Here is a 125,213-nt window from a genome sequence, read left to right on the forward strand (position 1 = left end):
ATGTTTCACATATCAGCGTTTGTTAGTTCAATAACGTCCTTCGAAAGCGCTACAAATCGATAAACAGTCAGATCGCACCATAATCCATGAGGGCACGATGTCGTTATCAGCTCGATCGTTCACATCATCACCCCCACGTCATGTTACAGGAAAGCGCTTCGATCAAATCCTTACCAAACAAAGCCAGAACAGGCGAATACGATCAGCAGTCAATTGGAAAATTCGCTGATTAAATTCGAAGCCCACCAGCATATCCTTCAATGTCATATGGGTCAGAAACAACAGTTTCGATGTACGACAACAACAAGATCTGTTGACAATTCAGTCCACCTTCTGGCCCAGTCAACAGTTGTGCGAAATGCCGTTAGATCATTGACGATCGATTGTTCAACGATCAGTAAACGGAATTTAATATTTCGTTCTAACAGAAAGTTTTGAAAGCGTCGTAACATTGCCACAGCAATGTCGGAATCAATTATTCGCAAATTCCGAAATTCATATCAATCCAGCATGTCCCTTGAAATTAATCATCAAACGTCATCTGACCGATGAAACGACAGTGTTCTATGACCACGACTGGTAACTTCATCACCATCATTTCCTTATTCCCGATCGTCAGTACAGCCGTTAAAGGTTGCACGCACGTCGCAAACCGAAGATATAACACCATCCGAAGCGTTCATCATCATTACACCGCGAATATTGTTAGCACAGCGATATTCGTTCGTGTTCAATCATCGCAGTCACTATTCAGATGCCAGCCTGCTCCATCTTCGCTCATCAGCGAAACAATCATCGTTCGCCTACGTATCGATCCACCTTCAGTTCGCCAAACCATTTACGACTTCACCTTCAGTTTCGACCATTATCCCGAACGACCTTTCATTCCGCATTGCTTCGTATGAATGAGGTTAGCCATAGAAATATATATTGTTATTGTTGTTCAGACAAAATAGTATATAGCAGCAGTTCCCGATGAATAAAGTCGCTGGCAATAGTCCCCGCCCATAAAGTCTGCGATCGTTTAACGGGGATTCAGAAACGCGTTCAAAGTCGAACTCAATCAGTTGAACCTATGAATACAGACGTCGAGTAAATTAAGACTTCGACAACGTCAGCACCGATAGTCAATGGGGAGGCCGACGATTTCTGGGATAAAACATTAAGTCGATAGCCGTTGCGAACACATTGCCGTCGCGCATCGTTGTACCCCATAACATAAATACCATTGCCTTTATCAAGATGAAAGATCTATCATTCGCACCGCTCGCCGTTGTTTTATCCGATAACGTAGTTTTATGCAATAGTGCAGCCGATTTTGCCGATGACTCGCCAATACCTTCATTATGCCTAACCAATTCAACTTTGACCGATAATTCCCGTTACCATGCAACGCTGCCGATTTTATTGAGCCAAGTCATCATTTATTTTGTAAGGACAGCGTGAAAAGTTGTAAATACTTCCAATATTTCGTCAAATTTTTATGAATGCCGGTTGAAACCTGTTTGTAAGCATTACACCTTTAAAAATTAAAGAAGATTTTAAATGTTGAACATTACAATATCTCAAGATCAACATATTCAGCCAATTTACACGCATAAAGTCTTTATTATTACGTTTCACAAGCGGGGAACATTGGCGACAAAGCGTTAACATGCGTGCGTCAATGCGCGCGTTGTTGTTTCTTCGTTTTTCCTTTTGGGGGTTGTTTGCTTCATTTCAGCTGTTTAGCATGGTGGTGATTTTCAGCGAACGTTAAAACCGTACCAATTCAATATCGCGTAATAAAACACCAGCAGTTTAACTGAAACCGGCGATATTATATTGCCAATACCAACACACGAAATTGATACCATCTCGACATTAATCTCGTGATATTTCAGATGTCGCCAATGGTCATAGTTGAATCAAAACTGGTACCGAGTAAGTTCATGACGTCATGATCGACCCCTGCCGTTATAAGAAGCTGTTAAACAGCCCTCATGAAATGCCGATCCGCATTGCATGTCATCCCTTATTTTCGGGTGATCCATAATATCTCAACGCCCGGCAGAAGCCAGTTGAATGACTGCTTCGTTGACTTCGACCTGGTGCTGGTAATGATACGATGTGCCGGATGCCGATGACGACAGCATCTTCGAAACCGTGCCGTTTGTATCAGATTGCAGCTTTAATTAACTCGAATACGGTCATTGTGAACGTCATTGGCGATACCGCACCAGACAAATATCGCCCTGAATATAACGAACATGATTTCAACTCCATTTACCCGATTTAAAGTTCGTGGTAATCAATATTTCGTAGATATCAGCCGTCTGAGTTAACGTTTACGCCGTCAGCCGGAGGTACTGGTTCAAATCCCGCTGGTCTTCGTTTCAGAAATCACGAAATAGAAGCGATATCGAATATTCCTTCATCCATCATTCGCCAGATTACCTGTCTATTCACCTACATGTAGATGGCTTCGATTTACCAGTATATCGTTGGTACGTTAAAGATAAGAAATTTGTTACCTGGTTCGAGTCGTCATCGTTTTCGCAGTGACGACTTCTGGCAGGGTACGCATGAAAATGCCTTCTGACATTAAATATTCGACCGACGAAAAGCTTTACCAATCATGCTTCGGCAGCCGAACGCATCAACGTAGGTTGGCCGTCCAATTCGTCAGAGTCGTCAAAAGCAAAAGGGCGTATACCCCTCGCCTAATTTTACAGCTTAATGCTGGCTCTTTACCTGAACAAACGTTATTTTATAACCTTTCGACAAACGGCTTTATTATTTCTGAGTTCGGTGTCAGTTCATCAATAATGCGTATCTCTGTTGAAACAGTCTCATAATGAAGACTTCAATTGTCCGTTTTAAGCTGATAATCATTGAATGTCAACGTACCAGTGAATCGATATTGTCGAGACAGATTCATGTTGTCCGCGTTCAATAAATAGTATCTTCAATTTCCACAGTACGAGCGAATACCGCGATTACGGTGCCACAACAAAACAACGGATACAAACATGCCTGCGAAAACAGCCTAGTTCGACCAGGCCCGCATTGAAGCTTCAGCGCCAGATAAAGTCGTAAGTTGCGTGATGGCACTTCACGACCACTCAGCCAAGAAGTTCGGTGAAAGTTAAGCGACCAGTTTATCAGCAGCAACCAATATAACAAATAGCAGTTGAGGACCGGATGAATAGCCAGAATGGAGTACCGGTTTCTGTGGTGCTCAATGCCGGAAGTCATGGGATTGAAGGTACAAGTTGTCGGGAATCGGGCGAACAGGGGAATGAGGGCAATACCAACGTCCGGTGTCACGACACCATCGAGCGCATTGGTTTCTGCATCATCTTCGCGACATCACAGATTTTCGGTATTCAAGATCGTAAAATTAACAAACATTAAACAAGAGGGCATACCTATTACGAAAGGAAAAACTGAAGTTTAGAGGCGATTGTCATCCATTAGCAGCAACACACAGCGATTGAAGTTCGAGCAACATATGATTGAGCTCGAAACAGATAGCAATGATCATACTACTATTCGAAAGTCAGATAGTAATGCTATCATATTGACCGAAATAGATAGCACGCATCACAGCGAATATCTTAAACAGATAATACGCATATTACGATTAGCAATGCAGTCATTATGAATATTCGAAACAACATAAGTACGCATCACATGACATCTTTAAACAGATAATACGCATAGTATGATTATTGAAACAGATAGTACGTATCATTAATAGCCTGAAACAAACATAGCACGCATATATGATTATTTGTTACGCATCATTATGACAATGAAATCATACACGAATCAATATGATTATTCGAAAACAGATAGCCTGGTGTTTATGATCATTTTACAAAGGGTTGCCTTTGCATTTTCACGCCGTTCGGTTCAATCACCAGTACGCGTCGTCATATGCCGGAATGTTTAACGCAGCGTAAACCAAATCAACTCCTCATTTCCACGATTCGTTCGGCAAAGGTCGGCAAAGGCGACATTATCGTTAGTTCACAGAATAAGATAAATTCAATTGGGGCTGCTATGCGTTTATTTGCACAACAAAGGCTCCCCTCGTTCATACCGGCCGAAAGTAAAGCACCAGCGCACCGTCGACCACCTGGGGAAATCCATCAGTCCGATCGGCGATCGTGGCGCAATTTCGTATGATGCGTGGATACGCATATTGTGTCTTACCGAAATTACGTCTTCTGAGGCTGACCGTGTTATGGGCAGCACGTAAAGGAACTATGCATGGGGGAATGGGGAAGATGAAAAATCAACATTTTGTTTTACTATGGAGTCGCCGACAACATAGAATGAAAACCAGCCGACCAAACCAGCAGGGAAGATGACATGAAAGTTCTCCAGCCACGAGGGCTAGACTGGTAAACTTCCGGCGAAGTGCTCCCCAGCATCCTCGTGAGGTGACTCGCTCAGCGATCAAAGGGAAGTTGGGGAAGACGGGGATGGCGGTCAGCCGAGCGAACATATTTTTCCTGGCTAAAGTCTTTGCCGCCAGTCAAGATAGCGACGATTATCGGGTCAATTCGGTTACCTCGAATAAATAATTGGCCCCGACACATACCGTTAGTGTAAAGTTTTTCATCGAGCACCAGAAATAATTTATATACATTGGCGATCCAGAAGCGAGTGGCGGCGGTCAGTCGAAACTCTCCTCGAAAATGATTCTTTATTCATTATTGAGTTACGAAAGCCAATGGGGAAGTTCGTGCTCGACGCCCACGATAAGACAGTTGCGCGTCTCAATAACGAAGCATCTATGAACGTTCTCAGTCATCTCATATGTCCTCGACATCATCACATACCACCAATGTTTCCGTAGACATTGTTGCAGGGCAGGTCATATTGCCGTCATCCCAAACAGCGACCAAAACCATGTTGCCAGTGTCTGCTCCGGCGCGCCATGTAATAGGTATTACCTGCCTGAACGAACGTTTGAATGATACCGGTACTTGGCGTACTGGTGATCAGCGTGAAAGCTTGCCGTTCATACCAATCACGTTCTTCAGTCCAGCGGAAATGACGCTCACCGCCAACAGCGACCGTATGACAAAGCGTTAAACGGTCGCCGATTACTTCCGAAAAGTCATCAGCAGCAACGAAAGTTATGTTCAGTGCGGTTCTTCAGAATATCTAGTGACTTCGAGAAATGGCCTTGCAGATAACATACGATTAGTTTTTCCGACTCTTTCAGACTTTCCGTTCACAATGCATACGATTAGTGCCTTCGTCAATAATCTACCGCGCCGATCGGGTTGAACGCTTTCAGCAAACTACGTTTCAGTCAGCCAGATAAGACTGTCTGGAATTGCTGATTAGCCGATACGTCATCGAATTCAGTTAAAAACGACGTCATGCCGCCGATTATCAGTTCGGTTCGAGACCATTATTTACAGACCTTCGGTCATAGCCGAACAGCGAACGCGCATAAACTAAATCAATCAATCATGTTATGTAATTCATGACGTTCAGGTGGAGTGATATGCAGCATCGCCCACCAGAAATACGGTCAGCATCGTTCGTTATCTCCTCACTTCTCAAATAGCGACGTACGTTTATATCGCGCCGTTGCCTGCAGCCGATATTTAGTGCCCGATGTAGGTGAAGTACCGCGATTTATCGTATCATGTATCACCGTAGACGTTCGCGGATACCGGAGTATTGCACTAATACCGATCAGCCGCCGCTTCAAAACACGATATCGGCATCACTTCGAATGGACGCTGGGGAGTCCGCAATGAAGTTAGCAGTCATGTTAGTTCGTTATCGCTACCTGTCGCCAGCCTACGACGCATTCACCTTTCCATTCACCACACGTTACAGTCATTACCCGTTCAAAGTCAGAAAATATAAAGAAGATGATTATTCCACAAAATATATGCAATACGTACATTTTCGGCATACCACAAGATTCAAATAATTTAAATGTGAAACACGAACAGTCTGCTGGCCTCTAACAATAACACCAGAAACTTCAGTCTCGATTGCCGATTTACTGCGGCATCAGCCAACGACGGTAGATCGCCGCATGACTTCGCCCAATTCACCGACCGCGATCGGTCCGTCGCCGCTCAATTGCAGTATCTTCAGTCGCCATCGCACGTTTCGTATCCTTACGTTCAACACTGTTACGATTGTACCGTCGCCCATACGGAGATACGTAGTCGCCAGCTCTCGTAGCAGAAGAAGTCACATTTTCGTGGCAGAACGATCCATTCATCACTGTGTGCAGCTTACCACGCTTCAGCGTTCGTCATCACCATCGGGAGCCATCATCATCAATGCATAATAAATTCAACCACCCGTGAAATATCCGGTTAGAATTGATCTTCGCTAAAATCATGCTGTTCATAAGAGGTTATCAGGCCTGGTTGATCGACATCGTGAACCAACGACGCTTCATGCCAGCCGATCATCGGAAAGTGTTCGGTCCGGTGACCCCATAATTTGCAGAATCGCCCCTCATTAGCGGCCGTAATATTGCCGACGCGTTAATCGTCAATATTCGGTAACACATACAGTCATCTCACAGCGTTCAACAGCATGGTCATACGGCCGTTCAACAAGTACGCGGAATACTACGATGGGATGTCGAACTGTATGACAAATGAACGATTATCAGGCCTTCTCGATGACAGCATATTAAGGCGTTATCATTAACAACATATCAATGAATTGAATCGAAGTCCATCTGTCGTCAACATGAATCCGGTTCCGTTCGTTGCATAGGACAAGAGTTCGGTTAAAAGGATTGCGGCCGAGAACTTCCGAGGAACATGCATAACGCAGCTGTTTGGCGTCTTTCCTTCACCGAGTCATTGTGGCGTCGTATTAGTTACTCATCAGCCGTTTAGCGTTCATTCGAGCACGGTAATAATAATAACACTATACAGTCAGCGGCGAGATTTTCAAAGATGTCACATGCCCGGTTTTGGTCGAAAGCGACGTCAGTTTCGCCGTACATATAAATTTGCCTCTGCCGTTCAGTTAAATGTCAGGAAGTATCAGGAAAACACAAAATTCCGTAAACACCATGGCGGTATTCGCTCAAAAAATGTCGAAACACGCAACGTCAAACACCAACCATGGTTCCAACATTCAACACACGTCATCGCTGGCGCATTACCATGAACGGCCGGACAGGTCTTGATTTTTTCAATCGCCAACTTCCGCCGTTACAGACACACTTCATCAGATATAGCGTTTGATCGACAAATCCAGTTCACCAGACAACATACAAGTTTGGGAAAGCTGATTTCGCGTTCAGTTACCCGCAGCTCATTTCCGGCCGCGATAATGCTGGAATACGTTAAAAGCAGCATAAAACCGATAGTCACCATTCTGTTGTTTCCAGAAGCCATACCGGTACCGGCAGCTAGAACATACAGCAAAGCGGCATGTATCGTTCACCGCGTTCTCCCAGCCTGGTAAGTGCCGTTGCATAGCCGAACAATAGTTTATCGCGGCCGTAGAATAGATACCGGTGACCGGGATGCCCGGCGCAAGTTCATCCACGTCTGCCTGGTTAAAGACCGGTAAAATATCAGATATGCCAGCATGCATGATCACTGAAACAATTCACGGGGAAATATCAGATAAGCCGCAATAGTCTTCATCTCCCGACACAGCGTGGGGAAGTCATCATTGCCACGAGCCACAACAACCTCTCTGCCAGTGGGGCCATTAGACATGCCAGTACGTACATTTCAATTTCGATAGTCACGCCAGTGGGGAAGTCAGAGAAGCAACATTCACCCCCGATAACAACCACTGTTATGGGGAGCCGACAGCACGCAATATTCCCCACCCCTTCGACAAGTAACAACCACTGTTGACAGATATGCCAGCACGTTATTCACACTTCGATAACAACGCATCTTCAGTACCGATATGCACAACTCATCACAGTGGGGAAACATCGATATGCCAGCACGCATTCATCTCAACAAATTAATTGCGTTGGGAAGTCAGACAGCGCCAGCACGTTACTCGATGCAACAAATTCACGTTAAAGTGGTTATCATAGCGCCAGCGTTAACAGCAACAACAATAAAGTGGGTCATCAGAGCTGCTGGCCAGCATGCGCATCTGCCTCGATAGCGTCACCACTACAGTGGGGAGCCATCATGCCATGCCGCAATATTCACTTCCCGACTCACTACAGTAAGAAGTCATCAGATAGCGCCAGCATTCACTCGATAACAGTCCACCATAGTGGGGAGCCATCAGATATGCCAGCAGCCGACCACCGGATAGAAACATCAGATATGCCAGTACGCGCTATCGCCCTCGAGATAGCAGTTCAGTGGGGAGCCATCAGATATGCCAGTACTACTGATTACGCAGTGGGGAGTCATCAGAGCCAGCATTATTCCACTTCGATATAACAATTGTCAGCAGTGTGGTTTATCGATAGCGCCAGCACGTCAACAACACTATTACTACGATACACCCGATTTATGGTCGATGCCGCGCACATTAACAACCAATTGCGTGGTCATCAGATATGCCAGCACGGATTGCCTTTATATAACAATCATTAATAAATATCAGAGAGCCAGCGTTATTTCATCTCACCAATATAGCCAGCAAATACCGATGTCATTATCAGCAGTGGTTATGCCAGCACGTACAGCTCCACTTCGATACAATGAGAATAAAGCAGTGCCGTCAGAGGCGACATTGCCTCGATAACAACTCACTGTTAAAAGTGGGGAACATCAGATGCCACCAATAAAGCATTATCAGAGCGCAACATTTTCAATTTCGACAGCAACAGCCAGCAGCGGGGAAGTCATCAGATAATGTTGGCATGCATTCATTCCCCGACAGCGTCAACACACAGCAGTGGAGCCATCAGATGCCAGCACGCACATTTCACCAGTTCGCTCACAGTAAGCCATCGATGCCATACGTACATTAACAACACACAGCAGTGGGGCCGCTCACTCGATGTAGATGCCAGCTGGATTAATCATCAATTCTCGATAATAACAACCGACCATAGCGGGGATCGATCAGCAATATCGACTCGAATCCAGCGGGAACATCAGAGTCAATATCGCGCCGATATCATCCTCGACAATAATCGATATGCCGCCGTCGCGTTGATTAATCGATAATCGACCATAGCGGGGAAATATCAAAACAGCATTCATTCGACACCAGTCATGGGGATCATCGATTAACACCTGAATAGAATCATCATGAGCCAGCACGCAATATATTAATTCGACAACAACCGATGTTAGTCGATCAGCACTCGATACAACAATACACAAAGCAGTGGGGAAACATCATACAGCCAGCACGCCACCGATAACAGTCCTTCCGCCTAACACTACTTTGCGGGCTTCCATCAATACGGCGGCGTTACGGTAGAGTAAAATCGATGCCACCTTCACCGTACCACCGATCAACACCTTCTTTATTAATAAAAATGAAAATTGCGATCGCGGATGGTGATGTGTCGCGCGATCATAAAGGTAAGTGGTATATAGTCACGCTGAACGTTAACCCTCGAAAGAAACCGCTAATGAATGTTACGCCCGAACTGATATCGAAGATATGACCACATTCGCCTTACAACGATCATCAATGTTGCCCGATGAGCCGTTCATCGTACAATCAATATGATTTGAAGGACATTATTGCCAAATCGCCGTCGTCACGCCGAAAGGTATTCGATTCCGGCAACAACGCAGCTCATTGGCGTCACTCGTCGAATACGGCAGTGAACACAGCCGAAGTCATTACCGGCGTTCCACGTAGATATGTCAAGAGGCCCCATCTGATGCGCGCACCGAAATGAAGAAACCATTGATACCGACCGCCTGGTTATCATTTTCTCCAGGTATCAACCCCCGATATCTTCACCCATCCATTCACGTGATTCGTTCGCGTCCTCAAATTTCCGCAAAGATAATATAGTGCCACGGCAATGATTTACAGCAGAAGTTCGTCCAGAGGCGCAACAGCGGGTTGTTCACCGCACCGGATGCCGTCATCAGTCGTTGCCGTTGATTCGAACGCCAATAATTGTGGTTGCAAGTTTAAACCATACCAACGCCCTCATCACGTAGCTGCGTCATCCATACCGCGCTCATCACAGGGGAAGGTAGTTTAACATGTTCATACCGCCTCCATCGAAAGGTGTTTACAGATGCAGTTCATATTCAACGCATGAAAGGTAATACAGACGAGTTCATCAATAGATAGAAGCTGCAGGTTACACAATATTCATACCTTCGCCCTCATCACGAAGTTCATAATCAGAAGGGTATTTGACCATACCAATAACGCACCATCATTGAGAAGGTATGTTCATGTCAATTAACAGGGAAGGTACAGATGCAGTTGATACCAGGTTACAGAGTTCTTCATCATTGGTGAGGAAAGGAAGTCATATGACCATCTGTCGTTCATCAATATTCCAATTTAAATTGAGCAAACGGATAAATCGCGTAAACAAAGTCAGCCATTAACCACCATATCGATAACGAAGTTATTTCATGATTGCCCATACCCGATCCTTCAAACATCAACTCGACCCCCGTTCAAGTTCTCGACAACATCGTTCATTAAAGCGTTATAACCGTCCTCACTCGAATAAAGCGAAGTCAGAACGAGCAGCGCAGATCATTAACGTCGCCTGCGAGGACAGTATGCGAACACGTCAGCCTTTATCCTTCAGGGTAATCGTTGCACTGCCGTTATTCGTTCGACTCATCATATTTATGAATAACCATTGTCGCCGCAGTAACGATGGAATGGTATGAAACCAGTTTGGTCATCATGAAGGGTTTCAGTTAAAATCATCTACAGGGCTGCCCAGTTTAAGCGAAATGATGTTTGAATATAAACAGTGATCGTGACGTATGATGGAGAAGCAACACGCAGTTTGTATCCATAAGGCATGCAGCCATTTCGAAATGTTGCATACTTCGAGGAGCACCGAATCTAAATTACATACGGTTTATTATTATCATCTTTCGACTTTAGATAACAATTCGATATTAAACAATGAAACACGTCGCCAGAAAATAAATTCGTTATGGGCGCATATGACGGAGTCGACGCCAGCTTTCTTCGATCACAAAACAGCGAAACAACACCGAAGTTAACATAAACATTCAGTGCCGTGCGTAGAAGCAAGCAACAGCAGAACAGTGCGCCAGATCGTATTCTCAGTTAAACCGTCGTTTTCACTATATCAATAATCGTTTTTAGGTACCGGGCGTACAGCACATGAATACGCGTGGCAGGCAGCAGGCAAGGACCTATCAGTAGAATGCAGTTCATGTGGCGTAAACGAAGCCAGTATAACGACATGCGGAATGCACGCATATGTCACGTAAGCCGCCACCGACCGAGTTTGCGTCGCCAGCAATAGTCTGAACATCATTGATGCAGAAATCGGGCTTCAATATCATTAAAGTTCACGTATTCGAACCGAAGTCCGGCGATGAGTCGTTTCGGCTGGCCTGGTCGCCTTCGGCAAGTCGTTGAACCCGGATAATGACTCTGGTTATAAACGCCGCCCGTTAAACTCAGCGGTGCTGCTGATCACAACCAAGAACTTCATAAAAACGAATCAGATCGATCGATCGCTGGATTCCGGCAAAGACGCCTGGCATCTTCTATCGGGATTAGCCAACATCGCCCGTGAGATTAGCATACCATAAACATAAATTATCAAAATTGCTCGTTCGCCCGACTTCGATCACCCGCCGGGTCGAGTGAGCGAGCGAGCCAAATGTAACGCCATCAGTATTCCACCGCAGATAACGATTGGCCGACACGCATAAGCGACGACGATTTAATCCACCTCATACGATTCCATAAACACATAACATATAAACCATGCATAGAAGCAAACGATTTGTAAACCATATTTCCCGAAATGGCGTGTCTGGCGTCTCACAAAATCATTAAAAGATCAGGACTGACGCCATGCGATCGTCATCGTCAATGGCGACGTCTCCGTATGTTATTTGCGGAAGCTCAGCGCCCATATAACATTCCCGATTACGTGGAACGCAAGCTTTAAAGATCATGTAATGGAAGAGCTTATATCTACTGGGAGCAAGCAAAATTGGTGCTGAAATGAATTAAATGGGATCATCGGGTTTCGTATTGCGGAAAAATTGCATTCCCGATATCGGTCACGTAGATATCGATAGGATATGGAAACGAAAATCGAAAGGAGCCAGTATGCGTTCGAAAGCCTGCTCATTTTCATATTTTGCCGTCAGCTTCGTCGTTCATAATACGTTTCAAAATCGTTTATTATCGGCCCACACTTCGTCGTCGATGCGTACGCCGGCGCCAGTCGCATCATTAATGCAAAGTTCATTACGGCCAAATGGTGCCGCAGCCAGGGCCTTAGCCATTAGCGTCCCATCACGGCGCCGGCAGTTAGTATCGACAGTGAAGCGAGTACGGAAAACTTCAAAATGACAGACACGTCCATAACATAACATAGTCGTCAAAAATTCATAAACTTCAAGAAGTGATCAACAGGTGAATCAATACATTAGTACTTGTCAACATTTTATACGTACGACGAAGCCTGTTAATGGAAGCACATTCAAACCATACATTCATGTTTCAGACATAAACAGCGAGCAAATAAAGCATAAATATACAATGAACACGAGAACGCACAAACCAGTCATGTGAAGCCACGGAATAAAACTTATCGGTCATTCCTTCGGTAATGTAACCGTTCGGTATTCCTTCGTGGAAGCCGCCGCGACAAAAGTCGTGCTGGAAGATTACGAGCGACCGAATGGCGGCGTTTCAAACGGAATAGCGTAGCCGATATATCAATAACGAATACAGCCCCACGCTTATTCAAACCTTCTCTGCCATAAGACCGTACCGCTTAAACGCGCATTTGGTGAAACGATAAACAATTTGTAATCGGAATACAAAAGAGCATTATGTTCTTGACCGACGGGGTTATTCAGCAACACAGATCACAAACAGCGATGTTACATTAGCTGAACGGCGTTCACCGGCCTGAACGCCACGACACGTGAACGCAAGTCCTCGACGTCTTCTGTATGTTCCGAGCAGCAGTTCGAAGGACTATATATCGTAAAAAGTAAAGGTTTAGATCACTGCCGAATGCACGTGCGCGGGCGAGTGGCGAATGACAAAGTCACAGCCAGTATACCGGTGAGTTGTTTTACGCGAAAAGTTCCAATATCGGCTTCATGGCACGATGCAGCATTAAAACCCGCGAGCATCTGCTGGAAGCTGGCGAGGAACACTAGTTACCATCGCCTCCTCATTTCTTTGAATTCCGTATTTCAGAGCAGCAATTAAAACCCAGCGGTAACATGCGACTGGCGATGGTCAGATAAACAGCCGTACAATGAAGAATGCACCAATACGGCGATCGTTAACTACGTGAACAGCGCCGCATTTACTTTAATCATTTCACTGTGAGCCATTATTCACACACTCGGATGCCATGGAGTATCGACCTGCATTCACTTCCATGACGGATGAGTGACATTAAGATCGTATACCGGTGTTTATATCCACGGAAACGGTAACATCAATATTCGCGGCTATTCACCAGCCAGTGTATGTCATTGTACAATAGGCAAAACGTGCACAAAAATTTCCGTACCCAAATTGTCAGCCCCTGCAAATATTACGCGAGTTTAAAGCCAGAGATTAGCGACATACCAACATGTGGCGCACGACGTCGCTGGCAGCAGCGCCGCACGCATCGAAAGAGAAATGAGCAATGAATGTCATCATCAACAATAAACATTTTGAAGCCGTTTCAGATCGTTCAAACACTAAACGGCGATGAGTCCGCAGCACATGCCGTAGGTTCAGCACGTATCCGTGAAGTTCAACGACAGTATAATATTTCAATTCGCCACCGGAGACTGGTGAGCCAGAACGACAAATGACGTCGGCCGAATGTCCACGTAACAACGCCAAGACAGGATATAGCGATAAGGGTGACCATTTTCGGTCACAGGTTTCGATCTTACCGCTCGAAATATCCAGGAATTCGCCGTACACAACAGTCACGGGGACAGATCACGACGTTCAAAGAGCGCAGTTTGATTCTTTATAGTCATCAGTCCAGCATTCTTTGGTTTGCGGGAGCAACCGTTGTTTTATAGAGAGTCCAGGTTTAACATTTCCCTTATAGTGATGACGTCGGGTATAGACGCGTGGCGAACGTTGCGCAAGTTCGTGTTCTTGGAGAGAATTTTGCGGCGGTTCCGCGATGATTGGGGCGGAATAACGCCGTTAAACTTCCTTTGGCGTTCAGCGGGTGAAGGACCTCGTATTCTTTCGCACGTCAGAACAAGCTCAACAGACACTGCCATACGGCAGGGTTGCCATGAATTTCAGTAACACCGACAACTTCGATTCTCATTAAATACCAACAATGGATTCTCCCCGATAGAAATGAGATGGACGACGCCATCCGAGAATTTTGATCTGCGTCGAACTTGATCTGGTGATTGATTCAATGCTCTTCGCACGTTGATACATGCGTCGATGGTTGTTAATGATGGTGGATATACCGTTATTGAGCCAGACATGTCGTCGATTCGTCTGCTTTCAGACTCGGGTGACGTTATTAAAAATTTTCACTGAACCTCTCCCGACTTCGCGTTCAGATCCTCCTTACGTTTATATGCCTTTATCATTAAAGTTAGTCGTATCAACTGGGGATAATACTTCGACACGCACAAAGTTATGCGGCGTTAGTATATATAATTGTTATTTTCAAACAGCTAAACACCGCAGAGCTGGTCGTTTGAAACCGTAAACTTCGCTGGTCGACAGCAAACAATGCCATTTAGTGAACAACGTAACATATGCAATAAATTCTAGCAATTTTTGTTGGTTAACGAACTCAATTTCGTGCCGTTCGAAAATCGTTTAAATATAAACTTTTTAGAAGATTTATCCAATGCGCTTCAAAATGAAGCTCGAATATATTTGATACCGTTGGCGGTAATCGCCTTCGTTTCGTCGCCTTCGACGTCATGAAAATAACAAAACAAAACAACAGCTCTAACATCCTCATCAACGCAAAGACGTCAGTAACCGAGCTGTCACAGACTAAAAATATGTACCAGTTCACGATTCAACATAATACCGTACAAGAAACAGCAAGTTCGTCGCAATGGCGAAGTTATCATTTTCAAACGCAGTTCTTTTCATCCGGCAGTATTGGCGAGCTGTTGCCGATATTGGAAGAACAATGAAAGTGTTTGCCGTCGTCATTTCAAGCGTCATTAACAGTGCCGAAGAGACAACGATATTGGTTCATAGGGGAAGTTATCCAGAGCGTTCACCACCGTGCCGATCAGATGGTTTTGATACTTCGAAGAATATGTAATACCCATTATATTGGCGACATGACCATATTCATCGCCTGGTCAGTATCAATATTACGTCAGCCATCACCGAGCAGCACAAAGCACAGATATAGCGTTAACACTATTCGTAAAATAGCGCCAACATCGGGTATGACCAGACTCATTGTTCATAAGAGGCGACTAACGGAGTTTTCGACTTCTGGTTGACGTCATCGCGTTCGAATTAGAAAGAGTGCCAGCCGATCACTTCGATTGTTTGGTGTCCGGCATCGCCATATGGAATTATTGCCGAAGCGCGGCGTTAAAACCAACCAATCAAACCAACTTCATTAATTTGTCAACAATCAGTGCTATCGATCGGTATCGGTTTGTTTCAGCCTATCGCCGTTATCAATAAGTCAAACTTTCGTCATTCACATAAATTTTTGTACCTCTGCTATCATTCATTCACTTCTGTCCATGTTTGTCTATTTGCATCATTCGGTTCAGCCGATGAAGCGAGCAGTGTCCGAAACCTGCGCGAACGCAGCCGACATCCAGCCATATGATAAACCGGGGATTACCGCACAAAAGCCAATACTTCAAATTTATCAACAACCGCAATCATCAGCAAATCATCAGCAATCACCAGATTAACGAATGCCGATTGGTATCGCTTTCAGTATCAAGAGCACCATAGCAGAATTAAAACTGCTTTATGCGAAATGCTCAGATCGCATTTTAGTTGATTCAGTTCACGTTAGCCAGTTCCGTTTCTGGCCCGCCCATGAAGTTTCAAAGACGGCATCACTTTACATCTGCCCAGACAGCTGAATATTTTTAAGTTGTGCTGTTGCTGTTCACAGCGCGGAAATTAATAGCGACAGCTGCAGTAATGACGGTAAAGACGACTATCGCAAATGATGTTGAACATTTAACACAAACATCGATTGTATCTTTATGCAAGAAAGTGAACAAACACAATCAGTTAAAACTTCAAGACAAAATATGCTCAGTATTAAATGCTGCCTGAAAATACCTGGTAATGCTTGAAATTAAACAGGTAGGAAGAGTGAGGTTCGAGCCCAGCGGTAGACATTAATATCGTACTATGGAACCGACTTGGCGACCTTCACTGTTTACCTGTCAAAGTCAAAACGAAGAATAATCATCGGTCGTCCAGTACGAATATCTTTCGTCTCCATTACTCCATTGTTTGCCGTACGTACTTCCAGATGGTCAACCAGATCAGCACGACTGTATTGAACTCCGTATTCTCGATTTGGTTTCAAATTCCAAAATTCGCAAATCACTCGACAAAACGAACATATTCGCATTCGTCAGAGTAACAGTAACGACGGCATAACCATATGACTCCACTTCGTCATATGTAATTACGCGATGCTGAGTGAGCGAGTTAAGCCTAATTTCAAGCAATATTCCAGTTAATATCTGTCTAACGAGTTGGTCGTCCAGTTGAGAGATATGTTGGAAAGCAGCCCTGACCGCATAGTTATATCATGGCATGCTCAGTATGCAGACATATATCAGGTCGTCGACTATCAATTGAAGTGCCAATCACGCACGGGTATAAGTGAGTTTTTGTCGTTACGATACCAGCAGACGGTGCAGGCGATGATGAAATCCTGAATAGTCATCCCATAATAGTAAGTTCCCTGATAATGTGTTATAGATTGATCATAGTTGCAAACAGCAAGATGTATTAGATCAATCAGATTCTTCATCCATCAAATGTTATCATTAGGCATCAACATTCTTTGCATTATTGAGTTCATATATATATATATATATGATAGAGGACCCGTGTTGTCGCTTGTTTGACACATTGTATGGCCTTAGTGATTGTAAACCTTAAAACAACGTATTTCTGTTCCAACATAATTTGTTGATAATTCTTGTGATTTCGCAATTCAATTCTGGTTTCGATTTCTTGATGAGCATTTGCATTTGGAAACCACCCTGAAACGTTGAACAGAAGGCTCTGACGACGCACGGTGAAGTCCCAGTAGGGAAAGTTGAATGAAATGACGTTCTGCCATGTTCTGGCACCAATCCAAACAAACATCCGTACCGCACGCCATGTCGTCCACCATCTCCGCAATGGGATACGTAAGGAAGACAACCGACATACGAAACAAATTTCTTGCCAAAAGGCTACGGTACAAATATCCAGTATGTTTAAATTCCAAAAGACATACATGTTACGCTGCAAACCCGTGAGTGCCACACAAGTCCTGGTTTAGGGACAGATCTCCTGTACAGCCATGTACTGTTGTCTCTCAACACTGCTGGCACTGTGATCCAGGCGTCTATGGCGCCACAATTATCCAGGAACCTTTGTTCGTGGGTTCGATTCCCTCCAATTTCTAGGTTTGTCATCATCATACCCGTGCACCCCGGCGTGATATTGCTGGAATATAGCTAAACGCGGCATAAAACTAAACTCACTCACTTATACCCGTGCGTGTTGGATACGCCAGGTTGATAAGGTCCGTGACCTGTTTCATATGTCCTCACATACGGACATGCCATGATATAACTGTCCTGATCAAAAGGGTATTTCCAGCTTACTCTCTCTCTCTCAATAACATCGGGACGGTGGGGTAGCCTAGTGGTTGAAGCGTTTGCTCGTTGCACCTAAGGCCCAGGTTCGATTCCCCACATGGGCACACTATGGGAAGCCCTTTTCTGGTGTCCTCCGCAGTGATATTGCTGGAATATTGCTTAAAGGGGCGTAAAACCCAACTCACTCACTCAATAACATCGCATAATTACATATGACGAAATTAGAATTTCTGGAGTCCTTCTTGTAGTTATGCCATCGTTATCTATTTACTCAACCCTGACAAGGCCCATGCAGGCCCCAGCTATGTTCGTTTTTGTCAATCAGGTGATTTGCAGAATTTTGGAATGAAAGGGAAAAATAAGTCTGCTGTTTGGAAACCAAAATCGAATACAGGTTCAATACAAGTCAAGGTACTGATCTAGTTGACCATCTAGGTACATACAACATGCAACCAAAAACAATGGAAGTATGGAATTTGAAAGATATTCATTACTTTGGACTGAACCGATGTTATTCTCATTTTGATACGAGTTACTGACAGGTAAACAGTGTGGAGGTCGCGCGGGCTATTTCATGCCTGCCAAAGTCTCGGGTTCGATTCCCGACATGGGTACAATGTGAAGCCCATTTCTGGTGTCCCCCCACCGTGATATTGCTGGAATATTGCAAAAAGCGGCGTAAAACCATAGACACTCACTCTTCCCTACCTGACAATTTCAAACATTACCTAGGTGTTGTACCAGACAGCATTTAATACAGGCATGGTATTTTGTCTTGAGTTTTAACTGATTGAATGAACTGTTCACTTCTTGCATAAGACTCTAATCGATCGTTTAGTGTTAATGTTATGTACATCATGAAATTTGCAATGGGTGGTCGTTTTCTATACGTCGGTATCTCTGCCTGTATGCACTGGTAATTTCCACCTTTGTGACCTTAACCTTTAGCAAATGTCAATTCCCAGCAATCCTAGACGAGATGTATAAAAAGGAAATAGGTTCACCATCTTTGTGAGGGCTGTAGACCAAGGTCAGATCTTATCAGGGGTTATGTTGTCCCAAGAGCAGGACTGAAATAACGTATTATCTGGTCAGCCAGACAAGATCAACTAAAATCATGCGAGGTCAAACATTTCACATCATGGTTTTAATTCTACTTATATGTTCTCTGTCACAAAGCGATACCCTGGATTGTCAACATTCTGTTCTTGAATCTGGTGGTTGCTGGTGGTTGCTGGTGGTTGCTGGTTGTTGTCTAATTTGAAATCTATTCAGAAGCTTGTGTGGGAGTGGCAAATCCCGGACGTGCATACTTATCAGATACATTGTTTGGATGTCAACTGCGTTCATATAAGAAACACAAGGTTTCGGACTAAATTCTTTCTCCTTCATCAGCTGAATGAATGATACAAAATAGACAAACTTTATGGACAACAACTTCTTTAGAAGTGAATGGATGATAGGGTACAAAAAGAGCTTCTATATGTATATGTGAGAAAACACAAGTGACAAGATGACAAAGTTTGACCCAATTATTAATTAATGCTGTATGATAATAACAATATACAAATGGAAGCCACAAGTAAATTATTCTGATCGGTCATAAGCACTGATTGGTAATGGAATTAATAGAGTTGGTTTGGTTGGTTGGGTTTTGGTTTAACGCCGCACTCAGCAATATTCCATCTATATGGCGGTGGTCTGTAATAATCGAGTCTGGACCAAACAATCAAGTGATCAACAGCATAAGCACCGATCTAATTCGGACACGATGACATTTGTCAACCAAGTCAGAGAGCCCTATCCCGTTAGTCGCCTCTTATGACAAGCATGGGTTTCTGAAGACCAATTCATACCCGGATGTTGGTGCTTGTGACAATGGCCCGCAGATGGGTGTTGAAAGCCTTGCCGCTGGAAAGGGGACATCTGTGCTGGCTTTGTTCTCAGTGATGGCTGACAGGTAGCGTATGGTGATACTGATAGGCGATGGGGTATGTTTGGGTCATGGCTCGGAGTTCTGTCTCTTCAAAAGACCAGTACATGTGCTACAACTGTCAATACGCTCAGAGACATGTAAAGCCACTTGCCATCCTGATCCAGCAGTGGATTGAACCATCTGGATGAACAAGCTTCCCCTGTAGACCAATATCGAGTATCTCTATCAACACACTGTTAATGACATATATTGTGACAGCCACAGGTACACTACTCTCATTGTGCTAATATCAGCTTAGCTTATCCTCCAGCATACACAAACCGGATGAGAGTGCGACGGGAGCATTAACTTCATATTGACCACGACGAGGCTTTGCTGACTGCAGATTTATGTAACACCCGGTGTTCATGGTAGGTCGTGAACCCAGGTACATATTTTAGTCTGTGACAACAATGACTCGGTTTGTTCTACTGACAGTCTTTGGCGTTGATGAGGGATGTTAGGATGAACTGTTGACGTTGTTTTGTTTTTTGTTTATTTTCATGACATCCGGAGAGGGTGATATCACGAGCAGGGCGGTTACAAAACCAACAGTGAACCAGTTATCAAATATATTCGAGCTTCATTTTGTTAAAAACATTGGATAAATCTTCTAAAAAAAGTTTATGATTTAAACGATTTTCAAGGAACTGTTAGCAACAGGGGGTGGGTGGGTTCGACTCAACCCAACAAGGTACTAGAATTTGTACATATGTTAGATTTGACCACTTTCTAAATGGCATTGTGTAATGTTAGCAAGAGTTTTCAAGAAGTTTCCAAACGACTTCAACTCTGCAGTTATTACGGTTTAAGAAACTGTTTGGAAATAACAAATTATATATACTAGCCACATAAAGAAACTGTGCATTGTCAAAATATTATCCCAGTTGATAAGTACGATAACAATGTCAAAGGTACATATAAACTTTAATGGAGGGATCCTGAGACCATAACAAGTCGGGAGAATTTCAATTGAAAAGTCAATCACAATGACGTCACGAGTCCACAAGCGGGACAGGGGTCAAACGACCATGTCACAAGCTCAATAACGGGTATGTCCACCATCGGCATTGAGAAGAGCAGTGCATCGACGACGCATAGAACCTATCAAACGTGCAATGAAGGCTTGTGGGATGTCACGCCAGATTCTCTCAAGTTCTGTTGGAAGGTCAAGGACGTTATCTGGCGGATGAGGAAGACGGCATAGACGTCGATCCATCTCGTCCCAAACATGCTCTATCGGGGAGAGATCCGGTGATTTTGCAGGCCCAGGCAGTAAGTCAAAGTTGTGGTGTTGCAAGAAATCCATAGCAACCCTTGCCGTATGAGGGCGGGCATTGTCCTGTTGGAATGTTAACCCAGGGCCATGACGTTGCAGAAAAGGAATTGCCACAGGTCGAAGATTCTGATCCCTGTAGCCCACACCAGTTAAGTTGCCCTGAACAATCACCAAAGGAGTTCTTTGGCGTGCTGTTATTCCACCCCAAATCATCACGGAACCACCACCAAAGCGATTCCTCTCCAAGACACAGGCCTGTGCATAACGTTCTCCCACGCGTCTATAGGCACGTTGACGTCCATCACTATGGGAAATGTTAAACCTGGACTCATCTATAAAAACAACATTTCTCCACCAAAACAAGGGTCTGCGGACATGATTTCGGCACCACATTCGGCGAGTTTGTCGATGACGTTGTGTCAGGATAGGCCGTATGGCGGGACGTCGTGGTCTGATCCCGTGATGACGTAAACGTTGTCGAACTGTGTTGGGGTGGATACGGCGAATTCCTGGGATGGTTCGGGCAGTCATCACTGCAGTCTGAAACCTGTGGCGAAGATGGGTCACCCTTATCCATATATCCTGTCTTGGCGTTGTTACACGTGGACGTCCAGAACGTGGCCGATCGATGACGTCATTTGTGTTCTGGTAGCGTCTCACCAGTGCAGAAATGGTGTTCCGGTGGCAGTTGAAATGTGCAGCCACTTGTCGTTGAGACATTCCCCCCACGGACCATCCCAATGGCCTCATGACGTTGTGCAGACGTGTGCCCTGGCATGTTATGCGTTTCAATAGCCGTTTAATTGTTTGAACGATCGCAAGGGGCAGGGGTTGAGCTTTCCAAAGTGACAGTATTGTGTGGCATTCATTTGCTCTGTTTCTCTTTCCCGGAATGCACGTGCAACAACGTATAGCACGTCTCAAGGACGAACCCACTGACGTCACGGAACGAGGCACGTGCATGCATGTTGGATACATGTCACTAATCTCTGAGTTTAAATCCTTATGTGTCTACACAGGTTTGATTAATTTAGATTTTAAATTTTTGTATGCACAGTTTCTTTATGTGCCTAGTATATTTACCGCCACTTTGAACAGTACATGGATATCACGGGGTGGTAGTGTAAATAGTATATTACCGTTTCCGTGGATATAAACCTGGTATACAGTCTTAATGTATCCTCTACATCCGTCATAGGTGAATGCAGGTCCATTATATAACATCCAGTGTGTGGATAATGTAATCTGAATGAAATGATTAAAAATTATCATCAACCTTCACCGGCATATTTAGTTCCATGGATAACAGTCGCCATGTGGATACATTCTCAGTATGCAATGAATATGTGTATATATTTTTCACCAGTGCATGTTGCTCGTTTTAGTATACTCTGAAATACAAATTCAAAGAAATGAGAGGGGCGGTGGGGTAGCCTAGTGGTTCCCTCGCCAAGCTATAGATCCGGGTTCGATTCTCCACTTGGGTACAAAGTGTAAAGTCCATTTCTAGTGCATCGTGCCATGAGCCATTATTGGAATTTTGCTGAAAGCGGCGTAAAACTAACTCACTCAATTATTATACAAGTATGACTGTCATTCACTCACTCACTCCACTCTGCGTACACGTCAGCAGATGATCCTAAACCTTTACCTACACGATGTCCTCGTCCTTCAGATGCTGCTGTATGAGGAGACCAAGAAGGACATATACAAGAAGGACATCGAGGACACGTTCACGATGTGGCTTCCCGGTGGAGATGTCCCAAGTGCATGGCGTTCAGACTACAGTGGGGAGCGCTAAGATATGCTTGTTTGTAACATCATGTTTGTATGATCTGTGTTGCACAGATAGCGATCAGTTAAAGGACATAATATCTATCTCGCGCAGCGGGGCAGTTACAAATTGTTTATCGTTTCACAAATGCGTTTATTTAAGCGAAACCTAGATTTACAGTCGTATAGCAGAAGGTTTGAATAAACGTGAATATATTCGGTGTGGTATATCAATACACTAATTCCGTTTAAAGAGCCTCACCATTCAGTCACTCATGTCACTTCCAGCCAACACGGCTTTCATCGCCCTCGTCGCCGCGGACAACGGCCTCCACACAGAGGAATACCGGAAGTTGGCGATGTCGCAGTTGCATTACGCCTACGGAGACACCGGAAGGAGCTATATTGTCGGATTTGGTGTCAACCCTCCCGTGAAGCCACATGACCGAGCGAAGTTTGTACATTCTCAGTGTTCATTGTATATATGTATACTTGTTCTCGTGACTGTATGTCTGAAACATGAATGTATGGTTTGGGAATGCAACAAACTTCCACATTAATCACAAACTTCATCATCACGTATAAAAATGTTGTCGTATAACAATATTGTTCACCTGGCTGGTCACTTCTTGAAAATGAAAGTTTATAGGAATTTTTTGACATTTTATATTATGATATGGACGTGTCTATCTGCTACATGCAAGTTTTCCATGCTTCCTTCAACCAGTTCCTGTCCGATGCTGCCGGCGCCATGTGGATGGGACGCCCAGCTTAACAAAGGCCCTAACCCACACACCCTGTACGGCGCCATGGTGGGCGGCCCAGGTCAGGGCGACGACTACACCGACAGCAGAATGGACTACGTGAAGAACGAGGTGGCGTGCGACTACAACGCCGGCATGCACGCATCGACGGCAAGTGTGTTGATAATAAAGCAATTTTGAAGCATGTATAAAACGGCAAAGCTGACCGTATAATAAATAGAAAAATGCCATCTAGCGGTCAGTTTCAGAGCAAACCAAAAAGCCAGCAAAACACACATACCCGGAAATCATCTTAAGCAACGCCTTTTCTGATTTTTCATATATCCCGAACTGCATAAATCTATCGAAATATCTTCATAATATGGTATTGCTGTAACGTTGATAATATCCAAGAATCTACGAGACGCCTTTGTACAAAACCCAGACCAGTGATCCATTTAATTCATTTCAAATAATTTGCCTTTTACTCCCAATGGAATCGCTCTTCTCTGACATTACATGATCTTTAAAGCTGCGTTCCATGTGTAAGAATATTACCATGTTCCTGTTTCAGCGCTGGAACACCTGGCTCTTACACATGAGCTTCCAGCAACATACAAGGACATCTGCCCTTAGACAGCCTATCCTGCTGCAAATATTGACAGTAATAAAGTCAACATGGCATCCATTATTGAAGATCCTGGTCTTTTGTTATGATTTGTAAAGACATAAGACACGCCATTTCAAGGAAATGCTCTGGTTTACAAATCGACACTTATATATACATAGTTTATAGTATATATTTATATATTTATAGAATACATATATAAATTAGGTCATCATCGTCACTATGCAGTGTCAGCCAATCATTATCTCATTACAACAGTCGTCACGATATGGCTGAAATATTGCCGATGTGACGTTACATTTTAACTCACTCACTCACTCATTACAACAGACTTACACAGTCAGAGAGTCAGACAGAGACAGACAGACATTTTTGTGTCTTATGTTTATAAGTATATATCCTCACAGGCATTGTCTGTATATTTAGCCTAATGGTTGTCCGAGCCATCTTTGATGCCAAACTCTTAGTCTTGCCAGAATCCGATGACCTGGTGTTGAATCTCTGATTCGTTTTTATTAGGATTCTTGGTTTGTGATCAGCATACCGCTGGGTTTAATGAATAACGTTTTATAACCAAGTCATTGTTGTATCGTCCAGGTTCTAGTAACGGCCCAGGGGCGGTGGGGTAGCCTAGTGGTTAAAGCGTTGGCTCGTCACGCCGAAGACCCGGGTTCGAATCCCCACATGGGTACAATGTGTGAAGCCCATTTCTGGTGTCCCCCGCCGTGATGTTTCTGGAATATTGCTAAAAGCGGCGTAAAACCAAACTCAGTCAGTCAGTCAGTAGTAGCGGCCCACATGTGGTATATACGCATGCATTCCACATATCATTCTCTACTAGCTTCGGAGTTTTTACACCCACACTAGTACCATTCCCTACTGGTGAACAGAGGCACGTTTGAACTAAGTCCCTTGCCACAAAAGACTCTGCCACCTATGTACTGTGCGTCTGAGGATATTCTATGTACTGTACAACATCTGAAGTGACAACACCCTAAAAACCTGTAAACGTTGTGTCTATAGGCTGAAAAACAACCCGGTTGCTTGAGGATACGATCACAGCACACTGTTCTGCCTTAAGAACACTTGCCTTCCCTACACACAGCACCAAAGGGATGTTTTATATTGCTTCAGTGTTGTTTCTATGACTGTGTCAGAAAGCAGACAAATACGACTCCGTCAAAGACTATACGCCCGCAAGACTGGCTCTGTATAAGAACGTAGGCACATTGACAATATCAGAGGATTGTTATCTAAAGTGTCAAAAAAGAGACGACTCGGATTGGAAGTGTACAAGTGTATAGTATTTATTCCATGATAATGTAAACAAGTATGTTGAGTTTAGTTCGGGTATAGCTTCCTCAAGTACAGCGATTTCAGAGCTGAAACAATAGAAAATACATACCTTATGGATACAAACACGTGTTGCAACAACTCTCCATCATACATCACGTCACTTCATTCTTTATGTCAAAGAATCACTCACATAAACATCATTTCTCTTAGAAGCTAGGCAGAAAATACCCTGTAGAAAAATAGGATGGTTTTTAACTGAAACACTAGGCTTATCACTGAGTGACCAAAAATGGTTTCATACCGATTTGAGTAAACTTCCATCATTACTGCGGCGGTAATATAGGACATTGGCTCCTCGCGTAATGAATGAGGGAATCGAACAAGGGTCTTTCACCAGCGAACGTTACCCAACAGGCTACCCTGTGGAAGGATAAAGCTGACTGTGTTCACGCACCTGCAACTCCTCCCTGGAAGGCGGCGTTGTAGTCACACGCTACTTCGTTCCTGACAAAGTCCTCTCGCTTGTCAGAGTAGGACCCGGACTTGTCCGGTCCCCCCACTAACGCCCCAAATAGTGTGTGGGGGTTCGGGCCCGCTTGGCGCTGGTCGTTCCAGCCACAGGGAGCAGGCATCATTGGGCAGGAGCTTAAACAGAAGTCGAGTTGAATATTTAGAAGGATAGGTAAATATGACTTAATCATAAGAAATAACTTCATTTATATTCCTAAGTGCCTCATATGGTAGTTGAAACATGTAACTTTATATTTACACATTTATCCATTTGCTCAATTTAAATTGGAAATGTACATGTTAGTGAGCAACAGATGAACCAGATAGATTTCCCTACCCATTACCCATCTGTAACCTACCTTCCTCTGTGGTGAGGGCGTTGAGGGGTATAGACCCATCTGTAACTTACCTTCCCCTGTGGTGGGGGCGTTGTGGGGTATAGACACATCTGTAACTTACCTTCCCCTGTGGTGGGGGCGTTGAGGGGTATAGACCCATCTGTAACTTACCTTCCCCTGTGGTGGGGGCGTTGTGGGTATAGACTCATGACCCATCTGTGTAAGGGATGTTACCTTCCTCTGTGGTGGGGGCGTTGTGGGGTATAGACCCATCTGTAACTTACCTTCCCTGTGGTGGGGGCGTTGGGGGTATAGACCCATCTGTAACTTACCTTCCCCTGTGGTGGGGCGTTGTGGGGTATAGACCCATGTGTAACCTACCTTCCTCTGTGGTGTTGTGGGAGTATAGACTCATGTGTAACCTACCTTCCTCTGTGGGCGTTGAGGGGTATAGACTCATCTGTAACCCACCTTCCCTGTGTGTGTGGGGGCGTTGAGGGGTATAGACCCATCTGTAACTTACCTTCCCCTGTGGTGGGGGCGTTGAGGGGTATAGACTTATGTGTAACTTACCTTCCCCTGTGGTGAGGGCGTTGGGGGTATAGACCCATCTGTAACTTACCTTCCCCTGTGGTGGGGGCGTTGAGGGGTATGGACCCATCTGTAACTTACCTTCCCCTGTGGTGGGGGCGTTGAGGGGCGTTCTTTCCGAATCCAACAACGTAGCTGTGGCCAGCATCTCCCAGTGCGAAGTGAACCTGACTCATAGCCCACTTCCTGTACGCCGCAGGACTGAGGCCTTCTTCTGCTGCCATCAGTGCCGTGAACGCCATGTTATCTGCAGAGAATTTGAAAGGATTTTGAACTGCGTGAATCACAGTAGATGGATGTTGAAGGCGCCAAGTAATTTAGGGGGTAATCGTTTGATACCCTGGAAAAGTAATATAGGCGAAACAGGGTTCGAACCCTCTATCAATGGTTTCTGACTCATTTCAGGTACGCACATCAAAAGATAGGGCCTCTCTTGACCCTTATCTACATGGAACACCAGTGAGTGAATATGGCTTTCAGCAATGTTCCTGCCATGTCACGACAGGTGACACCAGAAATAGGCTTCACACATTGAACCCATGTAGGGAATCGAACCCTACTTTTCGGCGTGACGAGCGAACGGTTTAACAACTAAGCTATCCCCTTCACCCTAAATCATAATAAGGATGACCCAGGTAAGTACTACAGTGGGCAACTCATCGAACCAAGCCTGTTGAAGTGGTCGAGGGATTCTGGTTTATGATTAAGGCAGATTATTGAGTCATATCTTCGATATCTCCATCATCGATTGCTAGTTTGGGCAAATAATAACATTCATGCCTTGAGGTTTGCTTCAGGGGTTAGCATTTCAAGAACACGTAGACAGTGACCCGTCTCTGCACCTGTTCTAAATACCCCTTTATGGTCACGCGACACATGCCATCCCGCGGTCGTGATGACTTGCTACTTGTAAAGACAATTTTCACATTTTGTGCTAAAAGTGTTGATCAGTTGTTTTGGGGTAAGGGTTAGCATGTTTTACTCTACCATAACACCCGCCATATACCTATTGTCGGTACAAAAGTAAGTGTTAGGCTCCCCTAGAGAGAGGACTGTTGTATCAGGGTGAAATGTACGTACTGGCATACATGATGGCTCCCCACTGCTGTGTGTTGTTGTATCAGGGTGGAATGTACGTACTGGCATCTGATGGCTCCCCACTGCTGTGTGTTGTTGTATCAGGGTGAAATGTACGTACTGGCATATCTGATGGCTCCCCACTATAGTGGGTTGTTGTATCAGGGTGAAATGTACGTACTGGCATATCTGATGGCTCCCCACTGCTGTGGGTTGTTGTATCAGGGTGAAATGTACGTACTGGCATCTGATGGCTCCCCACTATAGTGTGTTGTTGTATCAGGGTGAAATGTACGTACTGGCATATCTGATGGCTCCCCACTGTAGAGGGTTGTTGTATCAGGGTGAAATGTACGTACTGGCATATCTGATGGCTCCCCACTGTAGTGGGTTGTTGTATCAGGGTGAAATGTACGTACTGGCATATCTGATGGCTCCCCACTATAGTGGGTTGTTGTATCAGGGTGAAATGTACGTACTGGCATATCTGATGGCTCCCCACTGCTGTGGGTTGTTGTATCAGGTGGAATGTACGTACTGGCATATCTGATGGCTCCCCACTGGTGTGTGTTGTTGTATCAGGTGGAATGTACGTACTGGCATCTGATGGCTCCCCACTGCTGTGTGTTGTTGTATTAGGGTGGAATGTACGTACTGGCATCTGATGGCTCCCCACTGTAGTGGGTTGTTGTATCAGGGTGAAATGTACGTACTGGCATCTGATGGCTCCCCACTGCTGTGTGTTGTTGTATCAGAGTGGAATGTACGTACTGGCATATCTGATGGCTCCCCACTGCTGTGTGTTGTTGTATCAGGGTGAAATGTACGTACTGGCATATCTGATGGCTCCCCACTGCTGTGTGTTGTTGTATCAGGGTGAAATGTACGTACTGGCATCTGATGGCTCCCCACTGCTGTGTGTTGTTGTATCAGGGTGGAATGTACGTACTGGCATCTGATGGCTCCCCACTGTAGTGGGTTGTTGTATCAGGGTGAAATGTACGTACTGGCATCTGATGGCTCCCCACTGCTGTGTGTTGTTGTATCAGAGTGGAATGTACGTACTGGCATATCTGATGGCTCCCCACCGCTGTGGGTTGTTGTATCAGGTGGAATGTACGTACTGGCATCTGATGGCTCCCCACCGCTGTGTGTTGTTGTATCAGAGTGGAAATGTACGTACTGGCATATCTGATGGCTCCCCACCGCTGTGTGGTTGTTGTATCAGGGTGAAATGTACGTACTGGCATATCTGATGGCTCCCCACCATAGTGGGTTGTTGTATCAGGTGAAATGTACGTACTGGCATATCTGATGGCTCCCCACCGTAGTGGGTTGTTGTATCAGGTGGAATGTACGTACTGGCATATCTGATGGCTCCCCACCATAGTGGGTTGTTGTATCAGGGTGAAATGTACGTACTGGCATATCTGATGGCTCCCCACTGCTGTGGGTTGTTGTATCAGGGTGGAATGTACGTACTGGCATATCTGATGGCTCCCCACTGCTGTGTGTTGTTGTATCAGAGTGGAATGTACGTACTGGCATATCTGATGGCTCCCCACTGTAGTGGGTTGTTGTATCAGGGTGGAATGTACGTACTGGCATATCTGATGGCTCCCCACTGCTGTGGGTTGTTGTATCAGAGTGGAATGTACGTACTGGCATATCTGATGGCTCCCACACTGTCATCAGGTGGAACGTTGTTGCATTATCTGATGGCTCCTTACCGTAGTGGGTTGAGAGTGGAATGTACGTACTGGCATATCTGATGGCTCCCCACCGTAGTGGGTTGTTGGGTTGTTGTATCATGGACTGCCGTGTGTGTTGTGGAATGTACGTACTGGCATATCTGATGGCTCCCCACCCTAGTGGGTTGTTGTATCAGAGTGGAATGTACGTACTGGCATATCTGATGGCTCCCCACTGTAGTGGGTTGTTGTATCAGAGTGGAATGTACGTACTGGCATATCTGATGGCTCCCCACTGCAGTGGGTTGTTGTATCAGGGTGGAATGTACGTACTGGCATATCTGATGGCCCCCACTGTAGTGGGTTGTTGTATCAGAGTGGAATGTACGTACTGGCATATCTGATGGCTCCCCACTGTAGTGGGTTGTTGTATCAGAGTGGAATGTACGTACTGGCATATCTGATGGCTCCCCACTGTAGTGGGTTGTTGTATCAGAGTGGAATGTACGTACTGGCATATCTGATGGCTCCCCACTGCTGTGGGTTGTTGTATCAGAGTGGAATGTACGTACTGGCATATCTGATGGCTCCCCACTGTAGTGGGTTGTTGTATCAGAGTGGAATGTACGTACTGGCATATCTGATGGCTCCCCACTGTAGTGGGTTGTTGTATCAGAGTGGAATGTACGTACTGGCATATCTGATGGCTCCCCACTGTAGTGGTTGTTGTATCAGGGTGGAATGTACGTACTGGCATATCTGATGGCTCCCCACTGTAGTGGGTTGTTGTATCAGAGTGGAATGTACGTACTGGCATATCTGATAGCTCCCCACTGCAGTCTGTAGGCGAGGCCGTGGGGGGTGTATGGGATGGAGCCGCCGGGCATCCAGTCCTGGTAGGTCTGGACAATGTCCTGCTTGTACTTGTCCTTCTTGGTCAGCTTGTACAGCAACACCTGAACAAGGAGAAACACGAGTGAGTGAGTATGGTTTTATGCCGCTTTTAGCAATATTCTAGCAATACCACGGAGGGGGACACCAGATATGGGCTTCACAAGGAGTAACAAGAGTGGGTGAGTATGGTTTTATGCTGCTTTTAGCAGTATTCCAGCATTATCACGGCCGGAAATGGGCATCACAAGGAGTAACTAGAACACGAATCAACTTCCCAAAACGGCATATGGTGTCTAGTGGACTAGTTTGTGTTTAAACATCAAACATATATCTGTGTAAAGTTCAGGGTAGTGTCACAAGTAGCAACAGAGTTGAAAAAAGTGATTGAAAAAATCGTTTCCCTGAACCAGCCGGTCGAAAGTGAATGTACGCCAACGTGTGATGGCGTTTTGACGTGAAATAACCAAGAAATGGACATCGGATGTTGGAATGTCTGTTGGATGTTGGAACCATAGTTGGGTGTTTGACCTTCCGGTTGCAGTGTTTCGGTGACGGTTTTGAGGCAGATACCGCCATGACACCGTGTGGTGTTTTACAGATTTTGTGTGTTTACTCCTGATCGCCTGGTACATTTGTAGACCTGAGACGAGCGGAATTGGAATTCGCCATGTACGGCAAAACTGGCATCACTCGATGAAAAGTGAATATATTGACTTTGTCACTAACTGAAAATGTCTGCTTTGACTGTATATAGATATTATTATTATTACCAAATCTTCTAGTGTTGCTAAACGGACTATTTGGTGGAATATTCTTCTGACATACAATAGACATTGACCTCAGGTGAGAAGGTAAAGACATAACCAACACGTTGCCATGACAACTCACTGTTTCTCCCGCCTGTTTGTCATCCCAGGAGAATCCCCACGCGGATCCGTTCTGGTGGAAGTTCTCAGCCGCAGTCAGATACTTCTGTTCCTTGGTGGCCCAGTACAGCCAGGCGCCACCCCACGCCAGCTCGTCCCTGTAGCCCATTGACCTGGTCAGGGAGCAGGGTTAGTTCATGGTGAGCAGTAGATGGATAGACGTTGTCCGTCTACTGTCCGTCTAGTTCATTATTTCAATATTTGACAATATTCTTATACTTAATATCTTGTCGCTTTCATATGGAGATAGCCTGTGTTAATCGTTCATTTGTCACGCTAGTTCGACCTCCAGTATGGGTAGATGACTGCTGCCAAGTGTCCCCATAGTGCTGTTGAGGGCGAGGAAACCGTACTGAGTGATGTAGCCACACACTGTTGGACACTGTAGGATGGCTAGTATGGTGGTTACACCGATCGTTGGTTGGTTGTTTAACGCCGCATTCAGCAATATTACAGCTATATGGGGGCGGTCTGTAAATTATCGAGTCTGGACCAGACAATCCAGTGATCAACAGCATGAACATCGATCTACGCAATTGGGATACGATGACATGTGTCAACCAAGTCAGCGAGCCTGACCACTCGATCGCCTCAGTCGCCTCTTATGACAAGCATGGTTTGCTGAAGATCAATTCTAACCCGGATCTTCACGGGTCAGACCGGATTTGTATACATTGTGTGAAATGCGCGCTCCCAGTCGTGATTGTGTGGAAACGTAAACACGTGGTAAACACTTTTGAAGTGATGAATGGAATCGTTCCTGCCCTTGAAAATGTAACTATATACTACAAAGAGCTGAAAAGACAGCCATAATTGTTGCGACGTTATCATCCACGTATATATAGAGCGGCCATTTAGTCATGCCACAACTGTTAGACATAGAGTTACACAACCTGCAGTAAGCGGCCTAGAATACCCACCTGTAGTAGGCAGCGGCTTGGTTGATGCAGTCAGTGTAGATGCCGGGGTTGTAGAGGGCGAAGTCGTACAGCTGTCTACCGTGTTGAAGCAATGTTGCCGCATAACTACTATCTACGAAATACAATCAGCGATATAATCAGAGACTGAAGTTTCTAGTGTGTAGTAGAAGTATGACCTGGTATACGTATTTCACATTTAAATTGTTCTTTAGAATCTGTAAGTACCGAAGTCTTACGTAGTACATATAATTTTGTAAATTAATCCATCTTCTTTATATTTTCTGACTTGAGGCAGATATTCAAAAGGCTTGGCTTCCTGCTTTGATGTGAGGTGAGATAGAAAGGTGGATGCACGTGTGTATTTGTGTGCATGCGTGTGGGCTGGCGACCGTGCGTGGCTGCTTGAACTAACATGGCTACCCAACTCAGTACACGGACTCCAAGCCATCCAGTCCATTCAAGTGTCACCAGTCATCGTGTTTTAGTAAGAAGCAGCAGCTGATCGAACCATGGAGCCTCTGCTCTCCGGGCAGACACTCTATCCACGAGACCACGGTCTACAGTGATACATGATACAGTCATCCACGGTACTCACCTCTATCCTTGAACGCTAAATATCCAGCTGCAAAGGCAGCAGCGGTCTCGGCAGCGACGTCGGCGCCTGGACAGGAAGTGGAGATCTTGTAGGCTGGTCTGGCCATGGTCATGTCCTCTGGGCGGCCCCAGTAGGCGTGGTCTGCGCCACCGTCACCCACCTAGAACGTCGGGAAGGTAAGGTTATATATGAGTGAGTGAGTTTAGTTTTACGCCGCATTCAGCAATATTCCAGCTACATGGAGAAGGTCTGTCAATAATCGAGTCTGGACCAGACAATCCAGTCATCAACAGCATGAGCATCGATCTACGCAACTGGGATTCGATGACATGTGTCAACCTAATCAGCGAGCCTATCCCGTTAGTCGCCTCTAACGACAAACATGGGTTGCTGAAGACCAATCTAACCCCGATCTTCACGGGTAGGTTATTAACGAAGCATATAATCGTATACATTGTGTTGGTCAGGTCTAAGGAGTCCGGAAGAGGCCGTCGTATGGTATCTGCAAAATGGTAAACTGTATTATTTCTCAGAAGAATCCTCGTCTGCTATTCTAGAAGGAATACACACCTGAACATATAACTCGTTCTTGCTGACGTGGGCTTTCAGGAAGTAGTCGAGCGGCCATTTAACGCTGTCGTACATGAAGTCCAGCTGTTTGGCCTTCTGGTAGGCGTCCTTCCACTGGATCAGGCCCCAGAGGAGAACTGTGGTGGAGTAGGCCATAGGCAGCCCAAACTTCACATGATCACCGGCTGTAAAACACAGATACTGGCGTCAATTCAAACGTTCGTTCAGGCAAACAATATGTCCCCATAACACACTGAAACAGACCCCACCTGGCACAACACATGGTTTGGGTCACTGTTTGATAATTTGGGATGACAGCAGGTGTTCCACCCCACCAATATGACCCGCCACCCTCACAAGAAACCAAACAAGTATCTACAGAACATATTAGTGGAATATGCGGAATGATAATCAGGACATATGAATGGCTGAGAACGTTCATAAGATTACTTCGATTGTGGGGACAACTGTCTTATCATGGGCGAATCCAGGAATTTTTGAACCCCCTGAATCCCCCATTGGCTCCGCCAACGCAAAAAAAATCTTCAATGTGGTCATAAGTCATTTTCCAAAGGGGAGGGGGTTTCGACCCCCAACCCCACACACCCTACACACCCCTCTCCTTCTGGATCCGCCAATGCTTATACTTCGAATAATTTCTGAGTGCGGTGGAAGAGAAAACACACACTAACTATTACTGACTGACTTATGTGTCAGGTTGGGTGTATTCGGGTAAAGCAGATTGTTGATAAGTCATCATATCCATATGTCTGGCTAGCGCTTTAAAAGACTTTAGCGAAATGTCAAAAATATGTTCACTCAACTGACCATCATACCATCCCCCCGTGAGGTCTACTCCCCCGCTTCCCTTGTCCTTGAGGGCGGAGTCACCTCTCCACGGGATGCGGTTACTCGCCGGAAGTTTACCAGATCTCTGCGCCTCGTAGAACAGGATGGACTTCATGAGAACCTCGTCGTAGTTATACTTGGTTTGGTCAGCTGGGGACATATGAAACTCATTCCTATATTTGTCAGCAACTCCATATCCCAAACAAAACAAAATATTTGGTTACCAGCTTTCACTCCCCCCCATTCCCCATACATAGTTCCCTTTACGTGCTACTTATTCTTTACAGTTAGCCTCAAGAGACATGATGAAACCCTTCAGACTTAGGCCTACACAATGTCACACGTATCCAACACATCTATACAGAACACTTACGATCCCTTGGAATCTGGACCTTGAATGGATCTTTCCCTAGGTTGGTGAATTCGGCAGATGCGCAAGGTGCTTTACTTCCTGAGTAGGAGCCGGTGACGGTTATGGACAGGGAGGACCCTTTGTTGATGATACCGTCGTACGCCTTGTTGACGATCTTGAAGTGGGTGCCGTCTGTGTTCTTTGATATCATATCACCTTGCCATTGCTGCCAGACGAATCGTAGAGTGAGGGAGTTAGTGAGTTTAGTTTTACGCTGCATTCAGCAATATTCCAGCTATATGGCGGCGGTCTGTAAATTACCGAGTCTGGACCAGACAGCGTAGAAAATCTAAAAGCTAGCAAGTACTGTGCTTGTAAGAATGTCCATAAACACCAAACTATCTGTTTCAGATAATCATAATGATTCGTACTTTATGATTCCGGTAATCATAATGATGCATACTATCTGTTTCAGATAATCATAATATGCGTACTATGATTTGTTTCAGATAATCATAATGATACGTACTATCTGTTTCAAATAATCATACTATGCGTATTATCTGTTTAAGATAATCATAATGATGCGTACTATGATTTGTTTCAGATATTCATAATGATACGTACTATCGTTTCATACTATAATCATACGATACGTACTATGATCTGTTTCAGATAATTCATAATGATACGTACTATCTGTTTCATCTGTTTAAATAATCATCTATTTGCGATAATCAGATGCGTACTATTATTTCAGTCATGCGATATTATGATGCGTACTATCTGATGCGATACTATGATGCGTACTTTTCAGATAATATAATGCTTATTATCTGTTTGAGAGATTCAGATAATCATAATCGTATTATCAGTTTCAGATAATCATAATGATGCGTACTATCTATTTCAGATAATCATAATGATGCGTACTATCTGTTTCAGATAATCATAATGATGCGTACTATCTGTTTCAGATAATCGTAATGATATGTTGCCTGACAGAACTAAAAGACGCCACTGGGATGATGACAATGGCCTCTAAAATAGTTTTGCTTCAGTAATAAAGACATTGTCTTACATCGATTTACGTAGTTTGTGTTTGTTTTAATGACATTTGTTGAAACTGTCATTTAGAGTCTTGAATTACCGAAAATCCTGTGATGGCCTCGCAGAAGGTGATGTCTAGAAGCCAACCGTCGATGGTGTCTGTGGCCTGGACGTTGAATGTACCCTCAAACTTCCCCGTGTTGTCCTTGATTCCCGACAACTGTACCTTCAATCCATGACTGCCGGCGACAAAGGCCGCCACAAGAAGTAATTGCCACATCTGTGTATAACAAAACAATTCATCCAGTCCTTCAAGCTGCTATTTGATTATGTGGACATATGTCAGCTGTAATTTGAGTCCTTTAACTTTCTGGGCCTAGATTTTCGAAGCTCTCTTAGCGCTGAAATAGTCGTAAGTGCCATACCTTAACATTAACTTACGACTATCTAAGCGCTAAGAGAGCTTCGAAGTCTGGGCCTAGGTCTATAGGCCCAAATCGTGATTTTTCACCAAACATGTTTGGCTAGTGGGTGCGGGACTATCCACGTTCTTTGGTTGTATAACGCCATGAATCAGCAGTATTCACTCATCCATTTGCACCGTATCCATGGATATTTGTAAAATTGAAGATACTTTCTTGTGAACACGGACAACGTGATCTAATCTCATTTAATATCAATTCACTAATTTTTCGTTGACATTCAAATGGTTATCCAAGCTAAAACACGTTCATATTGAAGTCTCGTACCAAGTTTGTTTCAATAGGAGTAATACACGTGTATTGAACTGGCCTGAATATAGAAATAATAAGCCGTTTAATCATTTTGTCAAAAAAGGTGCAAAATGGCCGATTTGATTTCAAATTAAAATTGTATTAAATGTAAATTAAACAGGGGTATACACCCGCGAAGTATGACCCGAGGCTTACCTTTTGGCGAACCTCTGATAATTGGATTGTAATACATTGATACGTTCAGCACTGCTTTTACCAGAGATTTCTTATGATTAATTAAAAGCTTTTGTCGAATTTCAGATGGTAATGTCAAGAGAGCGTTTTCAGTACGTACCCTGCCAAAGGAGTGTCCTGCAGAAACTGATGGCAACTCGGGACAAGGTGCTCGTTTCTTATCTTGCTTGTATGTAGCTGTCTGTACAAAGGTTAAATCAAGCCATCTGCATGTAGGTTGCTGAATAGATAACAAATAATCTAGCAGAATGAGTGAATAGTTGGATGAATAATATATTCTATCGCTTCTATTTCAGTAATTTCACCACTGGAAACATCAGAAATTGGGGTTTTATGTTGGGATTTGAACCAGTACCTCCGGCTTGGCGAGCGTAAACGTTAACTTCAAGACTAACTAACAGCCCCAATTATATCTACAAAATATTGAAGAATTTACCCACAGAAGACTTTAAATCCAGGTAAATGGGTTAAGTCAGGTTAAACCGTTATATTCAGGGCTGATATTTTGTCTGAATTGCAGTATAAAGTTTCAATGACGTTCACAATGATTGTTGCCATGTTCAGGTTCTCTATTAAAAAGCTACAATCTGACTACAAACGAAGCACGGTTTCCATACAGCACACAGAGGTTCTGTCGTCATCCAACATCCAACATCATATCCCAGTATTACTGTGCACAAGGTCAAGTCAACAGAAAGCCAGTCTCGATTTTCCAACGAAACATATTCTACTGGGCGTTAAGGGTGATAATTGTATGAAAGGATCACAGAAAATAAGGGATGACGCCATGCGTTAAAGGATCAACATTTCATGAGGCTGTTTACTTAACAGCTGCCCCACTCAGTACAGCCCTAGGTAGGGGTCAGTCATGACGTCTAATGGGGCTACTCAGTGGCTAGTTTTTGGTTCAACTATGACCATTGAGCGCGACATCTATCATTCAGGGCCTTCCTCACAGATTAATGTCAGATCGGACACCCGAAACTATTTCATTATATTGTATTCAATTTGTAGCCAATATAAGCCAACCAACTATCACCGGTTTGAGATAGTGACACGAGGATTGATCATAGACACAATTTTGGGCTGGAAGAAATATCTTGTACTGAACCATGAAATTCACGGGCAGCCAGTGGAGGGCCTTCAGGATAGGTGTTATATGCTCAGTTTGCGGCGTGCGCATTGCAACCCTTGCTGCTGCATTCTGGATTCGCTGTAACTTTGTGATCAGGGATAAAGGAATGTGGAAGAACAGTGAGTTACAATAATCCAGTCGTGATGTGATGAGAGTCTGCATAAGAAGTTTTGTCGTTTCATGGTCAAGACGATGGCGGATTTTACTGATGTTGTGAATGTGGAAGAAGCAAGTTTTGCCAAAATTCTTGACTTTTTCAAGGGACATGCTGGATTGAAATATGATTCCAAGATTTCTTGCAGATGGAGTGGTTCCGACATTGCTGTAGCCAATGTTAAGCGACAGACCTGCAGGCACTTTCAATAACTTCTGTTTAGAACCAAGTAGTGGAAATTCCGTTTTACTGTCATTTAATTTGAGAAAATTCAATCATCCATGATCTAACCTTGCTCACACAAGCTTCAATTTGACTGATTCTAGTAGGTGGATTCAGATGGCTTTATCGATATGTAGATCTGATTGTTGTCAGCATAGAGATCAAACATCAAACTGTGTTTCCTGATTATATCACCTATTGGAAGGATATATATGCTGAAAATCAAAGGCCCCAGAACTGAATCCATTGGAACACCAACGTGAACTGCTGTCGGAAGTGAGGTAACCTCGCCAATCTTGACAACCTGTTCTGGCTGACAGATAGGATTTGATCCAAGAAAGAACCTTTCCTGTAACACTGAGTCTTTCCTCCAAGCGTGAAAGCAGTGAGGTGTGGTCTAGGGTGTCGAAGGCTGATGCTGGTCCATTGCCCTCATGACGTCGTTATAGACATGATCATGTGCAGTCTCTGTGCTATGTTTTGATTTGTAAGCACTCTGAAAGGGTTCAAGCAGGTTGTTATTGAGTAGGTGTTCTTTCAAGCCTTGGTGAAACAATTTTCTCCAAACATTGATATGAGAGACAGATTAGATACTGGCCGGTAGTTTTTTTTTAACTCATCCGGATTTAAATTGGCCTCTTTAATGAGAGGAGTGACGACTGACTGTTTGAAAACTTTGGGAACCGTGGCATCCCTCAATTGGATAATGGACTGATGAGAGAATTCAAGCTTGCTTTAAATAGTCATGTTGGTATGGCTTCCAGGCTAGAAGCTGCTTTACCTTTGGATATAACCTGTCTTATTTTTTCCGGATAGGATAAGAAGAGTTCAGACAAATATGTACTACTGAAACATTGTACATTGAAAACCTGATTCTGCAGTGTACGTCTAATGTCAAGTTATTGACGTATATCCCATATCTTTGCGTATATCCCATATCTTTGCGTATATCCCATATCTTGGCGTATATCCAATATCTTGGCGTGGAAAAAACCCGGCAAATATGTTGGCTAGAGTACAGTTTGTATCCTGCTTCAACAGACTGTTCAACAAGGAATATATGACAACAGAACAAGGACGAATGACAACAGAACTATTTTTTAGACTTCAGGGAAGCATGCTTATCCAATATTCATGATAAGCAAGTAGTCAACACATCAGTCTTATAATCAACTCCACAAGAATCAGAGAGTGACTGCAGCAGCTCAGAAGATTCAATGTCATTGGAAAACTGTCTAAAGTCTATATTTCAAGTCTTCCTGTAGCTAATTTCTTTTCTCACTTGCTTAGGTTTAGTAAATTTGATAGAGCACTGAATTAGTGTCACTAACATCAACGACATCCAGAATATCACAACTATCCTTGGTTATGACTAGGTCTACTGTATGACCTGATCGATGAGTTGGACCAGACATATGCTGTAGGAGACTGAAAGATGTCACAAAAGGATTTAGCAACGGAGTCAGACAGAGAATCAATATAGGTTATCACGCGAGTGTGTTTTGGGATGGTTAATATCCTGCATAAGGAATAATCATTGTATTTATTCCTAATGCAGAATATTAACCATCCCAAAACACACGAGTGTGATAACCTATTTATCAAACAATGTCATTTTTGCTTTATAATTAAAAAAAATGCGATTTCAAATGCCACAAATCATGAAACTAAACTTCGTGGAATGTCTGTGACCTCACAAATATGTGCGGAGTAATATGTTACGTCACAAGCCCGGTGACATAATTTTCTCCTGATCACTCAGCGGTCATCTAGTTCCCAGTAAGCTTTCATGCTAAAGCACTTATTGTTGTCAACAAATCTTAGCTTACGTTGGAAAAATAACAACAAACTCACGTGGAACTTCAGAAACCTTTAATTAACCTTTTGAACAACCAAATACGCATTAATGTTAGCGTCACACTGTGCACCGTTCTTTCGCTAACACTGACAGTTGGTCTGGGAACTGATGTTGGTATCTTCGTAAGCCTATGAATTTCTATCTTCGCTTTGTAATCTACTCCATCTTTCAAAACCAGGCATGATTTTTCTGGGATCAAAGCACTGCAATACCGTAACCAGGTCCGTTAATCCGGACACGACCGCCGACCCTTGACGCCATGTTTGTTTACACTGTGAAAGTAGTCCCTGAAATTTGCATATGGCCTCTCTCATTTGCATCGATATCCGTATATGACCCCAACGGATACCGAAAATATCCGTTGGCTTTATCCTGCCGAGAACACTATCCATTGTATGATAAACATGGATATTGAATTCCCAAATTAGAGTGAGTGAGTGAGTATGGTTTTAAGCCGCTTTTAGCAACATTCCAGCAACATCACGGCGGGGGACACCAGAAATGGGCTTCACACATTGTACCCATGTGGGGATTCGAACCCGGTGTTTTCGGCGTGACGAGCGAAAGCTTTAACCACTAGGCTACCCACCGCCCCTTCCCTATTAGAACCAGATGACCTGGTTCCAGGGCAGTTTTGACAAGGCTCGATTAACATTCAGGAACACTTGCCACATGATTTTGGTCGCTGCAACTTTGGGAAGAAAACCCATTCCAGCTGCGTTATATACTCATCATCGTAATTTATGTGATCGTTTAACAACCATTTCATTACCTAGCTCTTCCCGGAACATTCCTGCATCATCGATTTATGTGTTAAAGAAAGGTTTGTTCACTAAATTTCAAAGAAATAACAGATGTGTTACAAAAATATAGTTTTGTTTCGTTTTCACGATGTTCCTGCTAATGTTCAATTATGGGAAACATACCTGTATCTCTGGAACCGTTCAAGATATTGGTATGAAATTTTGGATTCTTCTTCGTTACACAATTATGAGACTCTCTTGTAAATGTGAAGTGTTTCTGGCAATGGGATCTAGTACCGGTATGATTAAGGTTAAACAGAAACATAACTTGTAACTGCCCAGTGTCAGGTTACAATCAAGAAGCTTAATAGCAAAGCGACACTATATAACGGGGTTTTGAATACCCTTCATTCCACGTTAACACACACACACACACACACACACACACACACACACACACACACACACACACACACACACACACACACACACACACACACACACACACACACACACACACAGACACACACACACACACACACACGCACACGCACACGCACACAGACACACAGACAGACAGACACAGACAGATAGACAGACAGACAGACAGACAGACACACAGACACAGAGAGACAGACACACATATATTTGAAAGTGTCATATCATAGTGGTTGATTCTAGAAAATAGACCTGGAAACTAGCAGGTGTTCAGAAGTAAGTATCTAAGCCGTACTTTACAAGTACAAGATAAGGCACGAGTCAGGCCGAAACAATCACAATATTGGCCTTGGAATGTTGTAACCCGGGGTTGGGGTCTGACCTTGACCTTCAGCGACACCGGCGACGACCTAGCCGCCATGTGAACATATCAAGGCATTCCCCTCGAACACGATGAAGGGACACCTGCTTTAGTGGCGTTAAGCTTCGCCCCCTCCGCCTGGATGTGTGAGTGAGTTACAGAGATGTGAGTGAGTGAGTGATAGTGGAAAAGCAAAGGGGCAGGTGAGGGAAGAATACTACCTCGTCTGGATATGGCATGTCTGAGTGTGTGTTGTAAACTTCAGACGACATTTTGGCCGATTTGAATAACTGACTATGTACAACTGCAATTGTTCCAACGATCAAGACTGAAGCTTTTGCAGTTTGTCGTGAGGGATGAATGTGTTGAAAATCACATAATTAAACTTTCATTATTTGCTCATACCGATAGTGAGGCTAGGTCTTTGACAACGTGACTTGTGTCTTTACACAATGCCGACAGCGGGCGAGATACTTCTCTGACAACACCAATGCATGACAGCCTCCTACACAACATCACGCACCTCAGTCACGCAGGGTCAACATTCTTTGCATTAAAGACACAAGTCACGTTGTCAAAAACCTAGCCTCATTTTATATATATATATATATATATATATATATATATATATGAATATGATATATGATAGAGGACCCGTGTTGTGGCTTGTTTGACACATTGTATGGCCTTAGTGATTGTAAACCTTAAAACAACGTATTTCTGTTCCAACATAATTTGTTGATAATTCTTGTGATTTCGCAATTCAATTCTGGTTTCGATTTCTTGATGAGCATTTGCATTTGGAAACCACCCTGAAACGTTGTACAGAAGGCTCTGACGACGCACGGTGAAGTCCCAGTAGGGAAAGTTGAATGAAATGACGTTCTGCCATGTTCGGGCACCAATCCAAACAAACACCCGTACCGCACGCCATGTCGTCCACCCTCTCCTGCAAGGGGATACGTAAGGAAGACAACCGACATACGAAACAAATTTCTTGCCAAAAGGCTACGGTACAAATATCCAGTATGTTTAAATTCCAAAAGACAAAAATGTTAAGCTTCAAACCCGTGAGTGCCACACAAGTCCTGGTTTAGGGACAGATCTCCTGTACAGCCATGTACTGTTGTCTCTCAACATTGCTGGCACCGTGATTCAGGCGTCTATGGCACCACAATTATCCAGGAACCTTTGTTCGTGGGTTCGATTCCCTCGAATTTCTAGGTTTGTCATCATCATACCCGTGCACCCCGGCGTGATATTGCTGGAATATAGCTAAACGCGGCATAAAACTAAACTCACTCACTTATACCCGTGCGTGTTGGTTTCGCCAGGTTGATAAGGTCCTTGACCTGTTTCATATGTCCTCACAGACGGACATGGGTATTTCCAGCTGACTCTCTCTCTCTCTCAATAACATCGGGGCGGTGGGGTAGCCTAGTGGTTGAAGCGTTTGCTCGTCGCGCCTAAGGCCCAGGTTCGATTCCCCACATGAGCACACTATGTGAAGCTCTTTTCTGGTGTCCCCCGCAGTGATATTGCTGGAATATTGCTTAAAGGGGCGTAAAACCCAACTCACTCACTCAATAACATCGCCTAATTACATATGACGAAATTAGAATTTCTGAGGTCCTTCTTGTAGTTATGCCATCGTTATCTATTTACTCAACCCTGCAGGCCCTTGCTATGTTCGTTCTTGTCAATCAGGTGATTTGCAAAATTTTGGAATGAAAGGGAAAAATAAGTCTGCTGTTTGGAAACCAAAATCGAATACAGGTTCAATACCAGTCGAGGTACTAATCTAGTTGACCATCTAGGTACATACAACCGTTGATCAAACGCCAAATAACTATGGAAGTATGGAATTTGAAAGATATTCATTACTTTGGACTGAACCGATGTTATTCTGATTTTGATACGAGTTACTGACAGGTAAACAGTGTGGAGGTCGCGCTGGCTATTTCATGCCTGCCAAAGTCTCGGGTTCGATTCCCGACATGGGTGCAATGTGAAGCCCATTTCTGGTGTCCCCCCACCGTGATATTGCTGGAATATTGCAAAAAGCGGCGTAAAACCATAGACACACTTACTCTTCCCTACCTGACAATTTCAAACATTACCTAGGTGTTGTACCAGGCAGCATTTACTACAGGCATGGTATTTCGTCTTGAGTTTTAACTGAATGAATTAACTGTTCACTTCTTGCATAAGACTGTAATGCATTGTGTAGTGTTAATGTTATGTACATCATGAAATTTGCAATGGGTGGTCGTTTTCTATACGTCGGTATCTTTGCCTATATGCACTAATTTCCACCTTGTGACCTTAACCTTTAACAAATGTCAATTCCCAGCAATCCTAGAAGAGATGTATAGAACGGAAATAGATACATCATTTTTGTGAGGGCTGTAGACCAAGGTCACATCTTATCAGTAGTTATGTTGTCCAAAGAGCAGGACAGAAATAACGTATTATCTGGCCAGACAGACAAGATCAACTAAACATCATGGTTTTAATTTTAATTATATGTTCTCTGTCACAAAACGATACCCTGGATTGTCAACATTCTGTTCTTGAATCTGGTTGCTGGTGGTTGCTGGTGGTTGCTGGTTGTCGTCAAATTTGAAATCCATTCAGCAGCTTGTGTGGGAGTGGCAAATCCCGGACGTGCATATTTATCAAATACATTGTTTGGATGTCAACTACTTTCGTATAAGAAACACAAGGTTTCGGACTAAATTCTTTCTCCTTCATCAGCTGAATGGATGATACAAAATAGAGACAAACTTTATGGATAACAACTTCTTTAGAAGTGAATGGATAGGGTACAAAAAGAGCTTCTATATGTATATGTGAGAAAACACAAGTAACAAGATGACAAAGTTTGACCCAATTGTTAATTGATGCTGTATGATAATAACAATATACAAATGGAAGCCACAAGTAAATTATTCTGATCGGTCATAAGCACTGATTGGTAATGGAATTAATAGATTTGGTTTGGTTTGTTGGGTTCTTGTTTAACGCCGCACTCAGCAATATTTCATCTATATGACGGCGGTCTGTAATAATCGAGTCTGGACCAAACAATCAAGTGATCAACAGCATGAGCACCGATCTAATTGGGACACGATGACATGTGTCAACCAAGTCAGAGAGCCCTATCCCGTTAGTCGCCTCTTACGACAAGCATGGGTTGCTGAAGACCAATTCATACCCGGATCTTGGTGCTTGTGACAATGGCCCGCAGATGGGTGTTGAAAGCCTTGCCGCTGGAAAGGTGACATCTGTGCTGGCTTTGTTCTCAGTGATGGCTGACAGGTAGCGTATGGTGATACTGATAGGCGATGGGGTATGTTTGGGTCATGGCTCGGAGTTCTGTCTCTTCAAAAGACCAGTACATGTGCTACAACTGTCAATACGCTCAGAGACATGTAAAGCCACTTGCCATCCTGATCCAGCAGTGGATTGAACCATCTGGATGAACAAGCTTCCCCTGTAGACCAATATCGAGTATCTCTATCAACACACTATTAATGACATATATTGTGACAGCCACAGGCACACTACTCTCACTGTACTAATATCAGCTTAGCTAATCCTCCAGCGTACACAAACCGGATGAGAGTGCGACAGGAGCATTGACTTCATATTGACCACGACTTGCTGACAGAGGCTTTGCTGACTGCAGATTTATGTAACACCCGGTGTTCATGGTAGGTCGTGAACCCAGGTACATAATTTAGTTTGTGACAACAATGACTCGATTTGTTCTACTGACAGTCTTTGGCGTTGATGGGGGATGTTAGGATGAACTGCTGCCGTTGTTTTTTTTGCTTTTTTTTACATGATATCCGGAGAGGGTGATATCATGATTTTGTTGGTTACAAAACCAACAGTGAACCAGTTATCAAATATATTCGAGCTTCATTTTTTAAAAACACTGGATAAATCTTCTAAAAATAGTTAATGATTTAAACGATTTTCAAGGAACTGTTAGCAACAGGGGGTGGGTTCGACTCAACCCAACAAGGTACTATAATTTGTACATATGTCACATTTGACCACTTTCTAAATGGCATTGTGTAATGTTAGCAAGAGTTTTCAAGACGTTTCCAAACGACTTCAACTCTGCAGTTATTACGGTTTAAGAAACTCTTTGGAAATTACAAATTATATATACTAGCCACATAAAGAAACTGTGCATTGTCAAAATATTATCCCAGTTGATAAGTACGATAACAATGTCAAAGGTACATATAAACTTTAATGGAGGGATCCTGAGACCATAACAAGTCGGGAGAATTTCAATTGAAAAGTCAATCACAATGACGTCACGACTCCACAAGTCTTTGGAAATTACAAATTATATATCATGTAGCGTCGTTTTTGGATGGAACCCGATGGAATACGTCACCACATCGTCCACAGTAACGAATTAAATACGTCATCCCCACGTATAATCTGAGGAATACTTATATTATGGGAAATTAGCAAACCAACATATTGTGCCCCAAATGCACGCCGCCACTTAAAATCCATTCTATAATATAGACAAAACGCCTCTGAAATGTGGCAATATTTATTTCATGCAAGATGTCTTTCGCGGATGTAAAGTAATCTATATGTACAGCGAGGCGTGGTTCAGGGGCACACATCTTTGTACGTTGTTGGCAGGGCGTGTGCAATGGCGAGGTGTTCCAGTGCTGTAACATACAACCATTGTTGTTATCTTAACGTACACAGTTACATTGCTTACCTCATCTTCTATGAAACTCAACGGCGCCTAGAGCTGCATGATAGCTGATACGGTGTCACCTGAAACCTCATTACTAGATGGGTTAAGGGGCTGTTAGCTGAACACATTGAATGTTCTTACAAATATACTGTTAACCCACAGATTGTAGCACTACACAGGACAATAACTGTTTGTTAGTTTTGTGTTTGTAACATATGTCCTAGAAACCAAATACACCCCCCCCCCCCCAATCATACCCCACTACAACTATTGCATTACCTTATGCGATGTTCCGGAAGAATGTGTACCGAATAAATGGCGTTATACCGACTACGGATAATTAGATAGTTACTCAGACTGTTTTAAACAGTCAAGAAAAAGGATTGGGCACAAGTTATCCAACTTAGAAAATCCCTCTCCAGATAGTTAAACAATTCATCTCACAACAAAGTACACACGTGACAGACATAGGCTAGGATATGTACAACAGAAGTTAACTGAGAAAACGTTTTGTTTGAGAGATATAGATATGTACATATTTGAAACCATTCCGAGGACTTCGATTTAAACACAAATTAAAACATCATTAATTTGTGTAAATATATTTGTTATAGTCAAATATAAACACAATGCTAATTGGAACCGCGTCCCGTTCCCCCAGCACAAACCTACACAGCGACACATTACTGACTACGGTTCCAAGCGGCTTCAACCTAATTAATTCACTCTGTCCATTTCTGTTTCTATTCATGTTGCCATTATGATATTTATTCAGTATGTGCCCCAAATATAAAAAAATGTACCTGCGGTAGAGGCGTGCATGCCGGCGTTGTAGTCGCACGCCACCTCGTTCTTGACGTAGTCTTTTCTGTCGTCTTTGTAGCTGTCGTCTCTACCGGGGCCGCCCACCATGGCGCCGTACAGGGTGTGGGGGTTGGGGCCCTTCTGGGTCTGAGACTCCCACTCACACGGAGCGGGCAGCATGGGACAGGAGCTGATGAAGGGAAATTTCGGTTGATATGGTAACACAATCAGAATCGAACATTTCAAAAGGTACAGGTAGAATATACATTCTTCAGTTCCCCTTGACACCTGAGAGCAGTCTAACATGTATTAATTAAAGAATTTAAGGACCACTCTGTAGGAGTGTTGCACATGTGTCACTAGTACATAGTTATAGTACCGCCAATAGTGCCCACTAGTGCCCTTGTTTAACCAAGTGGTGTGATGGAATACGGACAGCAACTACTGGATGAGCAGGTTGTTTCACCTGTACTGGATGTGTCTGACACTTGGTTAGGTGAGCCCCAGCGCCGGATTACCTTCCAGCGCAGGTTGCTATACCAACCGTGTTCCAGCCACCCTGGTCCGTAGTTGTAACGTCATCTTGAGGGGATATTGGTTCATGTTCCCATGGTGGGGCCGTGTACCCCGAACATCAGGGTTCATGAAACCATGAGGCTGAGATTGAGAGGTGTTTGTGTTTTGGCTCTGTGCATCACGTACATCCAATGTTAATTATACTATACATTATACAATGCCGTTTCCCTGTAAGGTGAGGTGAGGTGAAATTGGGTTTAACGTCGTGCTTGAGAATATTTCGCTCACGTACATGCGACGTACATGCGTGTGTATGTGTATGAGCGGCTGCTTGTACTAGCCCAGACTTAAGCTGGTTTTATAGTGCTAGCCCACTGAGATACCATGCCGCAGTGAAGCATGAATAGAGAGTGAGTGAGTTTAGTTTTACGCCGCACTCAGCAATATTCCACCTTTATGGCGGCGGTCTGTAAATAATCGAGTCTGGACCAGACAATCCAGTGATCAACATCATGAACATCGATCTGCGCAATTGGGAACCGATGACATGTGTCAACCAAGTCAGCGAGCCTGACCACCCGATCCCGTTAGTCGCCTCTTACGACAAGCATAGTCGCCTTTTGTGGCAAGCATGGGTTGCTGAAGACCTATTCTACCCCGGATCTTCACCGGTCGAAGCATGAATACCCCACTCAGACACATTATACTGACTCCGAGCCGACCAGTCCTTGTTGTACCCATTAATGCCGAGTGCCAGGCAGGGACCAACATGTACCGTATGTTAACGTCTCTTGGTATGACGCGGTCGGGGATCGAACCCGGGACCTTCCGCTTTCCGGGCGGACGCTCTAACCTGTTTTTATCATATTTTTATAATACCTATTTCACAACATGGCGTGTTCTCAGTCTTCTTAATTAAAGCATTGTCTCAGTTAGTCGATACCGCATCATGCTGAACAAAGATGTGTCAGTCCTGAGTGAGATCATTGGTTTCACATTGCGCTCACGAGTCATCATTGAGTTCGACCTGTGTTGGCCTCATGACCCCTCAGTGATACGTCTACCAACCTTGCTCTGTGATGTGGCCTCTGTGGTGGATTGACGCCATATCCGACAATAAAACTTCTTCCTGTATCGCCAAATGCGTAGTGGAGCTGCGTCATGGCCCACTTCCGGTATGAGTCTGTGTTGAGCCCAGCGTCAGCGGCCGCCAGGGCGAGGAAGGCCGTGTTTGCTGTAGGCAATGGAGAGTGTTTTATGACCCCACATATCAAGCATCATGCAGCTGTTTACACAAACGTAGCCGACCCAACCATCTGACTTTGTCGGTATGTGAGTGAATGAACATGTCACTCAGACTGTTATGTAGATTGTCAGACTAGTGGTTGTCAGCGCCAGAATCAGCTCATGAATCAGCTAAGATGAGCTGCTAAGTCTTGTATTGCAAATACCTGTACCTTATCCCCCTTTGGTCATTCATGACAAGCAGTGAGCACCATTAAGAAGTGATTGATATGTTTTGTCAATTTATCAAGTTGTATTTCTCAAAAACATTAACATAACACACTACAAAATGATGGCATTACGGGCTGTAGCGTAGTCTTGTGATTAAGGTGTTAGCCGCGCTGAAGACCTTTGTTGGAAGGATCACTGGTGTTCTCCGGTCTGATATTACTCGATTATTGCTAAAAGCGGAGTAAAAACCATTGTCATTACCAATTTGGAACTACCGGGGTCAGTCTGTGACGTGACTGATTGTGCTTCCTTGCACTCCGTGGACAGGGATTGATGTCCATGCTTTCAGTAGACAAGAATTTTATTGTATTCAAGGCCTCCGGCCCATATACAGTTTACAGAGTTGTACATAAGTATTTTTTACAAGTAAGTTGTAACTAATGTTTCAACAATTCATCTCTTAACTTACTGGAGTGTTTTATAAACAATGACAGATTTCTAATATTTTGTTCATTGCAAGAACATAATAGTGATTTAAAAGCTACATCGGGGGTTTTGACAGGTAATACTCCGGTATATATTTCTTTCTAATGTCAGCATAAGATTTACAGATAAAGGTGAAGTGAATTTCGTTTTCTACTGCTTCTTTGCATAATGGACAGATTCTTTGATTCCTCTCGATGGACATTTTTCTTCCTTCATTTACCATTAAATTTAGCAAACCTAGTCTGAATTTTATAAACGTATACCTTAAATCGTTGCATCTAAGTACAGATAAATATTTTTCTGGTTGTAGTAAAGTTTTAAATGTCCTATAACAATCATAGCGTGTGCTATTATTCAAACGTGATTGCCATTCCTGGTGATACATATTAATAGCTCGATTGCGAAAATCATTAATAAAACATCGATATGACCAACAGTTTGGTTTAACCAGACATACCCATAACCATGAGAAAATAATAAATATCTTAAACTTGATGCCCACGTTACTTTGCCAATACTATCTAAATGAACCAACATATTATAGGACAGTTTTGGAATACGATGATTAGGCATGTTAAGAATTTTAAGCCAGTATTTTAAACATCTTATCTGTGAATTTATGTAAAGAGGGTATCTCCCGCACTCCCCATACACCATAATATTTGGTGTTGACGATCCAACTCCCAAAAATCTTTTACATGCTAATAAATGTATTTTTTCTAAACAATCGAAACGTTGAAATCCCTATATTTCTGAACCATATAATAAAATTGGTTGTATTTGGGCATCAAAAACTTTGAAAAATAGACCTGGTGTTAACATTCCAGTCTTGTAAATAACCGGTATTAACTGGAAAAGAGCTTTCTTAGCACGTAGGGAGAGATCATAAATACTTTTTTTCATATTGAAGGTATGATAAAAACGAACACCGAGGTACGTGTAACAATCAACTGTTTTCACAAGTTGATTACCAAGAAACCATTTATCTTTCTGAGAAATGTGACCACCCTTCCGAAAAATAACTACATTGGTTTTGTCAAGATTTACTGAGAGTTTCCATTCCTTAGTGTAATTATCTAGAATGTTAAGTTGTCGTTGTAATCCCACCACCGTATCTGATAGTAAAATCACATCATCTGCGAAGAGAAGCATTAAAATTTCCAGGTAATCTGGGAACAGTTGAATACCATGTTTTCCATAAGAAACAATATCATTATATAATTCACTGATAAAAAATGAAAATAGGATGGGACTGAGGATGCAACCTTGTCGCAAACCTATAGGACAATCAAAATAGTCTGTTGTACCCGTCTCACAACGGACACAGGACTTTATGTTTGAGTACATTTCCTTCAGCATGGAATACATTTTGCCCCTGAGACCAGTATCTCTTAAGCAGTTCCAGAGTTTGAACCTATCAACTGTATCAAATGCTTTTTGAGTCTACAAATGCAGCATATAATTTATGTTTTCTACGTGATAGACATTTTTGAATAATTGCATATAAAGTGAAGATATGATCAGTCGTGGAGTAGTTTTTTCTAAACCCTGCTTGTGTTTCTGGAATTTTATCGCGCATATTTGCCCATTGGGATATCCTATTGTTCAATATTGTTGTAAGTATCAGTAAGGGATGTTTCCAGGATCGATTGTGGACCGACCGCCGCATTATAGCGGGACTATTGCTGACTGCGGCTTTAAACAAAACTCACTCACTCACAACGACGACCTCAAAGATTACCTGCATATCTGAGAGACCCCCACTGGAGCCTGAAGGCCAGACATTTGGGGCTGTAGTCGATACTTCCTCCGGGGAACCAGTCTACGAAGGTTCCTTCCACGACTTTCTTGTATCGGTCCTTCTTCGTCAGGTTATACAGCAGGAGCTGATTGAGAGAAAACACCAGCGTTAGGTTTCAAAAGAAACTGCCGACCCTGCACACGTTAATGAATAAGTAAATGAAACATGAATGTGAGTCATATTTAGATCCCGGTCCTACAGGGTTCTGTTAGAGGATAGATATAGTCTCTTTTCCTTCGTCTCACCTTTCGCACTTCCCGCTCTCAAGTTCGCATGCGCTGAAATAATTTCCGCTGCACTGCTTCAAGAAGACACGATTTCAAATACTGATTCACTCTAAAGCATATGTTTTGTTCAAATCCGTTTACCTCGTAGGAGGTAAATATCAAAGCTGAGTAATTATGAAGATATTCAGACTTTGATTAATCCTTAAGTACGTTTCGTATCAAATCAAACGGTTATATTACTTCTCTCTCGTGCAGAACTATATTCCAGCTGCCTTAAATCAGACTACGACGGGGGTTTTCACTTACATTGGCACCGCCGATCTTCTCATCCCAGGAGAATCCCCACGCTGTTTTGTTCACGAAGTGTTGCTCTGCATAGTCCAGGTAGGTCTGGTCTCCAGTAGCTTTGTACAGCCACACGCCTCCCCAGCTGTTCTCGTCCTCGTAGTCCTGAGATCTATAATGACAATGATTGCATTAATAATGATATTATTGAAGATGACGATGATGATTATTAGTTGATGCTATGAAGACTTTCTATAACTTGTACTCCATTGTCTGGCATGTCCCAAGTTGCGGGATGTCTGCTAGTCACATCGTAGCTCGCATATCATGGCCCTATACTAGCCACGGTCCATTTGCACAAAACAGTTCTAGCGATGCCTTAAGCGCAACTCCCAAACCTTAACATAGACTTGTGACAGTCGGAGCTAAACTGCCCTTGAGGAAGTGACACAGACTGCCTGTCCACAGACCCCCTTTGCCAATATAGATGAAATCCTTTCCTGTTTGGGGAATATTTGCTGTCACAAAACAGAGTAAGACCTGTGTACTTACGCATAAAAAGGCAGCGGCATTGGAAACAGTTGAGCTGTACTTCCCCTGGTGAGCCTTCCCGAACTCAAACAGCTGCTTGGCGTGTTTCAGCAGGGTGGCCGAGTAGGCGGGGTCTGACAGGGCACGAACAGAGAAAACACGTGTCAATATGTTACAGCTTGACGTGCATTTATCAGTTTGTCCAACTATTAACTGTTTCGTTGTCACTTTTGAAAATTACTTTAAGTCGGAGGAACGGTTAATTTCGCTTTGTATTTAATATAAGATAGAAAGATACGTTTTAGCCATAGATATCGATGTTGTAAATTGCTGTTGATTCATCAGCTACACGGTCGCCATCGGGAAGTGACGAAAACATTTACAACTATTGTTGGCTACAGTATGTTATCTCTCCTTGGACGATTCAAGTTCAGGAATATTTGATTTCCCATGAAGCTGCAATGGCTAAGAAGTAACTATTTATCCGTCACATAGATGGGAACAGACTTCTCATTTGCCAAAACCTTCTCTTAAGTCGAACTTTCCACCACCATAATTAATGTTACAGTAATATTATGTTGGGGAATGCGTAAGTGAGCATACTCAATATAATGCTGGGAATCGAACCCTGGAGCATGACGAGCCATCGCTTTGCCCAATAGGCTATCCATCTAACGTTTGTACACGGGCAATTCAGATCGGTTTAATCCTACCTTTGTCTTTGAAGGCCATGGATCCAGCGGCCATGGCTGAAGCTGTCTCCATGGCCAGATCTGACCCTGGACCGGATGCATCAATCTTGAAGGCTGGTCTACGTCCGGTCATGCGCTCTGGGCTGGTCCATGTGCCGTGGTCAGCACCGCCATCTCCAACCTTCATAATCATTTAAGATTTTGTTAGGATGCAAAACAAACTTCATTCTTTCCATATGTTGATATAAGGTTTGGTCGTATTTTTTGAAATAAAAGGTCAGGTATAAATTTAAACAGAAAAATGCAAATTCCAACTCTTTCAAATGTTCCAAAATGTACAATTCCTATTGCCATGTCTTCCAGATGCCACTATAGCCACTGCATAAACAAACCACGGAACATTTGAAATCAGATCAGTATTCACACATACTTTGACACAAGTCTATATTTAGATGGGTTGCCAGTCACCCTTTTCAAAACGAACGCCTTGCAATTACCAGCTTACGACAGTTTTATAAATGACTGTTATATCTTCGACGTTGACTAAGGTAAACCTCTATACCTGTGCGTATAGCTCGTTGGGCTTGGTGTGGCACTTGAGGAAGTAGTCCAGCGGCCACTTGATGCATTCATACATCTTCTCCAGTTGACCACTCTTCTCGTAGGCGTCCTTGTATTCAAGCAGACTCCACGTCAGGAGGGTCGTGCTGAACGCCATGGGGAAGTTGAATTTGACGTTGTCGCCAGCTGAAAAAGTAGCGTCATAGCGCTGTATCAGACCAAGACACATTGTCCTGAGACAATCAAATTCATAAACTATTTCCCTGATATGTCCTACAATCCTCGGTATTGTGAAACATTCAGTATTAATTCATTATTCGATTCATACGTGTTTTTTTTTATCAAAGGATGGTTCGTAAGTTATTTTAAGTTCATTACAACAATATAACAAAATATGTATCACTACCATTATCAAAGGAGTGAGTGAGTGTGTATGGTTTTACGCCGCTTTTGGCAATATTCCAGCAACATCACCGCGGGGGACACCAGAAATGGGCTTCACTCAATCTATCTAGGCTACACCACAGTCCCCATTATCAAAGGAAAAGAAACATAAAAATATTGTGTTGATAGAATTTAGGAAGATTCAATCTGGCATGCACATGGGCAAGAACAGGTCGCATTTCTTACTTTACTTGTGTTTGTCGCCAATATGTTGTAAACGTGCAACAAGAATTAGGATACAAATGTTAAAGACAATGTGACCGAAAACGTAAAAATACACTAAATTTTCATTTAAACACATACTTTAGAAGACATGTCTTTGGTTTGCAGCAGCTGTTGCCAATAGATACTCACCGTCGTACCATCCTCCAGTGAGGTCCTCGCCGTTGGCCCCCTTGTCGTTGAGGGCGGAGTCAGCTCGCCAGGGGATCCTGTTGTCGGCTGGGAGTTTCCCGGATCTCTGAGCCTCGTAGAACAAGATGGACTTCATCAAGATCTCCGCATAGTTGTACTTAGTTGCTTGGGCCCCTGGCGACAGATAGTGGTTACACAGTCATCAAATAGTCATTGGCTTCACGTGGAAGGTCTATTCATGTAGTTAGGACCGCCATTTGCCCCCAGTCTCGTATTGAAACAGTCCGATATTGAGACATTCGCTGGATTTCACTTCTTCTTCATGTGGACGAGGTCGGGGCATCAGTAGGATGCATAGATACTTTACAATACTATTAAAATAGAGTGTGTAGGAATTCCTCTGGCTTTGCGGTGATGTGTCAATGCCCAAGCCCTTTAGAGGACGGGGAACACAAAGGATGGACTTTACATGTAAGCGTGTAAGCAATTGAACCGTAAGATCAGGCAGACAAACACATGCTGAAACCCCAATCCTTTCAGGTCCCATGATCAAAACGTATACTAAAGACAGTCTTAGATTGTCAATCACATAACTAAATGATATTCGTGTTATTGTCTTTACATGACGCTATTGCTAACATGTATACATTGATGTCAAAGTCAGTTGATAAATACAGAGGCACCGAGGGCACCTGTCGTCATAGGGACTGCTGTTCGCTGTGCAGAGTGGCGGCCCCTGGTCACGCCAGGAACCTAAGACTTTTGTAAAATGTGTCTGCTTGAACACAAGTTGTCATGTATGGTGGAATATTCAGCGACCTGTGCATCAACACAAGAAAACATGAGGAAGTACAATACAGTCATAAGTCACCAAACATACACGTGAACGTATCACAGAAGGTCACTGACCTGTAACAACAGGGGTAATAGGCAGCGTCTGTCCATCGTTGGTGACGTCGACGAGGACGGCAGTTCCGCTGGGATCGCCAGACCCACTGCACACGTTACCTGTCAACCGAACACAGTAATGGTCTCCGGCGTAATGGACACCTTTGGTCTTCCGGTTGACCATTGTCCAGTGTTTGGAGCAGCCTGAAGATGATCCAACTATATCCCCTTCATAGTTCTAAATATCAAAAGGTATACGTTTCTGTTACACAGCTATCGAAAATATAATGATACAAGACACACACGACCTGCTATTTGGTCATACAAGGCAATAGATGACAAGGTGTTATTGGCCCTTCTGGACAAAATTCGATGTGAGCAACACTTTTAGACATGATCATTTGAATGACAACCCGACACTTATCTTCAACCAGACATATATGTTCACTCTGAATAAAAAAACACAAAGTGCACTGACAGGATTAAATGTATTTTTAAAAGTCGATTTTATGTGATTTCAGGAACAATTTTAAGGTTTGAAAAAGTACAAGAGTGTGACTCAATCAGATCTTTCTGAGGGCGTTCAGTCTTAAATGTATTATTCGTACCTTGGAGGAATGAGGTTTAGCACAACGTTGGGCATCATTGCACGTGAAGCGAGGGTCATGCACGTGGGTTTATGTGCTGGGACAGCGTGTCACATTGGCTATCCCTCTCAAATATATTATACTGATACACAACAGACCAGTCCAGTACACAACAGTGCAAGTGCCAGAGTAAGAAAGTGTGCTTTTTTAACGTCTTCAAGGCTGACAGTCCATCCAGAACACCACGGAAGCGGTGACTTGTGGGTACAATATGTACAGTATGTACAGTCTGTGTGTACAAGATGTAAGTCTATAGTCTCCTGGCCTGAACGTACCTGGATGCTGGTGACGTGTGTGTACAAGATGTAAGTCTATAGTTTCCTGGCCTGAACGTACCTGGATGCTGGTGACGTGTGTGTACACGATGTAAGTCTATAGTTTCCTGGCCTGAATTTACCTGGATGCTGGTAACCCGTATTGACAAGATGTAAGTCTATAGTTTCCTGGCCTGGACTTACCTGGTACTGGTGACGTGTGTGTACAAGATGTAAGTCTATAGTTTCCTGGCCTGGACTTACCTAGATGCTGGTGACGTGTGTGTACAAGATGTAAGTCTATAGTTTCCTGGCCTGAACTTACCTGGATGCTGGTAACCTGTATTTACAAGATGTAAGTCTATAGTTTCCTGGCCTGAACTTACCTGGATGCTGGTGACACCCACACTGAAGGTCATGAGGAGTTCCCAGGCCTGGATCTCCTCCTTGAGGTCAACACAGAACTGCCCCTCCCACTGACCATTCCTGTTCTGGATCAGCTCCATTGTTAAGGTCTGGTTGTGAGGCACGTGCTCCGGCTTAGTGCCCTCTGTTGACAATGAATAAATATCAAGTACGACAACTGCTTTATGTTTCTTTGACTAGTTGTCAACTGGCACACAAATAATACGCATTAATTAAAATTCATTTACCCAGTAATCGAGGGAACCAAATACAAGGTGAGTGGTGTCCTACTGATGAAATATTTCCAATAATAAGTCAGGCCGCTGATTGGATTTGCCAACACTGTATTGGGGAACCTGGATAATTACGTTAACGTGAAACTTACTTGTTGTTGGAGGATGTGTTGTCGTTGGGGGCCACGCTACAAAAATAAGAAGGAATCATCATGTTATATTCTTGGACGTTTCCTTTCAACGGATGCTCTGTTCGTATATTCTGTTCATTCGTACATTTGGTAAGTATATCAAGCATATCATATCGGATTCCACACAGCCTGATCTACATGTCTATTGTCCACGATATGCAGCCTCAAGGAAGTTTTGATGAAGTGCAAGGAATAGTTATATATGTGCTTTTTCCGAAAGTATTTAAGGATTTGTACATAATATGAAGGTGTAACACATTACGAACGAGTGTCAAATAGCCGAGCAGTGATCATGGTTGTCGAACGTCTCGGTAAAATGCCATTGACGTATAAATTATTTTATTTCTGTATGTGTATGTGCATGCGTGAATGAATTGTGCGTGTGTTTTTGTGTGTGCATGCGGGTGTGGCTGTGAAAGTGCATGCACGTGTGTGTGTGTGTGTGTGTGTGTGTGTGTGTGTGTGGTTGTTTTGTATCAGTCATGATTTACACAAAGCATCTGTGAACATTTATAACATCCATACTCTCGCCAGGTCCCAGTGTTCTCGTGGTAGTTGGGGTTGTTGTGGTCGTTGTAGTTGTGGTCGATGTCGTCGATGGAGGTGTAGTGGGGTCGGGCATGTTCTCTAGGACGACAGTAGCCGTTGGGGTGATGTCCCCGTCAGCGTGTCCGAGGAAAGTCACACACAGCTTGTCCCCAGAATGTTCGTCTCCATTGAATGGTTTGTTGACTAGCACGTACTCTGTGCCGTCCGCATTCTGAGACTCAATGTCAGCTAGCCAGATCTGATGTACAAGATGGCGTGAAGCCAAGGCGTGATTATACAACAGTTGACAGCCGAAACGTGTAAAAAGGTCCACACTGACACAGTAAAATCGAACTGTTTTCCTGTTATCCTAGTATTATTAATAAAATGATATTTTAGTGATATATAATTATCTATCAGCATCTAATTTTAATATGAATGTAATTCAAACTGTATGAACCGACCTCGAGAGACTTTGTCGGCATGCTGAAATGAATTCGAGCTTTCCAGGAAGTGACGTCAAGAGTGAATGGTAGACAGAAATCACCCTGGAATCCACCACTCCAATGGTTGCCCATGGTAACAGGCACCGTATTCGCTGCCGACGGGCTCGCAAAGAGCCCCAGTAAGAGAAGATGAATCATCTGCGAACATGTCAATGACAGCGAGTGAGTTGAGCTAGCTGTCTATGTACTATTCAGTATTGTGTTGGGTTGAGACAGGACAATCCCTCGGTTACACTTTCTTAATACACAAGGATGCGTTGTTCACAGTTTTATGAGTTTCGAGGACATCCAACTTACACATGATTTGTTACTCTTGAACCTGTATGTACCAGACTCTTCTGCCACACACCACATCCTATTATTCCTTACCGATTTCGTTCTTACTGTACTTTCGCTGTAAGCTACTGTACCCAAACAATGCCTGTACCCACTGTAAGCACATCTGTAAGCTACTGTACTTCTCACTGTAAGCTACTGTACTTCTCACTGTAAGCTACTGTACTTCTCACTGTAAGCTACTGTACTTCTCACTGTAAGCTACTGTACTTCTCACTGTAAGCTACTGTAGTTCTCACTGTAAGCTACTGTACTTCTCACTGTAAGCTACTGTACTTCTCACTGTAAGCTACTGTACTTCTCACTGTAAGCTACTGTGCTTTTGCAGAAATCCTTTTTATGCATACGCTATGTCAACAGTTAATGATATTTAAGTTTCGTTTGATTAGCAGTGTTTAAAGTCCCTCTGGTTCCGCCTGTCTTATAAGCAGATTATTCCCAGCAAATCACTTTTAAACACCTAAGATTCGTCTAACTTTTCAGGTTCCATTAAGAATAAACCAGAATATATTTATCCACCGTTGGTGTTTAGTTTTCGTTTGGAACATCAATCTTTTCGACAACTCGGGCGTTAGAGCCATGAGAAGTACTCTCAACAGACCAGAGCAGTAGTTGACTTTATAATACGTTAGGTGATGTTACATACAGCTATGGCGTTAAAGATCATCATGCAATGTTTAATATATGAATACATTCACCACTGCAGTTTTCTCAACATTCCGTATATTTTATATGGTATCTACGAGCTTTAAAATAAAACGGAGATGAATCATATTTGCATGCTGAAAATTCATGCCATGAATAGGTTTAACGAAGCAACGTCATATGTAACATATTCTTTTATAATACACTCCTACAGGAATCCCAAACCACTATCTGCTACAATCAAACCTAAGTTTTTCAAATGAACTGACCTGCCCGGATGTCTGTGAGTGACTGTGCAGCTTGAGGCTGAACTACTTTAACACATGCCAACCTGTTATCTGGGCGACCCCGTGGCTTGATAGCACTATCAGTAAGACAGACATACAGCACCACCATGGTGTCACCCATCTGAATAAAAACTCAATAATCATATATACGATTCAAAGAAAAAGGGATCACAACGAATGGTCACGACAGGTGACATATGGGGGATGAATCATGTCAGTAACCTTTGAATTCGTTGACAAATCATTAATCTTGTTTTTTAATATAACCGTCAGCAGGTTAATTAGGTGCAATGTGTAGAAATTCCTGGAATCTAGACACACGGCCGTACCTAACAACTATAAATAAACACGTATCGTGACAAGCAAGAATAAGGCGAACATTCTTGCTTGCTCGTTTCCATCAAGTACAGCGTGTAATCCCTTAACAATTCTATAATCTAGTGAAACTGAATTAATGTCGGAGACAGGCACCGTCTGCACACAGGACAGATCATCGCGGTGAAAGAGAGGTGTTTTTAAGTTGATCTGTTTTGGGAGATTTCCATAGAGGATTATCTGACATCAACTGTTCAGGATGAGGATCTTGGTAGCTGCCATGGAGATCTGGCAGTCCCTCCCTATCTACAGACGTGGAGTGGGGAGCCCCAAACCACGCCCAACTGTAAAGGTTGTGGATGAGGATCTTGGTAGCTGCCATGGAGATCTGGCAGTCCCTCCCTATCTACAGACGTGGAGTGGGGAGCCCCAAACCACGCCCAACTGTATAGGTTGTGAATGAGGATTTTGGTAACTGCCCTAGATATCTTGCAGCCCTTCTTTTTCTACAGCCGTTGAGGGGGTGCGCCACACCACGCCCAACTGTGTATGCTACTCCAGACACTTCTATATTTTGCTATCTACCTTTACTGAAACAGCCAGCAAATTTATTGAATTAAAATATCTCTTTATTTTACTTCTGGTATTACAGTGTTGTTAATTTTCAGGCTCTAACAGAAACGACGACAAAACCCTTTCCACATCCGTCAGAAATTTCAGATAATAGCAGAATGGATTCTACAATTCTGACTGTTAGTTTGACATCGCATTCAGCTTTACAGCTGTACAAGGCTGTCTGTAAACAATCGAGTCTGGACCAGACATTCCAGTGATTGACTTCATGAGATACGATGACAGAGCATGTATTTACGAATCACTTTCAAATGCTGATTATATTAGATCTTCGTAAAAAGTAATTTCGGGAAATGAATGGTACAGGTCAAAAGTAAGGAATTTCATCGGACATCATTTTTGTCACTGATGCATCAGTTTTTAATGTTTTCAGAGCAAAAACATTGTACCTCTCAGTTTTGATACGTAAATTTAATATATACTTAAGTGTGAAAGACTGCGATTTCTCAGTTGCAGAAAAGGGATATTTTCACTGCAATGACAGGAATTTGGTATATTCACTGTAGTTAAAAGATCTCTTTGCTGGCACCACTTTTTGGACTGTAATGCATGGTTTAGTGTTAATGTTATGTACATCATGAAATTTGCAATGGGTGGTCGTTTTCTATACGTCGGTATCTTTGCCTATATGCACTGGTAATTTCCACCTTTGTAACCTTAACCTTTAGAAAATGTCGATTCCCAACAATCCTAGACGAGATGTACAGAACGGAAATAGGTACATCATCTTTGTGAGGGCTGTTGACCAAGGTCACAGCTTATCAGTGGTTATGTTGTCCAAAGAGCAGGACAGAAATAACGTATTATCTGGCCAGCCAGACAAGATCAACTAAACTTCATGATTTTAATTCTAATTATATGTTCTCTGTCACAAAACAATACCCTGGATTGTCAACATTCTGTTCTTGAATCTGGTTGCTGGTGGTTGCTGGTTGTCGTCAAATTTGAAATCTATTCAGCAGCTTGTGTGGGAGTGGCAAATCCCGGACGTGCATACTTATCAGATACATTGTTTGGATGTTAACTACTTTCGTATAAGAAACACAAGGTTTCGGACCAAATTCCTTCTCCTTCATCAGCTGAATGGTTGATACAAAATAGACAAATTTTATGGATAACAACTTCTTTAGAAGTGAATGGACGTTAGAATACAAAAAGAGCTTCTATATGTATATGTGAGAAAACACAAGTAACAAGATGACAAAGTTTGACCCAATTGTTAATTGATGCTGTATGATAATAACAATATACAAATGGAAGCCACAAGTAAATTATTCTGATCGGTCATAAGCACTGATTGGTAATGGAATTAATAGATTTGGTTTGGTTGGTTGGGTTTTGGTTTAACGCCGCACCATCTATATGACGGCGGTCTGTAATAATCGAGTCTGGACCAAACAATCAAGTGATCAACAGCATGAGCATCGATCTAATTGGGACACGATGACATGTGTCAACCAATTCAGAGAGCCCTATCCCGTTAGTTGCCTCTTACGACAAGCATGGGTTGCTGAAGACCAATTCATACCCGGATGTTGGTGCTTGTGACAATGGCCCGCAGATGGGTGTTGAAAGCCTTGCCGCTGGAAAGGTGACATCTGTGCTGGCTTTGTTCTCAGTGATGGCTGACAGGTAGCGTATGGTGATACTGATAGGCGATGGGGTATGTTTGGGTCATGGCTCGGAGTTCTGTCTCTTCAAAAGACCAGTACATGTACTACAACTGTCAATACGCTCAGAGACATGTAAAGCCACTTGCCATCCTGATCCAGCAGTGGACTGAACCATCTGGATGAACAAGCTTCCCCTGTAGACCAATATCGAGTATCTCTATCAACACACTATTAATGAAATATATTGTGACAGCCACAGGTACACTCCTCTCACTGTGCTAATATCAGCTTAGCTCATCCTCCAGGGTACACAAACCGGATGAGAGTGCGACGGGAGCATTGACTTCATATTGACCACGACGAGGCTTTGCTGACTGCAGATTTATGTAACACCCGGTGTTCATGGTAGGTCGTGAACCCAGGTACATATTTTAGTCTGTGACAACAATGACTCGGTTTGTTCTACTGACAGTCTTTGGCGTTGATGAGGGATGTTAGGATGAACTGTTGACGTTGTTTTCTTGTTGTTGTTTTTCATGACATCCGGAGAGGGTGATATCACGAGCAGGTCGGTTACAAAACCAACAGTGAACCAGTTATCAAATATATTCGAGCTTCATTTTGTTAAAAACACTGGATAAATCTTCTCTTTAAAATTTATGATTTAAACGATTTTTAAGGAACTGTTAGCAACAGGTGATGGGTTCGAGTCCCGGATGGGACTCAACCCAACAAGGTACTAGAATTTGTACATATGTTACATTTGACCACTTTCTAAATGGCATTGTGTAATGTTAGCAAGAGTTTTCAAGAAGTTTCCAAACGACTTCAACTCTGCAGTTATTACAGTTTAAGAAACTCTTTGGAAATTACAAATTATATATCATGTAGCGTCGTTTTTGGATGGAACCCGAGTCAAGAACTATACCTCAGCACACCGTCCACAGTAACGAATTAAATACGCCATCCCCACGTATAATCTGAGGAATACTTATATTATGGGAAATTAGCAAACCAACATATTGTGCACCAAGTGCACGCCGCCACTTAAAATCCATTCTATAATAATAGACAAAACGCCTCTGAAATGTGACAATATTTATTTCATGCAAGATGTCTTTCCCGGATGAAAATTAATCTATATGTACAGCGAGGCGTGGTTCAGGGGCACACATCTTTGTACGTTGTTGGCAGGGCGTGTGCAATGGCGAGGTGTTCCAGTGCTGTAACATACAACCATTGTTGTTATCTTAACGTACACAGTTACATTGCTTACATCGTCTTCTATGAAACTCAACGGCGCCTAGAGCTGCATGATAGCTGATACGGCGTCACCTGAAACAACCTCATTACTAGATGGGTTAAGGGGCTGTTAGCTGAACACATTAAATGTTCTTACAAATATACTGTTAACCCACAGATTGTAGCACTACACAAGACAATAACTGTTTGTTAGTTTTGTGTTTGTAACATATGTCCTAGAAACCCTTCCCCCCAAATCATACCCCACTACAACTATTGTATTACCTGTGGCGATGTTCCGGAAGAATGTGTACTGAATAAATGGCTTTATACCAACTACGGATAATTAGATAGTTACTCAGACTGTTTTAAACAGTCAAGAAAAGGATTAGGCACAAGTTATCCGATAGTTAGACAATTCCTCTTCCCGATAGTTACACGTGACATCATAGGCAAGAAACTACAACAGAAGTTAACTGAGAAAACGTTAGGTTAGAGATATGTACATAAGAAGTACATATTTGAAAACATTCCGAGATCTTTGAATTAAACACAAATTAAAACATCATTAATTTGTGTAAATATATTTGTTATAGTCAAATATAAACAGAATGCTGGGACTGCGTCCCGTTCCCCCAGCACAAACCTACACAGCGACACATTACTGACTACGGTTCCAAGCGGCTTCAACCTAATTAATTCACTCTCTCCCTTTCCGTTTCTATTCATGTTGCCATTATGATATTTATTCAGTATGTGCCCCAAAAGTATATATAATGTACCTGCGGTAGAGGCGTGCATGCCGGCGTTGTAGTCGCACGCCACCTCGTTCTTGACGTAGTCTTTTCTGTCGTCTTTGTAGCTGTCGTCTCTACCAGGGCCGCCAACCATGGCACCGTACAGGGTGTGGGGGTTTGGGCCCTTCTGGGTCTGAGACTCCCACTCACACGGAACGGGAAGCATGGGACAGGAGCTGATGAAGGGAAGTTGATTTGGTAACACAATCAGAATTTCAAAAGGTACAGGCAGAATGTACATTCTAAAGTTTCCCTTTGGCACTTGAGAACAGTCTAACATGTATTAATTAAAGAATTTAAGGACCACTCTGTAGGAATGTTGCACATGTGTCACTAGTATATAGTTATAGTACCGCCAATAGTGCCCACTCGGGCCCTTGTTTAACCAAGTGGTGTGATGGAATACGGACAGCAACTGCTGGATGAGCAGGTTGTTTCACCTGTACTGGATGTGTCTAACACTTGGTTAGGTGAGCCCCTGCGCCGGATTACCTTCCAGCGCTGGTTGCTATACCAACCGTGTTCCAGCCACTCTGGTCCGTAGTTGTAAGGTCATCTTGAGGGGGATATTGGTTCATTTTCAATGGTGGGGCCGTGTACCCCGAACATCAGGGTTCATGAAACCATGAGGCTGAGATTGAGAGGTGTTTGTGTTTTGGCTCTGTGCATCACGTACATCCAAAGTTAATTATACTATACATTATACAATGCCGTTTCCCTGTAAGGGGAGTTGAGGTGAGGTGAGGTGAAATTGGGTTTAACGTCGTGCTTGAGAATATTTCGCTCACATACATGCGACGTATATGTGTGTGTATTTGTATGAGCGGCTGCTTGTACTAGCCCAGACTTAAGCTGGTTTTATAATGCTAGCCCACTGAGATACCATGCCGTAGCGAAGCATGAATAGAGAGTGAGCGAGTTTAGTTTTATGCCGAACTCAGCAGTATTCCACTTTTATGTCGACGGTCTGTAAATAATCGAGTCTGGACCAGACAATCCAGTGATCAACATCATGAACATCGATCTGCAAATTGGGAACCGATGACATGTGTCAACCAAGTCAGCGAGCCTGACCATCCGATGCCGTTCGTTGCCTCTTACGACAAGCATAGTCGCCTTTTGTGGCAAGCATGGGTTGCTAAAGACCTATGCTATCCCGGATCTTCACGGGTCGAGGCATGAATACCCCACTCAGACACATTATACTGACTCCGAGCCGACAAGTCCTTGTTGTACCCATTAATGCCGAGTGCCAGGCAGGGACCAATAAGTACCACATGTTAGCGTCTTTTGGTATGACGCGGTCGGAGATCGAACCCGCGACCTTCCGCTTTCTGGGCGGACGCTCTAACCACTACACCACGGAAACGGTCTCCCTGTAAGGAGCTTATGTTATATAGTTATTAGGTGATACCAAAAAGTAGTGTGATACACGGTTATCTGTCAAAAAGCTACCAATCAAATTCAAGTACGTTTAAAGTGATGCAACTTGTGTAAGGTATTCCTGTTTTTATCATAAATTTAAATACCTATTTCACAACATGGCGTGTTCTCAGTCTTTTTAATTAAGCCATTGTCTCAGTTAGTCGATACCACATCATGCTGAACAAAGATGTGTCAGTCCTGATAGGGATCATTGGTTTCACATTGATCCCTCAGTGTTACGTCTACCAACCTTGCTCTGTGATGTGGCCTCTGTGGTGGATTGACGCCAAATCCGACAATAAAACTTCTTCCTGTATCGCCAAATGCGTAGTGGAGCTGCGTCATGGCCCACTTCCGGTATGAGTCTGTGTTGAGCCAAGCGTCACCGGCCGCCAGGGCGAGGAAGGCCGTGTTTGCTGCAGGCAATGGAGAGTTTTTTATGACCCCACATATCAAGGTCACATAAACCCTAGGGGGTAAAAATACATCAATCACTAACTGGCATCGTTATAAATGAAACCCCGTCATTAAAACTACTCATTTCGACCTTTAATTGACTTAAATCGACCTTTTTGACAACAGTGCACAATTCTCACCCGCGAACGAAATTTCAACCAATCAGAGCGGCGCGCGTCTGTGACGTCATATGAGGAATAGCTTTGAGGGCCGATGCAGAATTCATCTACATTTTAGGGGTTAAATTATCTTGTTTACAGGCTTGTATAAACCTGAAATCGTGACAATTGTTGTGGAAAATAAAAGCTATATGTTCTCACAATCTACTGTCATTTAATTTTGTCTCCTGCTTTGCCTAGTTTCCGAGTTACAACTTGTTTTCATAGACGATTCTGTCAAAATCGATTGGTGTCGTTAGGCCCTATTTGTATAATGACTGATCCAAATCGATCCCATTTCTGTGTTTTTTTACCTCGATATTTAATCATGTCATGTAAAATCTGTTTGTATTCTCAAAACAGTGTCGGCCCATAAGTTTTCACATGCAATACAGCAATTAATACTCCTTGTTGTAACCCGTGTTAGGTGGTATAAACCTACACATGTTATTTGTCATCATTCACTTGATGGTCAGTTAATGAATTTATAACAGGTATAATTAGTGGTAACACACTTAGATTACCCGACAAAGGTTCCCATTTGGCATTTCTTGTGTCTGGAGTAAATATTCAACATTATAAACATCGATCAAAGGATTAACCGATAACACGCTGATTGATTAATTACTTTTATCTTACACAGCGGAATTGTCAAAGGTAGTGTTTATGTATGTAGATTTACTAATCTATACTGAATACACTCTGTCGTGTCGGTGTCTGCGTAAAAACAACGTCCTTCTTTCAAAGGATTAACCGGCAATACATTGATTGATTGCCCATTATTGGCTAACTAAATTACTGTTTTTAAAGAAAGGCGGACATTATGCAATTAGTTGCCAGGTGTGCTATCTTGGGTGACCAATGAGACTATACACCAATACCTGAAAAGATTTATCACTTTTTCGTATATTAAACTGTTAAAAGACACATCATTTGGAACAGTTTTGTGGATATTGATGGATACATTCCTCGAACAAGGTAATGGCCTGATATTGTTCCTATAACTTTAATCTGTTTTAATTTTAATATTTGCATTTTGATTTTATTCATTTGTCGTAGCATTCAACAGAATCATTGTTTTCGCCGTGAAGTGTAATGAGTCAGACAACATGCACTAGGGTGTGTGTGCGAATTATGATTCACATTGGCAAACTATAAAATGTCTAGATATTACAGTTCTGTTATAAATTCACTATAAGTATCAGCAGATCGTCTGCTTTTATTTAGTTTCAAAATGCATACAAGTATGATAATAAACTAATTAGGATTATAAGACCAAATATAAAGACGCACATTGACTAGTATCTACATACTGGTGAGTGGACATTAACCATGGGAATGTAGCAAGAAATTTATCGCGCAGTATTGTGACTTCGACCCCCACCTCGCTTCCGTGGAAGAAATCGTTATGTTATAAGTTGTGTCATGCAAAATCCGTTTGGTTATGATTCCAATACATATTTAACTACGAGTAGAAAGTAGTCTTGATTATCTAACTTGATGAAAACAAACTATAATCTCATTAATTCTAACAGATTTTTTATTTTTAAAAATGGCGGCGCCCTGTCGGGAACATCCGCCAGTCTGAGGATAAATGGTATTTAGGTTTGTTTTCACCGAGTTACAAAATCAAAACTACTTTCTACTGGTAGTAAAATATGTATTTTATTGATGGCCAATAGGATTTTTGCATATTTATAGCGTATAACATAACAATTTCTCTCGTGGCAGCGAGGTGGGTGTCAATATAATACTACTTACAATATTATTGTTACTTCGACCACAACCTCACTTCCGAGGAAGAAATCGTTATGTTACAAGTTGTGTCATAGAAAATCTTTATGGTCATCAATCATATGCATATTTTACAACAACTAGTAAGTAGTTTTGATTCTTTAACTTCAGTGAAGCGATCTGAACACAAGTAAGATATCGTTTCAGGCTTCCACAACGCTCGCTTCGCACTCACAAACATAACCGATTTAGCACGAACTGCGGGGTCCTGTGGAAATCTGTGCATGGGGACACCATCGCCCGACCACTAGGAGCAATTGACGACAAAGCAACGATTCGGCATGTCATCGTTGATGTCGAGAAATCATCAAAATGATGAGCGTGCTACACATTTTCTATACAACTAACTGAAAATCGTTCCTCATATGACGTCACTGCAGTGCTCTGGCGACAGAGTTACGTAACCTGTCTGTGGTTTCGTTGGCGGGCGAGAGGGAAGCAGGCGACTTTTTGGCCACTTTTAATCGCTCGGTATTAATTAACCACAAGTTTTTAAAGAATAAATTTGGTGTTCCGCATAAGACTAACCACAAATCTTTCATATGTAATGGTTAAAGAGTAACAAAAACAAAGTTTAGTGGTTCTTTAACCTTTCGCACTTCCCGCTCTCCAGTTCGCATGCGCTGAAATAATTTCCGCTGCACTGCTTCAAGAAGACACGATTTCAAATACTGATTCACTCTAAAGCATATGTTTTGTTCAAATCCGTGTACCTCGAAGGAGGTAAATATCAAAGCTGAGTAATTGTGACGAGATTCAGGCTTTGATTAATCCTTAAGTACGTTTCGTATCAAATCAAACGGTTATATTACTTCTCTCTCGTGCAGAACTATATTCCAGCTGCCTTCAATCGGGATTTTCACTTACATTGGCACCGCCGATCTTCTCATCCCAGGAGAATCCCCACGCTGTTTTGTTCACGAAGTGTTGCTCTGCATATTCTAGGTAAGTCTTGTCTTCAGTAGCCTTGTACAGCCACACGCCTCCCCAGCTGTTCTCGTCCTCGTAATCCTGAGATCTGTAATGACAATGATTGCATTAATAATGATATTATTGAAGATGACGATGATAATTATTAGTTGATGCTGTGAAGACTTTCTATAACTTGTACTCCATTGTCTTGCATGTCCCAAGTTGCGGGATGTCTGCTAGTCACATTGTAGCTCGCATATCATGGCCCTATACTAGCTACGGTCCATTTGCACAAAACAGTTCTAGCGATGCCTTAAGCGCAACTCCCAAACCTTAACATAGACTTGTGACAGTCGGAGCTAAACTGCCCTTGAGCAAGCAACACAGGCTGACTATTCATAGACCCCTGTGCCAATGTAGATGAAACCCTTTCCTGTTTGGGGAATATTTGCTGTCACAAAACAGAGTAAGACCTGTGTACTTACGCATAAAAGGCAGCGGCATTGGAAACAGTTGAGCTGTACTTCCCCTGGTGAGCCTTCCCGAACTCAAAAAGCTCCTTGGCGTGTTTCAGCAGGGTGCGCGAGTAGTCGGGGTCTGACAGGGCACGAACAGAGAAAACACGTGTCAATATGTTACAGCTTGACGTGCATTTATTAGTTTGTCCAACTATTAACTGTTTCGTTGTCACTTTTGAAAATTACTTTAAGTCGGAGGAACGGTTTATTTCGCTTTGTATTTAATATAAGATAGAAAGATACGTTTTAGCCATAGATATCGATGTTGTAAAATGCTGTTGATTCATCAGCTACACGGTCGCCATCGGGAAGTGACGAAAACATTTACAACTACTGTTGGCTACAGTATGTTATCTCTCCTTGGACGATTCAAGTTCAGGAATATTGATTTCCCATGAAGCTGCAATGGCTAAGAAGTAACTATTTATCCGTCACATAGATGGGAACAGACTTCTCATTTGCCAAAACCTTCTCTGAAGTCGAACTTTCCACCGCCATAATTAATGTTGCAGTAATATTATGTTGGGGAATGCATAAGTGAGCATACTCAATATAATGCTGGGAATCGAACCCTGGAGCATGACGAGCCATCGCATTGCCCACTAGGGCTATTCATCTAACGTTGGTACGTGGGCAATTCAGATCGGTTTAATGCTACCTTTTTTTTTGAAGGCCATGGATCCAGCGGCCATGGCTGCAGCTGTCTCCATGGCCAGATCTGACCCTGGACCCGATGCATCAATCTTGAAGGCTGGTCTACGTCCGGTCATTCGCTCTGGGCTTGTCCATGTGCCGTGGTCAGCACCGCCATCTCCAACCTTCATAATCATTTAAGATTTTGTTAGGATGAAAAACAAACTTCATTCTTTCCATTTGTTGATATAAGGTTTGGTCGTATTTTTGAAATAAAAAGGTCAGGTATAAATTTAAACAGAAAAATGCAAATTCCAAATCTTTCAAATGTTCCAAAATGTATAATTCCTATTGCCATGTCTTCCAGATGCCACTATAGCCACTGCATAAACAAACCACGGATCATTTGAAATCAGATCAGTATTCACACATACTTTGACACAAGTCTATATTTAGATGGGTTGCCAGTCACCCTTTTCAAAACCAACGCCTTGCAATTACCTGCTTACGACAGTTTTATATATCACTGTTATATCTTCGACGTTGACTAAGGTAAACCTCTATACCTGTGCGTATAGCTCGTTGGGCTTGGTGTGGCACTTGATGAAGTAGTCCAGCGGCCACTTGATGCATTCATACATCTTCTCCAGTTGACCACTCTTCTCGTAGGCGTCCTTGTATTCAAGCAGACTCCACGTCAGGAGGGTCGTGCTGAACGCCATGGGGAAGTTGAATTTGACGTTGTCGCCAGCTGAAAGAGTAACGTCATAGCGCTTTATCAGACCAAGACACATTGTCCTGAGACAATCAAATTCATAAAGTATTTCCCCAATATGTCCCACAATCCTCGGTATTGTGAAACATTCAGTATTAATTCATTATTCGATTCATACGTGTTTTTCGTTATCAAAGGACAGTTCGTAAGTTATTTTAAGTTCATTACAACAATATAACAAAATATGTATCACTGCCATTATCAAAGGAGTGAGTGAGTGTGTATGGTTTTACGCCGCTTTTAGCAATATTCCAGCAACATCACGGCAGGGAACACCAGAGATGGGCTTCACTCAATCTATCTTTAACCACTAGACTACACCACCGCCCCATTATCAAAGGAGTGAGTGAGTGTGTATGGTTTTACGCCGCTTTAGCAATATTCCAGACACATCACGGCAGTGAACACCAGAGATGGACTTCACTCAATCTATCTAGACTACACCACCGCCCCATTATCAAAGGAAAAGAAACGTAGGGAGACATACAAATATGGTGTTGATAGAATTTAGGAAGATTCAATCTGGCATGCACACGGGCAAGAACAGGTCGCATTTTTTACTTTACTTGTGTTTGTCGCCAATATTATGTAAACGTGCAAGGAAAAGGATACAAATGTTAAATACAGTGTGACCAAAAACGTAAAAATACACTACATTTCCATTCAAACACATACTTTAGAAAACATGTTTTTGGTTTGCAGCAACTGTATGCCAATAGATACTCACCGTCGTACCATCCTCCAGTGAGGTCTTCCCCGTTAGCACCCTTGTCGTTGAGGGCGGAGTCAGCTCGCCATGGGATCCTGTTGTCAGGGGGGAGTTTCCCGGATCTCTGAGCTTCGTAGAACAAGATGGACTTCATCAGGATCTCAGCATAGTTGTACTTAGTTGCTTGGGCTCCTGGCGACAGATAGTGGTTGCACAGTCATCAAATAGTCATTGGCTTCACGTGGAAGGTCTATTCATGTAGTTAGGAAGCGCCATTTGCCCCCAATCTCGTATTGAAACAGTCCGATATTGAGATATTCGCTGGAGTTCACTTCTTGTTCATGTGGACGAGGTCGGGGCATCAGTACGATGCATAGATACTTTACAATACTATTAAAGTAGAGCGTGTTAGAATTCTTCTGTCTTTGCGGTGATTTGTCAATGCCCAAGCCCTTTTGAGGACTGGGAACTCAAAGGATGGACTTTACATGTAAGCGTGTAAGCAATTGAACAGTAAGATCAGGCAGACAAACACATGCTGAAATCCCAATCCTTTCAGGTCCCATGATCAAAACGTATACTAAAGACAGTCTTAGATTGTCAATCACATAACTAAATGATATTCGTGTTATTGTCTTTACATGACGCTATTGCTAACATGTATTCATTGATGTCAAAGTTAGTTTATAAAAACAAAGGCACCGAGGGCACCTGTCGTCATAGGGACTGCTGTTCGCTGTGTAGAGTGGCGGCCCCTGGTCACGCCAGGAACCTAAGATCACAAGTTGAATCCTGATAAGCCCGATTATGTTTCATGGTTTGTCAACACTATACCCATCTTTCGACTGAGTGAGGCATGGGATGTAACTGTTATGACGTGATATAACATGAATTCTATTGGAAGCGGTGTTGAATCCAAGATTTGTCTGCTTGAACACAAGTTGGCTTTGTGATAATGTCATGTATGGTGGAATATTCAGTGATCTGTGCATCAACACAAGAAAACATGATGACGTACAATATACGGCGCTACCAGTCTCTCTGTACGTTTAAAACGCCAATGCCACACGGTTAATGTCATAAGTCACCAAACATACACGTGAACGTATCACAGAAGGTCACTGACCTGTAACAACAGGGGTAAGAGGCAGCGTCTGTCCATCGTTGGTGACGTCGACGAGGACGGCAGTTCCGCTGGGATCGCCAGACCCACTGCACACGTTACCTGTCAACCGAACACAGTAATGGTCTCCGGCGTAATGGACACCTTTGGTCTTCCGGTTGACCATTGTCCAGGGTTTGGAGCAGCCTGAAGATGATCCAACTATATCCCCTTCATAGTTCTAAATATCAAAAGGTATACGTTTCTGTTACACAGCTATCGAAAATATAATGATACAAGACACACACGACCTGCTATTTGGTCATACAAGGCAATAGATGACAAGGTGTTATTGGCCCTTCTGGACAAAATTCGATATGAGCAACACTTTTAGACATGATCATTTGAATGACAACCAGACATTTATCTTCAACCAGACATATATGTTCACTCTGAATCAACAAAAACACAAAGTGCATTGACAGGATTAAATGTATGTTAAAATTTCGATTTTATGTGATTTCAGGAACAATTTTAGGATTTGAAGAAGTACAAGAGTGTGACTCAATCAGATCTTTCTAAGGGCGTTCAGTCTTAAATGTATTATTCGTACCTTGGAGGAATGAGGTTAAGCACAACGTTGAACATCATTGCACGTGAAGCGAGGGTCATGCACGTTGGTTTATGTGCTTGGACAGCATGTCACATTGGTTATCCCTCTCATATATATTATACTGATACACAGCAGACCAGTCCTGTTTAACTAACTGATGACCGAGTGCCAGAGTAAGAAAGTGTGCTTTTTTTAACGTCTTCAAGGCTGACAGTTCACCCAGCACACCACGGAAGTGGTGACTTGTGGGTACAATATGTACAGTATGTACAGCCTGTGTGTACAAGATGTAAGTTTATAGTTTCCTGGCTTGAACTTACCTGGATGCTGGTGACGTGTGTGTACAAGATGTAAGTCTATAGTTTCCTGGCCTGAACTTACCTGGATGCTGGTGACGTGTATTTACAAGATGTAAGTCTATAGTTTCCTGGCTTGAACTTACCTGGATGCTGGTGACGTGTATTTACAAGATGTAAGTCTATAGTTTCCTGGCTTGAACTTACCTGGATGCTGGTAACCTGTATTTACAAGATGTAAGTCTATAGTTTCCTGGCCTGAACTTACCTGGATGCTGGTGATGTGTGTGTACAAGATGTAAGTCTATAGTTTCCTATAGTTTTCCTACAGCCGTGGAGTGGGGAGCCCCAAACCACGCCCAACTGTAAAGGTTGTGAATGAGGATTTTGATAACTGCCCTGGATATCTGGCAGCCCTTCTTTATCTACAGCCGTTGAGGGGGTGCGCTACACCACGCCCAACTGTGTATGCTACTCCAGACACTTCTATATTTTGCTATCTACCTTTACTGAAACAGCCAGCAAATTTATTGAATTAAAATATCTCTTTATTTTACTTCTGGTATTACAGTGTTGTTAATTTTCAGGCTCTAACAGAAACGACGACAAAACCCTTTCCACATCCGTCAGAAATTTCAGATAATAGCAGAATGGATTCTACAATTCTGACTGTTTGTTTGACATCGCATTCAGCTTTACAGCTGTACAAGGCTGTCTGTAAACAATCGAGTCTGGACCAGACATTCCAGTGATTGACTTCATGAGATACGATGACAGAGCATGTATTTACGAATCACTTTCAAATGTTGATTATATTAGATCTTCGCAAAAAGTGATTTCGGGAATGAATGGTACAGATCAAAAGTAAGGAATTTCATCGGACATCAGTTTTGTCACTGATGCATCAGTTTTTAATGTTTTCAGACCATAAACATTGTACCTCTAAGTTTTGTTACGTAAATTTAATATATACTTAAGTGTGAAAGACTGCGATTTCTCAGTTGCAGAAAAGGGATATTTTCACTGCAATGACAGGAATTTGGTATGTTCACTGTAGTTAAAAGATCTCTTTGCTGGCACCACCTTTCGGACTGTAATGCATGGTTTAGTGTTAATGTTATGTACATCATGAAATTGGCAATGTTTGGTCGTTTTCTATACGTCGGTATCTTTGCCTATATGCACTGGTAATTTCCTCCTTTGTAACCTTAACCTTTAGAAAACGTCAATTCCCAACAATCCTAGACGAGATGTACAGAACGGAAATAGGTTCACCATCTTTGTGAGGGCTGTTGTCCAAGGTCACAGCTTTTCTGTGCTTATGTTGTCCAAAGAGCAGGACAGAAATAACGTATTATCTATTATCTATTATCTATTATTACCAGCCAGACAAGATCAACTAAACATCATGATTTTAATTCTAATTATATGTTCTCTGTCACAAAGCGATACCCTGGATTGTCAACATTCTGTTCTTGAATCTGGTGGCTGGTGGTTGCTGATTGTCGTCAAATTTGAAATCTATTCAGCAGCTTGTGTGGGAGTGGCAAATCCCGGACGTGCATATTTATCAGATACGTTGTTTGGATGTCAACTACTTTCGTTTAAGAAACACAAGGTTTCGGACTAAATTCTTTCTCCTTCATCAGCTGAATGGTTGATACAAAATAGACAAATTTTATGGATAACAACTTCTTTAGAAGTGAATGGACGTTAGAATACAAAAAGAGCTTTTATATGTATATGTGAGAAAACACAAGTAACAAGATGACAAAGTTCGACCCAATTGTTAATTGATGCTGTATGATAATAACAATATACAAATGGAAGCCACAAGTAAATTATTCTGATCGGTCATAAGCACTGATTGGTAATGGAATTAATAGATTTGGTTTGGTTGGTTGGGTTTTGGTTTAACGCCGCACCATCTATATGACGGCGGTCTGTAATAATCGAGTCTGGACAAAGAATCAAGTGATCAACAGCATGAGCATAGATCTAATTGGGACACGATGACATGTGTCAACCAATTCAGAGAGCTCTATCCCGTTAGTTGCCTCTTACGACAAGCATGGGTTGCTGAAGACAAATTCATACCCGGATCCTGGTGCTTGTGACAATGGCCCGCAGATGGGCGTTGAAAGCCTTGCCGCTGGAAAGGTGACATCTGTGCTGGCTTTGTTCTCAGTGATGGCTGACAGGTAGTGTATGGTGATACTGATAGGCGATGGGGTATGTTTGGGTCCTGGCTCGGAGTTCTGTCTCTTCAAAAGACCTGTACATGTACTACAACTGTCAATACGCTCAGAGACATGTAAAGCCACTTGCCATCCTGATCCAGCAGTGGACTGAACCATCTGGATGAACAAGCTTCCCCTGTAGACCAATATCGAGTATCTCTATCAACACACTATTAATGAAATAAATTGTGACAACCACAGGTACACTCCTCAGTAGTCTAACATGTCACCCTGGCGGGATTTTCAAGATGGCGGCACATCCGGTCTCCATGGGCGCCGCCATCTTGGATCAAGATGGCGACGTCCATGGAGACCGGATGTGCCGCCATCAGGGGGAGATCACTCGGGTTCCGGTTCCGGTTCCGGTGCGTACGCATGGCGATGACGTCACGTCCGGTTCCGGTGGTGCGCGCGCATGACGATGACGTCACCTCCGGGCCAAGATGGCGGACGCGTTTCAAGAGGGCGGCCCATCCGGTGGGATCGCGTGCGTGAGATCTCGGGGGATCTCGTGGACTCTCGCGGGATCTCGCGAGCGTAGACGCCTTTCAAGATGGCGGAACGGACGAGCGACGGACGGGATGGAGAGGGAAGGGAGGGAGAGGAAAGGTGAGAGGGAGGGAGGGAGAGGGGTGAGGCGGACGATGGCGTGGCTAGAGAAGTGTGTGTGTGTGTGGGTGGGTGGTTAAAAGCTTTTGTCATTCAGGTTTTCTTTCGAGCGAGGTGGGTGGCCCTGAAAAGGGCCGTTGGTATGTGAACCAGGCAGGTTAGCATTCACAGAGGAGATGGAGACCCCGAAAAATAAATTTTCCGGGGCACACATCATCGTGCTGCTGTTGCCCTCTCTTGATGATCCCTTCCCCCACAGTAGAGGCATATGTAGAAGTCAGCTCCTGGAACGACATCAAAGCGATTCGAGGGATACGCTTTAAAACAGTAAGGGCAGATAATCAGTCGCCATTTGGATGACCATTTCGGTAATGTTGTTGTTGTTGTTGGTGGTGGTGGTGGGGCTACCGTGTCTGCTGCCGTAGGTGGTAGTGGTGGTGGTGGTGAGGCTGCCGCTGCTTCTGTTGCCGTTGTGGGTATCAGTTCTGTAGGTGTTGTTGATGCCTCTTCCATTTTGATGTCAGCCTTCCCTTGTAAGGTAGGGCTGCACCGCAAACATTGCCGTCTACCACAGTTTTTCCGGTAAGGCGCCGGTCGCATGACTTCCACTTTTCTTGTATCCATGTTGCATGAAGATAGCCCTCACTGACCCATGCTGGAGTTTATATATGGGCGACGAGACAGCGATGACGTGTCGTCGATGACGTGGTATCGATGACGTGGTATCGATGACGTCATGGTCGCGCGTGAGGGTAATGACGTGGTATCGATGACGTCATGGTCGCGCGTGAGGGTAATGACGTGGTATCGATGACGTCATTGTCGCGCGTGAGGGTAATGACGTGGCACCGGTGACGTCATGATCGTGAGCTCTCACTATATATGATGAGAGGGGTGGCGGAAGCAGTGTTACAACCAGCAATCATGTCTGGAGAAAACTGGGATCTGGAACTCATGTTGTTGGAGACAGCATCACCACCCTTACCGGCATGGCAGTGCCAACGATGTCATGGCTGCCTACCCGTCTACGCCAATGGCACCATTGTGTACAATGGTACCTTTCAATGTGTCTACTGCAAGACCGCGTTAAAGGACACTTATAACAGGCGTTTAACTCATGGGAGCAAGTGCCCTGTAAAAACAAAGATGGTCATTCATCCCTGCCAATGTAGGTGCCAGCTCTGGTCCCTTGAGTGAGGTACACTCTAAAAAACGGCCCTTTTCAGGGCCATCCATCTCTCTCAAAAGAAGCGTTCATTTCAATGCCAACAACAACAACAACAACACTAGGTTGACATTTTTCAAACGTTTTATTTCCCCCGCTAACAAGAACACTTTGACAAAAGAGACAGGATTAGGGGCGTCCCTGATCTTTTGTTTACAAACGGTATGAACTGTAACATCATAACTGTAACATCATAACTGTAACATCATCACATCAGAACGATAAGGTTGTGTCCTTTGGCAGGGGTGTGGATCATGGCCAGCGTTGTTGTCTGTCAGGCGTTTCGGTTGAAACCAACGTCTTACACGTTCTTCATTGACGAGGGTATCGTAGGGATCAAACTGTTCCATCACTTCGTCAAAAGACCATCCACGGGCACGATGAGCCAGTACATACAAACAGTACATCCCACAAGAGGCACTGAACCAGGGTTGAAGTGATTGGCCATTCCACTGTTGTTGGAGCCATCCTGCGAAGGTCATGACATTCCGAAAGTCTGGATGCTGTTGATAGGGATGGAGTCCATAACTGTCAAAGTAGTCCATGGCACCTGGTACTGGACGATACACGCACACCCAGTGTTGTCGTGGGAGATGGCTGGGGTCCGTGTTGACAATGTAGGCTTTAGGATAATGTCCCTCCTGCTGTTCACACAGCACGGCGGTGGCAAAACGATCTCGGGCAAAGGTAACTGGGTAGAGGGGTCGCAGCAGGGGATCCTGTTGTACGTAGGCATTCAAGTGTCTGGTCGTCAAGCCACTGTTGTCGTCCATCCTTAGACCATCAGAGCGTTGCGGAACCGATCAATTTCAAAACGCTTTTCGTATTCCTCGTAGCAGACGAGCGTGACGGGGCGTGGTAGGGGTTCTGCAAACTGAAGTTCAAGTCCCAACTTGCCCGTCTGTCGTGGGTAGTTATACCCTTCATCTGCGCCCAGATCTGCCGTCAGATCCACCACCCACACAGTGAATCCGTTCTGAATTCGTCCAGGGTGAGGTTGCAGGGATGTTCTTGCCACAGGTGTCCCGTGTTGCGGAACAGGTTCATGTACAACTGTTTGAGCGAGGCACTGTTGTCCTGAAAGTCGCTTTTGATTTCGGTGCCATGCACTTCTGCCCATTGAGTTTCAGCTTGAGACTGGTCACGTTGTTGTGCTTGAAATGGTAGGGGTTCTTTTCCTTGCTGCCGGCAAAGCATCATTGTCCACCAATCCCAACACCACTCGTTTAGGCAGTTGGCCTCCAATCAGTTGATCTTTGTGGAAATCGCGTCCTCCTCCTGAAATGTAGGTGGGCTGTGACTTGGACTCGGGTCAAAGGATATTTGGCCGTGACTCCTGGTGACATGTGTTTCACGTGTTGTTCCCGTATGGCAGGATCAATGTTGACTTGGCGCACGTAAAACTCGGCTTTGGTCAGTTCAAATCGGCACTCGACGTCTCCAGCACTCATCAAGTAGAAATCACCGGGCTGCGAATCAGTTCTAGTTTCATGGGGACTCCATCCACCAGGTACCGGTCTTGGAGAAACAGGTCACAGTGGAGACGTCCTGTCAGTTCCACGTCTCGGGTGGGTAGAATGACCCTCGTCGATGCGACAAGTCCGGCGTTGGCATTCGGGGCGACAGCATTAAAGTGCTCCATTTTTCCAGCTTCATCGGTGTACCATCCTGGACACTGGAGATGGGTCCCTTTGGCTGCCTTCCCATAACTCAGCAGCGTTTCCAAATAGGCTCGGTAGGGGTAGGTACCCATGGAAGGAGTAATTTCCAGTTGGTTGTGTCCCACTTGTACACGCACTTCACGAAAGAGGGAATGCATCATGTTGTTCACCGTGGACACGGCGAGTGCGTCATCGCCATCATGAACTGCATTCGTACCATCTGTATTCTTGATTTTGAGGCAGATGCGGAGGTAACACTGGCTCAAATTGATGTAGGCATTGACAGGGTTAGCAATGTTAAATTGGAGGGGGCCTGCGACCGAAGGGGGTGCCAGAGGGCTGTATCGAATCCACTGACCTTCTTGGACGGAAGTCACCACAGGGGGCACAGAAAAGAGATCCAGTTGGGCCTTGGAACATTCACAGGCATCCCGACGCATCATCTTGACAGCTGATCTGGACCACAGGTCTGCACAACAGGTCTGCACAACAGGTCTGCACAACAGGTCTTGACCGTACAGTGTCTGGTGTTGAACTGAACTCCTTTCCCATCGGGGTGGGTCTTTATCTCTTTCTCTCAAACGTTTCTTGGTGGATCTCACGGGCTGTTTCCGTTTTCGTTTGCGAGCGGGTGATCCTGGTGGTGGTGGGTGCTGTCGCAAGGTGGCAAGTAAGGCTTGTTTCCCATGATGTTTCAAACTGTCCCCCACACTTCGGTGTCCTGAACTGATATCTTGCACCAATCCCGGCAACATCTTGACGCCTGATTTGAGAGCTGATTTTCCCACCGTCTTGAGGATGGAGAGTGCTGAACGTCCCAAGTTTCCCAAGATGTTACCGAAACCTCTCCCTCGTTGATGAATGCGTCCTCGGTACAAGGTTAAGCTGCCTCCTCGCTGCTGTCCACCCAAGCCGCTGTTGCTGCGGTGTCTGATACACTGGTGTCCTACCATGTTGAGTCTCAGTACGTACCCAGGCGACGGGGACGGTAATGAAGTGTCACGATGGTCTTCCCACTCTGGAATGGCACAAGACGTCCTACGTCATCCGTTAAATAGATTCGAATGGCATCCGTGGTTCCCTGACGCAATCCCTTGTAGCGTAGGTGCTGAGGGGTTTTGATCACGACGCTGTCTTCCATCATCTGGCGGGACACGGGAACATACATCAGTAAGGGAGCCATGGTATCCCCCACGATTTGATCTTCCACAGCATCCGAGTAGACGTACACGGTATCAAAACCAGCCAGATGGTGTGCTTCCTGTTCACCCACGACGAGAGGACGGTCAAACACAGCCACCTGCACAGGCTGAGCAGAGACTTGGCTTATTTCTTCTGCTTCATCCACCATGGGGAGCTGTATGAATCCCAGCATATGTACTAAAGGAGCAGGCAACACCAATCGGGTGGTGTAGGCAGACCTGATGGCATCATGGTCAGGTTGACTTGCGGTTTTGCAGGAGGAACCCGTGAGGGCTCTGCACATGTCTTCGGGGTGGGAGCATAAAAGTTGACATGCGTTTTGCCACGCATTTCAAATCGGAGGTCTTCTTTGGGGTAGTTCACGGTGACGGTGAAACGACCTCGAGCATCCGCTTGGTAAACATCTTGCGTATGCTTGTCCAACAGCCGTGCACAGGCGTGTTGAAGCAGGATGTTCAGTCTCTGGACCAGTTGGCGACTGGAATACACTCCTTCTGGAATAATGACCTTTTCGCTGACGGCTCTGATGATGCCTGGGTTCTCTTCTGTCACGGTCGCATCGCGTTCTGCTGAACTGTAAGTCCGGGTCATGCGTTCCAAGTTCACATGAAGGACAAACCAGTTGAAGGGGTATGACACATTGTACCATGTCATGGGGAAATGAAGTTCACTGACGCCGACTTCTCACTCCTGACGATTCACTTGAATGGGAAAGGGTAGTTTGACTTCGTTATGATTCACTCTGTTGTCGGGATGAACATCCATGGACGCATCGCTGGGTAAGGTCACGTAAAAGTCCCGCTTGGAAAACACAGACACCGACATCTTTCTCTCTCTCTCTTAGGGAACCAGACTGGATACAGAGGGGGTTGGAGATGCAGTCGAGGAAGGTGGCAACGTGGATGATGACGACGACGACACCAACGAGGGTTGTGGGAGCAAGTACCCCAAGCCACTGGCCAACAAAGCTGTCCACAACTGTTTCTCACTGTGGTCCAATGCCAACTGGACCATGCTCATGATGACCACACCATATATCAGAAACACTTGGGAGAAAAACACCACTTCACTTCGTGGCAAGTCCATGCCAAAACAGCACCAGCGTGGGGATGGCTTGCCGCCCTCCTTGCACCTTGAGATCGGTTCACTCTGCATGATGGTGGAGGCTCCACTGACGGTGGGAGACTGGAGACCACGCTATTTAAAGACCAGATGAGCCGCAGGGATCCATGAATCAAAGCTGGCAGGGTATCCTGACCATCTCACCAACACTTCATCTTTTTTTTGACGACGTCGTCGTTTCAGGACCTGATCCACTGTGTACACGTCATCCGTTTTCTGAATGGGTTGCAGTTCTTGCGGGTAAAAGGTGCCTTGCAGCACTTCTCCATGATCATCTTTCACTTGGTAGACAGGAGGAACACGCCCTTTCACCACCCGATCCACGGTGAACAGTTCGGTGGTCCAGTTGGGAAGGTACCCTTTGTCAAACGTGCCCTTGGTCTTGTTCAAACGGACACGGGTCCCGGGTAACAAGAGAGGGTGCTTCTTCTTCTTCTTCTTCTTTGTCTTGAGTTGGTGCTGCTTCAGCTTCTTCTGTCGTTCCATGTGATCCAACACCCGAATTTCATCATAGGGAGCGTTAGGACGTACATCCACGGGGCGTTGTCCAATCGTACGATGGACGCGATGATTGTAGGAATGCAACAGTTGGGGTAATGCCTTCAGGTAGTGGCGTGTTCCTTGTTGGGTGAAATACCGCCACATACGGTTTTTCAACGTCCTTTGAAAACGTTCCACCACAGAGGCTTTGGTTTCTGGGTTTTGACTGGTGTAGAAATGAATACCCCGTTTCTTGAGGAAGGCTTGAAAAGGTGCATTGACAAATTCAGTCCCTTTGTCTGTCTGTAACTGGGATGGCACACGTCCTTTGGCTTGTTTCAGGATCCGTTGAAAGGCCTCTATCAAAGTGGTACCGGTATTGGCTTTCATGGGCTGCACCCAAGCCATTTTGGAGAAAACATCGATGACACACAGCAAATACCGGTTGCCTTGGTTCTCTTTCTGATACGCAAGGAGATCGCTCAGATCATTACACACGGTAATGATCCCTGGGAAACGAGCGTCGGGCTGGTTTGTGCAAGGTGTACGTGTCCTGGGTTTTCAACCATTGCCGCACCTGGCGTTGGGTGGGCCTTGGTCCCCCATTCTTGGGACTCCCATTCCTGGGTCCCCCCTTCTTGGGTCCTGCTTTGGCTTGATGTCCTGCTTTGGCTTGATGTCCTGCTGCTTGCCACAAGGCAAGCCACCCTCCATAGCCTGCTGGGTGTTTGGGATCGTAATAGGTGTGGTGGAGCCATCGTGTCCATGCAGGAGACAGAGACGATGATGCTTTGCTGATGTTGTTGTTGTTTCTCTTTGGACGTCTCATGATGACACTGTCGTTGGCATCACCCTCTGCTCCCTTTTATTAAAAGTGAATCCACTGACGAACTCGGTTGAGAGGGGAGGAGGGGGTCTCTCCAACTTTCTTCTTCTTCTGGGGTTCCAGAGGAAGGTTGGATGCGGGGGTGTCAAAACAAGTCAGTGGGTGGAGGGTGTGGACGCTTCACAGGGGTGTCAGGAGGCTGGGTGGATGACCCTTTGGTTTTCATCATCCAGGACCAACGTAGAGGGTTACCAATCAGTTCATGGGGTACGTTGCTGGAAGCGAGATACTGGCCCAGAATATTCCAACCCCGTGGAGGGCCTAATTTGGTACGTTGTCGAACAAGATCATTGATGAGATCCACCATGTGCGTCCCAGGCATGGGTTCCCCTTCCACTACGAATTGACCCGTCTCATTCCAACCCAAGTCGGGATGCGCACGAATACGGGCCATCAACTGCCTGGCCTTGGCCTGTAGCGTTTTGGGAACCGTTTGCACGACTTCATTCAGAATGGCTTCGACATCATTGGGTTCTGAAACAAAAGAACAAACAAACCATGAGCCACTGCTCTACAACCGGCTCCGCGGACTCCTTCTTAGGAAGGCGACCTCTACGCAGGCACATGCAGATACACGACTCAGTAAGTCAACCGTACTTACGGTGAGGAGATCCAGCCCTGGGAGTGCCAACCCTGGGGGTGCCCGTCCTGGGGGTGCCCGTCCTGGGGGTGTCAGCTGCCCCTAAAGGTCGTGGTTTGACCGCGGCTTGATCTTGAAACGCCAAGGTGTGTTGCAACAAGGTGTTATACTGCTGCTCTCGGTCCCTAAAGGGAACCGTGTCATCACGGACGAGGGTATCCATATCGTGAAGCGTGTGCACACGTTTCTGTTCCAACAGGTTGGACTTGAGCAAATGCCGTTGACGTTTTTCTTCTTGCAGACTTTGCCATACCTCTTCTGGGACCATCACGATCTTCCGTGCATGCTTCATCTTGGTGGTAGGACGGTGCAGATGCAACTAACCCCAATCTAGGATGCGCCCTCTATTTATGATCTTCCTTTAGGATCTTCCTTGAGGATCTTCCTTGAGGATCATCTACCCAACAGACCAGACACCAAGGGACCCACCACTGATGCCAAGGCAGACAAGAGACCCAATCCTCTTCCTTTCTGCTGTAATAGTTGACGTTTCTTGGACACAGAGACCTTCTTTTTTATCAACGTATGCATCAGTGACCCATGCTTTTGTAAACGTTGACGTTGCTGTGCTGTCATAGGAATGTTGCCTCCATACAAATTCACCACACATTCACAGATGGCTTGAATCAGTTCCGATGGGGCTTGTTTCAAAATAGCCTGTCGCATGGCTGGTGTCGCAGAAGGACTACACACATGACAGAGCGCTTCTTTGTGACGTTTTAAACGTGCCGACATGATGGTGTCGTCCCTGCAGCTGCTACCGTTGAACTGACCAGGATGGGGGTGGGAGGCCTCTATTTATGGTAATGTCGCTGGAGGGAGTGGGGGTAATGCCGTTGTGGTCTTCTTCTTCTTTTGACTTCGTAACACCATCCGGGTCAAGGCTGCACCTGGGGCTGAGGGTGAAGTGACCCTTTTCTTCTTCTTCTTCTTGTTCTCTCTTGTCGGTGGGTGACTTGCTGGCGCCGGGGTTGCTTGGGGCACGGGCGGCGCGATGGTGGAGGAGGGCTTCTGCTGTTTTTCCTGTAGGTAGGACTGCCAGTTCAGCAAGATACGGGTCAAAACACCAGCCAACGTACCACTTCCACTGCGTTTCATCAGGTAATTCAGGCGTTCATCCATAGGTAGTCGTGGATTCGCAATCTTGGTCAGCACGTCTTGGTGCCTCAACAGCCAGGTCTTGTGCTGCATCTTCAAACGAACACGTCCTGCTCGCAGATTTCTCACGGCAATGACAAACCATTGCAACAGTCGATGACGTCCTTTGACAGCCATGCTCTCTGCCGAAGGCAGTCGTTTCTTCACGATGATGGGTTTGACTTTTCTGCGGGAGGGCATGCTTCTGTGGCTTCCTTTGCGTGGGGTGCCCGGGCTGGGGCGTTTAGCACCCGTGCGTTTGTTGCCCATGCGTTTGGTGCTGGTGGTACGAGGTTGGGTCAAGGGTTGAAAGGGTTGGATCATGGTGGGAGAGAGGGGAGACGATGGGAATGAAGGGGGAGAGGACGGAAAAGAAGAAGGGGGAGAGAAGGCAGCAGGAGAGGCACGATACATACTGACAGGGACAAATGTGTTCATGGTGGGTGCTGTGGGGTACAACTGCTTTAAGGAACGTGTTTGTTTGGAGGAGGAAGCAGTGGGAGGAGGAGCACTTAGACTTTCGTACAACCGTTGCACACCCGACCGATGTTGTTCGGTGGGATCACGACCCAAGGTGGTCAGGAGTGTTTTATGGATCGGTTTAAACAACCCTGTGGCAACAGCACGTTTGTGGGGCTGAGCCTGTTTCCGTCTGTCTCCCATGGCAGCTCTGGGTCAACTGACCGTAGGGTAGACGATCATCTCTATTTATCCCTACTTGGGAATGTAAAGGATGGTGGGGTTACGAAAGAGATGGGACCGTACACGGTGTTCTTTGGCCGTGGTCGGTTTCAAGTCCAGAAACAAATAGGAATAAGGAGCCAAAGTGGCATCCTCATAGGCTTCCCGAAGGAAGGCCGTCTGTCCTGGAAAGATTTGTCTGGCCAAGTGATCCATTTCTAGGCGTCCCTCGGGTTTTAAACAGCACCATGTAGTGGGCATTTAGACTAATGGTGCGATGATGAGGGGATGAAGCAAAGAGGTTTCGTCAAGTACAACACACGGACGTGTTGCGATGATGACTTTCTTGGTAAACCATCGCGGGACCTCGGCTTCTTCCTCTTTGGTATTGTAAGCCCAGCAAATCATCAATGATCAACCAATGGGGCGTAGGCAAACCTTCCTCAGTCTTACCCCCAGACCCTGCAGGCAACTCGTGTTGGCTTCCCCATGGTTTGCACAAACGTCAGGGTATCCCCTAACCGCGAGTCAGAACTTCCAAGTCCTCATGCATGGGTTGCCATTCACTGTACACCCACACGATGCCCTGAGGTGGAAGATCAAGGATCCCTGGTTGAAACACATGTTCCATGAAGGCTTTGACAAACGATGTTTTACCCGACCCTGTAGGGCCTGCAATCAACATGGTAAAGGGATGACGTAACGTGAGTGGGGTGACCATGGCCTCCACCAGGTCTGAGTCTAACAGTGTCCCTGACAGTGTCCCTGACATACTGACACACGTCTTACCACCCTGCGGGTTGCACCGGAAATGACCTCCAAGAGCTACGATCCCTGAAGATATAGAAGACACAACGCTTTGAAATGGAATTCACATTTTATTGAGGAACAACATCAACATGGCAAACAGATCAACAATGCATCCACAGATCAACAACAACAGGTCATCCACAGATCACCACCAGTTCAGGTGATCATCGGGATTGCAGGTAGAACACCGTAAAAAGTCCATCTGACCAGGATGAAAATGATTTTCATCGTTAAACATGGGGATGTCAATGATGTCCTCTGGCTCCTCCTCTGGAGCCGTCACTGAAGCCATCACCAGATCCGTCTCTGGAGCCCTCACTGGAGTCGTCTCTGGAGTCGTCTCTGGAGTTGTCTGCTCTGCTTCCATGGTGACAGCCATCGGGAGTAGATCATACAAGTCTTGCAGATCTGGAGGCAACTCTGCCTGGGGGATCTCTTGGGGGCTAGCAGGACTGATCCCTTGACCCTTCTCGCTCTCTTCAACCCTAGCCTGGCTGGTTTGTGGATAGTTCTCCCACAAGTCAGTCATCTCCAACTGTTTCTTCGGAGTCTGGGGTGCTTTGAGACTCTTAGGCTTTGGGGGTGCCTTCTTGGTGAGTGTCTTGGGAGGTGGCGTCTTCTTGGTGGGTGTCTTGGTGGAGGCCTCCTTGTTTGACTTCTTCTTCTGTTTCTTTGGAGAAGCCGTGGCCAGGGTCACCTGGGGAGGTGACGTCATCTTTGTGGGTGCCTTGGGAAGGGGTGGGGTGGAGACCTTCTTCTTCTTCTTTGGAGAAGTCTTGGCAGGAGTGGTCTTGGGAGGTATTCTTTTTCGAGGGACGGGCTTGAAGGCGTCATGTCGGTGACCTCTGGATCGTTGGAGAACAAAGGTAGAGTGCAGGTGGCATATCGAAGATCATAGCTGGGTGGGTGAGGCCAGAGTTTAACCTGGAGTTTGTCCAGCAGCTTGCTGTACAGCACACCATGGTCATAGCCCATAGGACGTCCATTCCTCAACTTGAACACGATGTGGAACAGCTTGCTGAGGAAGGTCTCCCCTGCATTTTCCTTGGCATGTGCATCGTTGATACCGATGAGGATCAAGCGAACAGAGTTGTTGGCGCTGTCGGAGAGGATTTCTAAGTGGTCTTGGTGATACGCCATCCAGTAATAGTCTTCCTCAGTCAACTCACAGAAGCGACCCATCATTCCATACAGTGTTTCTCTTTTCGGATGAATACCTGCCAGCTTGCGGATGATCGACGGCAACTTTTGTTCCATCACACGCAGCCGGTCCTGGAGATCCATGTAGTTGGTCTTGTATAACTGGCTTTGAGTCATCATGGTGTTGTGGAGATGGGCCATGTCAGAAGCGAGGTCCTTTGCCTGCGAAGCCAAGTTGACGAAAGAAGAAGGGAGGTTGCCTGGAGATGCCATCTTCAATGACTGAACTGATGCAACTGATGACCCGCTCAATCGATCCTGCGTTTTTATAGGCAACACCAGCAGCGCGAGCTATGACGTCACTTCAAATGACGTCACGATCGTGTTGTTTCTGGATGGCCTCTTGCACCGCTTCTCTGAACTGTTCTAAAAAGTGTCTCTCTTCTAGATACGTGGCGAGCACAAAGAGCAGCGTGAACAGCATGATGACGAATCACGATGGGGCCAGAGTCTTTTTATAGAGATACACAGGGTGACGTCACGTGGCTCGTGCATGGATGACGTCATCGGAGTTTGTCCATGGATGACGTCACTCACAACATCAACGTGTCACGAAGATGCATGAGCGCTTTTCCCAACTTGTTTTTCCCCGACCATGTCCAGGGCTTGTCAATATTCGGATGAGATACACCCATTCCTATTCCCCATCTTTGATCGTAGGGGCTAGCTTCAGCTAACGACTTAGGGTAGGATTGAATCAATCTCTGTTTCAAGTCCTTGTTCTGGGAAAATTTAGCCGTGATCGCCTTGGTCATCACCTCAAGACTGACCGTGTCCCACACTGTTTGAGTACAGCCTTTCACACATCGCCCCAGACGTTTTTTGCTTTGCTGGAACAGCCTCTTGCAGAATACGCGTCGCACTGTCGTAATCTCCAAAGTACATGGCTTTAGAGTACATGTAACACTGTTCAACACAATTAAATGTAACACCATCCAAGGTAAACACTGCTGGATGAAAGTTGCTGAACGGTGACTGGATTCCATAGAAGAATAGCCAGTGGACTGTCACTTGTGACTGTGCCTTGTCCGTTGGAGTCTTGAGACCCAGCAAGGTCATGGCTTCTGTCTCTCCACATTCCTCCAAAGCTTTGCAGAAGAGGGAGTATGCTTGAGGTCCCCCGTCGGGGAAGCATGTCTAACAATTCTCTGACACGGTCAAAGGAGGTCCGAGGTTTTTCGATAATCTCTGCCTTCATGAGGATGGTCAGGACTTTAAACATCATCAGTTTGTCGACCACGGCTTCGACCTGCTTGATAGCGAGCACGAGACCACAGCGATTCTCCCTAAGCCTATCGCGGTGAACGGGTTCCATCCTTTTTCTTAGACACCAGAATCTGTAATGACTCTGACAGAAACGTCTCTTTATATATAGACACAGGGTCGTGATGACGTCATAGGGTGTGTGACGACGCCAACCCACTTCAAGTGGTTGTATTCGCAACATAGAAAGAAAAAATTGCCGTTAGCAGAGCGTGGTTTCGATCCACGGGCCTCTGGGTTATGAGCCCAGCACGCTTCCACTGCGCCACTCTGCTCTCCCTTCTCTTCCCTTTTTTGTGACAGTACCTCTGACATGGTAAACATGACCATGGCCTCCACCAGGTCTGAGTCTAAGAACAGGATACAACAGGGTTGAGGGTGACCATGGACTCCACCAGGTCTGGCCCTGAAGAGAGAGACGACGTAACACAAGAGTGCAATACAATCACATTTTATTGAATGATAGAACAACAGATGAACAAGGCAATCACAGTTTATGGGTTAAACATCAATACATCAGAGCATATCTGCAACAAAAGTCCATGAGGGATGTGTTCACTCTTTATAGCCATAGGGGAGAGTTTCCCTGGGGACACCTTGTGGGTCGTACTGTACTCGGCGTTTGGTGTAGACCAAGCGATAGGTTTTGGTGGTGTCCTTGGACAGCAACACGTTGCCCTGGCGAAGTCCTCCGCGAATGATGTGGTGTGGGTACGGGACCGTGATGTTGGCTTGATCCCTCTGACAGACGAGTTTCTTCATGCTGTCAAAGTGGACATGTTGGCTCGCCCTGTGATTTAAAGTAAATCCCCGGACCTTACTGATGCCCACACTACCGTCAGATTGAGGATGACGTAGCTTGTAGCCATAATTCTTGGGTCCTGCCGAGACAAAGGTTTGAATGCTGTTGCCCCCTCCCAGTTCATCAGTCAGCTCCCCCAAGGTATCTCCCAGTGGCGGGTTGTAACTTCGTGGACGGTGAATGTAGATGATACTGTCCGTATCAAAATAGAGGACAAGTCGATCCAACGGTTGCAAATAAGAATACAACTTGAGACGGGCTTGTGCTGTCACCCAGGCTGCAATGGCCACATTGTGGGCTGGATGGGGGTCATGAAAGTCTGCCTGAGGTTCGTGAGTGACACAGATGAGGTCTTCATTGATGATGTTAATGTCTTTCACCACACAGCGCTCATCTCGGAGGAGGGCAAAGTACCTCTCAGGGGAACTGATATATTCCGTCTTGGCAAACCCAACACGTTGACCAAACTTGCCCCAGTGGTTGTTCAGGCAGGCTTTGGCTAAGGCACGTAGTCCTGGGTTTTTGCGAATGTGAGCAGGATCCAAGGTGACTCCCTCTTTTTGCTGTATCTCGTTGATGTAGGCGTTTGGGTCTGGGCAGCCTTCGGGGTATCCACTGGCCTCTTGCTTGATCTTGAAGAAATTGTTCACATACTTGGCAAACAGTCCTCCCTCTTGAGTGTCAGGGTCGTAGGTGGCAAGCGTGTCAAAGTGCCAAGCCTCAAAGATGTGAAGCACCTGATAGCCACACTTTTCAACAGCAAACTGAAGCTCCTTGCTGACATAGGTACCGATCCATGCCCGGTCTTCATCCCCGTGGGGGCAGGGAGCATCCAACTGCTCTTCAACACATGTACGGCACAGAGGAAAGAGCAGTTTGCCTTGACACTCGTAAGGAAGAACAGGATGATAGAGGTCGGGGGGTGGCAAGACTCGGCACTGGATCAGGCCGTGGAGCTCAAACAAGTCAGACACGGGAGGATGATCTTTGATCTCGGGATGTCCCACGGGAAAAGTGCCATACTTGCAGATGTAAGGGTACAGCGAGCAAACGTCCACATATTTAATTTCTTCATCTTCTTTGGCTTCGTAGTACAGTTTGGTGGCGTTGGTACGACCTCCAAAGAAAGCATCTCTAGGATCCAATGGGTCAGGCATGTAGGCATGGGGTCCTTGCAGTGGGGTCAGGAAGGCTCTCAGGTCTCCGTTGTGTTTCTGTTGTTTCAGAAAATCGCATTCCCAGAGGGTCACCACTTGGTCGATGTCGGGATGTTGACGTAACACACCCAGTCGGTATCTTGTATGATGGTATCGTTCCCAAGGGGTTGTACCCAAGCTAGTATGGTGTTCACATCGGCCCGTCTTGTAACAGCGAGTACATCCATGCCAGAAACAGCCCAAGTATTCGTACACGGTGCGTGTCTTGGCGTCGTAGCCATCCACCATGTAGCGACTACCATCAGCACAGTCAAAGCCTACTTCTCCACCATTCCGAGCATGTTGGATGTGGACCCCAGGGTGTTGATGCATGACCCAGTTGAGCCAGTGGAGACACTGAAGCGAGTAGCGACGCTGGGGGTGATAACCTTGAGTAGGTAGGATGGCAATGGTGCGGGGTTCCAAAAACTGTTTTCGGAAGGTGAGCATGCAAGCCATGGGTAGAGTCACTGCTTCATAGAAAGGGTCCACGTTGTTCTGTTGGATGAATATGTTGCGGAATGCAGCACAGCCTCGACGCAAAATGTCCACATCACTCTGACAGTAGGTCAACAATTCCTCATCCAGATCAAAGACAGTCCCTTCAGCCACCCGTGCATCGTACCAGGCCAAGAAAGCTTTACGTTCGGCAGGAAACATGCTGTCAGGATCGTAAGTAGACACGGGAGGATAAGGACCCACATAGCCTTGGTGAGCTTCGGTGTTGAAGAAGTGAGGGAAGTAGCCTTTCTTGAGTTCCGTCAATGCAAACGTTTTTGGAAACTGCTTCAGAGCCATCGTGAGGAAGTTGAGTGAATCCTTGAAAACAAGGCGTCCCACGGTCATCTGCAAGATGTGATTCCCTCGAAGTGTGACCTGGGGTGCTTTCACGAGATGTTGATGGAAGTACTGTTGGAGCAAGTGTCCATCATACCCACGGTAGTTGTGAGCAATGACCAAAACGTCGTCATCATCAATGGTAGGGGAAATGTCGTCTTCGTCGTCTTGTTCTTTGTCGTCGTTGTCTTGTTCTATATCATCATCATCGGGTTCTGGTGATGACAGTTTGGGTTGTTTGGAGGCACGGCCTGACGGCTGCTGCTGGGATGCCTTACGTTTCTTCTTCTTCTGCTTCTCTTTCTTTTCCGCCAGACGCATCAGCCAGTCGCCCATGTCTTTCAAGATCATAGATCCCCGAAACACTTTGATACGGCTAGGCCCTTCTCCTTCCTTACGCCAGGGACACTTGTCACACAACTGATCCGAGGCCTCGGAAATACATTTTCCACATCCCAGATGCACCACACACAAGTTGGGAACATGAGTCCCTTGATCTTGAGTACATTCAAAGTCATAGAAGATGAACTGACGCTGCTGACGTTCTTTGTCTTCATCCATTTTTTTCACCGTCTTCATTTTGTTTAGGTGGTTCGATGACGGACATGTAACACTGGTGGTTGGGTTTCAAGGGTTCTTTGCAGATCTTACAGTCACGATTCGTGCCACACTGGTGGTTGGTCATGCCCTGAATTTTTCTCACGTTGACTTTGGCCAGACATCGATGACACGTATGGATGGTGGAGCAGGTGCTGGGATGCTTAGCGGAGGCCGTCCGATGGCGTTCAAAGCACGTAGGGTTTCGGAACCATCCGCCACATTGGAGACAGGAGAGTCCTTCACTGACCACGTCGCCACAGTATCCAGGACATTGGCACCAGTGACATTGAAATTCTCGGGTGCAACGATGATCTTGAGTGTTGGCGTATCCTTGGTCACAAGTTTCACAGTAGTAGGGATAACCTGTGAAGGCAGTCATGGATGTAATGACATCGTAATGCTGATGGTGATGATACAAGTGAAGGATCTTGGTGGGTTGAGTCACTTCACTCTTGTACAGGAGTCGATTCATTACATCTTGGGAGTAGACTTTGAGCTGATAGTAAGGGGCCAAACGTTGACTGAACAACTCCCACGTGGCACGCCCTGTACAAGGACCTTCGGGGATCTTGAGTTGGCGAAATAAGCCCTTAGCGGCCTTCAGTTGAACGGGGCTGCGACTATCACAAAGCCGTTTCCATTCCTTCGTCCATTCTTTGGTCACAGGATCGGGTTTGTGTTCGTGGTGACTGGCCACGACCAGGGCACGGGCAAAGCAGAGCTGATCCTCATTCTTGATTTGAACGATGCATTGTTTCTTTTCCAGGAAGGCGTGTAAGCCAACGAGGTGCCTTGGCCGGCCGTGTCCCTCACCTATACGATCAGGATCCTCTACATGCAGTAAGAAAATGTCCATGGTGTCATCGATATGTAAGTCGTGGTTGCTTTGTTGTACTTTTTCCACTTGGGCCATGATGTGTTCCCCCCTGGAGGTCCTCCATGCGCTGAAATGGGATTCGGATGTCTGAATCCAGGGCTGGGTGTTCCAGGGCCAATCCCACGCGATCACCATCCTGTCCGCCCACATCGTCTCTCAGATCTGCTAACACTGCATCAAACTGTTCTCTGAGAACGACGGGAAGGTCTTCAGGCTGTTGACGCTGCAGCCAAGCTGGATTGAACTTCAGGTTGTAGCGCTGGGTACCAGTCCTGAATTTCTTGGTTGTTCTTTGGGTCGTCCGCTCCAACTCGTAGGGCACAGGCTCCTCTTCAAATTCATCTTCGTTCATTCGTGGTGACGGCATGGTGAGAACTGGTAAGACCCACGCTGAGCCTGGTTTATATAGGTCACGTCACCCTATGACGTCACAATAGGTCGTCCTAAGCGTGGCAGTGCACACCATGACCTCATGTGTTATTTATAGGAATGATGTCATACCCATGACGTCACACTAGCCTATCGACCTGTTGAGTCAGGATGAGAGTGGTGCGAACCGGATGCAACCGGTGAGAACCGGATGCGTCAAAGTGACGTCATCAACCCAGCTATATAAACTCGAGGTTTTCCAGCTCTCCTCATCAGTTGCTCACTGAAACTAGAAGCATGCAGACGTCTCCCGCCTCCGCCTCCTTCCGTTGCCGGCTGTGCAAAACAGATGACCACAGTTATCTACACTGTCCCAAGGTGACCTGTACCGAGTGTGGTGCTCAAGGTCATCGCCATTACGTATGTCCCAAGAAGACCAAGGACAACAACAACAAGCACGATAACAACACCTGCTACAACTGTGGAAAAAACGAAGGTCATCTCAGTTACGCCTGTCCACATCCCTGCCGTCACTGTGGTCAAGAGGACCATAAGAGTATGAACTGCTCTAACAAGACCCAGAAAAGACCGGCTCCCACCCCCCAGTCAAGTGAACCGCCAAAGAAAGTGAGTAAACTTGAAAGCCAACATCTACTGGCTCTACTCCATGACAAGGTCCTCCTCTTTCAACATCGCATAGACACCATGTACTCTCTACTTCAACGCATCTTGGAGTTTGTCGAACCCATGGACGATTCCAGCAGCACTGCCTCCAGTGCACCACCATCACCACAATAGATACCTCGGTGATCTCTCACCCACCTATACCAACGGCCCTTTTCAGGGCCACCCACCTCGCTCGAAAGAAGGCTACATCCAATGTTTTTTAACCACACACACACACACACACTTGTCTAGCCACGCCATCGTCCGCCTCACCCCTCTCCCTCCCTCCCTCTCACCTTTCCTCTCCTTCCCTTCCCTCTCCATCCCGTCCGTCGCTCGTCCGTTCCGCCATCTTGAAAGGCGTCTACGCTCGCGAGATCCCGCGAGATCTCACGCGATCCCACCGGATGGGCCGCCCTCTTGAAACGCGTCCGCCATCTTGGCCCGGAGGTGACGTCATCGTCATGCGTGCGCACCCACCGGAACCGGACGTGACGTCATCGCCATGCGTACGCACCCACCGGAACCGGAACCACCGGAACCGGAACCACCGGAACCGGAACCCGAGTGATCTCCCCCTGATGGCGGCACATCCGGTCTCCATGGACGTCGCCATCTTGATCCAAGATGGCGGTGCCCATGGAGACCGGATGTGCCGCCATCTTGAAAATCCCGCCAGGGTGACATGTTAGACTACTCTCCTCTCACTGTGCTAATATCAGCTTAGCTTATCCTCCTGCGTACACAAACCGGATGAGAGTGCGACGGGAGCATTGACTTCATATTGACCACGACTTGCTGACAGAGGCTTTGCTGACTGCAGATTTATGTAACACCCGGTGTTCATGGTAGGTCGTAAACCCAGGTACATAATTTAGTCTGTGACAACAATGACTCGGTTTGTTCTACTGACAGTCTTTGGCGTTGATGAGGGATGTTAGGATGATCTGTTGACGTTGTTTTCTTGTTGTTGTTTTTCATGACACCCGGAGAGGGTGATATCACGAGCAGGGCGGTAACAAAACGAACAGTGAACCAGTTATCAAATATATTCGAGCTTCATTTTGTTAAAAACACTGGATAAATCTTCTCAAAAAAGTTTATGATTTAAACGATTTTCAAGGAACTGTTAGCAACAGGAGATGGGTTCGAGTCCCGGGTGGGACTCAACCCAACAAGGTACTAGAATTTGTACATGTTACATTTGACCACTTTTTAAATGGCATTGTGTAATGTTAGCAAGAGTTTTCAAGAAGTTTCCAAACGACTTCAACTCTGCAGTTATTACGGTTTAAGAAAGTCTTTGGAAATTACAAATTATACATCATGTAGCGTCGTTTTTGGATGGAACCCGAGTCAAGAACTATACCTCAGCACATCGTCCACAGTAACGAATTAAATACGTCATCCCCACGTATAATTTGAGGAATACTTATATTATGGGAAATTAGCAAACCAACATATTGTGCCCCAAGTGCACGCCGACACTTAAAATCCATTCTATAATTAAGACAAAACGCCTTATTGACAATATTAGTGACAATATTTATTTCATGCCAGATGTCTTTCGCGGATGTAAAGTAATCTATATGTACAGCAAGGTGGGTTCAGGGGCAAACATCTTTGTACGTTGTTGGCAGGTTGTGTGCAATGGCGAGGTGTTCCAGTGCTGTAACATACAACCATTGTTGTTATCTTAACGTACACATTGAAATTGCTTACATCGTCTTCTATGAAACTCAACGACCCCTAGAGCTGCATGATAGCTGATACAGCGTCACCTGAAACATCGTCATTACTAGATGGTTTAAGGGCCTGTTAGCTGAACACAAATATACTGTTAACCCACAGATTGTAGCACTACACAAGACAATAACTGTTTGTTAGTTTTGTGTTTGTAACATATGTCCTACAAACCTTCCCCCCAAATCATACCCCACTACAACTATTGTATTAACTGTGGCGATGTTCCGGATAAAATGTGTACCGAATAAATGGCGTTATACCAACAACGGATCATTAGATAGTTACGCAGACTGTTTTAAACAGTCAAGAAAATTATTGGGCACAAGTTATCCAACTTAGAAAATCCTTCCCCGATAGTTACACAATTCATCTTACAACAAAGTACACACGTGACAGACATAGGCTAAGATATGTACAACAGAAGTTAACTGAGAAAACGTTTTGCTTGAGAGACATAGATAATATGTTCATATTTGAAAACATTCCAAGTCTTTGAATTAAACACAAATTAAAACATCATTAATTTGTGTAAATATATTTGTTATAGTCAAATATAAACACAATGCTAATTGGAACTGCGTCCCGTTCCCCCCAGCACAAACCTACACAGCGACACATTACTCACTACGGTTCCAAGCGGCTTCAACCTAATTAATTCACTCTCTCCCTTTGTGTGTTTATTCATGTTGCCATTATGATATTTATTCAGTATGTGCCCCAAAAGTATATATAATGTACCTGCGGTAGAGGCCTGCATGCCGGCGTTGTAGTCGCACGCCACCTCGTTCTTGACGTAGTCTTTTCTGTCGTCTTTGTAGCTGTCGTCTTTGCCGGGGCCGCCCACCATGGCGCCGTACAGGGTGTGGGGGTTGGGGCCCTTCTGGGTCTGAGACTCCCAGTCACACGGAGCGGGAAGCATGGGACAGGAGCTGATGAAGGGAAATTTCGGTTGATATGGTAACACAATCAGAATCGAACATTTCAAAAAGGTACAGGTAGAATATATATTCTAAAGTTTCCCTTGACACTTGAGAGCAGTCTAACATGTATTAATTAAAGAATTTAAGGACCACTCTGTAGGAGTGTTACACATGTGTCACTTGTATATAGATATAGTGCCCCCAATAGTACCCACTAGTGCCCTTGTTTAACCAAGTGGTTTGATGGAATACGGACAGCAACTACTGGATGAGCAGGTTGTTTCACCTGTACTGGATGTGTCTGACACTTGGTTAGGTGAGCCCCTGCGCCGGATTACCTTCCAGCGCTGGTTGCTATACCAACCGTGATCCAGCCACTCTGGTCCGTAGTTGTAACGTCATCTTGAGGGGGGTATTGGTTCATGTTGCCATGGTGGGGCCGTGTACCCCGAACATCAGGGTTCATGAAACCATGAGGCTGAGATTGAGAGGTGTTTGTGTTTTGGCTCTGTGCATCACGTACATCGAATGTTAATTATACTATACATAATACAATGCCGTTTCCCTGTAAGGTGAAGTGAGGTGAAATTGGGTTTAACGTCGTGCTTGAGAATATTTCGCTCACATACATGCGACGTACATGTGTATGAGCGGCTGCTTGTACTAGCCCAGACTTAAGCTGGTTTTATAATGCTAGCCCACTGAGATACCATGCCGCAGTGAAGCATGAATAGAGACTGAGTGAGTTTAGTTTTACGCCGCACTCAGCAATATTCCACCTTTATGGCGGGGGTCTGTAAATAATCGAGTCTGGACCAGACAATCCAGTGATCATCATCATGAACATCGATCTGCGCAATTGGGAACCGATGACATGTGTCAACCAAGTCAGCGAGCCTGACCACCCGATCCCGTTAGTCGCCTTTTACGACAAGCATAGTCGCCTTTTGTGGCAAGCATGGGTTGCTGAAGACCTATTCTACCCCGGATCTTCACGGGTCGAAGCATGAATACCCCACTCAGACACATTATACTGACCAACAAGTCCCACATTTTAACGTCTTTTGGTATGACGCGGTCGGGGATCGAACCCGTGACCTTCCGCTTTCCGGGCGGACGCACTAGCCACTACACCACGGAAGCGGTCTCCCTGTTAGGAGCTTAAGCATAGTTATCAGGTTATACCACAAGGTAGCGTGATACACGGTTATCTGTCAAAAAGCTACCAATCAAATTCAAGTACGTTTAAGGTAGTGCAACTTGTGTACGTTATTCCTGTTTTTATCATATTTTTAAATACCTATTTCACAACATGGCGTGTTCTCAGTCTTCTTAATTAAAGCATTGTCTCAGTTAGTCGATACCGCATCATGCTGAACAAAGATGTGTCAGTCCTGAATGGGATCATTGGTTTCACATTGCGCTCACGAGTCATCATTGAGTTCGACCTGTGTTGGCCTCATGACCCCTCAGTGATACGTCTACCAACCTTGCTCTGTGATGTGGCCTCTGTGGTGGATTGACGCCATATCCGACAATAAAACTTCTTCCTGTATCGCCAAATGCGTAGTGGAGCTGCGTCATGGCCCACTTCCGGTATATGACTGGGTTGAGCCCAGCGTCAGCGGCCGCCAGGGCGAGGAAGGCCGTGTTTGCTGCAGGCAATGGAGAGTTTTGTATGACCCCATGTATCAAGCATCATGCAGCTGTTTACACAAACGTAGCCGACCCAACCATCTGACTTTGTCGGTATGTGAGTGAATGTCACTCAGACTGTTATGTAGATTGTCAGACTAGTGGCTGTCAGCGCCAGAATCAGCTCATGAATCAGCTAAGATGAGCTGCTAAGTCTTGTATTGCAAATACCTGTACCTTATCCCCCTTTGGTCATATTCATGACAAGCAGTGAGCACCATTAAGAAGTGATTGATATGTTTTGTCAATTTATCAAGTTGTATTTCTCAAAAACATTAACATAACACACAACAAAATGATGGCATTACGGGCTGTAGCGTAGTCCTGTGATTAAGGTGTTAGTCGCGCTGAAGACCATTGTTGGAAGGATCACTGGTGTTCTCCAGTCTGATATTACTCAAATATTGCTAAAAGCGGATAAAAATCTCGCTCATTGTCATTACCAATTTGGGACTACCGGGGTCAGTCTGTGACGTGAATGATTGTGCGTCCTTGCACTCCGTGGACAGGGATTGATGTCCATGCTTTCAGTAAGTTGATGTTTCCAGATCGATTGTGGACCGACCGCTGCGTAATAGCGGGACTATTGCTGACTGCGGCATTAAACAAAACTCACTCACTCACATCGACGACCTCCAAGATTACCTGAATATCTGAGAGACCCCCACTGGAGCCTGAAGGCCAGACATTTGGGGCTGTAGCCGATACTTCCTCCGGGGGAACCAGTCTACGAAGGTTCCTTCCACGACTTTCTTGTATTGGTCCTTCTTCGTCAGTTTATACAGCAGGAGCTGATTGAGAGAAAACACCAGCGTTAAGTTTCCAAAGAAACTGTCGACCCTGCACACGTTAATGAACAAGTAAATGAAACATGAATGTGAATCATATTTAGATCCCGGTCCTACAGGGTTCTGTTAGAGGATAGATATAGTCTCTTTTCCTTCGTCTCACCTTTCGCACTTCCCGCTCTCAAGTTCACATGCGCTGAAATAATTTCCGCTGCACTGCTTCAAGAAAACACGATTCCAAATACTGATTCACTCTAAAGCATATGTTTTGTTCAAATCCGTTTACGTCGTAGGAGGTAAATATCAAAGCTGAGTAATTGTGAAGAGATTCAGACTTTGATTAATCCTTAAGTACGTTTCGTATCAAATCAAACGGTTATATTACTTCTCTCTCGTGCAGAACTATATTCCAGCTGCCTTAAATCAGACTACGACGGGATTTTCACTTACATTGGCACCGCCGATCTTCTCATCCCATGAGAATCCCCAGGCTGTTTTGTTCACGAAGTGTTGCTCTGCATAATCTAGGTACGTCTTGTCTCGAGTAGCCATGTATAGCCACACGCCTCCCCAGCTGTTCTCGTCCTCGTAGTCCTGAGATCTATAATGACAATGATTGCATTAATAATGATATTATTGAAGATGACGATGATAATTATTAGTTGATGCTGTGAAGACTTTCTATAACTTGTACTCCATTGTCTGGCATGTCCCAAGTTGCGGGATGTCTGCTAGTCACATCGTAGCTCGCATATCATGGCCCTATACTAGCCACGGTTCATTTGTACAAAACAGTTCTAGCGATGCCTTAAGCGCAACTCCCACACCTTAACATAGACTTGTCACAGTCGGAGCTAAACTCCCCTTGAGCAAGCGACACAGGCTGACTATCCATAGACCCATGTGCCAATATATATGAAATCCTTTCCTGTTTGGGGAATATTTGCTTCCACAACACAGAGTAAGACCTGTGTACTTACGCATAAAAGGCAGCGGCATTGGAAACAGTTGAGCTGTACTTCCCCTGGTGAGCCTTCCCGAACTCAAACAGCTCCTTGGCGTGTTTCAGCAGGGTGCGCGAGTAGTCGGGATCTGACAGGGCACGAACAGAGAAAACACGTGTCAATATGTTACAGCTTGACGTGCATTTATCAGTTTGTCCAACTATTAACTGTTTCGTTGTCACTTTTGAAAATTACTTCAAGTCGGAGGAACGGTTAATTTCGCTTTGTATTTGATATCAGATATAAAGATACGTTATAGCCATAGATATCGATGTTGTAAATTATTGTTGATTCATCAGCTATACGGTCGCCATCGGGAAGTGACGATAACATTTACAACTAATGTTGGCTACAGTATGTTATCTTGATTCAAGTTCAGGAATATTTGATTTCCCATGAAGCTGCAATGGCAAAGAAGTAACTATTTATCCGTCATATAGATAGGAACAGACTTCTCATTTGCCAAAACCTACTCTTAAGTCGAACTTCCCACCGCCATAATTAATGTTACAGTAATATTATGTTGGGGAATGCATAAGGGAGCATACTCAACATAATGCTTGGATTCGAACCCTGGAGCCTGACGAGCCATCGCTTTTCCCATTAGGCTATTCATCTAACGTTTGTACACGGGCAATTCAGATCGGTTTAATCCTACCTTTGTCTTTGAAAACCATGGATCCAGCGGCCATGGCTGCAGCGGTCTCCATGGCCAGATCTGACCCTGGACCGGATGCATCAATCTTGAAGGCTGGTCTACGTCCGGTCATGCGCTCTGGGCTGGTCCATGTGCCGTGGTCAGCACCGCCATCTCCAACCTTCATAATCATTTAAGATTTTATTAGGAAGAAAAACAAACTTCATTCTTTCCATTTGTTGATATAAGGTTTGGTCGTATTTTTGAAATACAAAAGGTCAGTTATAAATTTAAAAAGAAAACTGCAAATTCCAACTCTTTCAAATGTTCCAAAAGGTATAATTCCTATTGCCATGTCTTCCAGATGCCACTATAGCCACTGCATAAACAAACCACGGAACATTTGAAATTAGATCAGTATTCACACATACTTTGACACAAGTCTATATTTACATGGGTTGCCAGTCACCCTTTTCAAAACCAATGCCTTGCATTTACCAGCTTACGACAGTTTTATATATGACTGTTATATCTTCGACGTTGACTAAGATCTATACCTGTGCGTAGAGCTCGTTAGGCTTGGTGTGGCACTTGATGAAGTAGTCCAGCGGCCACCTGATGCATTCATACATCTTCTCGAGTTGACCTGATGCATTGTAAGCGTCGATGTATTCAAGCAGACTCCACGTCAGGAGGGTCGTGCTGAACGCCATTGGGAAGTTGAATTTGACGTTGTCGCCAGCTGAAAGAGTAACGTCATACCGCTTTATCAGACCGAGACACATTGTCCTGAGACAATCAAATTCATAAACTATTGCCCTGATATGTCCCACAATCATCGGTATTGTGAAACATTCAGTATTAATTCATGATTCCATTCATACGTGTTTTTCTTTATCAAAGGACAGTTCTTAAGTTATTTTAAGTTCATTACAACAATATAACAAAATATGTAACACTGCCATTATCAAAGGAGTGAGTGAGTGTGTATGGTTTTACGCCGCCTTTAGCAATATTCCAGCAACATCACGGCAGGGAACACCAGAGATGGGTTTCACTCAATCTATCTGTAACCACTAGGCTACACCACCGCCCCAATTATCAAAGGAAAAGAAACGTAGGGAGACATACAAATATGGTGTTGATAGAATTTAGGAAGATTCAATCTGCATGCACACGGGCAAGAACAGGTCGCATTTCTTACTTTACTTGTGTTTGTCGCCAATATGATGTAAACGTGCAAGAAGGAAAAGGATACAAATGTTAAATACAGTGTGACCGAAAACGTAAAAATACACTTAGTCTACATTTTCATTCAAACACATACTTTAGAAAACATGTTTTTGGTTTGCAGCAACTGTTGCCAATAGATACTCACCGTCGTACCATCCTCCAGTGAGGTCTTCCCCGTTAGCACCCTTGTCGTTGAGGGCGGAGTCAGCTCGCCAGGGGATCCTGTTGTCAGGGGGGAGTTTCCCTGATCTCTGAGCCTCGTAGAACAAGATGGACTTCATCAGGATCTCAGCATAGTTGTACTTGGTTGCTTGGGCCCCTGGCGACAGATAGTGGTTGCACAGTCATCAAATAGTCATTGGCGTCACGTGGAAGGTCTATTCATGTAGTTAGGAAGCGCCATTTGCCCCCAATCTCGTATTGAAACAGTCCGATATTGAGACATTCGCTGGAGTTCACTTCTTCTTCATGTGGACGAGGTCGGGGCATCAGTACGATGCATATATACTTTACAATACTATTAAAGTAGAGCGTGTAGGAATTCCTCTGGCTTTGCGGTGATGTGTCAATGCCCAAGCCCTTTAGAGGACGGGGAACACAAAGGACGGACTTTACATGTAAGCGTGTAAGCAATTGAACCGTAAGATCAGGCAGACAAACACATGCTGAAACCCCAATCCTCTCGGGTCCCATGATGAAAACGTATACTAAAGACAGTCTTAGATTGTCAATCACATAACTAAATGATATTCGTGTTATTGTCTTTACATGACGCTATTGCTAACATGTATTCATTGATGTGAAAGTTAGTTGGTAAAAAACAAAGGCACCTAGGGCACCTGTCGTCATAGAGACTGCTGTTCGCTGTGCAGAGTGGCGGCCCCTGGTCACGCCAGGAACCTAAGATCACAAGTTGAATCCTGATAAGCCCGATTATGTTTCATGGTTTGTCAACACTATACCCATCTTCCGACTGAGTGAGGCATGGGATGTAACTGTTATGACGTGATATAACATGAATTCTATTGGAAGCGGTGTTGAATCCAACTCCCTTGGTCACTGTCATAAGAACACAATACAAATAGTGTATTGTGGAGTTTTGTAAGATTTGTCTGCTTGAACACAAGTTGGCTTTGTGATAATGTCATGTATGGTGGAATATTCAGTGACCTGTGCATCAACACAAGAAAACATGATGACGTACAATATAAGGCGCTACCAGTCTCTCTGTACGTTTAAAACGCCAATGCCACACGGTTAATGTCATAAGTCACCAAACATACACGTGAACGTATCACAGAAGGTCACTGACCTGTAACAACAGGGGTAAGAGGCAGCGTCTGTCCATCGTTGGTGACGTCGACGAGGACGGCAGTTCCGCTGGGATCGCCAGACCCACTGCACACGTTACCTGTCATCCGAACACAGTAATGGTCTCCGGCGTAATGGACACCTTTGGCCTTCCGGTTGACCATTGTCCAGTGTTTGGAGCAGCCTGAAGATGATCCAACTATATCCCCTTCATAGTTCTAAATATCAAAAGGTATACGTTTCTGTTACACAGCTATCGAAAATATAATGATACAAGACACACACGACCTGCTATTTGGTCATACAAGGCAATAGATGACAAGGTGTTATTGTCCTTCTAGACATGATCATTTGAATGACAACCCGACATTTATCTTCGACCAGACATGTTCACTCTGAATCAACAAAAACACAAAGTGCATTGACAGGATTAAATGTTTTTTTAAAAGTCGATTTTATGTGATTTCAGGAACAATTTTAGGATTTGAAAAAGGACAAGAGTGTGACTCAATCAGATCTTTCTAAGGGCGTTCAGTCTTAAATGTATTATTCGTACCTTGGAGAAATGAGATTTAGCACAACGTTGGACATCATTGCACGTGAAGCGAGGGTCATGCACGTGGGTTTATGTGCTGGGACAGCGTGTCACATTGGCTATCCCTCTCAAATATATTATATTGATACACAGCAGACCAGCCCTGTTTTACCAACTGATGACCGAGTGCCAGAGTAAGAAAGTGTGCTTATTTTAACGTCTTCAAGGCTGACAGTCCATCCAGAACACCTCGGAAGCGGTGACTTGTGGGTACAATATGTACAGTATGTACAGTCTGTGTGTACAAGATGTAAGTTTATAGTTTCCTGGCCTGAACTTACCTGGATGCTGGTGACGTGTGTGTACAAGATGTAAGTCTATAGTTTCCTGGCCTGAACTTACCTGGATGCTGGTAACCTGTATTTACAAGATGTAAGTCTATAGTTTTCTGGCCTGAACTTACCTGGATGCTGGTGACGTGTGTGTACAAGATGTAAGTCTATAGTTTCCCGTCCTGAACTTACCTGGATGCTGGTGACGTGTGTGTACAAGATGTAAGTCTATAGTTTCTGGCCTGAACTTACCTGGATGCTGGTGACGTGTGTGTACAAGATGTAAGTCTATAGTCCTGAACTTACCTGGATGCTGGTGACGTGTGTGTACAAGATGTAAGTCTAAAGTTTCCTGGCCTGAACTTACCTGGATGCTCTTGACACCCACACTGAAGGTCATGAGGAGTTCCCAGGCCTGGATCTCCTCCTTGAGGTCAACACAGAACTGCCCCTCCCACTGACCATTCCTGTTCTGGATCAGCTCCATTGTTAAGGTCTGGTTGTGAGGCACGTGCAACGGCTTAGTGCCCTCTGTTGACAATGAATAAATATCAAGTACGACAACTGCTTTATGTTTCTTTGACTAGTTGTCAACTGGCACACAAATAATACGCATTAATTAAAATTCATTTACCCAGTAATCGAGGGAACCAAATACAAGGTGAGTGGTGTCCTACTGATGAAGTTTTTCCAATAATAAGTCAGGTTGGTGATTGGATTTGCCAACACTGTATTGGGGAACCTGAATAATAACGTTAACGTGAAACTTACTTGTTGTTGGAGGATGTGTTGTCGTTGGGGGCCACGCTAAAAAAATAAGAAGGAATCATCATGTTACATTCTTGGACGTTTCCTTTCAACGGGTGCTCTGTTCGTATATTCTGTTCATTCGTACATTTGGTAAGTATATCAAGCATATCATATCGGATTCCACACAGCCTGATCTACATGTCTATTGTCCACGATATGCAGCCTCAAGGAAGTTTTGATGAAGTGCAAGGAATAGTTATATATGTGCTTTTTCCGAAAGTATTTAAGGAATTGTACATAATATGAAGGTGTAACACATTACGAACGAGTGTCAGATAGCCGAGCAGTGATCATGGTTGTCGAACGTCTCGGTAAAATGCCATTGACGTATACATTATTTTATTTCTGTATGTGTATGTGCATGCATGAAGGAATTGTGCGTGTGTTTTTGTGTGTGCATGCGGGTGTGTCTGTGAAAGTGCATGCACGTGCGTGTGTATGTGTGTGTGTGTGTGTGTGTGGTTGTTTTGTATCAGTCATAATTTACAAAAAGCATCTGTGAACATTCATAATATCCATACTCTCGCCAGGTCCCAGTGTTCTCGTGGTAGTTGGGGTTGTTGTGGTCGATGTCGTCGATGGAGGTGTAGTGGGGTCGGGCATGTTCTCTAGGACGACAGTAGCCGTTGGGGTGATGTCCCCGTCAGCGTGTCCTTGGAAAGACAGACACAGCTTGTCCCCGGGATGTTCGTCTCCATTGAATGGTTTGTTGACTACCACGTACTCTGTGCCGTCCGTATTCTGAGACTCAATGTCAGCCAAATAGATCTGATGTGCAAGATGGCGTGAAGCCAAGGCATGGTTATACAACAGTTGACAGCAAAAACGTGTAAAAAATGTCCACACTGACACAGTAAAATCGAACATTTTTCCTGTTATCCTTCGATTAATAAAATGATATTTTAGTGATATATAATTATCTATCAGCATCTAATTTTAATATGAATGTAATTCAAACTGTATGAACCGACCTCGAGAGACTTTGTCGGCATGCTGAAATGAATTCGAGCTTTCCAGGAAGTGACGTCAAGAGTGAATGGTAGACAGAAATCACCCTGGAATCCACCACTCCAATGGTTGCCCATGGTAACAGGCACCGTATTCGCTGCCGACGGGCTCGCAAAGAGCCCCAGTAAGAGAAGATGAATCATCTGCGAACATGTCAATGACAGCGAGTGAGTTGTGCCAGCTGTCTATGTATAACCCCAAAGGTCAGACTATTCAGTATCGTCTTGGGTTGACTGGAGAGAGGACAATACCTCGGTTACACTTTCTTTATACACAAGGATGCGTTTTTCACAGTTTTATGAGCTTCAAGGACATCCAACTTACACATGATTTGTTACTCTTGAACCTGTATGTATCAGACTCTTCTCCCCCAAACAATGCCTGGCCCACACAACACATCCTATTACATGTTTTTCCTTATGGCGATTTCGTTCTTACTGTACTTCTCACTGTAAGCTACTGTACTTCTCACTGTAAGCTACTGTACTTCTCACTGTAAGCTACTGTACTTCTCACTGTAAGCTACTGTACTTCTCACTGTAAGCTACTGTACTTCTCACTGTAAGCTACTGTGCTTTTGCAGAAATCCCTTTTTATGCATACGCTATGTCAACAGTTAATGATATTTAAGTTTCGTTTGATTAGCAGTGTTTAAAGTCCCTCTGGTTCCGCCTGTCTTATAAGCAGATTATTCCCAGCAAATCACTTTTAAACACCTAAGATTCGTCTAACTTTTCAGGTTCCATTAAGAATAAACCAGAATATATTTATCCTCCGTTGGTGTTTAGTTTTCGTTTGGAACATCAATCTTTTTCGACAACTCGGGCGTTAGAGCCATGAGAAGTACTCTCAACAGACCAGAGCAGTAGTTGACTTTATAATACGTTAGGTGATGTTACATACAGCTATGGTGTTAAAGATCATCATGCAATGTTTAATATGAATACATTCACCACTGCAGTTTTCTCAACATTCCGTATATTTTATATGGTATCTACGAGCTGTAAAATAAAAACGGAGATGAATCATATTTGCATGCTGAAAATTCATGCCATGAATAGGTTTAACGAAGCAACGTCATATGTAACATATTCTGTTATAATACACTCCTACAGGAATCCCCAAACCACTATCTGCTACAATCAAACCTTCAAAACCTTCAAGTTCTCCAAAATGAACTGACCTGCCCGGATGTCTGTGAGTGACTGTGCAGCTTGAGGCTGAACTGCATTAACACATGCCAACCTGTTATCTGGGCGACCCCGTGGCTTGATAGCACTATCAGTAGGTGCATACAGCACCATGGTGTCACCCATCTGAATAAAAACTCAATAATCATATATACGATTCAAAGAAAAAGGGATCACAACGAATGGTCACGACAGGTGACATATGGGGGATGAATCATGTCAGTAACCTTTGAATTCGTTGACACATCATAAATCTTGTTTTTTAATATAACCGTCAAGCTTGAGTTAATTAGGTGCGATGTGTAGAAATTCCTGGAATCTAGACACACGGTAACAAATAATAAACACATATCGTGACAAGCAAGCATAAAGGAAACATCGTTTCCATCAAGTACAGCGTGTAATCCCTTAACAATTCTATAATCTAGTGAAACTGAAATTAGCTGTATAATGTCGGAGACAGGCACCGTCTGCACACAGGACAGATCATCGCGGTGAAAGAGAGGTGTTTTTAAGTTGATCTGTTTTGGGAGATTTCCATAGAGGATTATCTGACATCAACTGTTCAGGATGAGGATCATGGTAGCTGCCATGGAGATCTGGCAGTCCCTCCCTATCTACAGACGTGGAGTGTGGGAATCCCAAACCACGCCCAACTGTAAAGGTTGTGATTGAGGATTTTGGTAACTGCCCTAGATATCTTGCAGCCCTTCTTTATCTACAGCCGTTGAGGGGGTGCGCCACACCACGCCCAACTGTGTATGCTACTCCAGACACTTCTATATTTTGCTATCTACCTTTACTGAAACAGCCAGCAAATTTATTGAATTAAAATATCTCTTTATTTTACTTCTGGTATTACAGTGTTGTTAATTTTCAGGCTCTAACAGAAACGACGACAAAACCCTTTCCACATCCGTCAGAAATTTCAGATAATAGCAGAATGGATTCTACAATTCTGACTGTTAGTTTGACATCGCATTCAGCTTTACAGGTGTACAAGGCTGTCTGTAAACAATCGAGTCTGGACCAGACATTCCAGTGATTGACTTCATGAGATACGATGGCAGAGCATGTATTTACGAATCACTGTCAAATGCTGATTATATTAGATCTTCGTAAAAAGTGATTTCTGGAATGAATCATGGTACAGGTCAAAGTAAGGAATTTCATCGGACATCAGTCACTAATGCATCAGTTTTAATGTTTTCAGAGCAAAAAATTGTACCCTCAAAGTTTATTATCAGTTTTGATACGTAAATTTAATATATACTTAAGTGTGAAAGACTGCAATTTCTAAGTTGCAGAAAAGGGATATTTTCACTGCAGTGACAGGAATTTGGTATGTTCACTGTAGTTAAAATATCTCTTTGCTGGCACCACTTTATGGCTCAAAACGGTTTCTGGCAAGTATCTTGTCATACCACAAAATAAACAGCATTGTAATAATATGCTTTTCACCAAAGCCGGGTTATCGAATAACCAACCTTCAGCGAACAGAACCAATCAACTGATCGCTTGGTCATTCCGTGCACTGAGGGAGTGCGACTGTCCTTTCTTTGCTGAGTTCAGTCCAGTCCACGCTACGCTTCGTGCGAGTTCACCTCTTTTCAAAACACTAAAGTTACGAGTTGGCAGCATGCGAAACTGACATTTTATGTTCAAGTGACTCACATTTCACTTTGAATGACATTGGTCATCACCTGTATTTATGTAACACTGTAAACAGTTTAATTTTTGCTCAATCGGCCTGCCATGTTTGTTTGTGTGTGTTGACGTTAACGATGCTGAGACCAAAATGATGCATTGATGGATATGATCATAAGTGCTGTCGCATTGTTACAACGACAATAAATCAAAGATGACAGCTGATAGAGATATGTGTTTTAATATTTATCTTATTTTCGATTACCGAACTATGTCATGACATATATGTGCCTGAACAAAGACGTGAACAGTCTTGGATTTCGTTTATCGAATTTTCTCGGATTAATAATGTTTAACTTTAATCAAACAAAGAAAAATGAAGTATATAATAACTAGAATGTTAATGTGTCAAGTGAAAATGATGTATCTGTCATCTCGTGACGTGAAAAACTATGAAACATCATGAACCCGCGTAGATCAGGGGTGAGAATTGATCTTCAGCAACCCATGCTTGTCGTAATTGGCGACTAACGGGATCGGGTGGTCAGGGCTTGTTGACACATCATAGATCAAAGCTCATGCTGTTGATCACTGGACTGTCTGGTTCAGACTGGATTATTTACAGACCGCCGCCATACAGCCGGAAGATTGCTGAGTGCGGCGTTAAACAAACAGACAAACAAACAAACAACCTATAGAATGTATATTTGTGATATTAACTTACACAAAGAACAGTTTGCCCACATACTGTAAGGTTATATGGGGATGTGGGCGATAAATATATAATTCAACGTCAACACCAGAGAATAACCAGAGACTACCCAGTCTCGATTAGCTGCCTAAACATTTTCCACTGGGCTAAAAAGCAGAACCATATACATGGGCCACTGAAAACCATGGCTGACATGCAAGTGTTTACAACAGAGATGATCATGTCCCGCCCTACCTGTAGCAGGGCCGCCTTAAACAGTTTGCATTAAGTCAGTGACACGACAGGGCATTTACTGGTTTTGTTGAAAGTTGAATTACGTCGGTGTTTTACAAATGCAGGGATTGTTCTTCATTTTCCACGTAAACGCTGCGTCTGTGACGGTTGAACTGGAACAATTTCTTGCAGGTATCCTTGCATATTATATTGAACTGTTTTGTAGTCACTCGTCCTTGAACCCGGTTTTGGCTATACATAATGTAAAGCTAAGACATGTATGACCTGTGTGCTACGCGGCCCGTAGTCAGGTCACGGGTTCTCTTGGTCCTCTGTCTTCTTTCCAGTACAGCCGAGTGGATGTTCTAGAGACACAGTGAACATATCTACAAAACACCTGGTTTAATCACAGATCAGAATCTAATGATTACGGCAATCCGACCAACAACACTCCAGTAGATCACAGACAGTGGATGAGTGTCATTTTCTGACGCTTTTAACAATAATACAAAGTTAACATGTCTAATTACGAGGAATCGAACCCGGTGTTTTGGTTTGATGGGCAAACGCTTCATCCTCTATGCCACCCAATGGTCTTCAAACACTATAAATATAGCCATAGATAACAAAGACACAAAACAGTGATGTTTGATGCTCGCTTAGAAACACGATCAACATTATATCTATGGATGAGTAATACTATTAATATTTAAGATAATCATAACATCACATTTCTTGAAATGATTGAAAACAAAACCGACCGGAGAGATAACAGCAGACAATGTGTTCGGTGATCGACAAGCAACCTACATTTCCACGTGTACAGAACGTAAGAGTTCATGGTGATAAGGTTATCTGGTTCTTGGAATGGAACCGAAGCTGGTTATGAGTCACTGAAGTACAACCTAACCTTCTGAGACTATGACATAGGAAAACAAGGTAGTATAAATTTTATTCATCCATTGTTTGGTCATTCGACGTAGACATCCAGACATATTGGCATTGGATTGTTGGATTTTAACTGTAAGATCCATTCATCAAAATCATGAGACGGCAAATTCACTATTCTTTTCAAAATATTTGTTGGTGCAGCAATACGTAGTTTCATAACTAACTCGGAGAGAGTTACACTGACACATATCAAAATAGAGACTATTTAGTATATATATTTAGAAAATGTATACAAATTAATGTTCTTGATATAAAGTACACATGTTTACTTAAACACATAAAAACAACATAGTTACAGAAGCTGCTTTTAAAAAAATATATATTTAGAAATGTTGGTTTTGCAGATGTAGCTGAGGAAATAGCAATTCGCCATACAAATTCCGTTCCTGATAACCCCACCTTACCGTTAGTATTATCAAATTCAGGCCCACAACAACATCTGTGACTCCACTACTATCAGCCTCTAGTTGACAGACTCGATATTTTCAGGCTGGCGTGATTTAGCTGGAATACTGCGGAGTGCGGCACAAAACAACATATTAGTATTACTACAATAGTCAGTGAGTGAGTTTGGTTTTACGCCCTTTTTTAGCAATATTCCAGCAATATCACGGCGGGGACACCAAAAATTGGTCTTCACACATTGTACCCATGGGGAATCGAACCCGGGCCTCCTACCGGGTCCGGTAGGAGTGAACGCTTCAACCACTAGGCCATCCCACCGCCCTACTAGAAAAGACAATGGTGATGGATTACATACACTGTATTTACAGGCAGGGTTCAGGTGCACACAGTTTAATTAAGATGGTTTTCATTGATATTTCATCTCCACTAAATAGTTCTGTGTGTTTATTTATCTGTCTCGCAGATGTTGGCACTCTGCTTCCTGGGGTTACTCTCCATTACATCAGCAGACGTAGTTTCTGTAACCATTGGCAACCACTGGGGTGGTGGTTTTCAAGGACAGTTTTGTTTACCCTTTGATCATGACGTGTCTTCTTGGAGAGCTCGTTTGGAGATCAGCGAGCCTACGTCGTCGCTTGAAGTGAGTTTGTAGTGAGTTAGTCAATGAGTGAGTTTAGTTTTACGCCGCGCTTTTACCACTATTCCAGCAGTATCACGGCGGGGAACACCAGAAATGGGCTTCTCCTATTGTACCCATGTGGGAATCAAACCCGGGTCTTTAACCCCTAGGCTACCCCACCGCCCCCTGTTAATAAAGGAAGTAATGTGGGCTATTCCTGTCTACCTGTCAGGTGTGGCTAGCTGACATAGAGTCCCACAGTGCTGATGGTAAAGAGTACGTCCTGGTCAACAAGCCCTTCAACGGGGTGGAACACACGGGAGATAAACTATGTATCGACTTCGTTGGTCATGCTAGCGGCGACATCACGCCGACAGTCAACGTCATCTTTGGTAAAATGCCTGATACTACAACACAACCTTCAACAACACCAATGTCCACGACCCCAACTACGCCCACCACGCCTACAACAACGGTGACACTGGCACCAGGGAGAGAGTATGTCGATATCTTCACATCTCATATTTCATATGACAGCTTCATATCGATGTATGAAACATGTCGTTAAAACAGTAACTGCAGAGTCATTTTGAAAAGGTGAAAAAAGGATTCCGTTTTTGTATATGTGTTAGTGAATATAGTAAGGTAAGAACGCCAAAGGCTGTTTAACGTCGCATTCAGGTACGTATGATATTTTTAATAATTACGTAGATATGCGATTTTGGAGCAGACAAACCAGTGATGGATATAATGGACAACTATGCCAACCGGATCTGATCACAGGCTCCAGTTTAGTTCATCATGGTTACTCTTTTTCTCCTGGAATTACTCCATTTATAATTGCTTATATGTTGCTGACAACATGATCATGTTTTATGTATATTCAGCCTGGCCACCAATCACACTTCCACCTGCACCAACAGGTGAGTACGACTTCTCTTTCTTATAATGTTTAGAACTAGATTGAATATATCACAGTGAGCTGAATAATTAGAAAACTTAACAAATATTACCTGTTACTGAAAGTACATTGGTGCACACGTGCGTAGGTGTCAAACTCACAAACCTTTCTGGCCACGGCCATGAAGTTATTGAAGCATCGTAAAATATTTTGTCATTGGTCAGAATACAATAAAATTTTAAACTTTCTCTCTCTCGTTCGTGTGTGTGCGTATGTGCGGGTACCAATAAATGATGATTTGTGTTTTCTAGCTGGTCTAAAACCAGAACACGTGGGTCACAACCTGACCGCCCCACTAACTGTGATCACTCACCGTGGGGACATGTGGGAGGGGCAGGTTTGTTTCGACCTGAAGGATGAGATTGTGGCGTGGGAGCTGGTTCTGGACTTCACTTCGGATGTGAAGGGAATCTCCGTGAGGAACTTTACATGTCTTTACATAAACCTGAAGTAAAGACAAACAATGTGTCAGCGTGATCTTCTCACATGTCTGCCTATATTTGACCTGATGTAAAGGCATACATGAACATTTTCAACATGATTTCTGAAAAGGCATGCCCTGAGCACATGGCGGACAAAGTAACTTTATGCATCATAATGAACAATTGTAAAAATAATTATAATAATGCTGATTGTGACAACTGATATTTCGGCATGGTATTTTACTGTGTACGTAGGTAGCATATGAAGCTCAATCTTAGACAGTTGAAGTCAGGTTGAATGATGACAAATGAATATACATTATTGTAAATGCAAATAATAGTGACTTTTTGTAAGGTATCAGTATCACAGTCAGCCCTGTTGTCCACAGCCCCAAAATTAATCATAAATAGTAGTAGTGTCCCTATCTGAGGCAGGATCCTTGATGTCAAACTATCTGTACGACACCGTAATGCATCATTCGCAATTATAACTTCTGTGAAACTGGTCGCATTTACGCCCCTCCAAATATAAAAAGGATGTTTTGTGTAAGTCCAAACTCATTCACTGCTTCAGACGTCAGAGGGGGATGTGTTGGGAGACTCGTCGTCGTGCGGCAAGCGCTTCGTCATGGTCAACCACGACTACATGGGTATCCACTATGGAGGAGCTCAGTACTGTATCAAAGATGTCTGGCAACGTCTGTGGTGGCGGCGTTCCGGCAGGAACTGGGGGTTCTTGTGGACGTCACCAACGACGGACAAACGCTGCCACATCTTCCCGTGATAACAGGTAAATGCCTACTCTTTCAATGCTTCTTCGAATTTGGCATCAGTTCTCTAGCATTAAAAGGTTGTTTGGTAATTTTGAAAATACTGAAAACATTTTCCATCGAGACCAATTACTCCATATGTTAGTTTGACATTAGTACGAGTATCGGTCTTCCCGTGCCTAGGTGCCCAGAAAACCAAGTACAACTACGGTGAGATCCTGATGAAGTCCATCTTGTTCTACGAGGCTCAGAGATCTGGGAAACTCCCCTGACAACAGGATCCCCTGGAGAGGACTCCGCCCTTGACGACAAAGGGGCCAACGGGGAAGACCTCACGGGGGATGGTATGATGGTGAGCTGATTGTTTTATCCTGAGTTGGAGGGATGTTTTGTATCCAGGAACAGAGGTTGTTTCACATGTCACGAAACTTCAGCTTGTAGTGGATGACACGGCAGCAACCAAAGTCCTACCCATGCAGCATTGATTGCTGAGGATCTGGGTTCCGTTGTACAAAACAAGATTACCTCAGTTAAGGTTGCAACAAAGTATCCTTCCCACGTTAAGGTTGGTCAAGCCTTAGTCAAGGTTGTTCTGTACAACGGCATCCTCCTGTGTTTTAACCCAGAACCCTCAAAGGGTTGAAGGTTGAGAAGCGTTAGAAGTGGACCGACTACACCCCTTACTTTAATCATCTTTGGCGTCTAATATTACGGATATTTACGAGATTGAGCAATAATAAAGTGATGTTTGATCCCCATTAGTATGTACTTGAATGACGTCTCTTCAGCTGGTATTATTACTAATCTTCACTGAGCCGTTGGTATCATGATTTTCCCACTTATTTTCCCATTCTCGTTTACTTTTAAACCCTGTGGAATCTGTTTCGTCGAGACTGAATACTAATATCCTCCAGCGTTGACGTTTTATATTCACCCGATTCAGTTTAAGATACCGAGGCCCACAACAGCATACAGCTTACCGTCGCCTGAACCTCGTCTTCGTATGATGCTGAATGTGGGAATTCAATCAAAGTGACCATCCCACAGATGACATCCTTACCTGAATACATGTATCTTCCAATACACACACATGGAGTTATTCATTACACACATCTTTTCGCAGCTGGCGATAACGTCAAATTCAACTTCCCCATGGCGTTCAGCACGACCCTCCTGACGTGGAGTCTCATCAGGTACAAGGACGCCTACGAGAAGACGGGTCAACTGGACAAGATGTATGAATGCATCAAGTGGCCTCTGGACTACTTCATCAAGTGCCACACCAAGCCTAACGAACTCTACGCACAGGTGCCTCCATAAACACTCACATTTGCCCCCACACGTTTAATGTGTAACTAGGTTAAATGTTTTGAGTATCCTTCTTTTATAATGTTCATAGGAATGAGCACAGTAACCTTTTCGGTGGAACCTAAATATTAATATTAAGTTAATAACGTGTTTATGGGACCAAACTATTCCCGATTTTGTAACACTAATATTACTCTATGACAATAACTTGCTGTGACCCCGTCATACATTGCATTTCCATGAATATTTCGCTTGTATCGGACGCATTGAAATGCATTTTAAAATAGTTAAATATTCTACTTAATGAGATTCCAACGTATTCTTCTTTATTGCCTATTAGTTATCTTTCATTTGTATTGAATTCCAAACAGCATGTTCCAACCCTATATAACAACACACAGGTTGGAAACGGCGGGTCAGACCATGGAACATGGACCAGTCCCGAGCGCATGACAGAACCGAGACCAGCCTACAAAATCGACGCCTCCAAGCCTGGATCCGACCTCGCAATGGAGACAGCTGCTGCCATGGCCGCCGGTTCCATTGCCTTCAAGAAGAAAGGTACATGAAAAGACAACATAAGTTATCCCATCATCATTAGTATCACGTACACAAAGTTACCGTATATGTGGCTATTCCCTATTGACAATGAAGGGCAAACAATTTGAGATTTTCACGATATGGTGAAAAGGAGAAGGGTAAATGAGCAGATATGAATTCTCCCGCCATTATTAGTACCGCGTACACAGAGATACCGTGGAGGTGGCTAGTGTCCGCTCAGACTTGGGGTAACGTTTGCCGTAGCATCACCATGGTTTTGTGTGAATGGGCATGGTTCAGTTCCTGTGGATGTGTCAAAGATGTGTCAACACCTTCTCTGTTTCGCGGAAGCATGAGTTGGCCTAAGGCGGTTTAAGGCAGTGCAATTCCCCATGCAGAGTTGCGTCCCTTGGGTTTGAATCCTGGGTCGCTCTGACAATATTCCTGGGTTTGTTACCTCAATCCTCGTAAACATCTGAGACCTGCCTCCAGGCTTTTCTCCAACACTTCCCTCACTCACTTACACAGTTCGCTCTTACGCAGGCAATGTTGGGAACATCAATCACAGAGACATTTCTGCTCCTCTACAATAATTCTTGAACGATAACGCTTATCACAAGGCAGTAACAGTCGAATTTGATTTCAGGTTGAAAGGATTGTGTTATCATTGTCTCCTGGTCTGTTTGTGATGTATTGAATTCACTGTCATTGTGTGAAGCATGATGGCCTCTGTCATCCCTGATTCCTGTGAAAGTCACACGTTCACGATCAGGCCGTGGCAGAGTGGTGATGATACCTGAAGTGCAGGCCATGCTTACCTCTTCATCTGGTGGCATACTGGGGATCTATCTATATCATATCACAGTCATAGTGGCCTTTCCACCTGATGGATAATCAGCACTGGTCAATCTCTCTGGCGTTTACGTTATATATCATCCCAATGACAACGTAAGTATTTGAATTTATCATTGAGGTTCGGAAAAGTTGCTTAAAGATCTTCTCTGTTCGTGTCCTGCCAGACCCTGCCTACTCGGCCACCCTGCTGAAACACGCCCAGCAGCTGTTTGAGTTCGCCAAAGCTCACCAGGGCAAGTACAGTGCCAGCGTCTCAGCGGCTGCCGGCTTTTACACGTACGTACATCTAGTTCACTTACGACGAGGCGACAAGTACACCCACAACCACTAGTTTACGTGAGACAAATACTCTTAAGCACAACACAATACAACCAACCAATACAACAGGCGTGCCAGTGTACAAAACAAACTTGACTGAATACAGCATGTTTTTTTGTTAAGGTATGGGAGTTGTGAGCACTAATATCGCCTTGCATAATGGCACCCTGGACATTTACAGGGAGTTAAACACAAGTACTACAACCACGTGTTCACACAATGCACGAACAATCGATACACAAAGCACTTACTATCGCTAACCCTGGGCTACACACTGGTATATAAATCGATGACAGTGAACACCAGTTAATCTATCATCACCTGTAAATCAAACATGATATGTTATTATTTTAAATTGACGGACGTTATTCAGGTGCAAAAGATTAAATTAATTTAAAAACATGTTCTTTGTACAATGCGACAAATCATCAAAATGAATCTTATCAAAGGTGAATCTTATCAAATCTTATAAAAAAACTAAAAAAATATGGAGTAAATCATCACCAAGTGGAGGGTTTCTCTCTATTGATCAGTAAAGTATCACGTGTCTCAGTAAACTGCCACGTCTATGGGTAAAGTGTTTCAGTAAACTGTCACATGTATCAACGGTGCTATTGTATGTATTAGTCAGGCAGCATCCCGGATGTTTCAGCTCCCAGTCAGATGCTGACGAGAACAGCTGGGGCGGGATGTGGCTGCACAAGGCCACAGGGGACAAGCAGTATCTGGACTACGCCGAGCAACACTTCCTGAACAAGTCCGCTTGGGGCTTCTCCTGGGACGAGAAGATAGATGGCGCTAACGTATGTAAAGCAGTATTCACGCCACTTCTCGGATCAACAGCTGTATTGAAACACGACTGCCCTTCTTGCCCTCAATACTACAATACACAACGTTCACAGTGAATACATTCTTTCAACTGGAGCAACACATTTTAAGATTAAAATCGAACAAAAGAAATACGCACATCAAACAAAAATATAGAAAAATGAGAGTTATCTCCCTGAGGCACGTGATTGCAGTTTTCTGTGTTTGAATCCACGTAAGGAAGGAGGATCGTGGCCAAATAATGACTGGTCATGCAGGGAGTTAAGGTGAAGAGTCGTTTACACTAAAGTATATATTTGAAAGGCAACTGCTGGTGAAATACATTTCCAGGGAATGTTTATGCAGGAAGTCAATGTACGCTGCTTTTGGGATACTTGGTTTGTTGGTTGTTCGACCAGTTACTTGGAGGCTGTTAAACCCAGATCTGTAACCTGGATTTGGGGTTTATTTAGAGTGTATACACAGTAGTGGGGTAACCGTATTCAGTATACAGATTTCACATCAACAGTGAATACTGGTGCATAAACAATTTTCAATTTATATTTCATTTTTCAATCTTGAAATCGCACCCTTTTCTAAGTTCTTTGTGATCTGTGTACAGTAGTATACGGGATTCAAAGAAATGTGTTTTGTTCAGGGAGACACACAACCTGAGGCCAGTTTTGTGGGTTTGCAATACAGTAAAGATGAGCTGAATATGGTGTAGATGAGGCAAACCCGGGGAGTTAATGACGATGTTAGGATTCAGTAATGAAATCATAATATTATGATTATTCAAATTGTAAGTATAATCAATATTATACGGGCACGACGTTTATGATAACAACGTCTGTATCACGATAAAGACAATGCATACAGAGAGAAGTAAGGTATATTCGGTACAACGTTGGAAACCTTTACTGACACTGTAACAGTATATACAAATAAAGTGTGTGGGCCTCGGCTTCAAAGGATGAAATACATACAGAATCAACCATGGCTTTATTGGTATCAGCTATCCATTGCAGAGAGCACACATAGAAGGGAACTTTCACAATGTTTCCACAAACAAACCTTTAGTTACTTGACCATGTTCCCATTAAGCATGATGATAATTTTATGTCAAGCAAGTGATGACAACGACATAAGAATCTATGTGGAAACGTCGCCTTTCACAGAATAAAGAAGTTGTATATCCATAATATTATCATCATTCTTCATCACCTCAACTTCTAAAATGCCCATCAAAGAAGTCATGCTCCCATTAATAAACCACTAGTTAGTGATCTAACGTCACTGTTAATCTCCACAGGTACTGATGTACGAGGCGACAAAGAAAGACCTGTACAAGAGTCACATAGAAGACACATTCAAGATGTGGTTTCCTGGGGGCAAGGAGATCGTGTATAGCCCCAAGTGCATGGCGTTCAGACTGGAGTGGGGGGCACTTCGGTATGCCTGTAAGTTGCTGCAACATTGTACGGACATTTTATTGTCTCGTATATCACCATCGGCGTAACTTGACTGCCATTGTTTCCGTGAGTCGTGAGTCGTGAACTGATGCACTGGATTGTCCAGACCGAGTTATTATTTACACGCCACCGTAAAATAACAGCAACTTTGCTGTACAATTCACCCAGTTTCATGAGTTGGTTTGTATTCCTGAACATAATCGTGTGAGGATTTCTGTATGGACATAGTTTCATTAATTTCCAGTAAGTATTTCTTTTGTCGCCGGTGTCAAGTCAGTATCTTTTTGCTACTCTCACCGCAACATCACGTTTAGGGACACACGTTCCCTTTCCCAGTTAAGTAATTAAACCAAACTAGGACTTTTGAAAAAGGCATGACAAATAAGGTCTTCGCCACAAGGATTCACCACCAGACTTTAGATTACGGTGTTTACGCTGTGTGTCATGTCAATCTATTCCAGCTAACACCGCCTTCATCGCACTGGTCGCCGCTGATGACGGCATCAACACCGAGTTGTACCGGAAGTGGGCGATGACACAGCTCCACTACGTCTACGGCGACACTGGAAGAAGCTACATTGTGGGCTACGGAGTGAACCCTCCAAAGAATCCACATCATAGGGCCAGGTATAGTTTCATTGCTTGTGTCTTTGTGTCGTTGCTTGCGTCTTGTGTTTGTCTTTGTGTCTAAGTCTTGCTTGTGTCTTGTTTGTGTCTTTGTGTCATTGCTTGTGTCTATATCATCTCCACTGCTGCGATGGTCGGTCCGAAGCAAGGAAAAACACCAAACAAGGCTGCCTTACAAGCATCAAGTGGCCAGTTCCTTTCTTTCTTTACTCATGTGTTTTTCGGCTGGATCAATGTAGGGATTAATTCCGTAGGTTATTCTAGTTTCGCTATGTTCATCCTGCTATGATAGATACCATCAACTATTGACAACTAAGGCATCACCAGTTCCAACAAGTCGCTTATAATCAACTCACCTCAGTGATTGGTGGAATTCATCAGTCAAGCATAATGACCCTTCTGAAGGAGAACTCGGTGCGGGCCCATTGCCAAACTACAGCCTCACACGAGCGAATCAAAATATTGTTATAGTTGAACTTTCTTCTGGAAACTTTCCTGAGGATTTCTTCTTTGTGTGGCATTTTACAAAATGAGAATACAATATTGACAAACAATATTGCAAACCAGTTCTTTTGTTTCGTGATTGCGACACTTCGATACAGCTTTTTCGATGCCGTTGTCAATCCTGATAATTGCATTTTTTGGATTGATACGGTTACGCCATCAGGCGCTCGAGTATTGCAGGAAACAGAAGTCGAGTTGAGTATTGTTGTCACGGTGAGTACAGTGCCTTGTGAACATTCACGTCCTTGGCGAATTGTACAGGGATGACAGAAACATGACAAAATTGTGACAAAACATACTGGCACAATAAACAAAACCCAATCTAGTTCATGCGTCCCAATCCCAAATGACTTTGTGATGAAGTACCTTGCAACATCAGAATGATCCAATGACACTTCCGGTCCATGTGTTTCAGCTCATGCCCTATGCTGCCGGCCCCGTGCACCTGGGAGTCTCAGACCAACAAGGGGCCCAATCCCCACACGCTGTACGGCGCCATGGTGGGCGGCCCCGGCAAAGACGACAGCTACACCGACGACAGAAAAGACTACGTCAAAAACGAGGTGGCTTGCGACTACAACGCCGGCATGCACGCCTCGACAGCAGGTGCGTGTTGTTGTTCGTGCATGAAGAACTTTTAGTTAGATTAGTGATCTGAAACGTAATTAACTTGCCTCATGTCAATCGTGGTTATTTATGAGAATAAGGACTCAACCCAGGAAAAGTACTAGAATCTATACTGTAATGAGAAAGTGTAATACCAAATATAACATGATATTTGACCACTTCCTAAATGGCATTGTATAATCATATTCTTTACTATACTCAGTAATTCTCCCAGTAATAATAATTCATATAGCCCATGCTTGCTAGACTTCTTACTGGTAGCCGTTCCATGGCGCTTGCATATATTTGTGTACAGTGTTGATGATACATAGCCACGTAGACTTAGTCACAGACAATAAACTTATCCACAGTGTTAGTGCTTGGGTTGTTGATCACATCTTTCTCATTCCAGCGTTGGAGCATTTGTCCCTGGTTCATCAGCTCCCTACAACGTACAGGGAAATATGTCCGTGAGACCAGCAGCTCCTGTTACCGTATACTTCGTAATTAAATGATAAGACAAACGCATTTATTTGTCTGTATTCATTCAGCAATGGTGACAGGGAGGTTAGACTCCAGGAGGCCAGTGTGGACACCTGTGCTATTATTTGTAGGGGCTAACAATTTTGTATAGCAGAAACATTAGGGTTTCAGGTGCCATTCAAGTGCTTTGACGCACCAGACACCCACCAGCATCTCTTCTTCACACATTTCACACGCGGCTGTCTTTTATAAGTGGATATTTTCAGCAGTTCTTGAGATGTTTTACAAGGACAACACTTTCACGTTAAATGAAGCACTTTCAACGGGTAATGCGTTCGATTTTCTTTTCCTATTGTCATGGAGCAGTTGTCTGGTACAGCCTTGCTTGGTTGTGTGAGCGTGGGTTAGAATTGATCGTCAGTAACCCACGTTTGCCGTAAGAGGCGACTAACGGGATCTGGTGGTCAGGCTCGCTGACTTGGTTGACACATGTCATCGGTTCCCAATTGCGCAGATCGATGGTCGTGCTGGATTGCCTGGTCCAGACTCGATTATTTACAGACCGCCACCATACAGCTGGAATATTGCTGAGTGCGGCGTAAAGCTCAACTCGCTCACTCACTTGGATATAGGTGTGTGCGTCTCTTGTATCGATAGACCCCGGTAGCAGCATCAAACCACACTCTACAGAAAAAAGCCCATCCATTCTGACCAGTACATTCATTTCAACTCCAAACATTCTCCCTAAAACTAAATCTGACGTAAAGCGCCAAGAACATTAGTTCCAGCAGCCATGACCTACAACATGAGCTTTATCACCAGCAACATGGCTCTACTAACTTCAACCAGTACTCTACTAAGAGTTTGTCAAGAGGAAAATCTCGGCCACACTCGAGCCCCAAACCCATATTGACCAAGCCCTGAATCACCATCCTCCTTGTTATTCTATTACATGCTGTTGTGAATGTTATTCTGCTGTTTGTCATACTTCTCATTACCTGGCTGTAGTCACTATTAGCTTGATAATGGTGAAAGAGTCTACACTCAAACGTGACCTAAGCATTAAACAGGATGTTGTTGTCCATAACGTCATGTGCCTCAGTATTGATTCACCAGCTTCTAGAATGCCGATCAAACCATATTAAGTAATTGATTATTTGAAATACTATGTATAGAAGTTATCGGTATCCGTGCATTCAAAACCACTGAATTCAGGTCGCAACAGAACATATTAAATATGATATAAAAAACCCAGCACGTATATCATGTTATCGTGTTTACGCCATATACATATATGCATGTAACGAATTGAGGATTTAGGATAGGAGTTAGCTTCCATGAGTGTTTGACGTATTTTAAGGCTTCGTTCAACCTTGAAATGAGGTAAAAGAAAAAAGACTTCATCTTTACAACGACAACGCGACATTTAATTAAAACAGCCCATTTGTATGGCGTTTTTCCAATCAGAAGGGGTGGTGGGGTAGCTTAGTGGTTAAAGCATTCGCTCGTCACGCTGAAGGCCCGGGTTCGATTTCCCCACATGGGCACAATGTGTGAAGCCCATTTCTGGTGTCCCCGCGGGGAATATTGCTGGAATATTGCTAAAAGCGGCGTAAAGCCAAACTCACTCACTCACTCCAATCAGAATATCACGTTCAAAGCCTTTATTACACCGGCAATTCTCATTCCCAATGGGAGAGTGCGACCTAAGCTGTCTTTGAGGTGTTTGATGGTTAAGTCATATTACCATCTCATTCTACCTGGTATCCATCCACTGCTGGCTGAACAGAGGCACATTTCAGACAAGTTCATCAGCGTGACACTTGACTGTCTCAAGAAACTCTCTCAGAAGCCAAACCGTCGAACAAGGTCACCTAGTTGTGAGACGTCTGATAGAAGGCGTTTGGGGACTATTCCTCCATTCATGATGAAGATGGCTTGTTCCAGTTATCTCAACAGGTTTGCTTTGAGGGTTTAGTCTCATTATGATTTTTCTGCCCAGAAGAGTCCCAGAGATGCTCTTTTGGTGAAGAGGTCAGGGAAGAGACGGCCAAAAAGACAAAACGTTGATGTTATTGGTTCCCATAAGGTATGTCATGAATCCTGGCTGTGTGCAGGAGCATTGTCTTTGTTGAAATAATGTCCTTTGAATGCTGTTGATTAACGAAAGCGTGGAACACAACTGGACGAATAGCCTGGTCAATGTATTGTTGTGCTGTCAGGTTGCCTTGAACTGTGACAATTGGCCAATGCTTCATTTCGCCACAGATGCCTCCCAAACCATAACACTCCTCCCGCCACTCATGAGCCTGAAGACCTCCATAACGCATGATTTGGGCATGACGTTCACCACGACAGCGATATACACGTGCTCTACCGTCTCTATGGTATAAAGAAAACTCTACTCTAATCCCTGAATAGAACCCTACGCCAATCAAGAAGAGCTGCCATCGTCGAACACGACGTGCCCAGATCAACCTATTCAGGCGATGACGACGTGTCAGCATTGTTCCTGGAATTATTGTCGTCTAACTGCGTGTCTGCTGACAACTCGACTGAGTGCTGCTGATGCTGATTCCGAAACTGGTTGTGGAAACCGATTCCCTCAGATGTAGAATTCGTAGATATTGGTCTTCCTGAGGGGTAGTGACCTTTAGGTCTGACCTGACTCCGGTCAGTCAACAGTCCCGCCAGTCTCATTGGAAACCCGTTTAATAAAGTCTATTGATAGTATGTCTGTGACAACAAAACGTTCTTGCGACATGCTGGGCATGAAAGCTCCATGCTTATCATTCCTATAACTCTTGCCACGCTGTTCACCAAAGTAAGTCTAGAGGCATATCTAAAGTGCGTTTCCTGTTTTACAACGTCTGTGTTATACCAACGGTCGTCAAAGTACCTCTATCGGCTGACGTAGTGTCGCTTCTATCCTCTCAGTAAAACGTGTATTTCACCTTACTTCCAGGCCAAATTTCTTTACTGATTTTTAAAGCTCGAAGTCAATTTTCTTCCAATACGACAACATATCTTGGTGCGGTTTTAAGGATTATTAGAAAATAAACGAAAATAATTTTCAACACCTTTGAATAAATTCCCCACATATCAAAATTAAAAATGAGCCAATTTCTTGCCTTGGCCTTGGAGTGTATCTGAGAACTTCCACCTGGTGTCTATGCTGATGTGGCCTGGATTTTAACGCCGTCTTGAACAATATTTCAGTTAATTCACGGCCCTGTCAGCTTGATATTGGAGATATGTCCAAAGTGAAGAGATATGTATGGTGCTGGGATTCGAACTGTTATCATGGCTTTCTGATGCGACTAAGGTGGCAACCGTGCACAGCAGATTGTCCAAATCTAAAATGACAGGGCCACCATGCTTGACGTCATTTACCATGCAGAAGCGCAAATAATTTGTCTTGTTGCTTCAAAACACGTTTGATTGGCTAAATACACCAACATTGACAATATATGAAATAATTTTCAAAGCAACAATGAAAGAGTTGTATCAAGAAGCTCAAGAAAAGCCGCCTCTCATTGCCATTACAAGTACTTCTTCGGTTTAACTTAATACGTAATA

At 44.1% G+C, this 125,213-nt stretch overlaps 5 protein-coding genes, 1 long non-coding RNA gene and 1 other non-coding gene across 8 annotated transcripts; 3 read left to right on the forward strand and 4 right to left on the reverse strand.

Annotated features, from left to right (window-relative positions):
* Positions 1 to 25,643: 25,643 nt before the first annotated feature.
* On the reverse strand, positions 25,644 to 37,169 carry LOC124271911 (endoglucanase A-like). Its single transcript, XM_046707087.1, has 12 exons — positions 37,086 to 37,169; positions 36,118 to 36,297; positions 34,989 to 35,193; positions 34,595 to 34,765; positions 33,767 to 33,951; positions 33,197 to 33,356; positions 32,602 to 32,713; positions 31,644 to 31,794; positions 30,673 to 30,817; positions 27,175 to 27,340; positions 26,109 to 26,299; positions 25,644 to 25,740 (listed from the first exon to the last, which is right to left on the reverse strand). Exons 2-12 carry the CDS (start codon positions 36,295 to 36,297, stop codon positions 25,700 to 25,702), a joined length of 1,707 nt encoding a protein of 568 aa, XP_046563043.1. The 5' UTR covers positions 37,086 to 37,169; the 3' UTR covers positions 25,644 to 25,699.
* Positions 37,170 to 46,462: 9,293 nt separating this feature from the next.
* On the reverse strand, positions 46,463 to 107,496 carry LOC124271912 (endoglucanase 4-like). 2 transcript variants are annotated; one of them, XM_046707088.1, is made up of 15 exons: positions 107,408 to 107,496; positions 106,188 to 106,367; positions 105,738 to 105,984; positions 105,178 to 105,213; positions 104,774 to 104,937; positions 103,541 to 103,757; positions 102,374 to 102,547; positions 101,553 to 101,737; positions 101,017 to 101,176; positions 100,335 to 100,446; positions 52,230 to 52,380; positions 51,637 to 51,781; positions 49,023 to 49,188; positions 47,438 to 47,628; positions 46,463 to 46,602 (listed from the first exon to the last, which is right to left on the reverse strand). In XM_046707088.1, exons 1-15 carry the CDS (start codon positions 107,453 to 107,455, stop codon positions 46,541 to 46,543), a joined length of 2,238 nt encoding a protein of 745 aa, XP_046563044.1. In that variant the 5' UTR covers positions 107,456 to 107,496; the 3' UTR covers positions 46,463 to 46,540. The 2 variants fall into 2 exon arrangements, with proteins under 2 accessions (XP_046563044.1, XP_046563046.1); XM_046707090.1 differs by lacking the exons at positions 46,463 to 46,602; positions 47,438 to 47,628; positions 49,023 to 49,188; positions 51,637 to 51,781; positions 52,230 to 52,380 and adding exons at positions 98,367 to 98,526; positions 99,212 to 99,357; positions 99,805 to 99,955.
* On the reverse strand, positions 63,355 to 72,980 carry LOC124271913 (endoglucanase 4-like). Its single transcript, XM_046707091.1, has 9 exons — positions 72,817 to 72,980; positions 71,709 to 71,882; positions 70,773 to 70,957; positions 70,232 to 70,391; positions 69,541 to 69,652; positions 69,061 to 69,161; positions 65,986 to 66,154; positions 64,296 to 64,486; positions 63,355 to 63,494 (listed from the first exon to the last, which is right to left on the reverse strand). Exons 1-9 carry the CDS (start codon positions 72,977 to 72,979, stop codon positions 63,433 to 63,435), a joined length of 1,317 nt encoding a protein of 438 aa, XP_046563047.1. The 5' UTR covers position 72,980; the 3' UTR covers positions 63,355 to 63,432.
* Positions 89,062 to 89,133, reverse strand: Trnam-cau. The gene has a single exon. It is a non-coding gene; the product is annotated as a tRNA-Met (tRNA).
* Positions 107,497 to 110,821: 3,325 nt separating the features above from the next.
* On the forward strand, positions 110,822 to 112,529 carry LOC124271908. The gene is made up of 3 exons (XM_046707085.1): positions 110,822 to 110,925; positions 111,806 to 111,982; positions 112,194 to 112,529. Exons 2-3 carry the CDS (start codon positions 111,806 to 111,808, stop codon positions 112,527 to 112,529), a joined length of 513 nt encoding a protein of 170 aa, XP_046563041.1. The 5' UTR covers positions 110,822 to 110,925.
* Positions 112,530 to 112,847: 318 nt separating this feature from the next.
* On the forward strand, positions 112,848 to 114,041 carry LOC124271914. Its single transcript, XR_006897178.1, has 3 exons — positions 112,848 to 112,884; positions 113,174 to 113,337; positions 113,919 to 114,041. It is a non-coding gene; the product is annotated as an uncharacterized LOC124271914 (long non-coding RNA).
* Positions 114,042 to 114,043: 2 nt separating this feature from the next.
* On the forward strand, positions 114,044 to 121,679 carry LOC124271910 (endoglucanase E-4-like; the record flags this gene model as incomplete). The annotated part of the gene is given in 13 exon segments (XM_046707086.1): positions 114,044 to 114,134; positions 114,298 to 114,382; positions 114,384 to 114,404; positions 114,406 to 114,446; positions 114,449 to 114,466; positions 115,238 to 115,422; positions 115,824 to 115,983; positions 116,982 to 117,093; positions 117,788 to 117,938; positions 119,255 to 119,402; positions 119,876 to 120,041; positions 120,961 to 121,151; positions 121,564 to 121,679. Coding segments are annotated over 13 exon segments (1,431 nt in total), but the record flags the coding sequence as incomplete, so codon positions are not given.
* Positions 121,680 to 125,213: the final 3,534 nt, after the last annotated feature.

Source organism: Haliotis rubra, unplaced genomic scaffold (genome assembly GCF_003918875.1).
Source record: "Haliotis rubra isolate DU_JTF1 unplaced genomic scaffold, ASM391887v1 Scf1641, whole genome shotgun sequence".
Taxonomy (NCBI): Eukaryota; Metazoa; Mollusca; class Gastropoda; order Lepetellida; family Haliotidae; genus Haliotis; species Haliotis rubra.

Bases quoted from the DNA above. Each gene is read 5' to 3' on its own strand.
- LOC124271911 (XM_046707087.1), bottom strand. From the start codon at position 36,297: ATGTGGCAATTACTTCTTGTGGCGGCCTTTGTCGCCGGCAGTCATGGA. The intron at 33,952-34,594 runs GTCAGTTGAGTG...TGTGTTTTACAG, and splicing joins CACGGGGGGATGGTATGATG to CCGGTGATCATGTGAAGTTT. The intron at 25,741-26,108 runs GTGCGTGAACAC...CTATTGTTTCAG, and splicing joins CTTCCAGGGAGGAGTTGCAG to CTCTGAAATCGCTGTACTTG.
- LOC124271913 (XM_046707091.1), bottom strand. From the start codon at position 72,979: ATGGTCAACCGGAAGACCAAAGGTGTCCATTACGCCGGAGACCATTAC. The intron at 69,653-70,231 runs GTAGCATTAAAC...GTGCCCTGTCAG, and splicing joins CATGGCCTTCAAAAAAAAAG to ACCCCGACTACTCGCGCACC. The intron at 69,162-69,540 runs GTAAGTACACAG...TTGTCATTACAG, and splicing joins AATGCCGCTGCCTTTTATGC to ATCTCAGGATTACGAGGACG.
- LOC124271912 (XM_046707088.1), bottom strand. From the start codon at position 107,455: ATGCAGTTCAGCCTCAAGCTGCACAGTCACTCACAGACATCCGGGCAG. The intron at 105,214-105,737 runs GTATGGATATTA...TTATTTTTTTAG, and splicing joins AACACTGGGACCTGGCGAGA to CGTGGCCCCCAACGACAACA. The intron at 100,447-101,016 runs GTAGGATTAAAC...GTGCCCTGTCAG, and splicing joins CATGGTTTTCAAAGACAAAG to ATCCCGACTACTCGCGCACC.
- LOC124271908 (XM_046707085.1), top strand. From the start codon at position 111,806: ATGTTGGCACTCTGCTTCCTGGGGTTACTCTCCATTACATCAGCAGAC. The intron at 111,983-112,193 runs GTGAGTTTGTAG...TCTACCTGTCAG, and splicing joins AGCCTACGTCGTCGCTTGAA to GTGTGGCTAGCTGACATAGA.